The 142,888-nt window shown below is 44.6% G+C and overlaps 5 protein-coding genes across 13 annotated transcripts; 2 read left to right on the forward strand and 3 right to left on the reverse strand.

Annotated features, from left to right (window-relative positions):
• Positions 1 to 469: 469 nt before the first annotated feature.
• On the reverse strand, positions 470 to 34,838 carry TERB1 (telomere repeat binding bouquet formation protein 1). 5 transcript variants are annotated; one of them, XM_070770715.1, is made up of 19 exons: positions 33,886 to 34,838; positions 29,314 to 29,376; positions 25,077 to 25,187; positions 24,771 to 24,899; positions 22,813 to 22,944; positions 21,659 to 21,719; positions 21,449 to 21,564; positions 21,225 to 21,347; positions 16,605 to 16,757; positions 15,108 to 15,239; positions 13,605 to 13,730; positions 12,346 to 12,503; positions 11,196 to 11,545; positions 9,873 to 9,937; positions 9,482 to 9,577; positions 5,998 to 6,147; positions 5,630 to 5,695; positions 2,323 to 2,360; positions 1,745 to 2,007 (listed from the first exon to the last, which is right to left on the reverse strand). In XM_070770715.1, exons 2-19 carry the CDS (start codon positions 29,354 to 29,356, stop codon positions 1,966 to 1,968), a joined length of 2,091 nt encoding a protein of 696 aa, XP_070626816.1. In that variant the 5' UTR covers positions 29,357 to 29,376; positions 33,886 to 34,838; the 3' UTR covers positions 1,745 to 1,965. The 5 variants fall into 5 exon arrangements, with proteins under 5 accessions (XP_070626815.1, XP_070626817.1, XP_019835779.2 ...); XM_070770714.1 differs by lacking the exon at positions 2,323 to 2,360 and having other exon boundaries at positions 470 to 2,007; XM_070770717.1 differs by lacking the exon at positions 5,998 to 6,147.
• A 144-nt stretch (positions 34,839 to 34,982) lies between these two features.
• Positions 34,983 to 58,972, reverse strand: NAE1 (NEDD8 activating enzyme E1 subunit 1). 5 transcript variants are annotated; one of them, XM_019979937.2, is made up of 20 exons: positions 58,834 to 58,972; positions 55,140 to 55,243; positions 54,991 to 55,051; positions 53,720 to 53,750; positions 52,852 to 52,923; positions 52,553 to 52,632; positions 51,873 to 51,982; positions 50,148 to 50,257; positions 48,691 to 48,753; positions 47,973 to 48,036; positions 47,571 to 47,662; positions 45,706 to 45,765; positions 45,483 to 45,616; positions 43,836 to 43,911; positions 43,556 to 43,595; positions 42,218 to 42,304; positions 41,406 to 41,498; positions 37,305 to 37,419; positions 37,169 to 37,218; positions 34,983 to 35,223 (listed from the first exon to the last, which is right to left on the reverse strand). In XM_019979937.2, exons 1-20 carry the CDS (start codon positions 58,884 to 58,886, stop codon positions 35,114 to 35,116), a joined length of 1,605 nt encoding a protein of 534 aa, XP_019835496.1. In that variant the 5' UTR covers positions 58,887 to 58,972; the 3' UTR covers positions 34,983 to 35,113. The 5 variants fall into 5 exon arrangements, with proteins under 5 accessions (XP_019835496.1, XP_019835495.1, XP_019835498.1 ...); XM_019979936.2 differs by having other exon boundaries at positions 43,836 to 43,932; XM_019979939.2 differs by lacking the exon at positions 58,834 to 58,972 and having other exon boundaries at positions 43,836 to 43,932; positions 52,553 to 52,588; positions 55,140 to 55,188.
• Positions 58,973 to 67,313: 8,341 nt separating this feature from the next.
• Positions 67,314 to 76,433, forward strand: CA7 (carbonic anhydrase 7). The gene is made up of 7 exons (XM_070770720.1): positions 67,314 to 67,431; positions 69,979 to 70,176; positions 73,151 to 73,269; positions 74,231 to 74,326; positions 74,430 to 74,492; positions 74,994 to 75,149; positions 75,656 to 76,433. Exons 1-7 carry the CDS (start codon positions 67,392 to 67,394, stop codon positions 75,776 to 75,778), a joined length of 795 nt encoding a protein of 264 aa, XP_070626821.1. The 5' UTR covers positions 67,314 to 67,391; the 3' UTR covers positions 75,779 to 76,433.
• A 29,655-nt stretch (positions 76,434 to 106,088) lies between these two features.
• On the forward strand, positions 106,089 to 113,273 carry PDP2 (pyruvate dehydrogenase phosphatase catalytic subunit 2). Its single transcript, XM_070770721.1, has 2 exons — positions 106,089 to 106,236; positions 108,531 to 113,273. Exon 2 carries the CDS (start codon positions 108,582 to 108,584, stop codon positions 110,175 to 110,177), a length of 1,596 nt encoding a protein of 531 aa, XP_070626822.1. The 5' UTR covers positions 106,089 to 106,236; positions 108,531 to 108,581; the 3' UTR covers positions 110,178 to 113,273.
• Positions 113,274 to 131,838: 18,565 nt separating this feature from the next.
• CDH16 (cadherin 16) lies at positions 131,839 to 140,643 on the reverse strand. Its single transcript, XM_019978563.2, has 17 exons — positions 140,592 to 140,643; positions 140,234 to 140,317; positions 139,508 to 139,663; positions 139,300 to 139,438; positions 138,786 to 138,944; positions 137,609 to 137,805; positions 136,910 to 137,032; positions 136,592 to 136,742; positions 136,159 to 136,386; positions 136,000 to 136,076; positions 135,738 to 135,926; positions 135,392 to 135,633; positions 134,710 to 134,843; positions 133,647 to 133,889; positions 133,397 to 133,504; positions 132,974 to 133,090; positions 131,839 to 132,173 (listed from the first exon to the last, which is right to left on the reverse strand). The coding sequence occupies exons 1-17, from the start codon at positions 140,634 to 140,636 to the stop codon at positions 132,076 to 132,078; spliced, it is 2,490 nt and encodes an 829-aa protein (XP_019834122.2). The 5' UTR covers positions 140,637 to 140,643; the 3' UTR covers positions 131,839 to 132,075.
• Positions 140,644 to 142,888: the final 2,245 nt, after the last annotated feature.

Raw genomic sequence — 142,888 nt, forward strand, 5'->3', positions numbered from 1 at the left:
AGAATGACACCAAGCAGTGAGCCAATATGTACAGAAGTGCAACTGAGCTTTCAGGCCTTGATACTTGATCACTTTGCCACAGTAACAGTATTTTAAGTATAATGAGGAATGTATTGGTGTAATGGAATATTAAAAAAGTAAGAAAAATAGAACTTTGAGATTTAACAGTTTGGTTTCCAACTAGAAGAAAACTAACTTAAAAGCAAACAATCAAAAATTGTTTCAAACTTTGAAAATGCAGAAGCAAATAAACATGCACCAAAAAGTGAACCTGACAATAGAATTTGGAGTATTTGGGCAATTGCACAATTGCCTTTAGAAGGAGAAACATTAGTGTGTGGGAACATGATTTGAACAACTTGGGAAACTAAGTTCCAGGGAGGGACTTTCACTGGGTAAAAATTCAGAAAACGAAGATCATGGCATCTGGTCCCATCACTTCATGGGAAATAGATGGGGAAACAGTGGAAACAGTGTCAGACTTTATTTTGCGGGGCTCCAAAATCACTGCAGTTGGTGACTGCAGCCATGAAATTAAAAGACGCTTACTCCTTGGAAGGAAAGTTATGACCAACCTAGATAGCATATTCAAAAGCAGAGACATTACTTTGCCAACAAACGTTCGTCTAGTCAAGGCTATGGTTTTTCCTGAGTCATGTATGGATGTGAGAGTTGGACTGTGAAGAAGGCTGAGTGCCGAAGAATTGATGCTTTTGAACTGTGGTGTTGGAGAAGACTCTTGAGAGTCCCTTGGACTGCAAGGAGATCCAACCAGTCCATTCTGAAGGAGATCAGCCCTGGGATTTCTTTGGAGGGAATGATGCTGAAGCTGAAACTCCAGTACTTTGGCCACCTCATGTGAAGAGTTGACTCATTGGAAAAGACTCTGATGCTGGGAGGGATTGGGGGCAGGAGAAGGGGACAACAGAGGATGAGATGGCTGGATGGCATCACTGACTTGATGGACGTGAGTCTGAGTGAACTCCAGGAGTTGGTGATGGACAGGGAGGCCTGGTGTGCTGCGATTCATGGAGTCACGAAGAGTCGGACACGACTGAACGACTGAACTGAACTGACTGAAAAATACTAAATCCAGTGTCTCATATAGTATATAATTTCAAATAATGTTTAAAGGCCAATAATTTTTTTTCTCTGACCTAGGTTGAGCTTAAGGGAAAAAAACATAATCCTAAACATATGTTTTACCTCATATGGAATTTTGTCCTACTAATCTACACATTGAAAATGTATTTGTTTTAGGGACTTCTCTGATGGTCCAGTGGTTAAGAATCTGCCTTCCAATGCATGGAACATGGGTTCGATCTCTGGTCAGGGAACTAAGATCCCACATGCTATGGGGCAACTAAGGCTGCCTGCTACAACTAGAGAGCTCTCACACCAGAACTAGAGAGAACCCCACACATCACAACTATTGCAGCCAAAAATACAATAAAATAAAATTTTTAAAAGAAAATGTACTTGTTTTATAATTTTAAAAAAATTTATTTATTTGGCTGCACTGGGTCTTAGTTGCAGGGGATCTTTAGTTGCAACTTATGGGATCTAATTCCCTGACCAGGAACTGAACCCAGGATCCCTGCATTGAGAGCAAGGAGTCTTAGACACTGGACCACCAGGGAAGTCCTGTAAGTTATTTTAATAGTCTGATGAGCTACAGCATCACAAAAAATAATTAAAACAGTATCCCCATTGCCACATTTCCTGTCTCATGAGAGTGTCTAAAAATATTTTAAATTTTGTATTTTTAACACACTGTTTTTCAAGGTGTCAAACTAAAAACTGACAAGTCTTCTTCCAATCAAGGAGCCACATGCTTGGGGCATTTGGTCAGCCTGTGGTATTTGTGAGCAAGGTCCACAGCCTTCCGTCCTTGTTGAAAGGGGAAAGACCACAAAATTAAATTCCAGTGATTTCCCATTTTCTTAACTCCATTGAAAAGGTAATTTATTTCTTCTTTGGTAAAGTTTTTACGAATTCTTCTTTTCTCTGTAATTAATGAGAATTGTAGAATATATTAGTACTTGCTAAAAAAAGAGATCTTGAGAATCAAATAAAAACTTATTCTAAGGATATGGATTACACAGTGAGAAAACTTCATGCCTGGGCTACTCATCATATGGAAATCCACTTCAAATGAAAACAAACAAACAAACTCTGAGCACCTACTATCAACCTAGATGCTATCACTGTGATCCTGCAATAATTGTAACTTAATCTTACGATAATCAAGAAACACAAAATTTTATAAACATTTGGTTGTTAACTCTTTCAACATTTCTGTGAAGACAGTGAACCACTTACCTGTCTTACAGCTACAGTCTTCCCAAAGGGCTCCATAACTTCATAGAAAAGAATATCAACACTTGTTACTTTAATTATCATGCTTGATTAATATTTTTAAAGGATTAAGGGTCTCTTTTGAAATTTGACTTAAAGAACATGTTCTTTACCTATATGAGGGCTCAGCTTGATTAAAACTAAAAAAAAAAAAAAAAAAAAAAGCAAACCAACCAGGCTGCACAAGGAGGAAGTTTTATCTGGTTTTTAGGGGTAATTTCTACAACAGAAAGAATACACAGTTGGTATCCGTAAACAAATATTTTCTAGTCATGATTACCAGGAAATACTCTTCCTTTAAGGCTTTTAATTCATTGTTAATGCTGATGAGGAGGAGTTTTTGTATTTCCAAATAAGGCTGCTATTCACTCTAGTAGGACCTGGAATAACTGCTGGGACAACCTTAGAAAATCTTGCCTTTGCAGGTCAGGACTGTTAGTCCATCTCTCCTAAGATAGAAGCCACAGTTCAGATCTCTTAAATCAGAAGAGAAAAATCTTAGCAGCAGAAGGCCAAGAAATCAATGAAACAATGTCTAATTATTATCAAATGGTATTGCTTAGAATGTCAGATTCATGAAGACTGGGATTTTTGTCTGTTTCACTCACCATTATGTCCCCTGTGCCTAAAATTGTGTCAGACACATGGGAGGTGATCAATAAATATTTGTTGAAAGAAAAAAAAAGTTACTACTGGTAAAAAGTGTTTTAAAACTTATCACTGGGACTTCCCTGGTGGTACAGTGGATAGGAATCCACCTGCCAGTGCAGGGGACACGGGTTCGATCTGTGGTCTGGGTAGATTCCACATGCCTCAGAGTAACTAAGCCAGTGTGCCACAACTGCTGAGCTTGTGTGCTGCAACCACTGACGCCTGTGTGCCTAGACTCTGTGTTCCACAAGAGAAGCCACCTCAATGAGAAGCCCATGCATTGCGATGGAGAGTAGCCCCTGCTCTCCGCACAACTAGAGAGTGCCTGCACGCAGCAACGAAGACAAAGAGCAACCAAAAATAAAATCATATATATTTAATATATTTTAAATATAAAATTAATATATATATATATATAAATTTTTTAAAAACTCATCAATGAAATTACTTCTTACTTTTGGGTCTACTGGAAAACTGTAGTTCTCCAAGAAATAGATGATTTCAATTTGACTTGCTAAATGATCTCAAAACTCATTATAATCAGAACCAGATGGGTTATTATATCATTCAGGATATTGGGTCTTGGGGTGTTCATGTAGAGCCCATCCCCACTTTTCTACTGCAGTTGCCATTTCAATGACTTCTAACTTAAATTAACATCTGTGCTCAACTCCTCAAAGGTTTCTGCAGCAGAGTAGTGGGCAGCCTACAAGGGGAAACAGCTCTCTACATCACAAGGCTCCCTTCTGTGGCTTCTTTAGTGCTCTTTTTTATACTGATTGGGCATTAGAAGAAAACAGGGGGAAGAAAATAGCAGGGTAAAGTAGGCAAGAAGCCTCAGTTTTAGACTTATTTTTCAATCCATCCTAAAAAAGCCTTGTCCCCAAGACTCTTTTAAATACTTAGATGCTGCAATGGTCCCTTCTCAAAAGAACAGTCTCAAATTTGAGTGTAACCTATAACCAAATGAAAGGTAATGAATGTCTCTAGTATGAAAGGGATATTTATTAAGAGGGGGAAAACAGTACATCAAATATTCCTGGCCTACTTGTAAAAGAGATATGCATGCATACTAAGTCGCTTCAGACATGTCCCACTTTTTGTGATCCCATGGACTATAGTCTTCCAGGTTCCTTTGTCCATGGGATTCTCCAAGCAAGATTACTGGAGTGGGTTGCCATGCCCTCCTCCAGGGGATCTTCCTGACCCACGTCTCCTGCCTTCGCAGGCAGGTTCTTTACCACTAGTGCCACCTGGGAAGCCCCATAAGAGATATAAGACCAATCTAATCCTCCAGATGCCTAAATTTGAAAAAAAGCAGGCCAACTTATTATTTGATTTTAACTAAGCAGTTCTAACCTACAAAAAAGATGTAGGTGTTTATGAGTTGAAAATGATTCTAACAGTATTTAGGATCCCTTTGTATAATCAATATATAGGAATAATTATGTATATTTCATGAGGTTCTGCAAATGACTTTACTATGAAAAATGATTATCAAATATTTTCAGTTGTTTTATATTTGCTTTTAAGACATGCTGCTGAAGAAATTCTATTGTTAATTTGATGCCAATTCCTTGTCAAAGACAAGATTTCCAACTGCAACATTTCTATGGAAAAATATGTATTTTCTAACAGTTTCTACAGAAAATATTACTTCAAAAAGTGGGCTACCCTATACTGGTATTGCACTTAATTTTAATTTATATGCAGAAATTTTAATCTTGAAAAAGACCCAGTTATAAAAAGTAAATTTGAAATTTCTTTCAAGGTTTTGGCAGTGAAAATGGCCAAACAAAAGTGAGTGGCAAAATGTTTCCTGGATGGATCAAGTCCAGACCTCTTCACAATAAATAACAGAATGACTCTATAGTTACTAATGGCTATTAATTTCTAGGTTACTTTGACAAGTAATGTACTCAATTGCTTACTCTTATTCTGCAGGTACTAATTCCATATGAACAGAAGAAAATGGTAATGTTCTTTAAGTCTCATGATAAATTTGAAATGGTGATAAACCTGAACTGTTAACCCTGTAGTTTAAAAAAAAACTATAAATTAACTCATAGTTTGAGAAGTATATTAATTTTTAAGCAGGGATCTAAGCTTTATACTATTTGTCTTTTCAATTTTGATTATCTGAAGTGCTAAAATAGAAATGTGATACAGAGGAATGAACTGGGGGTTCTGAAGAAAGACAAACTTGCATTTGAATCTAAGTCCTGCCATTTGCTCACTGGCAAATTTTGGCTATTCAGGGATTTTCCTATTGCTATGCAACCTAAAAGAAAAGAAAGTAAAGTGGAAATAAAGTAATACCTTATCTTACAATTTTATTTTATGAAATAAAGGAAATAATGTCTATAAAACACCTAATACATAATGGGTTCTTAATAAATGTTAAGTTTTTCCTGCTCCTTCCCCAGCTAGAAAGCAAGAGATGAGCGAGTGGCATGAGGAAGGGAGGAGCGAAACCTCTTTTCTCAGGAAATATGACTCTTATCAGAGCCAAGGGTTATTATTTAGAAGCCATTAATGATGTGACTGAGAACAGTCATTGAGCTGTTCTATTTCAGGAATATATGAAATTTATATTTATTTAAAAATTAAGTATATTCACTTATTCTTCCAGGGGTAGTAGATTCACTACTGAGTTGACGTCTTCTACGTGGGGTCAGCAGAATTTCTGAAAAATACGAAAACATTTAGCCTACTTAAAGTATTAATCTGAGTAGTATCACAATTCCATTAGTATGATATTTCCTTTTTCCCCCTTCTAATGGGACTCCTTAGGTGGATTAGGAAGAATTTTTAAACCACCAGAGACTAAATCTACTCCCTGGGAACATTTTAAATTATGGTTGCTCAGAGACAGATTTTCTTTTCAACACTTTTTGTACCCTTTAGCTTTTAATATACTTAACGTTCTAGATCATAGTTCAGAAGGTACAGTCATAATTACAGTTTTTAAACTGCTGAATTAATTACTTTTGTTACAGATAAGTGATTTCCTTAGTTCACTTTTATATCTGTCTTCAGCTTCCACAATGACTTTGTGACGATCACATTGGTATGGGCAACAGTGCAAGAGCTTGCTAAAATTTCGACTATTCAGGGATTTTCCTACTGCTATGCAACCTAAAAGAAAACAAATTAAAATGATGCATAGATGTTATAAAATATTTAATAACAAATTTATGAAAGCAAATATCTTTATGATAGTAACAAGTGAAATCAGGAAGTTAATTATAAATACATCAAGAAACTCAAAGCCACATCATATGAAAAAGTAAAGACAACAAATACAAGTGTTGCCACAGAGGTGTAAACACTTATGGTGATATAGGAAAGGAGAGTCTAGCTTGGTCTAATTCTGAGCAGGAGTCACTGTCAGGGAAGATATCCAAAAGAAGTGACCCTTAGGCTCAGTCATCTTTTTTTTTTTTTTTTTTAATATTATGGAACACTTCAAATACATGAGAATGAATGGAAAAGAATAATGAACCACCATGTTTCCATCATCTAGCTTCAACTATTCTTAACTCATGACCAATCATATTTTATCTTTCTCTACCTACTCAGCTCTGCCTTCCTGTACACACTGGATTATGAAGCCTGGAAGTTGCATTTGAGTATTATTTCATATGCATTCTCAACAGATAAGAACTCTTTAAAAAGTACTTATTTTGTCTTATTTTTTTAAACAGCAAAACCACTATCACACCTAAGAAAATTATGCTTAATGTAATCTAATATCCAGTCAATGCTCAATTTCCCCATCATTTTAAAACTTTCTTTTTATGGTCGGTTTATTTGAATCATGATTCAAACAAGGTTGACCATTACATTCAGCTGATACGTCTCTTGAGTTTCTTTTAATCTATCAATTCTCCTCTCTTCCTCTTTGTCATTTGCCTGTTGGAGACACCAGGTCATTTGTAATGTGCAGGTTCCCAAAGTTAGGGTTTTGCTGATTACATCCTAGTTGTATCCTTTAAAATGTTCCTGTGTGCCCAAGAAACTGTTAAGTAGATCTAGATGACTGATCAGATTCAGATTAACTTGTTTTTAGTAGAATTCCTCTCAGGTAGTACTGTGGACTTCTAACTGCATCATATTAACAGACACATAAAGTCTGACTATCTTTTTTTAAATTTTAACATTGATCAGTAGCTTCAGGTAATGTTAGCCACATCCATACATTATAAGGTACTCTATTTGCCTGTCACCTAAAGGAAAAGTTAGCCAGACAAAAAGTTGGCAGGGATGAAGACATTTTAAATACAAAGAACATTTTCAAAAGCACAGAAGAGTGAGAAAGTGTAGTGTGTTCAGACAATCATAGGTGTCATGTGTGGCTAGAGTATAGGTATGAGAAGTGTGGGAGAAAAGTTGAGGCTGGTAAGGGTTGCCAGGGGCCAATCAATAAGAGTCTTGAGAACCATCCTAAGGATTTTTAGCTATCTTCAAGTCAATGGGAGAACTGAGGGATATTTATCAAGCAGGGATATGATGTAATTTGTCTAACAGAAAGTTCAGCTGAAAAGTAAGAGAATCAGTTGAGGGATAACTCAAATAGTCCAGAAAATAAATGTGGGGATTCTGAAATACAACATTTGCTGGGAGAAGGCAGAGATTTCTGAGGTAAAATTGATGAATAATGAGCTATTAGGGTAAAAGACGGAGAAGGCAATGGCACCCCACTCCAGTACTCTTGCCTGGAAAATCCCATGGACGGAGGAGCCTGGTAGGCTGCAGTCCATGGAGTCGCTAAGAGCCGGACACGACTGAGCGACTTCACTTTGACTTTTCACTTTCATGCATTGGAGAAGGCAATGGCACCCCACTCCAGTACTCTTGCCTGGAAAATCCCATGGACGGAGGAGCCTGGTGGGCTGCCGTCTATAGGGTCACACAGAGTTGGACATGACTGAAGCAACGCAGCAGCAGCAGGGTAAAAGAGATGTTTAGGACAATGCTCAATTGTGATAGATCGAATGGCAGAGTCTGGAATAAGCATGGCACATTTTGGGTAGAACAGATGTACAGTAAAATTTTACAAGTGGAACAAGAACAAAATTCCACACAATTTTGAAAGCCAGGCAGAGAGTTTGATTTGGTGAGTTACAGAGGAGCACTGAGGGTTCTTTACCCTGGTAACATGATAAAAAGCACACGAGGAAGAGAAGTTAATAGCACTATGCATGACTTGGGGGTTGGTGAGACTTGAGACTGAAAGACTGCTGCAGAGTTGCTGGAGTAATTGAGGCATTAAGGAAAAGAGGCCTGTGTGGGAAAGAAAGAAAGAACCAAATCTGATAGACTAGAAATAGGGGGTGTAAGGAGAAAAGATAGTTATAGATGACTCAATGTTTGAAATTTGGGGGGCCAGAAGAATAGTGGCAATATTAACAAAAATGAAGACGCTGGAGGGAGGGCAGTTTAAGAGGGAGAAAGTTGTTGTGTTTTGAATATATTAAACTTGAAATAACAAGATATTAAAGTGAGTATGTCCTGGATACAGGTGGAAATGGCAGAATGTGGCTATAACCCAAGGTACAAGTGAAGTGTGGAGATACAGATTTGAAATCATTAGTAAAATGAGAGATGATACCAAAAAGTATATGTTGCAGCAGAGTTGAGTAAGTGCTGTAGATTATTTAGTGGGGGAAATACCTGCAGAAATCTGGCAGGAGGAGAAAGATCAAGGAATAACAGATGGCTCAGTAGTAAAGAATCTGCCTGCCAATGCAGGAGACAGAGACACAGGCTCGATCCCTGGTCAGGAAGATCCCCTAGAGGAGGAAATGGCACCCCACTCCAGTATTCTTGTGTAGGAAATTCCATGGACTGAGGAGCCTGGCAGGCTATAATCCTGCAAAGAGTTGGACACGACTGGTGGAAAACAGAAGAACAGTAGTATTTTGAGCCTAATGTGGAATAGCCTCAATTTTCTCCAAAGGGCAGAGTGTGACAATAATAGTAAACAAAGAGCAAATGCTTGGATATGAAGAAGAAAGGATGGAGTAGGCACTGAGGACCCCGAAGAAAAAAGAAATAATGGGACATGGAACACTAGAAAAACTTATAAATTTACTATAAATATAATAGACAGTTAATGTCTATGATTTTCAGAACATAATCCAGAATATATACCTATTTATTGACTCTCTGAAAATACAAAAAATGTTTACCTTACTCAGTAAAGCTAAACTTATAGATGGTGATAAAAAGAGAATTATAAGGTAATTTTTAAAAACTATTAGCTGTGTTGACGCATATGAACAAATATTGGGAACACAGGCTACTGTAGATAAAAGGTATTAATTTGCATTTTTTATGACACCCATGATTGTTATTTCTCCAAAGGGAATGAAGTTTAAATCACACTGGTAGAACTATTACAAATTCTAGTTAACTTATGTCATATAAACTTTAATTATGAAACAATTACAATTAAAAAAATACTTACCTGAGCATCTATACCTCAACATTTTGGAACAACTGTCTGTTTCTAGAAAACTGATGACTTCTTTATTTATTATATCTGAACATAATGTAAATGGATCTGGAAAAAAAAATGCAAAATGCAAGGTATTTTTGATTAGTAAAAAGTATGTGACATTTACAAGATTTATTAATTCTGAAAATTTTTATAAACTGTAGCCCAGGACTACACATCCGTCATCCTAGTGGATAAACAGAAAGGTTCTGGATATTAACAAAAGGTGACTGAAGCACTTAGTTTGAAAGAGAGGTAGAGGCATGGCTTATATGTCAGAGAGAAGATATACCAATGTACATTTTTAGCTATATCACTTGAATATGTTCAACAATCAAAGAAGAAACATTTTTAGTCATACCTGTTACTGGTAAGTGTTGCTTTGTGTTTTGGGCAACAGGAGTTGGGTGTTTAAAAATATGGTCTCTAAAAGAAAACAGACACAAGATTACTATAAGTAAACACTGGTGTGTGAACAAATGTTTCTATATAAGCAGAGTTTGGCAGACAGAAGGAGCTGGCACCAGGATCTACCAAAACTCACCAAATTCTGCCCAAGTATGGAATGCAGCAGTTACATACAACCTTGTTTCTAAAAGTGGAGTTAATTATTATATATAAATAGATAATAAGGACCTACAGTATAGAATGGGAAACTAGATTCAATATCTTGGAGTAATGTATAATGGAAAAGAATCTGAAAAAGAATAGTAAGTGAATCACTGTTGTACAGCTGAAACATTGTAACTGTAACATCAACTCTACTTCAATTAAAAAAAAAAAAGTGGAGTTAAACAAGACTCCAAAGGGCAATAATACCGATGTCAGCAGAAACATGGGGGAAAAAAAAGGAAAATAGGAAAGAAGAAAAGCAAAAAAGAGGAAATAACAAATTCAGTGGGCCAGAGGGCAAGAAGGCTGGCGCAAGAGCATATTTCACTAATTCCCAATTCTACATCCCTAAGAAATCAAGTTAAAATTACATGAAGAATGGTTTGGAAAAGGAAAAAGGGAATGTGATGATATAATCCATCTTTCTAACACTTGGTTTACCCTACAACCTCCCAAAACATAGCAGCATCCTCTTCAGTCTCCCTCATAGTCCAGTAACTATCAGAAGAGCAGAACGCAAGATAGGTTCTTGGAAGAAAGCCTATGATTCCAGGTCCAGCCCCATAGGCTACCCGTGAGGGAGAAAGAACATGTACAGGAGAGGAGGTACAGGGAACAAATGAAAAGGTGAGCCTAAACCAGATCTTATTCACACCTTAACCCCATTTATCAAATTAAACTTACAAACTGGCTTTTGCCAAATTGCTGATTGAGTATCAATATGTGCATCGTTATTTCAGCTATAGACATTCAGTTTAAGTTTTCTGAGTATCCCTTCTAAAATTCAAATCTGACTATGCCATTTGATTTAAAATTGTCAATGGCTCCTTATACCTTGTAAGTTAAAACAGAAAATCTTGCGCATGACATGCCAGACCCTAGATGAATTGGCCAAGACTGTCCCATCCAAACCCCTTTCCCAAAACTTCCTACATTAGGTTCCTCCCCAAAACCATGTTTTATCATTTCTGTATCCCAGTGCTTAAAGAGTATAGCACATTGTACTACAGGCACACACACACACAAATGCTGAATAAGTAAATAAAAGTTAGAAACAATTATTAAATTATACCTTGACTGAGAAACAAAGTTCTTTTTTTCAGAAGTTGTTTCTTCACATAGGTTTTGTTTGCAGCTTGAATTGGCTGTACATAAAGTCTTATTTTGCCCACTCTCCCTATAACAAGCATTAACTGGATTTGCACTCCGTAATACCATCTTCACTTGATCATCATTTGTACATGCTTTAGACATGACTTTATGGGACTTAGAACCATGTAGCTTTCTAGCCTGGCTTTTATCTTTATCCTCTGCTTTGGGAACACCACCGCTGCTATCTGCATGGAGGTGTTTCAGTGTATCTTGAATATTTATGTTCACAGATGAAACATTATTCTTATAATTCTCTCCTTTTATATTTTCCTATAATGTAAAAATAAGTAAATAATTTCAAAATAATCATTTGTTTTATAATCCAAATTACACTCCCTTTAAATAATATATAAAAAGTTTATGATTGTCAATAGAATATACATTATAAAAGATGAAGTTTACATTAGGGAGAAAGGGGACATTGGATAGTCAGATGGGAACATATATCTCACAGTTTACACAAAAATAAAGTCAAAATAAGTCATGTATGAATAGATTCAAGCAGTTCAAACACCTGTTGTTCAAGGGTCAACTATTACTTCTCCATTCTTTCTCTTTCTCAAACCCTTACTATATAAATGATAGATCTCATGACTCTATCCTCCATGTCTCTTATTTTTTCAGTCATTATTTCCACTTTTTAAAATATTTATTTTAAGCTGCTCTACAGTTGTGGCACCTAGGCTTCTCTGTAGTTGTAGAGACCAAGGTTCTGGAGTGCCTGGGCTCTGCCGTCTGCAGCAAGAAGGCTCTCTAGTCGTGAAGGCCAGGCTTAATGCCCACGTGGAATGTGGGATCTTAATTCCCTGACCAGGAATTGAACCTGCATGCACTGTATTGGAAGGCGGACTCTTAACCACTGGACCACCAGGGAAGTCCTTCATTTTCACTTTTTAAAAATATTTTTTTTCTGTGTTCAAGGATGATTCCTCAAGTATTACTATTGAATTTTAAATTTAAAACCATAAAAATAAAAATTAAATTTGTAAGAAAAATATTTTACCCTCCAACTTCTATTATTAAAAAATTTTTGAAAAAAGTTCTGTATTATTTGAAACAAAAAAGCCAACCTCATTTCCTTCTGTTTCAAGTTCTTCTATTCTGTGTAAAATTTCCTTTGCTTTCTTCCAATAATCTTCAAGATTCTTCTCTTTCATATTTATGTCCTTTAAATGCTCTTCATTTTTATCAAAAGAATATTCTTCTAGGCTTAGAGATAACTTCTCAGCTTTGAAATATGGAAAAAAAAATAGTGAGTTTATCCATTACTAGAAATGCTATTTGAACACTTGAAATAAGGACAAACTCATACCCCACAACCCCTTCTCTAAATTTTGCACATCCAAACCATCTTAACTGCCTAATTGGTAACGAAACTAAGTGGAAAGAAAGTGCTTGGCAGAAGTTGAGGACCCGAAGAGTCATAAAATAGACTTTACTTTTCAGAATTATAGGGAAAAAATAGCATGAAAACATGTTATACCAGGCATATAAACATGCTCAAGTTTATGCATACTGGTTTTAAAGTATTTTTTTAACACAGTTTCCACAACTGTGGATTATAGGTTCCTTCCTATAATTTTAAATTTTTTTACGTATTGTGGCTGCAATTTTCCTTTCAAAAGACCAAACTCCTTTTCAGGGCTATTTCCGCTATGCTCCAGCCATCAATTCTTGGATGCTCCAGGTTGTCTCCTCTCACAGGACCTTTGTGCCTCACTGTTGCTTATGCTTGAGACACTGGACCAAGACAAACTCCCTTCTTTTCACCTAATTAACTCTACATTCAGATCTCAGGTGAAAAATCACTTCCTCCCAAAGCCTGTTCTGCTCCAAGTCTAGGTCACTGTCTTTTATTACAGGTTAAGATCTGTGCTCCATCCAATCTTAACCTTTGCATTAATTTATAATAATATATTCATCTACTTCCTATTTCTCCAGTTAAACTGTTCTATGAGCACATAGACTGCTGTACCTTATCACTGTCTCCCTAAAGCCTAGCACAGTGCCTGGCAAATAAGAGGCACTCAAATATTTTTTAAATAAATAAATGAAAGTACTTTATATTATGATTTAATCCTAAGTCACCTGTAGCCCTCAGATTTAAGTCCTACAACTAAATCTGTCCACAGTGCATTAAATAAGTGAATTATCTATACTGTTGCTCCCTTCCACAGAAGTTTTTTTATATGCTGTAATACTCTAGCTGTCATGTCAAAATTATATAATCTACTTTTCAAATGTAAGAGGAGGCTGGGAGCTAAAAAGCAGATGTAAATTCTCTTTCAAAAACTTTGGTAGGCATTTTTTTAAGTAATAGTAAACTTACTAATTTTTTTGCAGTTGTGAAGCACAAAAGTGGCAGCTTTGTTTAGTTCCTCACTCTGAGATTCAGTTAAGGCTTGTATCATGAGTGGAAGGCCATTGTTTTTAAAAAAGTCATACTGATTTTCCTCTGGAAAACACATCAAAAATTAAAGTAGAAAATAGTTATTTCATCTTTCTTTTGGGTGTGCCATGGGGCTTACGAGATCTTGGTTCCCCAAGCAGAGATCAAACTGATAGTGAAAGTGCCAAGTCCTAACCACTGGACCATCATGGAATTCTGAGAGTTATTTTATCTTAAACTATATGCATGAGGTCATAATTCTTTCTTGTGATAATTATCAACATAGTTCAAATTTAAAAATACAGAAAAACAAAGTTTCAAAAGTATTTTCAATTTAGAAAATAATCTACTTACATAAGATACCTACGTCTCATAAGTGATAATCTGTGAAATACAGCCACAGAGTAGTGTCATATCTCATAAGAGTAAATGAACTGTCCTCACTTGGTTTAAAAAAAGGTTTAGTTGCCAATTATACCGCAATTAAAAAATAAAAATTAATAATTTTAAAGGTATGCTGCTAAGTCGCTTCAGTCATGTCTGACTCTGTGTGACCCCATAGACGGCAGCCCACCAGGCTCCCCAGTCCCTGGGATTCTCCCGGCAAGAACACTGGAGTGGGTTGCCATTTCCTTCTCCAATGCATGAAAGTGAAAAGTGAAAGTGAAGTCGCTCAGTCGTGTCCAACTCTTCACGACCCCATGGACTGCAGCCCACCAGGCTCTTCCATCCATGGGATTTTTCAGCCAAGAGTACTGGAATGGGGTGCCATTGCTTTCTCCGTTTAAAGGCATAGTAAACCCTAAATTATATACAGGTGAAGAGAAAGTATAGAGAAATAAATGAATGGAGAGAATGGAAAATGAGGGGAGAGAGCAGAAGAAGCAAGAAAGCACAAAGAAAGGGAAATGGAAACATGGGAGGAGGAGAGAGAGAAAAGTGAAGAAGGTTGGAAAGGAGGCAAGTGACATGGCAGGAAACTAGAGAGGGAAAAAATGAAAGGGGAAGAGAAAAAATAGGAGAGAATGATAAATAGAGAAAGAAAGATAGAACTTTTTGAAGATTTTCAACAAGGGAGAACAGGATCATATCTGTGCAGCAATGTGAGGAATAGAATGAAAAAACGGAGACAGAAGGAAGAGGACACAAGGAGGACTCTCTTGCAAAAACCCTGATGAAAGATGTTGAGGGGCTAAGGGCTTAAGTTGGGAAAGTAGCACTGGAATTGAGTAGAAAATGATAAGGAAGGATAAACAGATGTATTCATAGAACCACAGGTCTTAGTGACTGACTGAATACCATGGATGAAGAAGGATGAGGAGCAATGAATGACTGGCTGGGGGACTAGGAGAAAGGCAACAGTACTTTTAAGTTGGGGAGGAAATAACAGTGTATTTCCACTCTACTGTTTTAATTAACATGCTAAATAAATCCAGTACTTACCACAATCCTCTGTACAATGACCAAGAGTAAGTATGACACTAAATTTTTCTCCTGAATCCAGATTGTCAAGAAGCAGCAATGCCAGAAGTTTTGAAACAATGTGGTACTTGGATAATACAACACCAAAAGTAGCTTAAAAAGGGGAAAAAAAAGAACAAGTACAAACTTACAGCTTCTCCCTACCTATACATATTTTCCAGATATTACATATACTATTTTTCAGATCTTATCCTGGGAGAATGATATTATATATCTACATAGTATCTAAAATTCACATCTCATATAACATGTAATATATATGTATGACTATAAACAAATGCATTATAATAAGATGGAGGCTTATAAAGCCCTCATTAATTCCTCTTCCCATACTAAAGACATTATACTAAAGCAAATTTTTTGAAGGATGCCTTCTCCTAAGTTGTCCTGTATAGTGCTGTGAATATGAAGTAATAATACTACCTTCCCTAAAAGCTGCTTACTCTCATCTTACATACCTTGTCTTATCTAGACTGACAGTATAGACCTTCCTATGTAATCAATTCCTGCCTGTCATTGAAATACACTACTAGCTGGTCGTGGTTCTATTGATGTTAATGATGCAGTGAAGCATACTTGAATCTATACTGAGATGTGAAAAATTCAAGAAGTTACACTTCTCATGGGTTGTTGTTGTTTTTTTTTTTTGCAGTTTTTAAAAACAGAGTTCAGAATCCAATAGTCCTGATAGCAACAAAAAGGTTGTGAATTCCTCAGAGGACTATGTCGTAATGATTTTTTTATCTCTAGAGCTTACATAGAGCCTAGCACATAACTGAATTTTTAAAAAATGATCTACCATTTTTTTAAGTTATTTATGAATTTCAAGAACTGCTTATTACAAAATTTGTGGACTATCATTCTTCAGTATTTGTACATGTGAGAAGCAGCTATGAGTTCTAGTCTAGTTCAGCCACTCAGTTGTTATGGTAGGATGAGTCCAACTCATACTTAGCAGATAGAGGCATACCTTAATTCTTTACATCATTTTTTAAAATCTATAGCCATAAGTTCTAGTCTGGTTCAGCCACTCACTAGTTGTGGGAGGATAAGTTCCTCTCATACTTACTGGATAGAGGCATACCTTAATTCTTTATCTCATTTTTTAAAATCTATAAATCGGACTTTCCATTCCCTATGTCTCCAAAATGTCCCTTGATTTCTAATCTTTTTCATTTAATGCTGCTTTGTAAGTGAAACAAAGATTTAAGACTGACAGACTCTTCTCTTGATTCTATCATCAAATCTGAAATCAGAAGACCTAGATTTGAATCCTTAAGGACGTCATAACCTCCATGAGAAAATAAGGAGTCGGACTAGATAATTTCTAAGTTTCTCTCCCCCTTATGAGAAACTAGAAGTCCAATCCATGTTTGTGTTCAATACCATTTCAACACTCACCATGCCAAATTCAAACAAAATGCAACTGTGGAAAAATTACTAAGCATTTTCACTCACGATTATCAGCGATGCATGCATCCACTGTCTTTGTCACCACCACTGCAAGTTTAGCACTGAAAGGAGTCTTGTGTGAATCAGATTCCAGTTGCACAAGAACTTGAGACAATACATCCAGTCCACCCACAGATATAAAGTATTTCTGAACATAAGCTTAAGGAAAAAAGTAGCAGAACTATTAATACTTCAAATAAGACAAGTATATGGTTTCATTAAATTAACTTGTACTAAATATAACATTAACTTGACTTTTAAAAATACTTACTAAAAATCCCAAAATTAAAGAATGAAAAATCTAATCCTTACCTATGCATGTACATAATCACAAGACTGATTCTATTTACTTATACAAGAAACTCATTTCAACATAGTACAACCATATGTATAGTATAGTACTTCTTTCTTGTATGTTAGACATCTCATTTCATTGATCAAGAACTGGTAAATTTTGCAAGAATGATATTAAACTCAAGTCCTACAAGAGCTATAGATTCATTTATTTAGCTTGGTATTACAACCAGCAAGCTGCCTATTTTCTGAATTCCAAAATAACTCATTCCTCAGATTGGCTAAATCAACAAAAAACAAAGTAATTTAACTGTTTCAAAAAAACCCCACATATTTCATCCATCTTATTTAAGTAAGCCTAATTCTTTTACTTCTTAGAGCATAAAAGTATAACATATTACTGAGAGTCATAACAACTATTCCAAGCAAAGATTCAATGACAGATACATTTTTTAAAAGCCTTCAGTCTTTTGTTCCCCTGTTGAAAATGATTCTGATGGGTAAGTACCCCATGGGTCTATGCATTCAATAGTCTCTATAGCCCCTATCCAAGCAGGGGACATATAATCAATGGATATATGGGCTAATGATTATAATTCTGTGATAAACCTTCTTTCCGGTCTACCCTAGAACCACAAATTGAGCCAGGATGATTTAAACACAAAAAGTACTTTTTATATTAAAATTGTTTAATAAAACACAAAGCTCTTAATCTAAAAAAAATCATGTTCAAAAATTTCTATATCTGGGAACAGACTGTTAGGAAATGTTATTTAAGGCTATGTAAACATTTTCAGTTTCTCCAATTTCCCTGTGGCTTAGATAGTAAAGAATCTGCCTGCAGTGTGGGAGACCCCGGTTCTATCCCTGAGTCAGCAAGATCCCCTGGAAAAGGAAATGGCAACCCACTCCAGTATTCTTGCCTGGAAAATTCCATGGACAGAGAAGCCTGGTACACTATAATCCTGCAAAGAGTCAGACACGACTGGTGGCAAAGAGTCGGACATGATTGACCAACTTTCATTCATTCAGACATTTTCAGTATTACAGGGACTCCAAAATAGGTTTTACTAAAAAGTATTTTCAATTATATTCTATGTAATGAAAAATCAGACTTATAAGCAGAACATCCTAGTCTACACTTGTACAGAGTATTTAAAATTGTAGTTCAGTCACTAAGTCGTGTCCAACTCTTTGCGACCCCAGAGACTGCAGCATGCCATGCTTCCCTGTCCTTCACTATCTCCCAGAGTTTGCTCCAACTCATGTCTATTGAGTTGATGATGCCTCTAATCTATTTCATACCAATCCACTGAGAGTAATATGTTCCTCTATGTATCATTCATTTAAATTGGTATTTAAAGAAAGAGGAAATGTCAAAGCATCATGGAAATAGGTTTCAATTTTTGAAATTATATAGAGATATGTTCCTTTGCGTGTGAGCATGTGAAAGACAACTATTTGCTTTAAATATCTGAATATAGATATACCACCAGCAATGTGTGAGAAAGTTCTAGTTGTTCCACAACCTCAATATTTAATGTCACTAGCCTTTTTACTTTTAGTCATGCTAGTGAGTGTATAGTGATATCTCCTTGGGGTTTTCCTGGGCACAAGTTCTTTATCAGATGTACATTTTGCAAATATTTTCTCCCAGTCGATGGCTTGCCTTTTCACCTTAACAGGAACTTTTGAAAAATAAAACATTTCGATTTCAGTGAACTCCAAATGATAATTTTTTCTTTGGTGGCTCATGTTTTTGTGTCCTAAGAAATGTGTATCTACTCCCAAATTATAAAGATTTGTTCCTGTTTTTGTCTAGAAGTTTTATAGTTTATTTCTTATATTGAGGTATATAGATCATTTAAAGTTAATTTTTGTAGATTGTGTTAATTTTGTATACCAACTTCCCTGGTGGCTCAGATGGTAAAGAATCTGCCTGCAATGCGGGAAGGTTCAATCCCCAAATTGGGAAGATTCCCTGGAGAAGGGAATGGCAACCCACTCCAGCATCCTTGCCTGGAGAATTCTATGGACAGAGGAGCCTGGCGAGCTACAGTCAATTGAGTTGCAAAGAATCAAACACGATTGAGCAACTAACACTTCACTTCACTTCATACTGTATAAGGTAAGGGTTGATATTCATATTTCACAGATAGGTAAATACTTTTACCAGCATCATTTATTTAAAATACTACATTTTCTAACATAGAGTTACCATGGCATCTTTGTAGAAAATCAACCATATATGTGTGTGTGTGTGTGTGTGTGTGTGTGTGTGTGTGTGTCTATTTTTAGGCTCTCTATTTTGTTCCATTGATCTATACCTACACTTACACCAGTACTACACTGTTGATTACTGTACAGTACATATTGAAATCAAGAAACATTAATTCTACAATTTTGTCCTTCTTCAAATAAATTTTACTATCCTAGCCCCTTTGCATTTCCATGTAAATTTTAGAATCAACTTGTCAATTTCTATAGAAAAGCCTGCTGAGATTTTGATAGGGAATGCTATGAATCTAGAGATGAATTTGAGAAGTGACATTATGACATAATTGAATCTTATAATCCATGAGTATGATATCTCTCCCATTAAGTTTTAATTTTTTTTTAATCTCAGCAATGTTTTATAGTTTTCAGCATATATATATTCCACATATTTCACTAAATATATCCCTAAGTATTTTGAGTTTTTTATATTATCATAAATGATAGTCACTTTAAGTTCGTAATTGTTTCCATATGACCTTGTATCCTGCAACTTTGCTAAAATCACTTATTAGTTTTGTAGCTTTTTGTAGATTCTTATACAATCAGGTCACCTATGAATAAGTACTATATTTTCTTCTTTCTTTTCAATCTCTATGCCTTTTATTTCATTTTTTTGCCTTATTGCACTGACTTGGATGTCCAATTAAATAAAGACAGTGGCCATCCTTGTCTTCTTTCCAATCTTAGGGGAAAAGCATTAAGTCCTTCACCATTTAAGTGTATTAGCTATAATATTTTGTAGAGGCCCTTTATCACATCGAGAAAGTTCCCTTCTGTTCCTAGCTCACCTAGGAACAGACAATCTTTTGTCATGAATGTCATGAATGAGAAAGTTCCTTTCTGTTCCTAGCTCACCTAGGAACATGACAATCTTTTGTCATGAATGTATGTTAAATTACGTGAAAAGCTTTTCCTACATTTTTGAAGATCATATTTTCTTTTCTAGTCTATGAATATTGTGAATTTCCTAACGTTAAACCAACCTTGCATTCCTAAAATGAATGTCACCTAATCAGAATACATTATCCTTTCTATATTTTGCTGGATTGATTTGTCAATATTTTGTTACGGGTGTTTATATCTATATATATATAGGATATTGGCCTATAGTTTTCTTGTAATGCTTTTTTCAAGCTTTAGTATGGAAATAACGCTGGCCTTAAAAGTTTGTTGGGAAGTATTTTTTCTACTTCTACTTCTTGAAATAATTTATGTAGAACTCTTTTTCCTTAAATGTTTGGTAGAATTTACCAGTGAAGCCTTTATGACCTAGAATTTCCTGTGTTAAGGTTTTAAACTACAAATTCAATTTCTGTGTTAGATACTGAATACTCAGGTTATATATTTCTTCTTGAGTGAGCTTTTGTAGCTTGTCTTTCAAAGAATTTGTCCAGTTCACTTCAGTTATCTAATTTAGTGGCATAAAGCTATATTCCTCATAATTTGGGCCTTCTCTCTATTTTGTGATTAGTCTGGGTAAAGGATCCATTTTACTGATCTTTTCAAAGATCTAGTTTTTGGTTTAATTTATTTCTCTATTCTGTTCTTTTTATATTTCATTGATTGCTAATGTTCTCTTTATTATTCCCTTTGTTATGCTTACATTGACTTGTTTTATTATTTAGTTTCTTAGGTGGAAACTAATATAATTGATATGGGACCTTTTTTCTTTCCTATGCAAGCCTTTCCGTCAAAAATATTGTGTTTTCATCATCATTAAATTAAAAACATTTCTAATTTCCTTTGTAATTTGTTTTGACTCATAGGTTTGTGTTTTTGTTTTGATGTGGGTTTTTAGTATTTTGTTGCTTAATTTCTAGATATTAGGAACTTTTCTAGATGTTTTATTTTTATTAATTTCTAATTTTTTCAGAGAACACTCTATGTGGGTTTTTATAGTTTTGCTATGTTTTTCTATGTATAAGATTTTAACTTATACAATAGTAAAATGCATCCAAAACGACCCAATTTACTTGGAATTCATTAATTAATTCAATAGGTTATGCTTTGAAATATAGTTCTTCAAATAAAGCCTGGAGAATAATGAATACTTACTGTTATTTGCAAGAGTGAGTCCAATAAATGAGCAAATAGGGCGAATTATCTCAGCTTTCATGCAATTTATCAGCCAGTCATTAGCATGCGTAAAAAGTGAGCAGCAAAGCATTTGATTTTCATCTGAAAGGGATAAAGGCAATCATATTTTAGTATACTTGGAAAATATCAGCTTTTTATTTGTTTTTAGTCTTTTTTTGTATTTAAATATTTGAGATAATTACCATTTTGAGGATTGTTGACACAGACACACAGAGTACTACACACTGAAGACCACAACTGATAACTCTGAAAAGCACTTTCATCTGACAAATTCAACTCATATTTTGAAAGAACAGTCCTATTAGGTTAAAGAGTAAAGAAAGTAATTAATACATATGTGTTAAGGTATTAAGCTATGAATAATTAATAAGAAGAAACATATATTTACTTACTTGAACAACTGTGATAGAACTGAAATACAACCTGTTTCTCTCACAAGTGTCTGTCCAGTCCCTTAAAAAAATTGCTATGTATTACATGAAAGATTTCTGTTTAGAAAATAATTTTGCACAAATGGAAAACAACATTTAAGCAGTACTTTTAATAAATAACTTTCAGCCATTTTAAAGTATTATAAAGTACAATACAGAGTTAAAGTAGGTAAAAAATATATAATCAAGATTATTATGGAAAATGTATTACTTATGCTTAGAGAATGACAGTATTCAAATTTCCTCTAAAAATCACAAAACATTTATTTTGCATAGTTCTGTATTATAGTACCAAAATATGCTCCAAAATAGAAAAAAATAATTTAAAATATTAAAAACTGAAAAAATAAAATCTAGAAGCATTTAAATGCATATAAAATTTCTAACAATTTGAAGATCTAAATAAAGCAACAAAAAAATAGCCTTTAGCCTGAGCAAGAGGTATACAGGAACACTCTATATAATATCTTTGCAACTTTTTGTGAAGCTAAGATTATTCCAAAATAAAACTAAAACAACAAAAGCAAAGTAAAACTTTAGCCAAGAGCTACATGAAATTTAAGGTCATTGCTGACTGATATAATGACCTTAAATCTGATGATAACTGAATGGCCAATTCAATGGAAAATCAACCAAATAAATTCATTAAATGGGGCTTCCCTGGTGGCTCAGCAGTAAAGAATCTGCCTGCCAGTGCAGGAGACGTGGGTTCGATCCCTGGGTCAGGAAGATCTCCTGGAGAAGGAAATGGCAACCCACTCCAGTATCCTTGCCTGAGAAATCCCCTGGACAGAGGAGCCTGGTAGGCTATAGTCCATGGGGGTCACAAAAGAGTTGGACATGACTTAGTGTCGAAACAACAACAATTCATTAAATGCTTCTCTTTTGCTTTTAATCCCATTCCTTTTCAATGCTAGTTAAATAATACAAATCACTTTACTATTTTTTAAATTAATAAATATTAAATAATTAAAATCATGCTATATTGTCTTTAGAACCAGTAGTTCTAAAAAGTTAGTAAGGTTTTAAAAGGCACTGACTAGAATAAAAAGATTAATACTGTCCCAATTTATTATTTTAAAAAATATTTCTATAACATAAGAGAATGTACTTACTGTTATTTGAAACCAGAACCAAAATAACATAGACAGACATTCTTTTCAAATTTGTGTTTGAATCACTGTTAGATAAGAACCAAGTTAAGTCTTCAAACAATTCTGAAGTACACAAAGTCTGCTGACAGTAAACTGAAACATGAAAATATAATTTTAATTTCTATGTACTAGCACAAACAAGTTTTAAAATATGCTGAACAAAATATAAAATTGCCATTATGGATGGTTCTCAACCAAGTCTCATTTCACTGACATTCATCAGTCATATAACAAATTCTGACAAATTTAAGTGCTTACTCAATTAGCAGACCAAAGAAGCAGTATTTTAATCAGAAGGACTTGACCTAGCTCTAAAGCATGTATTGCAATCTCATAGAATTTTCAGTAACTACATTTCAAAATTAAGCCTAACAAAAATATAAGATAAAACATGACCCAAAAATTTGAGAAGTAACAAAATGTAGCCAAAAAAAATTAAGAAAATTCAGAAACCTGCTTTAGAAAAGGGGGTAAATGATAGTTGTGCTATTTGTAAAGACTCTTCTAGATATAAAAATATCTTTCCAAAAAGCAAAAATGATACCTACCTGATAAGGAGGGGTTCGTTGGTGATAATCATGCAATAAGCAGAATTGTAAAACATAATTTGAACACATATATCCAGTGTCTAAAACAGTTTTTAGACACTCTCAAAGGCAAAGACAATGTCTTATTTATCCCCAGTGCCTAGAGCATAACTTATTCTCAAAACAAGTGATGAAGTTAATGGATGAAAATATAAGAATATAAAGTTATTTGACAAATTGATGGTTTAGATTTAACTTCATTTCAGGTACACTACAAAAAAAATATTTTTGTCAGCCACACCCAAAACATGGAGAAGGAAATGGCAACCCATTCCAGTGTTCTTGCCTAGAGAATCCCATGGACAGAGGAGTTGGCAGGAAACAGTCCGTGGGGTCGCAAAGAGTCGGACACAACTGAGCGGCCAAGCACCCAAAACATCTTTATCCACATACAAGATGGTTGTGGGTTACCTTAATATTCTGATTCAAGTACCCAAATATACAGACAGTGAACAGAATAGAAAAACTAGAGATAGACTCACTAAGTGATAGTGGCTGCATCTCAAATCAATGTGAAAAAGATCTACTTTACAATAAGAAGAGTTGGGATAGCTGGATTGCCACATAAAACTGGAACCATTCATCATCTCATACCCCAGGAAAATACAAAAAGAATAAAATATGCAAAAGTAAAAAATAAAGTCACACAAGTACCAAAAGAAAACGTGGGTGTATTCCTCTATAATCTGGGAATATGGGAAAACTTCCTCCGATTCAAAATTCAGAAACAAGAAAGGAAAAGAATGATGAATTTATTTTTATAAAAATAAAAAAACTTTTGTATGGCCAAAAAAAAAGGGGGGGATAAGCATAGTAAAAGACAAAAGTAAAAAAATGTTTCCAACTATTGGCAAGAAAAAAATTATGAAAGATTTCGAAATGGATGATAACAAGTACTGAATGTCCTATCTAGCCTTCTTTCTAGATTATTTGTGCCTTTTACTGTCTTTGGGCTATTTCATAACTCTAGAAAACTGATAGTGACCCAAGTTATTCTTGTCCACAGAAATGCAAAACATTTTGACCAGTAGAATGCAACTGATCTTTGACCTGCAGACACTGACTAGTTATGTACCTGTTCATAATATTCAGCTTTCCCAAAAGTCTACAGCACTGTTTTTTGCCATTACTTTTGAAGCAGTTTTAACATTTTACTGCTTCCCTCATTAGTTAAAAAGTTAAATAAAATATTTGGCATGCATTAATTTAAATAAAACATTTGGATAAAACTATCCAGACATGTAAAAAATTTAATTCTAAAATTATACTTCAATAGTTTGTTAAAGTAAAACACAATGCTTAGGAAAGTGAAATAAAGTTTTCATATTTTACCATTTTGCTCTGCAACAGCTCCTAATGTATATAAGGCTGCTTCTTTTACCATACTATGTTCACTTGACTTTGCAAGATTTTTCACAAACATCAAACCACCAATTTCCCGAAAATAAAGACCTGCATTACCTGTAAAATGTGCAGACAAAACAAAGAAGATTTATTATAATTATTCTTTTAAGGACAATAAATCACATGAACATAGTAACATATAAAATAACTGAATAGAAGAGAAAGAACAATGCATATTTCGTATATCACAATACTACAAAGAATCACAAACAAAATTTCACTATCACGTCTTACTGTTTTGTTGGCAAATTGAATGAATAGTAACCAAAGCTTCCTTTTGTGAAAAAGCATTGTCCATTTGATACTTCAGACACTCCAATAATAAGTTCAGGTCAGTCTTCACTTCTAAAGAACAAAAATTTCATTATTTTAAACATTTCCTTTCAAAAACTAATCATTTAAGTTTCACCCTCAAAATACATATTTTTGTTTTTTAAATAACATGTATTACTTTTTAAAAATCTAACAAGGACTAAAAATATGTAAAAGAAAGATGCTCCTTAAATAAAACAACTTGAAATGAGCTTCTTATAATTATTTGATTTTCCCCTCACACAAAATATAGGAAAAGAAAATATAATTATTATTCTCTTTAATTAAAGCTGCTGCTGCTGCTGCTGCTAAGTTGCTTCAGTCGTGTCCGACTCTGTGCGACCCCATAGACAGCAGCCACCAGGCTCCCCCGTCCTTGGGATTCTCCAGGCAAGAATACCGGAGTGGGTTGCCATTTCCTTCTTCAATGCATGAAAGTGAAAGGTGAAAGTGAAGTCGCTCAGTCGTGTCTGACTCTTAGCGACCCCATGGACTGCAGCCTATCAGGCTCCTCCATCCATGGGATTTTCCAGGCAAGAGTACTGGAGTGGGGTGCCATTGCCTTCTCCGGTAATTAAAGCTACTTTGGTTTAAATATTTATTTAGAATGAACTGAATGAAAGTGAAATACAGTATATTAGAATTGGTGGGATGTACTAATTGCCTGATGGTCCAGTAGTTAAGACTTAGCACTTTCAGTGCTGGGGCCTGGGTTTGATCCCTGGTTGGAGAACTAAGATCCCACAAGCCATGAAGCATACACACCTCCAAAAAAAAAAAGAATTTGTGGGATGCTACTAAATCAGTGTTTAGGAGAAATGTGTAATGCTAAATGTCTACATTATAAAAGAAGAAAGTCACATATTAATGATCTCAGCTTCCACCTTAAAGAAACTAGTGAAAGGGTAAGGAATAAGCAGAAGGAAGGAAATCATAAAGATCCAAGCTGAACTGCAGAGCCGGGTCTTTGAGGACATCAGTAAAACCAATAAACCCCTAGACAAACTGATCAGGAAAAAAAAGAGCAAAGATAAAAATTACCAATATCAGACTGAGACAGATGCATCAACATAGCTTCTAAAGATATTCAAAAGATAATAATGATCATGTACAACTTCATACCTACAGATTCAATGACTTAGGTGAATGGACAAGTTGCTTCAAAGAAACAAATTACCAAAACTCGCCCAAGAAGAAATAAATATTATATATATATATATATATATATGAAACAGATTGAAATCATAGTTTAAAACCTTTCTATAAAGAAAACCCCAGGTTCAGATGGCTTCATCCGTAAATTCTTCCCAACATTTAAGGAAGAAATAATGTCAATTCTACACAAAGTTTTCCAAAAAAGTTTCAAAAGAAATAATACTTTACAACTTATTTTAGGAAAGTATTATTTCCTCATTCTAATATTAAAACTAAGTCATTAGAAAGGAAAAAAGAAAACTACAGACCGATATCCCTCACAAACATACATGCAAAAAACTCTAAACAATTTTAACAAGTTGAATTCAAAAATAAATTAAAATAATAATGCATCATGACCAAATGAGTTTATCCTAGGAATGCAGGATTAGTTTATGATTTTAAAAATCAATGTAATACAACAAACTAAAACAGAATACGTCATTTAGTATATGCAAAAAAAGCATTTGATAAAATAAAATTTCATTTCTGATCTAAAAAAAAATTCAGCAAACTTGAAATAGAAAGGAACCTCCTTAACCTGATGAAGTATATCTACCAAAAACCCTACAGTAAATATCATACTTAGCAGAGAAAGAATTCATTCTTTCTCCCTAAGGAACAAGACAGAGATGTTTACCATTGTACTGGAGAAGCTAGCCAATGTCATTCTATTTAACATTCCATTTATCATTGCACTAGAGAGTCTAGCCAGTGCCATCAGGTAAGAAAAAAGAAAAGGCATCCAAATTGGGAAGGAAGTAATAAAACTATCAGTATTCACATACGACATGGCCTTCTATGTAGATAATCTGATGGAATCTGCAAAATAGCTACCGAACTAATAAGTGAGTATAGTAAGGTTTCAGAATATCCACTAATATGCAAAAATCAGTAACATTTCTATATACCAGCAATAAATAATTGGAAACTGAAACTCAAAACCAATGCCCATTAAAATGGCATAAGAAATATGAAACACTGGAAGTTCCCTGGTGGTACGGGGGTTAAGACTCTGTGCTTGCATTACAGGTGGTACAGGGTTGATCCCTGGTTAGGGAACTAGGATCCTGCACAAGCTGTGGCCAAAAAAGAGAAAAAGAAGTTTTACTGGCAAAGATGTGAATTACATACACACTAAAACTAAAAAATACGGTGAGGTATTAAAGAAGACTGAAATAAAGGAAGTGATACACCTTGTTCATGGGTAAGAAGATTAAATACTGTTAAGATGTCAGTTCTCCCCCAAATTGATCTAGAGATTCAATGCAATCCCAACAGGCTATTTTGGTACAAGTTGACAAGCTGATTTAAAAATTCATACGGAAATGCAAAGGACCTAAAATAGCCAAACAATTCTGAAAGAGAAGAGTAAAGATGGAAGACTCAACTGTCTTTAATTTCAAGACTTAATACAAACCTACAGTAATCAAGAGTACAGTATGGCATCAACAGATAAACGAAACAGAACACAGTTCAAAAATAAACCCATATATAGGAGTGGCTATTTTTTTTTTTAAAAAAAGGCAATGTAGAGAAGCAAGCATAGCCTTTTCAACAAATGGTGTTGGAACAACTGGATATTCATATTCAAAAAAACAATAAAACAAAGCTTGAATCCATTATTCACACTGTATACAAAAACTAATTAGAACTGTAGTTCTAAATGTAAAATTTGAAACTATAAAACTTAAAAAAAATATATACATATATATTTGGCTGTGCCACATCTTAGTTGTGGCATGAAGGATCTCCTACCTTCTTCTGGAATGTGGAATCTTTTAGTTGGAGTATGAGGGGTCTTTTCAGGTGCAGCATGCAGGATCTTGTTAGTTGTGGCATGCAAAGTCTTAGTTGCAGCATGTAGAATCTAGTTCCCTGACCAGGGACAGAACCCAGCCCCCTACAGTGGAAGTGTGAAGTCTTAACCACTAGACCACCAGGAAAGTCCCTTCACAAATTCTCTTATCTCTGTACCTCTTATACGATCCTTAACATTACAACCACCCTCTAGTTACTGCCATATATCTTCAGATAAGCTCTGAAGAAGAGCAAGCTATTCATGGGAATCCCTGGTGCCTCAATGGTAAAGAATCCACCTGCGATGCAGGAGACGTGAGTTTGATCCCTGGATCAGGAAGATCCTCTAGAGAAGCAAATGGCAACCCACTCCAGTATTCTTGCCTGGGAAATCCCACAGACAGAGGAGCCTGGCAGGCTACAGTTCATGGGGTTGCAAAGAGTTGGACATGACTTAGCAACTAAACAACCACCACCAAGCTATTCATACTGTCTCCAGATTATTTCCCACCCAGACCTCAATATACTGCAATCTGGCTGAAATCTATTAAGTTTACTATTGATAAAACAAATTAAGTCCAGTGGATACTTCAGTCATCATCTGTGACATTTAAGACTGAGCCTCTTGGGTATGAGGGTAATGAGAATGCCTTTCTCAAAGCATTCTCATAAGGCTAATTTCCCAAATACCACATTCCTGTCTCTTTACCTTTCTGAAATGTTTTTCTTAGTCTTTTTGGGGGGTGGTCCTCTTCCTCAGCCAAACCCTGATGTGATGGGGTCCATCGGGGAGTACTATTTCCCAGCCTATTATATTTTAGTATTTCCTCTCTGGTTAACCTCCTCCATTTCCATGAATTAAATTTCCATTTTTCTGAAGACAAGTCTGAAATTTGCTGGTGGTCCTCTCAGGTTTCCACTGTTATTACATATACCTCCATTGAATCAGCTATCATATGGTATTCTAATTATCAGCATGCCATCTCCCATTAGAATGTCAGTTTCCTGAAGTCAGTGTGACTGGTACAGACTAGATGTTTAATAAATATTTATGTAAATTACTGAATAATTCTTTCAATTCCTGGAGCCTGTCAGATAATCTGCAGTATATTCCACAAATAGACTAAAAAACAAATCCCAGATATATGATCCATAAATTTCTCACCTTGTATTTTCTTTGTGTCCTCACTTTCCATGCTTGTCTGCATTCTTTTTCCTTATATTTCATCTATAAGATAAAGGTATTCTCTCAATTTAAATCTATTTTGAGATTTCCAGAAGTGCAGTATGCAAAGGAGTAGGAAAAGAACACGTGTGCTCAGTCGTGTCCGACTCTGCAACCCCATGGACTGTAGCCCGCCAGGCTACACTGTCCATGCGATTCTCCAGGCAAGAATACTGGATTGGGTTGCCATTTCCTTCTCCAGTAGATCTTCCTGACCCAGGGATCAAACTCACATCTCCTGAACTGGCAGGGTAGATTCTTTACCACTGAGCCACCAGGGAAGCCCCTGAAACTTACTAGATATTAGGTATACTTAAGTTCTCTGTGGCTCAGTTTCCTCATCTATAAAATAGAAATTTCCAACTTTATAGAGTTGTTACAAGAATTAACATTGAGAACATACATGAATGCACCTCACATTCTTAAGTTCTACAGGCACTTAAGGTTCAATAGGTTTTATTAAACAAACACATGAATTATTGATTGAATCTAACTGCTCTGCTCCTCCTTCCTTATTTCCTTTTCTGTAAATTTTCCTCCCATCATTTCAGATTGGGCACCCCTCCATGAATCAGAGGTTTAGAACACAAATACACACACACTCTTTAGATGTGCATTTCTCTTCACAAGCTTAGCTTAATACTAAAGTTTTTTTCTAACAACTTCTGCTTACGTTCAAGCTTAAATCTTTGTTTATAAATCATTCATTAGAAGAATTTTAAAAATAACTGGCAACCCTAATATGGCCTCTCACATTCTTTACTTTAAAATGCTAAACTGATTTTTTTAGAAAAAGATATCAGGGTCCAGTCAACTTCTTAGAACAATAAATCAGGACTCAAAGAATTCAAAAATTCTTATTTAACCCAATACTATGTAGTTAAAGGGAGACAATTATTCTATTGCTCATTCTTACTCTCAAAATTAAAATTCCCAACAAAAAATTTAATGACAAATATGCAAATCTTTTATAAAGTAATATACACATATTTACTGGGGGCTTCCCAGGTGGTGCTAGCAGTATAGAACCTGCCTGCCAATCAGTTCAGTTCAGTTCAGTTGCTCAGTCATGTCCAGCTCTTTGCGACCCCATGGACCCTTTGCCTGCCAATGCAGGAGATGTAAGAGACATGGGTTCAATCCCTGGGTCAGGAAGACCGCCTGGAAGAGGCCATTGGCAATCCACTCCAGTATTTTTGCCTGGAGAATCCCATGGACAGGGGAGCCTGGCAGGCTACGGTCCACAAGGTCACACAAAGTCGGACGTGACTAAAGTGACTTAGTACACGTGCACACACACGTTTACTAGTTTTGGCAGTTTTTTAACCTAAATATTCCATTAAAAAAGGAATGGGTAGGTACATCATAGTATATCCACCGGATAGGATATTGTTACAAGAATATTGACATTTACTTGAAATGTTTGATAACATGGAAAAATGCTTATGTTACAATATAATCAAAAAGAGCAAGACTCAAAATTTTATCTACAGTATGACCCCAACTATCTAGAGGCAAATATAAAATTAGATGGAAAACAGCAACATATTAACACTTGTTGTCTTTAGCTGGTAGTGTTTTATTTCACTGTTTCTCATTTTTCACAGGTTTTGTAATAGAAGCTTCTAATGTTCAGCAAGTCCAATGGTAGGTCAGGCCCTGTAAACCTCTATAAACCTATTATTTTTAGTCTTTACAGCAACCATGCAAGGGAGCTATAAGGATAGACGAGGAGAAAGTAACAATTTGTCCAAGTTCAAACAGCTAGTAAGTGACAGAGCTGAAATGAGAATCAAGAAAACTGAGGTAAGGGCTACACTCTTATCCCCCGTTACTCTGTTTCCTACATATAATTTGGAGACATGTTATAAAGAGACATACTATATATACATAAAAGTATACAGGAAAATTTTCATTCTTTTTTAAAGGTTGAGTTGTCTATGAGCAAATGTGTTAAGATTTGGAAAAAGACTAGATTAAAAAGCAATCTGTTGAAACATTAGTCTATTCAGTGGGGAAGGACAAGGTGGGATGAATTGAGAGAGTAACACTGAAACAAATACATGACCATGTGTAAAACAGAAAGCTAGTGGAAAGATGCTGTAAAGCACGGGGAGCTCTGTGACAACCTAGAAGGGTGGGATGGAGTAGGGGTGAGAGGGAGGTTCAAAAGGGAGGACATATATACATTTATGGCCGATTCATGCTATTGTATGACAGAAACCAACACAGCATTCTAAAGTAATTATCTTCCAATTAAAAATATTTCTGCTAAAAAAAGTCCATTGTATCATACATGGAGGTTTTTGCTTTGTGAGATAGTTTAAGGACTAGTTCCTTCATTTTAGTCGATCTGCTTTTTAAAAAGATTTTCATTATTAAAGAGGGATATAACTTTTAAATTGAAACTGACAACACAAACTACCTTCTAGTCCCCTGTCTTTTTTATACCATTTTTAAATAAATAGTTACACAGTAAAATAAAGTTTGCCAAATATCTAGTAACATTAAGAACAAGTCATTATATTTACTTGCTACATAGTTAAAAACATCCACGGCAAAGGACAAGTTATAACTTTCAAGTGATTAATAATTATAAAATTAATTTTAAAGTAGAAAATACAGTATATTCCCAAGAACAAAAGCACCTGCTCCAATAAAGCATATTGTTAAGTATTTTCAGAACTTAGTGAATAGATGCAAACTGTCATGAACAAGATTTCAAAATCATTTACTGCATTCTCACAAGAGGAAAAAAGGGATTCCTCCCCCCATCACCGTCCTCACCCCCCAGGTACCAGAAAGAAACTACCCTAGTTACAGGTTTCACTCAATAAATTCCCCAAGCTCAAATTAAAACTTAAGTAAGTAAAGGAGCTGAACATTACTTATGTGGTCTAGAATATGTTAACATGAAAAGCTTTTTGAAATCTAAATAGCACCCCCAAAATATTAGAAAGATAAATGACATCATTCTGTGGATAAGGCTGGCAGGGGTGAAAATCCCACAATAAATGCCACCACTAAGTAGCTGACAGTGGATCCCCAGCTTGGACTCATTCGCGTGGAAACATTCCTCTAAAGCAGGCAAGGCAGGACAGAAAGGGCCAGTATGCAAGTAATGTTAAACTTTCTCTTACAATAGTTTGCTACTGCTACTGCTAAGTCACTTCAGTCGTGTCCGACTCTGTGCGACCCCATAGACGGCAGCCCACCAGGCTCCCCCGTCCCTGGGATTCTCCAGGCAAGAACACTGGAGTGGGTTGCCATTTCCTTCTCCAATGCATTAAGGTGAAAAGTGAAAGGGAAGTCGCTCAGTCGTCTCCGACCCTCAGCGACCCCATGGACTGCAGCCTTCCAGGCTCCTCCATCCATGGGATTTTTCAGGCAAGAGTACTGGAGTGGGGTGCCATTGCCTTCAGAAATAACATTCGATTGGGTCCAGAAACAGGCTGCCAGTACCAGGAGCCATTTCACTACATCAGCACTCCCAGCCTCAGGAGCTGGAGCCGCCGGTCTGCATCCACCCGCATCACCTTATCCCAGTTTCCAGAGGTAACTGATAGACGTCTTTCCCAAGATGGAGGGCAAACTCCACCCTGTTTCGTCAATTGGCGCTCCTTAACCCCCCCCTGGCGGAGAAGGTAGGAACTTCCCTGGTGGCTCAGACGGTAAAGCGTCTGCCTGCAATGCAGGGGACCTGGGTTCAATCCCTGGGTCAGGAAGACCCCCTGGAGAAGGAAATGGCAACCTACTCCAGTACTCTTGCCTGGCAAATCCCATGGATGGGGGAGCCTGGTAGGCTGCAGTCCATGGGGTCGGTAGGAGTCGGACACGACTGAGCGACTTCCCTTTCACTTTTCACTTTCATGCATTGGAGAAGGAAATGGCAACCCACTCCAGTGTTCTTGCCTGGAGAATCCCAGGGACGGGGGAGCCTGGTGGGCTGCTGTCTATGGGGTCACACAGAGTCGGACACGACTGAAGCGACTTAGCAGCAGCAGCAGCAACCCCCCCTGGCCTGGCTCACCTAAATAGCTGGAGGAAACTCCTTTTGAAGAGCATAGGTGGTCCCTCGGGCCATTCCCTCTTAGTCCAGGGTTCTCCAACTCCTGCAGTGAGCGGGGCGCTGGTTAGCGACCTGAGGCCGGCCCCATCACTTGCAATTCACCCGCAGGAGAGTGGGTGGGTCCGGAAATCAGTCCCTTGAACATGCCTTCCCCCTCAGGTGATGCAGCACATAGGAACCCACACCCGACCCGAGAAACGACCTCCGCAGCAGCGCACACCTCCTTCGTGTATCAGAATAACCTCGGGAGACGCCCGGGGATTCTGAAGTACTATCAGACCGAAAACTGCCAGGGTCAAGCCTCCTAAGTGGTACGTGACACTTCTTTTTCCCTGTGGAGGCCGCAGCTGGGGAAGGCCGCCTCCTTATTGAAGGCCCCTTCCCGCCAACTCATTCCATTCCCTCTTGTGGGTCTGTTAAGGTTAGGGCGAGGTGTGACGCACCCCAGACATTCCACAGGAGGCGACGGGCGGGTTCCCAGGAGGGGATGAGGCAGGGCCCGAAGGCGCAGAGTGGAGTCTGTGGCCTTTACCCTTAAGTCGCAGCGCGTTGGGTTTCGCCCTTTCTCCCTCCACGCGTGCCTAGTTTGACGCCGGACCGTTTCCCGCCGAGAGGGCGGGAGAACTTCCGAGGGGCGGGACTTCCGGCCGTCCCGCCCCCAATCGGAGTCAAACGCGCGCAGCCGCTCACCAGCACTCCAAAGGGCCGGGGTTTAGTAACTGTGCGCCTGTTAAGTGGTGGAAAGCCACAACGTGAAACGAGAACTCCTCTAAGCTCACCGCTCTCCGTGTAAAGGGCTTTCTTACCTTAGAGGGGCGTCTGCCTCAAGAACTTAGAACTGGCCATAGAGTCGCTGAGGCCCAGCAGGTGTATGCACACGTGGAGACTAAGACTAGGCCTTACGAGCCCCAGTAGCACCCCACTCCAGGACTCTTGCCGGGAAAATCCCATGGAGGGAGGAGCCTGGTAGGCTGCAGTCCATGGGGTCGCTAAGAGTCGGACACGACTGAGTGACTTCACTTTCACCCTTCACTTTCATGGATTGGAGAAGGAAATGGCAACCCACTCCAGTGTTCTTGCCTGGAAAATCCCAGGGAGCCTGGTGGGCTGCCGTCTATGGGGTCGCACAGAGTCGGACACGACTGAAGTGACTTAGCATAGCATAGCATACGAGCTCCAAGCCCTGCCTTCATTCCTCTCTTCCAGTCTTCCCTCTCCCTCCCCTTTGTAGCCTGCTTTTGTTTTCTGATAAAACTATACATTTGAAATGTGTTTTCTTTAAATTGTATTAGTTTTAGCAAATAGTGATGGGTACAAAGATCTCCACAGCTAAAATCTGCACATGCCTTAAATTCATTATTTAAGCCTAAGAAAAAAATATTTTAAGCTGTTTCTAATGTAATCCATTTCTATAGGTAACTTTGAAATAGCAAGCCAGAAATAATGAACTCAATTAGGAATGGATAACTTTTATTCTCTGAGAAAACTGTTTCCTTCCTCTCCACCTCAGCTCCCTGCCCCCGCAAAGAACAAGATTACATTATTACAAATGAGAAAAATGTTTATTAAGGAAACAATTTTAACAATTCTCCCTAGCAGAACTTGACAGACTAGGGCACAACCTGAAGACAATTACAGTTTCAGTCATTAACACACTATAGGGTGCTTATTCTACAACTGAAAAGTTGCTGAAGTTTGTGACATGCCACTATAAATGTAAGTATTATTAAAAATTACAAATTGTTTGGTGATTATTTTGATAACCTCTTGAGCAGCAGCTCCTGCAAGGAAAAAGGAGAAAAGCAAATCTTTGAAAAAGAATTTAAAAAATTATATAAATATAAAAATACTCAATTCTATAAAGAAAACCTTTCCTTTCCAAAACCAAAGATGTTTAACAGTAATCCAAAACAGACATAACTTACTGAGTCAGATCAAAACAAGGGACTATAAGCTTTTATAACTATGTTATTAAAGGAAATAAAAATTTGTTCTATACATTCACAACTTGAAATATTATACCATAGTTTAAAAGAAAGAAGTTTTTAAAATTATGGTGGTTTAAAAATATTGGCAAAAAATATTATGCAAGAAAAAGTCAAACAGTATTATAAACTACTGCATTTTTTTTAAAAGGCTTTTTTAAAGACAGAAAAGATTCTCAAAGGATACCCTTCTGTTGCATTTGAATTTTACCCCGTACATGTTTTATAATAAAAAGGGGTTAAAGGAATATTTGTAATTTGGAAAAGATCTATATTAAATACTGCTAGACTGCTATACTCAGTAACAGTCTGAGTATATAGAGATAGTAACAAGTTTTAAAGTTACTATTCAAAACAACTTGGCTTCCCAGGTACCTGCAATGCAGGAGACACAGGAGACTTGGGTTCTACCCCTGGGTCAGGAAGATCTCCTGGACAAGGAAATTGCAACCTGCTCCAGTATTATTGCCTGGAAAATTCTATGGACAGAGGAGCCTGGCAGGCTATATAGTCCATGGGGTCACAAAGAGTCAAACACAACTGGTACGCATGCACGTTCAAAACAGAACAATAGAAAATAAAGAAACGACAACAAAAAACAACTAAGAAAACAATTTTTCATCTTTTATAATCTGAAGCTTCTGCTTTCACATTCATTCATTCAAAAAAATCAGATTCTGCTCTGTACCAGATACTGTCCTAGTAGGCACTAGGGATACAGCAGGGAACAAAAGACAAAAATCCTTGTCCTCATGGATCTTACTTTTCAGTAGTGAGGAAGAGAGAATTTACAAACAAGTAAAATGTCAAGTGACTAAGAGCTAAGGAGAAAAAGCAAGGGGTGGGGGGGATATGAGTGCAAGAGGAGGGACTATTTTAAATCAGGGTATCAGGAATGGCTTCACAAAGAAGATAATATTTAAACAAAGCCCCCAAAGAAGTGACTTGTGCAGAATAATAATAGGATGCACGTGTTGTAGACCAAAGGCATGTACCCCAAAATTTCTATGTTAAAGCCTTAACCCTCAATGTGACCATATTTGGAGATAGTCTTTGGGAGGTAATTAGGTAACTAAGGTCATGGGGAGGGGCCTTCGAAGAAGAGACACTAGAGAGCTTCTGTTCCATCCACCCTCACCTTCCTGCACAGAAAAGAGGTTACAGCACATAGCAAGATGTTGACTGCCTACAAGCCATGAATAGACGAAGAAAGGCCTCACCAGAAACCAATTATACCGGCCCTGATCTCAAACTTCCAGCCTCCAAGGAGTCTTACAAAAGAGAAGATATTGTTGAGTTGGGTCATGAAAAACAGGTAGATTTTAGACATGGAAGAAAGAGGGAGATTTAGGGCAAATGGGTCCGGAGAGGGGTAAAGATTCAAGGAGCAGGAAATCAAAGGGCATGTCTAGGGGGAAAGCAAGTAACTTGAAAAAAACAAGGAAAAGAAAGGCTGGGTAAAACCAGAACACAGAATAAAGGACTCTGGATTTGTTTTCTGAGGACTACTATAGTGTATATGTGTGTACTGGCAGGTCAGAAGGTTAGTTAAGTGAGAGAAACACTCAGAACTATGCCTTAGAAAGACTAATTAACGCTTCAGGACAGCAGTGGGAGAGATGGAAAGCAGGGAAACCAACTGTGCTACACTGACCTCCCTAGTTAAAACAGCTAGGAAAACAAAACTTCACAACCGTACTATTTAACAACAGGTGACAGTCTTCTCGTCTCTGGAACTTACCCCCTAAGAATGCAGCAATGGTGTGTGGTTCAGCAGCTCCGTATCGGCAACTACAGGAAAGGATGGAGACAGGAACACAATTAGCCATATGACACAACAGTACTGTCTCTTATATTCCCTAAAAAAAAATACTCACAATTCATGGACATAATCGTCTTTCACCATTACAGATAATCCATATTCCTGAAGGAAGCTAGTGAGACAAGACTTCAACTTTCCTATATCTTCTTCAACTTGATAGTTAGACACTCCTAAAATATATATATATATAAATTATTTTTCATTGAAATAAATACATGATTCAAAATTGTTGACTGCCTCTTCTATTTAATCCAGTGTTAGCTGTTTAGTCAAAACTATAAATCTGAAATAAGAACAAAAATAATGGAAAGTATGAGACCAATATTTGCAACTATCACAAACCTGTATCAATCAAAGAAACCATCTAAAGACCTATTAAAAAGTTGAATTTGACAAATCTGCTTTGTTCAGGGCTCTATACCCAGTATCTAGAAGACTATCTGACACGTAGTTGGTGCTCAATGATTTTTTGATAGAACTGAATAAATGAGAAAGTAATGTCCTATACACACACACACATCCTTTATAAAAGTTCTGGTGTTTATTACCCTTTCCAGGAGATTAAATAACACTAAGGACATAAAGCTATAATAATAAGTAACACTTATGGAGCATTAATAGACGTTGGACATTGTTTTAAATACCATCTGTATATTACTTCATTTAATCCTCACAACTACCCTGTGAAATAGACACTATTATTATTTTCATTTTACAGATGGGAAAACTGAGGCACAGAGAGATCAGGTTATTTGCCTGAGTTACTTAGCTCATAAGTAGCAAAACTGCAACATGAGCCCAGGCAGTTCCTAATGATCAAACTATGATGTCTCCAAAGGGAACCTGTTATTATTACTTGGAAGGAAAAATGTCATTGCCATAATATCCAGGTACTGTTAAATCCCTCTAGTTTAAAAACTATCATTATTCCTTGTCCTCAAAATAGTAGCATCTACCCTTTACTGGGGACATTTCATGCAAAGATGGGCTCGATAAAGGACAGAAACGGTATGGACCTAACAGAAGCACAAGATATTAAGAAGATGTGGCAAGAATACACAGAAGAACTGTACAAAAAAGATCTTCACGACCCATATAATCACGATGGTGTGATCACTCATCTAGAGCCAGATAGCCTGGAATGTGAAGTCAAGTGGGCCTTAGAAAGCATCACTACGAACAAAGCTAGTGGAGGTGATGGAATTCCAGTTGAGCTACTTCAAATTCTGAAAGATGATGCTGTGAAAGTGCTGCACTCAATATGCCAGCAAGTTTGGAAAACTCAGCAGTGGCCACAGGACTGGAAAAGGTCAGTTTTCATTCCAGTCCCAAAGAAAGGCAATGCCAAAGAATGCTCAAACTACCGCACAATTGCACTCATCTCACATGCTAGTAAAGTAATGCTCAAAATTCTCCAAGCCAGGCTTCAGCAATACGTGAACCATGAACTTCCTGATGTTCAAGCTGGTTTTAGAAAACGCAGAGGAACCAGAGATCAAATTGCCAACATCTGCTGGATCATGGAAAAAGCAAGAGAGTTCCAGAAAAACATCTATTTCTGTTTTATTGACTATGCCAAAGCCTTTGACTGTGTGGATCACAATAAAGTGTGGAAAATTCTGAAAGACATGGGAATACCAGACCACCTGACCTGCCTCTTGAGAAATCTGTATGCAGGTGAGGAAGCAACAGTTAGAACTGGACATGGAACAACAGACTGGTTCCAAATACGAAAAGGAGTACGTCAAGGCTGTATATTATCACCCTGCTTATTTAACTTATATGCAGAGTACATCATGAGAAACGCTGGACTGGAAGAAACACAAGCTGGAATCAAGATTGCCGGGAGAAATATCAATAACCTCAGATATGCAGATGACACCACACTTATGGCAGAAAGTGAAGAGGAACTAAAAAGCCTCTTGATGAAAGTGAAAGTGGAGAGTGAAAAAGTTGGCTTAAAGTTCAACATTCAGAAAACAAAGATCATGGCATCTGGTCCCATCACTTCATGGGAAATAGATGGGGAAACAGTGGAAACAGTGTCACACTTTATTTTGGGGGGCTCCAAAATCACTGCAGATGGTGACTGCAGCCATGAAATTAAAAGACACTTACTCCTTGGAAGGAAAGTTATGACCAACCTAGACAGCATATTCAAAAGCAGAGACATTCCTTTGCCAACAAAGGTCCATCTAGTCAAGGCTATGGTTTTTCCTGCGGTCATGTATGGATGTGAGAGTTGGACTGTGAAGAAGGCTGAGCGCCGAAGAATTGATGCTTTTGAACTGTGGTGTTGGAGAAGACTCTTGAGAGTCCCTTGGACTGCAAGGAGATCCAACCAGTCCATTCTGAAGGAGATCAGCCCTGGGACTTCTTTGGAGGGAATGATGCTAAAGCTGAAACTCCAGTACTATGGCCACCTCATGCAAAGAGTTGACTCATTGGAAAAGACTCTGATGCTGGGAGGCATTGGGGGCAGGAAGAGAAGGGGACGACAGAGGATGAGATGGCTGGATGGCATCATTGACTCAATGGACGTGAGTCTGAGTGAACTCCGGGAGTTGGTGATGGACAGGGAGGCCTGGTGTGCTGCGATTCATGGGGTCGCGAAGAGTTGGACACGACTGAGCAACTGAACTGAACTGAACTGAACCTTTTATTAAGTACTTATAAAAAGCTAGGCAGTGTGTTAAGTGATTTTCATACATCATGTACCTAACCCTAACAATCTAACAAGAGTTTTATTATCACCATTCCATACTGAAAGAACTGAGACTTGGAAGGAAATAGTGACTCACCCAAGATCAAGAAGACAAGAAGTGATTTGAACCTAGGTTTAACTCCAAAGTCTGTGCTCTATATAATAGCTAATTTCCCAAGATGGCTCCCCAATGAACACCTCTTCACGCCCTCATGTGGTCCCCCTTCCACTCTTAATCTAAGCTGACTCTGTGAAGCCAATAGGACATTAGTGATGCTCAAAAGCCAAGTCATAAAAAGCTTTGTGCCATCAACCTGAGTCTTGTGGAACTGTTAACTCTGGGGAAGGCAGCCACTACGTAAGAAATCTCGAACTGCCATGCTGAACGGAAGCCCCAGTGAGCCACAGGATGACAGATGCCTGAGCAGCCCCCAGAAGTTCCAGTACCCTGGCTGAAGTGCCACACGTCAGTGGGTACGTCTTCATGGATGACCCCAGCCCCAGGTGTCCTGCACCTCCGTTCTTGGACGACTCCAGCCCTAGGCATCATGCATCTCCATGGGATCCCCTTTCCCCAGGGAGAACTATCTAACTGAGCCTAGCCAATCCTCAAAGTCACAGACACAATAATGGATTGTTTTAAACTACTAAATTTGGGGATGGTCTGTTATGCAGAAGATAACAAAAAATACATTCTAAGCAAACAATACAAATAAAGCAGTACATTTATTTGCTGTTTCATTCTTTTTCCTTTTCTGGTAAGCTTGCTCATTAACATTACAACTCGTTGGGTATACTACATCAGTTGGGGCAACAGGCTTTATGACACACCCAGAATGTGCTGCTATGCAATAATCCTGCACAATTAAAACTATCATCTTAATAAAGATGTCCTGGACAACTGAAGACCTTGGAGCATATGCCAATTCCCCAATGACTACATTTATAGATAACAAAAAATAGATACTGAGCAAAGAAACATCTTCAGAGTTCTGAGTTCAGAAGTCACTGGCATACTTCTTGTGATTTTCCCATTCTACCAAATTAAACTCAGTGTGAATCTTAGAAATCAACTATAGAAACTAGCAGGAAGAAGTTTTATCCTATATGCAACCAACCAACAGTCCCCTGCAATAGTTCAGAATCAAATACTGTTTGCAGTTGGTTACACTTGGCCTCACTGAGATGAACCATGTGTAAACTGTTTACAGTGTGAATTCAAGCATCTACTACTGTCAACACCCCAAGAGCCCTTTAAGATTTCATTCCATTTAAGTACTTATTTAAGATTTTATTGGGAACTCCCTGGCAGTCCAATGGCTAGGATTTGGAACTTTCACTGCTCTGGCCTGGGTTCAATCCTTCGTCAGGGAACTAAGATCCCGCAAGCCATGCTGTGAAGCCAAAAAAAAATATTTTCACTGTATTTGATAATTTAATTGCTATCCTTACCTGGATATCTACCATGCTGTTTATGAAATCTATCAACAGCCCGTAACATTAAGTATAATACTATCTCGTTATCTGGATTGTCCATGCTGGAAACTGAAAGGAAAAACATTTCAGTGTAATTTGGGTAATTCATGATTTAAAAACAAGGAAAAACTGAATTTACTATATACTGAAGTTTCAGAATACAAGGTAATTCTATCACAAAATTTAAATATTTTGTAATGATAAAATAGAAAATGATACATAATAGTAAAATAAAGGAAAATATATTATTAAAATAAAACCCAGTGGTATTATGGATAGTTAGTTATGGCCACACAATCTCTAATAAAGTAGTAAAATGCTAAATTTAGCTCTTCTACATATAACACAACTTACTCAGTAACCTAAATATGATTATATATACGTACATTAAGTTTTATAGGCTTTGCTGGTGGCTCAGATGATAAAGAATCCACCTGCAATGTGGGAGACCTGGCTTCAATCCCTGGGTTGGGAAGACCCCTTGGAGGAGGGTCTGGTAACACACTCCAGTATTTTGCCCCATGGCAGAGGAGTCTGGTGGTGTACAGTCCATGGGGTCGCAAAGAGTCAGACACGACTGAGCGACTAAGCACCACACAGCACATTGAGTTTTATATTTTGAAATTACTACCACTTGGACAGGCTAACAGAATAAAATTTAGAGTATAAATATTTATATTATCCTTTATATTATCACCATACACTCTGTTATACATACTGTCATACAATATGTATAAAATATCATATCCTTAAAATTAATAACCTAGCATCAAAAGGTTATTACTCACTAATTTCATCCTTGTTAATTGTATCCAAGCTGTATTCTTCAGCTAAGGATCGACATCTCACCACTCGAAGAAATGCTGAATTGCTGCCTGAACACAGGAAAGGCATGATGGAAGTAAATGGTTAAGATACACTAATATCCTGATTAAGAACAGAAAATTTTGTGTATTCTCTTTACAGACACAGAAATATGAAGAAGTGGCTCTAATGGTTAGCAGAAATGGCACTACAACACAAGCCATCTTAAATTCATGTTCTTGGCATTACATTCAGTTCAGCACTGAGTATGTGGGTGACAGCACCTGTCTGAGCCTCAGTTTTCATTTGTAAAACAGAAATAATATTTTTTAACTTTGAGTTGTTCTGTGGATCAGAATTCCAACTGTATAAAGTATATACCTCGCAGAAAGCCTGACAAGGCTCAATGAATGGTAATTTTTATTATTATTCTGGATAAGCAGTCCTGAAGGAGAGTGGTATATATAGTGTGCTCTGGGTATAAGTTAAGGCTTTAAAAACAAAAAACTTTGTATTATGAGAATTTTCAAATGTATTCCAGTAGAGAGACCAAAATACTACCCAAATACCTTTAAATACTCTCAAATACCCAATATCCAGCTTTTAATCTGGTATCATATAATGTAGTAGAACAAATACTAATGCATAAACGAGGCGCAAGATTAGTAGTGGAACAAAACATTAAATCTAAGCCTAAACAAACACTGCTGAAGAATCTTAAAATGGATAATTTGGACACATATATTTTAAGAATGGGTAACATACAAAACATGCTTTTCCAGAAACGAGAGGTCATAGCTACGGGGAAAAACTCCCAGGTGGCATATGAAACAGACTTTATTATTCTTAAATTAACTCTTAAATACTCTGGGCCTACTGAAGAATTATCAAAGAGACCCCAGGAGCCTAGCCACTCCGAAACTAAATGGCGAAATTCCTAATTCTAACAGTCTGATCAAATACTGATCAAAATTAGTATTTAAACCAATCTTGTCAATGTACATGTGACTCAAGACTTCATACCCAAACTCTTTAGATAAGACTTTTCCAAGTTATTTAAAATTAATAAGCCAAAAACAATTCTGCACTACTGATAATTTTCAGTGTATCAATACAGATACGACCTATCTCTGATCAGTCCTAGAATACCCTCTCCTTTCATTATGAGAGAGAGAAAAAAACCTTACCCAATAATTACCTATATTGATACCACTGAGACCATGGAAAAATGTTAATTTCAACCATTTAAAATTGCTGGGAACATTTCCCATGTCACAATTTTTATCAAACAAAATAAGGAAATTTAAGTCAAGGTGACTTACAGAGTAATTTTAATTCTTTCTCTGAAATGGACTCTGGTGCCTGTAAAGAGATAAATGCAGATTTTGCTCCAATGTAAAAGAAGATCAACAGAGGGTGCAGCACAAAGCCAGTCACTATGACTGGCCTTCTCATTAGGCAGGCAAGTGAAAGACCCTTTGCAGAAGGTCTGAGCCAGTGCCACACCCTCTCTCTGAGCCCTTCCTGGCTGGGTTTATGCAATGCAATCCGGCCCATGTGGAGCTGTACTGTCTATCAAAGGCACTGTGCCCAGCAGCTTACCTGGCCTATAGACTGAAGCAATTTGGCAACATGATTACCCACAGCAGCAGCATCTTTCTTTGCTTTTTCACGGTAACTGGAAAAGAACAACAAAAAGCTACTATTAACAAATATTTAAACTGCCAGATTTAAATATCACCATGAAGCAAACAAAAAAATGTCTTTACCTTTCATGAAAAAAATACTGATCTGGCAATGTATGAAATGTGACAATGCCATGGAAATGCTACCAGTAGCACCTGTTAGTGGCTGGTGATGGACTCTGGGACTTCACCTAATACCTAGGATCTCTGAGTAATTAACAGCACCTAATTTAAAACTTGCCCTCCTGGAGAAGTCCATGATCCATGCTTCTCTGATAGAGGACCTAACAAAATATGCTGCAAAAGAACATGCTTAAAAAATAATAATAAAAAAATTTTAAAAAGAACATGCTTAAGCTCCCTTGTGGCTCAGATGATAAAGAGTCTGCCTGCAATGCGGGAGACCCGGGTTCAATCCCTGGGTTGGGAAAATACCCTGGAGAAGGAAATGGCAATCCACTCAGTATTCTTGCCTGGAGAATTCCTGGCAGGCTACAGTCCATGCAGTTGCAAAGAGTCAGACATGACTGAGCGACTTCACTTTTTCAATCTCCTTGGTCAAGTCCAAGGAAAGTTAAACCCTTCAAAACCGACCATCTAACAAATCCATGTAAAACTTGAGATGGTCACCCTGTAGAGATGATCAGTGTTAAGCTGATCACCTCTGATATGAGGTCATACTTCTTTCTCTCAACTGACTTTCCCCAAGTTTTAAGTAGTTGAACTTTTAGGCTAGGGCAACAAAGATTTGTTAAGAGAATGACTGACATGAAGAGTACAATCTGTCTATGGAATAAAGACCTTCTCTGTGTGACATTATCTGGCCCTTGAAGAAGCCAGGCCAGTGGCCCTGCATTCATCCTCAGCATACCCAAAGATACACAAGGGTAATATCTATTGAGACCCATCCTTATGACAGTGGATAGCACATGTCTGTCTACAGTCATGAACTCTTTAAATTATGAAACATTAATGACAAAAAAGTTATCAAAAACTAGAGTCTTGAAAGCTTTAAATTACAGATAAAAGAGGACAGAGCCATGGTTATGAGTACAGATCTGGGTTTCATGAATTCCAATCCTGGTTTTACCATTTACCAGTTGTCCTGCCCTGAATAAATTACCTCTTCTATGCCTTAGTTTCCTCACCTGTAAAACTGGGACAATAACAGTATCTCTCTCATAGGATATTTGTGAATATTAAACTAGTTAATACATAGACCGGTTCATTGCACAGAATTAAGTGTTCAAATGTTGGGTTTATCTTGAAATATGAAAGAAAAAGTCTGACGCCCAGAAACTAAGTGGGAACTCTCTATACTTTCTGCCCAATTTTGCTGTGAACCTAAAATTAATTCTTAAAAATAAAATAAATTCTTAAAAATAAAATAAATTTTATTTTAAAATAAATCTGCCCTCTAAGTTTTTTAGCTTATTTTTAAAGCAATGAGATTATAACAAACTTTCATTTGATTTCTGATTTCTGGTAGACTGATAAAACATGTTCCTCTCTAATATAAACAGACTGATTTTTCTCTTACATAGCTTGAAGACAGGTGACTTACACATTTTGAAGTTTTATATATTTGCCTGAATCTGCAATCATATCAGGAATTGTGCCTCGAACAGGTAGATTTCCTTGACCCTCTTTGGCCACAAATTCCTTTAAGGCACGAGCTAAAATCCAAAATGTCGGAGTCTAAAAAAAAGAAAAAAAAATTAATATTAAGTGACATCTCAATTTGACCTGAAGGTTAAGGGTTACTAATTTTACTTATTGGTTGTTACCTGTTTGGTGATATTTATGCAGCGATCATCATTAAATATATCTTCAATACTGCTTGGGATCTAATAAAGGAACACAAAACATTAACCTATACTAAGAATTTGCCCACCTTTATTTTCACTGTAATCTTCCAAATAAGTTCAAATACAAACTTCTGATTTGTTTGGACTTTTATTCAGAATTATCACCAGATGGAGATTTGTTGGGGAAAGAGAGAACAGAAGAAAATCCCCTCCTGTCCACTCCTGTTAGCATTTAAAGACTGACCTATTTTCTTACATCATATATGGAGTAAAGAAGGAGTCTAAGTAAATCTTTTCATAGTTATATTTGAAGACAGAACGAAGAAAACAGACAAGCTAGATTTGTAATCCTTCATGTTTTTTCAGCTTATAAAAAATCTGAAACCCGTATACCCTATCTAGTGATGGTAGAAGAAGACAAGCACTCTGAAAAGAGCAAGATAGTTAAATTAAGAACTTTTAATGCAAGCAAGAACATCATATGTTATAAAAACCATAAAAATTGTAGGCTTTGGTTCCACTGTTATGTGGAAAAAAGAAATTTCTTACTGGTAACTCTCTGCTTCCACTCCCCTCTAGAGTCTTTTGTCCTCAAAAGAGCCAGAATAACTTTTTTAGAAATATAAATCAGGTCACTTCATTCCTCTGCTCAAAACACTTCAGTGGCCTGCATTGCCTTTATGATGGGGCCCTTTCTGCCTCTCCAAACTTAAACTCCTCCCACCACTTTCCCTCTTGTTCACTTCATTCCAATCACAGTGGCTTTCATACCCATCCTTGAACAAATGCCAGGCATCATCCCACTTCTGGGCCTTTGTACTTGTACTTCCTCAGCCTGAAAACCTCTTCTTCCAGACCTCTGCATGTCACACTTCACTTAGGCTTCTGCTTAAACACATCTCCTTCAAAGTCTCCCTGGTCCCTCCCGATCCCAGACCTCCTCCTTCCCCTCATGCTCTACCCCTTTGTTCTGCTCTAATTTTGTTCACAGTACCTAGTACATTTGTCTGTCTGCTTAGCTCACTGTCCCCCAATCACAGAACCTTATTTGTTTTTTTTCAACTGGGGTAAATTATACATTCAGTGAAATGCACAAATCTTAAATGACAATTTGATGCTTTCTTGTAACTATACATATACTTTTAACCATCGCTCCAATTGAGACATTAGAAAATTTCTATCACCCCAGAAAACTGTGTGGTTCACACAGCACATATTTTTAATCACTCAGCAACACAACCTCACTGTCTCCAAAAAGTTTGTAATGACACCTTAAGTGCTTTCCTAACTTGAAAGGTAGCGTTTTTTGCTGTTTTAAACTATAAGAAAATTTTAACTACCAATTTTGTTATTCCAAAGTTCCCCCAAAACTTCACTGGTCAAACTTCAACAATAAAGTCCTCCAAGTAATTTTTAAGGTATATGATATTATTAAGAACATCTTCCAATGTATTCAAATAATTACTGTTAAAAGCAAATGCAAAAAAATAAAAGCAAATGCACAGTAAGATTTAACTTTTCAGGCAACACTATTTGGACTAGCAAAGTAACACCTTCATTATATAATTCCTACCCCTAAACCCTTACTACTCACAAATCATGTACTTCAAACAATTAATTTATGTAAATTACTGCATAACTATTATATGCTGAAGCACTGACATCCATTTTAACAAGGACAATACAGAATCTAATAAAAGAAGATTAAAGCTGTATTATAATATTAATTTCTAACCAACTATACAATTTAAGAAATATTAAATTAAAACTAAAATCAACTATTTCACCTATGAGGACTTTAGAAGACACCTTTCACTGGTGAATACTTCAGTAGCTCTTAATACCTGAGTTGTATTTAGTGCTGTATTCACATTTTTAATAGCTTCTTCAAAATTCTCTTCATCTTCTGGAGTCCCATTTTCATTCTTTAAAATTCCTATTAAAATAGAAACTAATTAGCAAAGAACAGCCTTTTTCTTTTCATTCCTTCTCCTTCCCCAACATTAAGGAAATAACTTTGTCAGATTCAGAAGGGAGGATTGGATACTGAACCTTAAGAAGAAATACAGCTTATCATTATTCATTCTTAAAATTACACAAGGAGTGGTTCCTAACCTCCCCTGAGGAAAATAAAATAAAAGCTCATGATGGCATCATCCAACAAAAGTGCTGACAGAAATCCAATAAAATTAGCTTCAAGCAATCTTTTTAAACTTTATACGAGGTTTAATCAAATCCCAAATTACCTTGTCTAATCAAATCTCTGAAGTCTTCTTTTTCTTTATATGTTTTAGGTATTCGTCCATTGGTCTAAATTGGGTTAAATAAATTTAAATATAGTTGCAAAAACTCAAGATATGGAAATTAAAAGTCCAGTTTCCTGCCAATTTCCCCATCCACATGAGATTGCATCAGCAAATCGATACCTCAGTGAAACCAGCTGACTTGATAGAAAACAAAAAGTGTGGGTCATTTCTCTACATTCACTCCTCACTGCCAGTTTCAGAATGACATTTGTTCAAATTTCATTTTGTTAATAAAAATGTCAGTATCAAAAGAGAAAATGCTAGATTCAAACTGAAAAACATCCACTTTTCCTATAATCCCATAAGGAAAAAATATCAGTCTCCCATTCCCTCCAATGAAATTCTTTATAATAAACTGAAAAAATACAGTCACATATGGAATGTCCTTTCTCAAGAAAGAAAATACTGGGACTTCCCTGCTGGTCTAGTGGTTAAGAATCCGCCTTCCAATGCAGGGGATGTGGGTTCAATCCCTGGTCAGGGAACTAAGATTTCCCATGCCGTGGGACAACTAAGCCCGCACCACAACTAGAGAAGCCTGTGCACAAGCAACCAGAAGTCCCGTGTGCCAACAAAGATCCCACATGCCACAACTAAGACCCAACACGGTCAAATAAATAAATAAATCTTAGGGAAAAAAAAGAAAGAAAGGACATACTTCACTATACCACTGTGCTAAGTATTTAGCTACGATCACAATCCATGGAGTGTGGCTATGGTCCTAAAAATAAAACAATCAAAGAAAATATCCGTATTAGTTAACATTTATTTTTCACTACACCGTATCATTTTCAACAAATTCAACAATACTTTACTCAATTATTCCACCATGTTTGCATCTCTCAGTATATGTGGAATAATGAATGGAGGAAAAATGAACTGGGTTAATAAAAATTGCTTAACAAAGCTTTTCGAGGCAGTGTCCAATTTAATCCTTGTAAGGCAGGTATATACTACAACTGTTCCTTTTAACATTCAGAAAACAGTCTCAGAGACTGCCACTCAGAAATAAAGCTCAAAGACTATACTTTTAGGGATCACTTCTATGCACGATACTGGATGCTTGGGGCTGGTGCACTGGGACGACCCAGAGGGAGGGTATGGGGAGGGAGGAGGGTTCAGGATGGGGAACACAGGTATACCTGTGGCGGATTCATTTCGATATTTGGCAAAACTAATACAATATTGTAAAGTTTAAAAATAAAATAAAATTTAAAAAAAAGAAATAAAGCTCAAGTAGAGCTTCCCTGATAGCTCAGTTGGTAAAGAATTCGCCTGCAATGCAGGAGACCCTGGTTCAATTCCTGCGTTGGGAAGATCCCCTGGAGAAGGGGTAGGCTACCCACTCCAGTATTCTGGCCTAGAGAATTCCATGGACTATATAGTCCATGAGGTCGCAAAGAGTCAGACACGACTGAGCGACTTTCACTTTCACATCTTGATTTCAGACATCAAGCCTAGACTAAGGACAAGGGATCTTTTCTGCGTTTGCTGATGAACCAAATACCTGCACTTTAATTAACGTGTAGGTAGGAAAATACATATATATGCCTTAAAGTACATGGCCTGTTATAAATATCATTATTTCTATAATGAAATATGCAGTTGCCTTGGTAATTCTCAAACTCTAAAAATAAGTTTCAACAGGAGTCAATTTCAACAAACACCCACCCCACATTCAAACTATTTTAAAAAGTACATCTCTTTGTTTAGGAGAAAAGAACCATGAAGGGGGCTTCTGGTACATGTGAGTGTCCAATCCCGTGGTTAGGACTCCCTGCTTCCACTGCAGGGGCACAGGTTCAATCCTTGGCCAGAGAACTAAGATCCTACAGGCTGCATGGCAGGCAAACACACACACACACACACACAAAGTCCAATTTCTTGACTTGAGTGTTGATTACACAGATATGTTCAGTTAATGTACTTTTCTTCAATAAAAAAGTTTTTAAATTTGGGGGAAAGATAGATTTATTTAAAATAAATTAGGTACAATGTTGTTACTGTGTGACCTGGATGAGGTTTATATTTTCTCACTTTGTAATTCATAAACCTTAGGTTAAAAAAAAAAGTTTTCAGTATACTTATAAATGAAAAGTCACACACACCACCAACCTTTTTTTCCATATGATCCAAATCGTAAGACTGAAAATGTTCTCTCAGTTCAGGAAATGGCTTATCCAGTCGTAGATCCTCTAAGGCATTATCTGGATGAGATTCTATTACTGTGAACCAAATAATCCCGAAAGATAAACTTATTTCCTTAGCAATATTGCTGGCAACATATATATCACAGGAACTTAGGAAATCTGTAATTTTTAAATGGACACAGGGCCTACAGCTTTTTCTCACTGTTTTGTTCATTACTGAGTTAAATTTACATATAAACTTATATTTTACTAAATGTACAAATCGTAAGTGGACTACAGTATTAATAAAAATAAAACAAAGATTCCTTTAGCACAGAATTTTCTTGTTATTATAATCGGAAAAGATGAAAATGTGTTCAGATAGCACCCAAAAACCTACCCTTCCTCCTCCTATGGTTTTCAACAGACAGCATCACCATCTACCTATACCTCTTCCTTAGGAATGTGATGGTCTTCCTTGACTTCAAGCTTCCATGGCCCAGTTATCAGTCATTCCCCACATCCTGCTGTCATTTCGTACACAGCCCTCCATAGAGGAGAGTACGGGAAAGTGTGTAATTTCAGTGAGTGTTTAGAGGGAGGCTCAGTTCTGTCACTTGCTAGCTGTGTGACCTTAGGCAAATAACTTAATCTCTCTATGCCTCAGCATCCTTATCTATAAAAAGCAGATACAATAGTATCGACTTTATAAGGATTTGGAAAAGAGTAAATGAAATAACCCACATAAAGGCCAGCATACAGCTAGCAAGCTTAACCTTCATTATCATCTCTCCCCTCTTCCCTATCCTTATAACATCTGCCCTCAGTCAAGGATGCTCTCTCTGTCTTTGTCTCTCTCTCTTTCTCAGACCTAGACCGCTGAAAATCTAAAAGCAATCCTTGCCTCCAACCTTTGTCCCTCCAAATCCATTCATTCTCCACCGGGCTTCAGAGTGACCCATTTAAAACAAAATGTTTACCTCATCACTCTTCTCACAACTCTTAAATGACCCTGCCCCACTGCCAAAAGCTTATCCCCAAAAGCCACTGCCCAGCTTCCCAAGCAGACATCACTCTTCAGTGATACTATCACTGCACTAACAGATGACCTGGCTCACAGCAATGTATGAGTCCTGAGTGAAAATCCTATGATGATTTAAGATCAAAGTTGTGTAAGTAAGGAGCCTGAGTTGGTGCAAGCCTGCCTTTGAATGCCTTCAGTCTCCTACTAACACAGTTTCCTTGGAACAGTAGTCAGTCACATGCCTTGATTGTTGTGAGGAATTATACCTCAACTGGGGGAGCCTGAGGCCTATACAAGAACAGAATAGAAAACAGGTGGGGAAAAGGTAGTGTAACCTCTCTGTATCAATGTGACCCACATTCCTTGGCTCTTGCTTGTGCCAGCCATATATGCCCTATGTAGGCTAAGAGGCAAAAAAAGCTAGGTACTTGCCGAGCTGCCAGGCCTCCTAATAACATGACGAAGCTGTACCTATTTTATCTCCTGCTTTGTATCCTTCTATAATGCTTAGTAAAGGAAATAGGAAGATGAAAGCCTACTGATTCTGATTAGCACTTTGAACCTGTAACCAGAGTTGTGCTGCTATAAATTAACTTTGTGATTTCAAACTGACTTTCTAAATTATCAAGTTCCTAAAATTATAGCTAAAACAACCAACAGGAAGCCCCATATGTGCAACATTTTTACCTGGATGTTCTTTTATAATGATCCTCATATAACCAACTAGTCCATATGTCCTACAGATCAAAAGAGGGATTTGGGAATTCCAGAGGACATCTGCTAAACGTAGTAATGTACTGTAAAAGAAGGCATAATAGACAAGAACATAAGCAAATGGATAGATGCCCAACATGAAAATGCCTTAAAATGAAGCAACTTCCTCACTAAATAATAAATGCAAAGATATAACTTTTGCATTCATATAAACAGCATATTTACATAAAGATAGGCTGAAAAGCAAGCAAGTCCACAAGGCAGCAGTTTCAAAGTAAGTATATCTGTTGGACTAGAGAGATATGAAAGCCTTGTCTTTCGTATTAGGGAGAATGTTACTGAAAAACATTTCTATAATAAAGAAGAAAATATTTATAAAACCTATTTATCTACCCCCAAGCACTCCCTATAATTAATTGTTTTTTTTTCCCACTAAAAAAATAACCAATGTTCAATTTAACCGTTCTAAGTTTCACATCTCTGTGTTTTTCTCTTCCCTATGTTTTTAATGCTGGAGATTTTAATTAGACCACTTCTAATTAAAGGTTTCTATGGAATTGAAGAATTTAAAAACCATAGACTCTGCAGAGAAAACAAAACTATGCAAATCTAATAAGAGGTTAAAATAAAAACAAATTAACTTAAAAATTTACCTTTCAGAAAGCTGAGTTGCAACCACAATGGTAAACCTACAGAAAAATGAAGGATCATTGTCTAGAAGGTTTTCTGGACTCTAAATAGGACAGGGGAAAGAAAATCCAACAATTTCACAATCATATTAAATATGACAGAAATGGTTAAGCTTTTTTAGAACAAGTGAGGCAAATGCTAGACTCCAATGTTAAAATAATTCAACTTTCAACATAAAAATACAAAGATTAAAATTCTAAATTCCTAGGGCTCTGAATTACTAAAAAATTATATTTCTGTACAGAAATAATAACATATATACCTCTTCCACAAAACTCCCAGAGACATCGTTATTTAATTCTTGTAAGAATTCCATGGCAGCTTGAGCTCGGTTCTTTAAAAAACAAAGCATTTGACTTTAATTAGAAAAAAATTTGGTTAAAATGTAACCCCCTAATTTACAGATCAGGCAAACAGACTGTAAAACAACCCAAACTCCATGCATAGATATGAAGAGTCTGCTTTTCATAGAATTTAGAAACTGAGACTAAACCATAATATTCTTTAAAACAGAGCTAAACCATCATTATTCAGAATTCTTACATGACTACATGATTTGCACTCTACTTTTCTGATTAGGCAAATGACCAGAAAACTCTGGGTAGCAGGCAGGGATATTCTAAGTCATGTTTGGACTTATGCTAACCTTCCACATTTACAATCCTGTATGAGAGAGATCAGTCTTTAAGGAAACTACATACATAATACTATATAATACATTATGTAGTACACAATACTACACTAAGTTGACCAATATGGCTCTGTAAGATTTTTAATATGAAATACAAAAATAAGACACATTCTGACTAACTCTTGGTAAAAAATCTTAACCCAAATACCCCAACTTCTGACTATTAACATTACTTAGTATTTAGCTTTAATACAGGATACAATATAAAACTTCTAAGTTCTTAAATTACGAAGCACATAAATCTTTATAAGATCAGAAAGAAATGAATTAATTTTTTTCTCAGAGAAATAATAAGATCTTTTTAAAAACCAGGTTATAATGATTCTAATACAATTTAACAGTTAACCTCTTTCAAAGTAAAGCTTTTCAAGCAATCAAGATATAGTGACATCACTAGGTGTTCAAATACAACTGTATTCTATTACAAACTGATTTTTACCTTGCCAATACTGCTTCTCTGAAGGAAAAAACTAAAATAGAATAAAAAAAAGTTTTAATGGTTTCTTGGACTATAAAGGGAAGGTTAGGTGTAATACCTGGTGCACTTCATTCATAGTTTAAAACAAAGTATATTTTAATTTTAGAGCATAATAGACTTCCTAGAGGAAGAAAGCTGAGTGAAAACTTATAACAACATTCTTTATCTTGGGCTTCCCAGGTCAGGAGACTCAGGAGAAACGGGTTCAATCCCTGGGTCGCAAGACAGACTAATAAATCAATGTTTCCCAAAATGTTTGCCCTGGAGGAAAGTTTCAAAAGTTTGGGAAACACCATGCATTATATCCTCTCTTGGAAATTAATAGCATATATAATACACAATATTAAAATCTTATACTAAGGAAATACTTTATAATTTGACCACGGAATCCATATGCCCATTTAACAGCTATAAACGTTCCCTAGAACCAAAGTTCCACAGACCCACCCTTGGGAAATGCTAGACTGCTCTTTCAGATAACTATAACAGATTTACTCAGGCTTTCTCCCACACATACCCTTATCATGTCCGGAGGCCCATATCTGAGTCTGCTTCTCAGAGTCAGGGTACTCTACCCAAAGAAAGGATAACCAAGCCAAATATGAACCAAAATCTGATTTCCCTTGTATTTACTCATTGTTGTTGATTTTTGACAAACATGAGAGAACCCAGACTCCAAGCTCCTGAAAAGGGAAGCTTGAAATCCAAATTCAGGAATGCCCTGACAGTCTATATATGATCATCTTTAAAGAATGATATACAAGCCAACTTTAAAATGGCATTCTTATAGAGACAATGTAGTGTAGGAAGAGAGATACCTGGACCAAGCCTAGAAGACACCACAAATAAAAGGCAGTTCTTATTATTCTTATAATCCCAAAATATAATTATTGTTAATTACATACTAATACCTAGGAATCAATGCAAGGACTTAGGAAGGATACAGATTTCACAAATTAAGGAATAATGACTACTCTTTGCATTAATAACAACAATAAAGACAGTAATGATGGCTATATTTTACTAACACCCTATTTGCCAGACAGCTTGCTAGCACTTTACCTATATTAACTCACTCCATCCTTGCCGTAATCCTAAACACAGCGTTGACTTGACTTTCCACCTGAGTCAAGTCACCCTGACTGAGAGGTGAAGCTGGGGTTTAGGCCTTGCTCTCGCATGACAATGCACTGCCTTCTCTAAAGAATGTATTTGAAAAGAATAGAACATACTTATTTCCAGCATCTTCTCCGCTGACCTGATTTCCATCAATAATTGTAAATGAACCAATGCCTGGGAAATAAAACAGAGTCCGTCAAGAATATATGTTTCTGGTTAAAAACCTTAAAGAAGTAAATTTACAACCACAAAACTATCATACCCGGTAGCACCAAATTTTTAAGGATTTCAGTTCCTGTGGCTGTTGCGTTTATTAGGCAAACATGAGCAGATTCTAGAGCCTCCTGGCCGTGATCACCCCACAACCTACAAAAGAAGACACAAATTTAACATGTTAAAAACTTCCATGAAAATACAACTTTATTTGAATGGTGATCGTTAAAGTGTTCTTGCATCAAATAACTGATGTGAGCAGCATGGCACACATGTGAGACAGGAACAGCAGGAGGTGTTATGGGAATCACACAGCTGAGTAACCTGAGCTTGAGCCTGTCATGGTTAAAGCGGGGGTCAAATCAGAACTAGACACTTGGTCTTTCAGCTCTTAGTTCATTACTCTTTTCAAGTCAGATAACTTACAGAACAGAAAGTCTTTATATTTATTAACATTAGAGAAGTACTTTAGATTTAAAACCTATTATTCTCTATTATTATTAAAACCTATTATTCTCAGAAGGCTGAGTGCCGAAGAATTGATGCTTTTGAACTGTGGTGTTAGAGAAGACTCTTGAGTGTCCCTTGGACTGCAAGGAGATCCAACCAGTCCATCCTAAAGAAAATCAATCCTGAACATTCATTGGAAGGGCTAATGCTGAAGCTGAAGCTCCAATACTTTGGCCACCTGTAAAGAGCCAACTCATTAGAAAAGACCCTGATGCTGGGAAAGACTGAAGGCAGGAGAAGGGAACGACAGAGAATGAAATGGTTGGATGGCATCACCGACTCAATGGACATGAGTTTGAGCAAGCTCCAGGAGATGGTGAAAGACAGAGAAGCCTAGTGCGCTGCAGTCCATGGGGTCGCAAAGAGTCAGACACGACTCGGTAACTGAACAACAACAACATTCTCTATTTTGGGCTTCCCAGGTGGCTCAATGAGTAAAGAATATGCCTGCAGGGCAGGAGACTCAGGAGACACGTGTTCGATCCCTGGGTCGCAAAGATTCCCTGGAAAAGTACATGGCAACCCACTCCAGTATTCTTGCCTGGAGAATCCCATGGACAGAGGAGCCTGGAGGGTTACAGTCCACAGGGTTGCAAAGAGTTGGACACAACTGAAGCGACCGAAGCGACTGAGCACACATGCATCCTCTATTTTATTTCTCCTTAAGTTACAGGGATCCAGTATAATTTAAGATCTTGACATAATACTGATCCACCATGACATGTTCAAGAGTGAGAAAAGCTTTACCAAGAAAACCGAAGTACCATCTGAAAAGCCTTCACACTGACTTCTACAGGAGTGCTTTAAAATGTTATTCCCAATTCTAACAGCATGACTCGTAAATGCATACATTAACAAACAGAAAGATGTAATAAGGATTAGAAATGTGTTATAACCTGAAATACATGTTACATCTTGTCACACCAGCATATCATTAACAGGGCAAGATATGTGATCAAACAGGCATCATGACAGCTGAGCTAACATGGCTACCTTTGCCCAGAAAGTCTAATGTGTCTTTTCTTGTCAGTATAGGAAACACAGAGGAAGCCCAAATCATTAGAAAAATATCATAGCCTGGAGGACTGAGAGACTTTAAGCTGCTTCCTGTCCGTTGTCTAAAGCATATCCTCTCCTATTATGCAGCCTGTACGTCCTCCAGAGTAAATCACAACTGTAACTGCCTCATCTGGCGTTTTATTTGCTGAACATCCATCTCTCCATTCCACTCTAAGTTCCGTAAGGGCACAAACCACTCCCTACGTTCACCACTGAAGCCCCAGTGCTTGATACAGTGCCTTGCCCAGGATAAATAATCATTGAATAGCTGTCAAATGCATGGAGGATGAGTCTAGAAGAACCAGACAGACTGGAAACCTCTGTTTTTTTCCTATGAAAGTAGGGCACACAGAAGACACTTGGCATATTCGGTTGATGGATACTTGGGTAGTTGGAGAAAGAGCCTAAGAGAATATCGGTGCATCTCTAGGTAATACGTTTCAAGAAATGGCCCAAACAAAAATCAATCCTCTCCATTCTCTTGCTGGCTAAGGAAGGCAGGGCCTGCTGACTGCTAGCTGGTGGCACAATCTTGCTTGTACCTGCTTCCCTCTGACACTTCAAAATCAATAAATAGTTCTGTTTGTTCCTTAAATGGACTGGATTCAGCAAAAACTCTCTTTTGTCACAGTTACTTAGTAATCTAAAATATTTTATCAGCTCTGTCATGTATGGTTACCTCTGCTCCAAAACACAAGGATCTCCAAGAATTTACAAGAGAACACAAGTTGGTTACAAAGTCTCTACCATCTTGCTTCTTTCCCCAGAAACTTTCCTTTCCCTTTCCCCAGGGAGCAGACCTTATCAGCTTTGGAAAACCCAGAAGGCTTGAGTTTACATCCTGGTTCAAACACATGGGATACTCAGGGCAGGTTATCAAACTTTTAAGAGTCAGTTTTTCCATCTATAAAGGAGACAGAATATCTGCCTTCAAGACTGCTCTCACAATTGAGTGCATAAAGCCCCTAACAACAGCACTAAGCCAGAGGTGAAAATGAGTTCCAGTCCTTAGGGACATACTGTAACTTCTGGCTTGTGGGTCTTCAGAAAGGAGGGGGGCCATATGGTTGTGCTATTTCTGCTGCCTTTGGTGGTGGTTTAGTCTCTGAGTCATGTCCGACTCTTTTGTGACCCCAGAGACGACAGCCCGCCAGGATCCTCTGTCCATGGGACTTCCCAGGCAAGAATACTGGAGTGGGTTGTCATTTCCTTCTCCAGGGGATCTTCCCAATGCAGGGATGAAACCAACGTCTCCTGCATTGTAGATGGTCTCCTGCATTGCTGGTGAATGTTTTACAGCTGAGCCACCATGGAAGCCCTTTAACCACATAGAAAATGCTCAATAAATAAGGAATGGGGAGTGTTAGGAGACAAGGCATGGGAGAGGAAGTAGCCAACGACTAGCCCAATGGCTTAGACCTACAGTCCATTAAGTAGATATCCATTAGTCCATTAGCCACATGTGGCTACTGAGCACTAGAAATAAGGCTAGTCCAATTTGAGACGCGCCAAAAGTGTAAAATGTTGGATTCTGAGGACAGAATGAAAAATTGTAAAATATCTCTAATAACTTTTTATACTGATTATGCGTTGAAATAGTAATATTTTGCACATACTGGGTTAAACAAAATAAACTGAAGTATTAAAATTATTTTCACCCGTTTGTCCTTTTTTAATGTGACTACAAATATAAATATTATGTTATCTATACACATATATACATGTGTTATATATACACATATATATAACTACGTATGTGGTTCACATGAGACTGGCATTATATTTCTACTGGACAGCGCCGGTTTAGAACAATACCTAACATTCGGTGCTGCCCTCGGCGGCCGAGATGGGGTAGTCCCGAGCCCCTCATTCTGCAAAACCAGGAGCACAGCGAGGCGGAACCGGCAGCCGCCGCGGTGACCCGGCGGACGCTGGGGGCGGTGCACCTCGACCTGCACACCGCGTGGCGAGCGGGCAGGCGCGCCGCTCGGGGAAGGCGAGTGCCGGCCCTCGAGAAGCACCGGGGGCCCAGGCCGGAACCCTGAGCACGGGACGCACGGCCCGGCCCAGCCCGGCGGGAGGCCCGAGGCCCAACAGCGCCGCCCGCTCGTTTAGGCCCGGCCCGGACGCAGAGGAACCCGCTGGCCCGCCCGAATCGGTGAGCCCTGGCTCACCTCAGCTGCCGGTCGTACTTCTGCTCCTTAAGCAGCTTCCCCGGCTGCGCCATGGCCGCGCCCGCCCCACGGAGAACCGCCGGGCCACTACCGAAAACTGCCACCGCCTCCTCGAGCGCGCAGGCGCACTAAGCGCGCCTTTGCCGCTGCCGTCTCCTGCGCGCGGCCGGCAGAGGGCGCCTCCACTGCACTGCGCACGCGTCGCCTGTACACCCGGGAGTATGCGGCCAAAGCTCAGAAACGGGTCTGGTGACGAAGGGTAAGGTGGTCGCGCCTTACCCGTGCAGCAGTACTTCTGGTCGACCAATCCGTGACTTTGTACGCTCGGTAGTTGTGGGGAACTTGGGCTTTGGAATCAGGCAGATTTAGATTTTCACCACTCACTGGTTTAGAAATATGCTCTTTACCTCTCAAATCCTGTTTTTTCCTTCTGTGTCATGGGGATAAATGAGCCTCCGTCACAGAGTTCTGTTAACCTTAAGTGAGATTTTGAATACACAGGACTCACAAAAAAATCCTGTTGGAAGAAGAACTTTCATTATTATGTTATTATTTACCCATTTCTTCCATCCTCTCAAGCAAGAAGCCCACAGTGAGCGCCTGGTTGTGGTTGGAGTGTTTCCAACCACAAAGCTAGCTGCTCCTGGCTGCAGATGCAAAGAGGAATAAGTCCGGGACTCGGTTCTTGGGGAGTTCACTGTTCCAAGAAGAGAGAGACAGTAAACGAGTACTCCCTAGACAATATGACCCTCCTATAGGTAGAGGGAAGTTGAGGACCTGAGAGGTGAGCAGAGGAACTCTACTTACTTCCCCTCTTCCAGGAATGTTTCACATGATGTGGGCAAGTTTTAAGCAGAAAGAACAGCAGGTGTCATCCCTGGGAGACAGATAAGGTATGACAGGCTGAGGCACTAAAGGAAGTTTGGTGTGATGTAGAGTTAGGTGAAGGGTAGGGAGTGGTCACCCAGGTGGTTCAGTGGTGAAGAATCTGCCAGCCAATGCAGGAGGTCCGGGTTCGACCCCTGGGTCGAGAAGATCCCTTGGAGAAGGAAATGGCAACCCATTCCAGTATCCTTGCCTGGGAAATACCATGGACAGAGGAGCCTGGCGGGGCTACAGACCACCGGGTCGCAAAAGAGTTGGACGTGACTTAGCAATTAAACAACAACAAGGAGTGCTCAGAGGAAGTTTCAGAGGTGGTAGGAGCCAGGTTGTGAAGACTGAGAACATAAAATCAAGGAGGAATTTAAAGCTCTGCACTTCCTGAAAAGAACCATCCCTGTGGGGATGGCTGACAAGGAACGGGGCTACTCCATGAGGAAGGTGGGGAGAGAGGGGACTAGGGGGACATGAGGATTCCTTCCTATTTCACAGACACTACATGCATCTTCAGGTTAATGATTACCTCAAATAAGGTGAAAGTGAGCACAGATCTCCACCCCAACCCACCCTGGGGTGGGAACTGAGTAAGGGGCATGGTTTGACAGTAACCATGCAGCAATGATGGATAAAATTCCCCCTGGGTGCTGTCACCAGTATCAGGTTGGGGAACGCCCTCTTGTGACTTCCCTGGCCCCTGCATAGCACCATGGAACACAACCGGTGGGAAACGGAGGCAGGAGACTCTCCCAGCTTGTCATATGCTTTTTCTGTCACATGTCCTCCAATTGGACAGGTGAAATATAATAGATAATAAAATACACCCAGGGAATGTGGGAAGGTCAAAAGATGACAGGTGAGAGTTCAGTGCAATCATGGACTGCATGAATAGAAACATCCCCAAGTTTGGCGAAGGGGAGTCATACTGCCTATGAAGATATACATGATTTTGAAAAAGGTTTGTGTTGGTGGCAACCTGTAAAAGAAGATACTTCAGTGTATTAATTTCCTGGAGTTGCTATAACAAAGTTCCACAAACTGGTACAAACTACAGAAATGCATTGCCTAACAGTTGTGAAAGCTGGAAGTTCAAAATTAAAGTGTGCAGTGCGTTCCCTCTGAACTTAAAGGGAAGAACCTGGCGTGGCCTTCTTAGCTTCTGGTGGTTGGCTAGTAATCCTTGGCTCACAGCCATATGTGGCACTTCAGTCTCCACCTGTATCATCATATGCTATTCTCTCCTCATGTCTCTGTATTTCTTCTCTTCTAAGTCACATTGGATTAGGGCCTACCCTAAAAACTTTTTTGGAAAGATTTATTTATGGCTGCACTGGCTCTTTGTTGCTGCTTGCAAGCTCTCTCTAGTTGCATCTACTCTCTAGATAAGATGCACGAGCTTCTCATTGCAGTGGTTTCTCTTGTTGTGAACAGGCTCTAGGTGCACGGGCTTTTCCCATGGAATGTGGCATATTCCTGGACCCGGGATCGAACCCATGTCCCCTGAATTGGCAGACAAATTCTTCACCACTGAGCCATCAGGGAAACCCATGACCTCATCTTAACTTGATTAAGTCTTCAAAAACCATGTCTCCAAATAAGATTACACTCAAAGGTCCTAGACATTAAAACTTTAACAGCTTTCGGCAGGGGATCTAGTTCAAGCCAGTGTGAAAAGGTGCTGTGCTGGAACCATGGAGGTTGACCCAATACAAGCCCTACCACCTGGGCACTCAGGGCTCCTCACAAGTTTTTCCTTTTGTAGAAGAGAGGCAATCAAAGGTATCAGATCAGGAAAGCATGGCTTTATTGATTTAGACCATTGGTTTTTTAAGGGTGATCCTGGACCAGCAGTATCAACATTACCTGGGAATTTGATAGGAAGGCAAATTCTCAGGTCCTATTCCAGACCTGCTGAAACAGAAACCCTGGTGTGAGGCCTAAGAAACTTTTAATAAGACTCCTGGTGACTCTGATTTAGGCTCAAGTTTGAGAACCACCGACCTAGGCCAATCTCCCACTGAACAGGTGGGAGAACTGAGCCCTAAAACCCACACACCACCCCCATTTACTGTGACTCGTGAGCCAGGTGGACCCTTGACCACACCACCATTTTGTGCTCACCGTATCCACCCAATGCAACAGATACTACTATTCACCCCATTTTATACCCAAGAGAGTAGAGGCTTGGAGAGGTGAGTAAAATTCCAAATTCTCACAGCTATTTAAAGGTGGCACAGGGATTAGAAACAAACACACTACAGATCTGGCCAGACCCCAGTTCAGGTCTATTGTGTTACCCATCCTGCTTGGTCTCAGCCAGAGGAGCCCGGATCCTTGAGCTGCCAGGAAGAGTGGACCCTGTTGTTTGCCTTTGTTGTTCAGTCGCTCAGTCGTGTCCAGCTCTTTGCGACCCCAGGGACTGCAGCACACCAGGCTTCCCTGTCCTTCACCATCTCCCTGAGTTTGCTCAAACTCATGTCTGTTGAGTCAGTGATGCTATCCAACCATCTCATCCTCTGTCACCCCCTTCTCCTCTTGCTCTCAGTGTTTCCCAGCATCAGGGTCTGCCCTAGAAGAGCTTATAACCTGTGGGAAACCAGCCAGGAGGAATGAATCCCAATGTAGGACACACTCCCAGGGTGCTGTGTTGGGTCTTAGTTGACTCGTGCAAGGTCTTTCATTTCGTGCACCGAATCTCTAGTTTGTGACGTGTAGGCTCACTGGTTGCAGTGCTCAGGCTTAGCTGCTCCATGGTTTGCAGGATCTTAATTCCCCAGCCAGGGATCAAACCCATGTCGCCTCCATTGCAAGGTGGATTCTGAACCACTGGATCACCAGGGAAGTATGCCTTCTACATTTTAAAATGTCTTACCCGCCATGTGTTTATCATCTGATTTGGTTAATCCACTTTCTCAGGGAAATCGTCAGCCACCCACACAAAGATGTATAAATAAGGTTGTCCACTGCAGTACACTTACAATAGTGAAAAATGGAAAAATCCACATACTAGAGTATTGTGCAGTTATTGTGTCAAGTTCTCCAAGACTAATGAAGCAGGGAAATGCTTACCATAGGGCATTAAGTGAAAAATACCTGGTCACAAAACTCCACATATGGTTCTGATTGTTTTTTAAGTACTATTAATATATATTGTCTTTCCAGGTAGCACTAGTGGTAAAGAACTTGCCTGCCAATGCAGGAGGCACAGGCGACATGGGTTCAACCCACTGGGTCAGGAAGATGCCCTGGAGCAGGAAATAGCAACCCATGCCAGTATTCTTGCCTGGAGACTCCCATGGACAGAGGAGCCTGGTGGGCTACAGTCCATAGGGTCTCAAAGAGTCAGATATGACTGAGTGACTGAGCACAATTCGTACTGAAAAAGCCTGGCAGGATGGTCACTTCACTGTTTACAGTGGTGATTCTTGGGTGGTAATATGACCAGTGAATTTTCTTTACTATGCTTTTCTGATCCTCCCAAATTTTCTATAATAATAGGTGCCACTACTGTAATTGGAAAATGAATATTTGGGGGTTTAAATTTCCCAAAAAAGCTAAGGAAAAGGGGAAAGAACAGAAGTCTGAGGAGTACATACTTTGTTCTCACAGATATGCCCACCCGACCATCCTATTAGCCCCCTTGACTCTCTGTTCCCATCTGACAGATCAGAAAACAGGAGGAGAGGTGAAGCAACTCACCCCAGATCACACAGCTAGTGATGCTGGGAGCCAGGACCCGGTCTGTCTGAGTTCACAGCCCAGATTCATTCCACTTGTGAGTGCACACACACACATACTTGTTGTTGTTATTCAGTCACTCAGTCGTGTCTGACTCTTTGTGAGCCTGTGGACTGCAGCACACCAGGCTTCCCTGTCCTTCACCATCTCCAGGAATTTGCTCAAACGTATGTGCACTGAGTCAGTGATGCCATTCCAACCATCTCATCCTCTGTCACCCCTTTCTCTTGCCTTCAATCTTTTCTAGTATCAGGGCCTTTTCCAATGAGTCGGCTCTTAGCATCAGGTGGCCAAAGTATTGGAGCTTCAGCTTCAGCATCAGTCCTTCCAATGAATATTCAGGTTGATTTCCTTTTGGATTGACTGGTTGGATCTCCTTGCTGTCCAAGGGACTCTCAAGAGTCTTCTCCAGCACCACAGTTCGGAGGCATCAGTTCTTTAGGGCTCAGCCTTTTTTATTGTCCAGCTCTCACATCTGTACATGACTACTGGAAAAACCATAGCTTTGACTATATGGACCTTTGGAGGCAAAGGAATGTCTCTGTGTTTTAATACACTAAGTTTGTCATTGCTTTTCTTCCAAGGAGTAAGCATCTTTTAATTTCATGGCTGCAGTCACCATCCACAGTGATTTTGGAGCCCAAGAAACTAAAGTCTCATTGTTTCCATTGTTTCTATATACTTGGAGTGGAAATTTTTTGGAAAAAAAAAAAAAACCTGAGAAGCTATAATTTTCATCTTAGAGTCTCTAGGTCGCAGGGCTTCCAGTCTGGCCTTTTGGCCCTGGGCACAACACACAGTGAAGAGCAGGCATGATTCTGCCTGTTGGTGCAGCACTGGACAACTACTGTCTCAACTGAAACTCACAGGGATCCCATGAGTTTGGGTAGGGCAGGGATGATGCCCTAATCACCTTGTTACTGTAGAGCAAAGACACTTGTATCTTTGAGAGGGGAAGTGAGATCTGGTCAAGGTCAGGATGAATGAGGTGTGGCTGTACAATCCTCCCCCAGCCCTTCATCATAGCTCTCACATCCCTACACTTCCTCTCCCCCATAAAGAGCAAAATCCAGGAGGCCACTGACACCAATGAGACCAAAGAATAAACTCCAGAGCAGTGAAAACAATTCTTTTTTTTTTTCGATTCCACTTTTTCTTTAATTTTTTTTTTTTTTGGCTGAGTTGTATGGCATATGGGATCTTAGTTCCCTGACCAAGGATCGAACCCACGCCCCCTGCATTGGGAGCGCAGTCTTAACCACCAGACTGCCAGGGAAGTCCCCAGTTCCATTTTAAAGACAGCATGTAATTGAGACAGGATGTGCCTGAATGGGGGCACAGTCTTTCCCAAGTTGACCTGAGTGGGCTACAGGGGAAACTGAGGCTTCACCTCAGACAGGCAGACTCCATCATCTCCTCTCACCTACCTGAATTCCCAGCTCTCCAGCACCTAGAGAAAACTGCTAAAGACTGGATGCAGGAAGGAAAGAATTGGATCAACTTTTATTTGGTTGTTAAAGAGGCAATATTTTCATTCTTTGTGAAGGAGTGAGCAGTAAAGGGTGTCCCTCCCATTCCCATTCTGCACCCTCTCCCACCCTTCCAGGCTACCAGACTCCACCCAGGAGGCAAACACTCTCCCTGGCTTCTCTTCAGTCACTGTGGAGGAAGTCTTACCTGTCTACACAAATGACAATCAAATTTCAAACCCACTTCCTCCCCGCTCCTGGTGATTTTAGACATGTTGAAAAAGGGACTCAGCAGCCCCGGGTTTTTATCCTAGCTCTACCACTCACTGTGCACCCTAACTCAAGTCCTCTGAGCCCTGCTTTCCTCATCTACAAAGTGGGGCTACTGTGAGAATGAAGCTCAATCCAATGCTATAAAAGTAATTCCATTTTTTTTTAGTATTATAAATATGGAAATGTCTGGGTCACAGTGAGGGGGAAGTAGGTCAATGAAGTAGACACATTTGGGCCCAACCCCAGGCCCTGAGAGTGTTGCAGCTCCCCCAGGAGAAAGGTGGCTGGCTCTTCTGGGAGATGAACAGAGGCAGTCTTGGGGGCTACCTTCTGCATGTCTGTTATGATCCTCTGCCCCCTGTCTTAGAATCAGATTTTTATTAAGGGCCCCTTCCAGCTCCAGGGTCAAGGAGAGGTGTCTAGGCAGTGCTGGGAGGTGACTGACTGACCTTGGCCCAGCCAACCAGTTGTCACTTAATCTCCACAACTCTACTCGGGGACCTGAGGGGTTCAGGGCCTAAGGGAAACCAAGACAGCCACAGAGATATAGGGGAGCCTGGCAGACAAGATGGCAGATTCCCTCACAAGGTCAGCCAACAACAGGGTCTGAAATGGTCTCCTTCTGGTAGAGGTCAGACCAGCGGAGATTTCACAAATGGTCCTTCAACTCTGGTTGGGTACAAATCCCTGGGTGGGATCATTTGTCTCTCCTTCCATCCACCCATCTGTTTGTCTTCCCAAAAGTGCCTGCTAAGGCCTAGCCAGAGACAAGCCCTATCCTTGGCATAAGGCCACATCCTCAGATGAATCAGATTGGGCCGGCTGGAGCCAGTGGGTGGAAGACAGAGGACGTCCCAGGTGGAGGGCACAGCAAGGACCAGGGCTTGTGGATGGGAAAATGTTGGGCCAAGGCAGATACTGAGATTGAGTGCAGGGTGGAGGCCCTGAGCTCCCAGCAGGTGTGCCGAAGGTCATGGGGAGGCAAGGAAAGGAGGGACAAACAGTGAGCTATAAAGAAATAGGCAGAGACCTGGACAGTGGAGGAAGAAAGGAAGAGAAGCAGAGGGTGGAGGTACGGCCTCATACTTAGTTCCATGGCGGGAGCCAGCTGGTGTTCTGTGGGTCTGTCTTTTGAAGTATTTATTTGGCTGCACCAAGTTTTCATTGCGGCACGTGGGATCCTTGGTTGTGGCATGTGGAATCTAGTTCCCTGACCAGGGATCCATCGAACCCTGGCCCCCTGCATTGGGAGTGCAGAGTCTCAGCTTCTGGACCACCAGGGAAGTTCCCTGGGGTCTGTCTGTCTTAATGCCCAGTGGTTAAAGCTCAAACTCCTCACTCCCATTATAAGACCCTGGTTCTGCCTAAGCCCTCCTCCTACCCCAGGGCTCCCAGACCCCCACAACCACAGGACTCCTTTGCCCCCACCCCCAACCCCGACACCAAGGGGAAGTAGGAAAGAGCACAAGAATCCAGGAGTGAGACAAATTGAGAGTAAAGCCCTCACTCTGTAGCTAGAAGATCTGCAGCAAGAAGTTACTTCACCTCTCTGGGCCTCAGTCTCCTGCTCTGTGCGATCAGGCTAATGGAAGTATACCACCCATTGTTGTAGGAAAGCTGAGAGGGTTAGGAAACAGGAATGATCCAAAGGTTGGCCCAGCACCTGGATCCTTCACCAAACAGGGGAAACTCCACTCGTGGACACTTGATGGTCAGTGCAATTTGCAGTTTCAAGGGGTCCCAATCCAAGAGGACTCCGGGGCCCAGAGCCCAGGTCTCCGGTGGTGGGATTTACCACCCAGAGACAAGCCTGGGGGACGGATGGGGTGTGGAGAAACGGAGGCGGCCCTCATGATGGGTGGCTTCTCCTGCCCCAGAGGCTGTACACGTGCTGGAGGGAAGGAGGAACAGAGCTCGGCCAGGGTCAGGGTGGGGGTGGGGTTTAGGTCCCCTTGACACCCCCTACACAGCCCGCATCTCAACTCAGGGTTCAACTGGCTTGCGGGGTGGGTGGGAGAGGGCAGGGCGGGGCAGGGCCGGCCTCTCTCGCCCTACTAGGGGGTGGGGGGGGCGGGTCCCCTGGGAACCGCTCCTCCCGCCTGCCGCCGCTTTAAGAGGCTGCTCCGCAGCAGCGAGCGGGGCCGGAGCCGCAGCCCGAGCGAGCAGAACTGAGCCGAGCCGGCAGGTGACGGCAGCGGCATGACCGGCCACCACGGCTGGGGCTACGGCCAGAACGACGGTAGGCATAAACCCCAGCCAGCCCCCATCCACTGGGACTCGCCCCTGACCCTCCCACCCAGCGGGACCTGCAAGCCCCCTATCCTCCAGGCGAGACGGGGACCCTTCTCCCATCCAGCCCCCAGAGCCCGGCCCACCCGCCGGGTCAGAGCCCTGGCTCCCCCGCACCTGGCGCAAAGTGCGCGCCGCTCTCCGTCCGGCCCCGCCGCCAGCTAGCCACCCGCGGCCAAGCGCGTCCTGCCTCCTCCTCCGCGCAGCCCCTGACGACCCAGCTCGCTGGGACCTGGGCCGGACACTCACTCTCTCATCCCCCGCTGGAGTGCGCAGCGGGTGGAGGTAGCCCAGGGCAGCTGGGGGCGGGCTGAACGCAGCGCGTTGCGCGGTGTATGTGAGGGGAGCGCGCACGGCTGGTGTGCAGTGACCTCCCCGGAGCTGGGCTCCGCGTGGGCAAGGGCGCGGTGTCCCCGGCAGAGTTTGCCCGTCGAAGTGTCCAAGCTTTCGAGTCGGCAGGTATGTGAAGGAAGGGAGCATCTAAGGGCGCATGGATGTGTCTGCGTGTCTGCCTCTGGCAGGGTGTCTGAGCACGTCCCGGTGTGAGACAAGGGAGCCGGTGGCCCACATCAGCTTCCTGGTCTGACCCGGAGAATAGCTCATCGATCCTGCCTCAGTTTCCTCCTTAAGACGCAGAGAAAGAGAGAAGAGGCAGACGGTAAGAGCCAGACCGCTTCAGTGTGGGTCTGCGGCAGGGCAGTTCCTTTGAGGCTATTTCTTACCAAGCTGGGGTGGGGATGTGGAATAAGGGTTCTTAGCTTTCCCCGAGGAACCAAGATCCAGAGGAAACCCAGGCAAGGCAGGTGGGGGTGGGGAGAAGGGGAGTGCTGGTGGGAGGAACACCCCCATCCCTACTTATCTACAGAGAGGCAGGCACTCTGTGAGGGGTGGATGGGGGTCCTGGGTACCAAGTCTGGGGGTCTGGAGGTTACAATTGGGCCAGAGAAAGTTAGGGAGGTGCTGTGGGGTCTTTGCCTCCACTCTGAGGTCCCAAGCACACAGGAGCATATTTTGAAGGGGAAAACCCTGTTTGGACATGTGAAAGCTAGAAAGAGATTTTCAGAAAAAGGCAAGAGAGATGCGCAGAGATGCAGAGAGAGGCAGAGAGGGGCAGGTTGACAGGACCCTCCTAGAAGATTCCCCCACGCCCAGCTTCTGCTCCCAGCCAGCTTCTGGATGCCTTCCCCAGAGTCAAAGTCCACTGACTCTAGCCTTCTTGCTAGTCCTGACCGCCAGCACTGAATGTCCAGTATCACATTAGCTCTGCCCTGTAGCTGGCCTCCCTGAAGCTGCTGTGCCTCACCCAGTCCTGGGTCACCCACCCTAGGGACAGTGAGGGCGGGAAGGACAGAGGATGGAGGTGCCGGCATGAGGCATGCTCACAGGACTTCAAAAATAACCCACAGTGGGTCTGGGCCACGCTTCTGAGTCATCCACTGGGGACACAGCTCTGTCGGCACCTGCTGCTGTTTTCTCAGGAAAACTTAAGAAGCCAAAAACGGGGAGAAGCACCAGCCGGCAGTGGCTCTAAAAATAGGCTGCATCTCAGGATGTTCCCCAGGGAGATGCCGAGCCTTTCGGCTGCAGATGGAATCTATGGGAGGCAGGTGGTGGGTGCTCGTGGGTGTGCACACAGGTGTGCATGTGTGTGCATGAGCATGTGTTTTGCTGTAGTCTCTTAGTGCAGACCCGGGTTTGCAACAGGGTTATCTCTGTGTGAGGATGCCTATGTGTGTGTCAGAGATACTTGGAAGGGCTGCACACTTGTACACATGTGTTACCGGGCCTGCCCGCTCTGGATGCGGTGAACTCAGGCCACTGTGCACATATGTTTGCGCACATGAAAATCTCCCTGGACCTGCACATGCCCAGGGAGGGCAGCTGGGGGCAAGGCATGCACACACTGTGTGTTTACTCCTGTACCCAAGTGTGCATGCACACGTGCACAAGTGACCCTCAGTGCCCTCATCTGTGAAATGGGAATCACACTTGTCTCTACTTGACAAGGCTATTATGAGAAGCAAATGCATGTCATAGAGCCAAAGTGAAGTTGATGTGAGCTTTTGTTATTGTTATTATGAATACCGCCTGGAACTTGGTCAGATGCAAGAAGAAGCCAGGCACTCGGTAGGGTAGGGTCAGGGACCTCAAGGCCCTGGGGACCTCTCTAAACATATGCTGGGTGTTGGGGAGGACTTGCTACCCCAAACTGCCCCTGAGACTGTAGCTTTTGTGCGCTCCCTTCCTCACGTTAGCTCTCTGGATCTCCTATCAGCTATGAGTAGAGAGCTTTGGAGAGGTCATTTCACAGACAAGAAGATGGAGGCTAAGAGGGGAAGTGGCAGAGCTGGGAGTGATGCTCCAGACCATGCGACTCCATAGCAGAGGCTGACCTCTGAAAGGATATAGCACGGAGACCATCCCCCACAGATGCCCTCGTCTACAGCCCTGAGATCCAGGCTGGCCTGAATCCTTGCCCTCTCCCCGCCATCTGCAGGCCCCTCACACTGGCACAAGCTGTATCCCATTGCCCAGGGAGACCGCCAGTCACCAATCAATATCGTATCTAGCCAGGCTGTGTACTCGCCCAGCCTGAAGCCACTGGAGATTTCCTATGAGTCCTGCACATCCCTCAGCATCGCCAACAATGGCCACTCTGTCCAAGTGGACTTCAATGACAGTGATGACCGAACTGGTAAGTGGTCCCTGCCAGCCACTACCACTCTTCTCCCTGGGATCCTAACCTGATTGGGGCAGGCTCAAGAAGGGCAGAACGCTATACTGGGAAAGGAAGGCTCCACTTTGTACCAGCTGTGAAGCCTCAGTCTCCTGATGCATAAAATGGGGGACATTAAGACCCTGTTTCCCTCCTTGGGGTCACAGAGAGAAAAAAATGAAAAACCTGGAGTGATGTCTGTAGTGCTGGCATGTAGTAGATGCACAAGAAATACTAATTCTCTTTCTTCTCTTTCATTCAGTTCTTGAGGTCGGGCTTGTTTCCACTCCCTGCCCCATCACTGACCTGCTGTGTGGCCTAAGGCCAAACCCTCCTCTGTGTGTGATCTGGTTAATCCCAGCAGAAAGAGAATGGAGCTAAAATGTTCTGCATGCCAGGCCACTTGTTAAGGTCATAGGCAGTTGGTTTATTCCTCTTAAGAACCTACCTCTAAGATGGGCTAGCAGAAACTTAGTAAGCTGGGGAGGGCCAGAACCTACCTGGTCCTACTCCGAAGTCTCCAGCCCACCTATAGCCTCAAATCCCAACTACCTTGGACCAAAGGGAGCCCAGTGGGAACTTGTGGCAGCTCCTTCCAGGGTCTCTTTGCCCTGGGATTAGAGGGTTCCTCCATGATAAATTCCTAGACAGAAGGCTTGGGAGTACTCCTTAGTATAGGGATTTTTGTCCTTATGACCAGGCCTGTGAGGGGTCGAGGGGGACAAGGAGGGAACCTGCTAAAGTTCCTTACATAAGGAAGTGACTGGTACTCTGCCCCTCTGTCTCCGACCTCTGCCCCCCATACATGCAATGAAAGTACTCAGGGGAACTCAAGTTTCAAATAGAGGATCAAAAGGCAGACAAGAGGAGGAAAGCCAGATGGGAATGATCTTATTTGCTTAATCCCGAGTTCTCTGGTAGGCTAGGAAAAAAGGGAAAGAGGATCAGTTATAATTCTTGCTGCAGAAGGGAGGAAATTCAGCAGATCCTCGGAAGAGAGACACAGCATTCCTGGTACTGAATTCTAAGTAAAAGGCTCTCGCCCAGAACTTTGGGGAGGGACATGGGGCTCTTGATGGCATTGTTGTTGTTGTTTAGTCACTAAGTCGTGTCCAACTCTTAGCGACCCTGTGGAATGTAGCCCGCCAGGCTCCTCTGTCCTTTGGGATTTCCCAGGCAAGAATACTGGAGTGGGTTGCCATTTCTTTCTCCAGGGAATCTTCCCAACCCAGGGATCGAATCTGCATCTCCTGCATTGGCAGATTGTTTACCGCTAAGCCACCAGGGAAGCACCAAGGATCACAGTTTGTGAAGGAGTAGTTTTCAAGTGACTGGACCTTCAGAATAACCTTCAGAGGGCACTGAGGGCTCGATTCAGACATAAGTAGCTCAGTGAAGGCCACTCTTGCAAGGGAGCATTCCTCTGGACTACGGATCCAGGGGCTTACTTTCTAGCCTGGCTGGGGTTCCCTTCTTAATAGAATGCCCAGGCCTGAGGGGTTAGGGGCCCAGTGGAAAGAAAGTAGGCTTAGGAGTGAGAGAGTTGGGGCTCTGCCACTTCCCAGCTGTGTGACCTTGGGCAAGAGATCTACCTTTTCGAGCCTCTGTGCCACATCTGGCCAGGGGGGTAACAATGTGTCCCCCTCTAGGCCACTGTGGGGGTTGATGTCTGCAGAGTGCCTGAACACACAGTAAGTACACCGAGAATGGCAGTGTATTCTGTGGTCAGGATGCAGAGAGTAGGCGAGGAAGCCAAGCTCAAGGGTTAGAGAGGGAGGTCACTGTTTAAGAGGTTACACTATGGAGTCCCAGGTTGGGCATGCTTGGAAGAGTGAGCCTCCACAGTCCATATCAGAAGCTCAGTCTGTAGGCCCTCCCCAGGATGGAGGCATCCTCACCGGGCCTCAACCCAGAGCCACCATCTTCAGGCTCAGTTAACCACCCAGCATTGCCATGGACAGACCTGCTGCTCAGGTGAGGCAGGACAGTGAGACGGGGCCTCTGGGCTGTCCCATTATCCTCCTCCTCGAGGGGCCCACAGGGGTCAGGGCCCCGCCCTAGTCACCCATCCTGGAGGGGCCTAGTGGAACTCTGAGCCCAGGGCCGTCACCTGATCCAGGAGCTCACATTCAGGCCTGGCGGGGGCTCCCTCCACTGCTAGATCTATTTCAGCTAGAAATTCTATCAGTCCCAGGAAGCCTTGTGTGTGGCCTCTGCTCACTGGGTATCAGAGTAGGAAAGTCACAAAACCAGCATAAATTGCCCCTGCCAAAGAGGCCATGAGGGCGGGACTCTGGACAAGACAGGGGCCTGACCCTTGGAGTAGGGATCCTCAGGAGCTGGCCTCTGGACATCAGGTCCTGGGGAGCCACCAAGTTCTGGGCAGGCAACACAGCCTGGTGATTAGGGCCTTGGGCTCTGGACTTACATGAAGTAGACGTGGGCTTATATCTTAGCTCAGTGCCTTGCTGTGTGTGACCTTGGGCAAAGACCTTGCCCTCTCTGTCTCTCGGTTCCTCCTTTATACAATAGGAATAATAATAGGTTCTGTCCTGAGTTACCATGAAGACTAAAGAAAGAGAATCCTTCTGACCCAGCTCTGAGTCAGGGCTGCAGGCATGGGACATCTACCGTTAGTGGTGAAGGGGGTCTGAGAAGCAACATCCTAGCTTCCACTGGAAAGTGGGCAGGAGTGGGGAGGACAGCCTGATGGAAGGATGTACCCTGTCAGTACCAGACTCCTCTGTCACCTACAGGCCTCCAGGATTTCTGCCCTGGCCCAGTCAAGGGCATAGGGAACTGCGTGGGGACTGATCCAAGTCCATTTAGCCCCAGGAATGTTCCAAATGAAAAGTTTATCTCCCTTCTGGGCACTGCCCTGATGCTAGTACTGCCGCCTGATGCTAGTGGGGTCTCTCACAGCTATTGCTACAGGTCCCCCTTCTCCCCGCAGTGGTGTCTGGGGGCCCCCTGGATGGGCCCTACCGGCTTAAGCAGTTCCATTTCCACTGGGGCAAGAAGCACGGTGTGGGCTCGGAGCACACGGTGGATGGCAAGTCATTCCCCAGCGAGGTAAGACCCTCCTCTGCCTGATGGGGGAGGGAGTGGGGCACTGGGGAGTCAGGGGTTTGCTAGGTGCCCAGTGTGGGGCACTGGAGGGAGTGAAGTCCCTAGGGGACCTCCACCCACCCTCAGCACAGGGTCTTCCACCTGAAGTTGGCCCACTGTTGTGCTGATCTGTGTGTCCAGAAGGAATTTTCTGAAGGGCAGATCCAGTCCCATCACAGCCTTGCAACAGCCCTTCAAGGATTAAGCCTGGCATTCAAGAGCCTGCGTGACCTGGCTTTGCCTGGCCTCATCTCACCTTGACCTTTTCTCGTACTGACCTACATGTAATGAATCCCTGCCCACACCTGGCTCTTTCATGTTGCTATTGTTATTGTTTAGTCACTAAGTCTTGTCCTACTCTTTTGCAACCCCGTCGACTATAGTTTGGCAGCCTCCTCTGTCCATGGGATTCTCCAGGCAAGAATACTGGAGTGGGTTGCCATTTCCTTCTCCAGGGGATCTCCTGGACCCAGGGATCGAACCCACATCTCCTGTGTCTCCTGCATTGGCAGGCGAATTCTTTACCACTGAGCCACCTGGAAAGCTTGGCTCTTTCATACCTCTAGGCATTTACCTATGCTGTTCTTTCTGCCTGAAATACCTTGCCTGGAGAGTTCCATTGGGTAACCTTTTTCTGATTCTTTGGCCTCAGCTGCAGGGTCCACTTCCTCAGGGAGGTGTCACATTAGATGGTCATTATCTATTGCACAGTTCATGGAGGGCAGGGCCTGAGCTCTTTGGTCCCTTGGGGCTCAGGAAAGGATCAGACCTAGAACAGGGTTAATGCTATCTTGACCCATGGCTCCCAGAGGAGCCCCTCCTGCAGGGGGCCAGGAGTCCTGTGGGAGTGAGGGAAACCTAGCCCTGAGCTCTCACGGACCCTGGGAGGTACTACGCACTGGCCTGGCCTGTTGTTGCCCTGTAGCTGCACCTTGTTCATTGGAACGCCAAGAAGTACAGCACCTTTGGGGAGGCGGCCTCGGCGCCCGATGGCCTGGCTGTGGTCGGTGTCTTCCTGGAGGTAAGGGGATTACCTGGGGCCCAGAGGGCCATGGGAGGCCTGGTGCCACCCCTAGTCCCAGAACATAGTGAATTCTGGGCTCACGCTGCCTTCTCTCTGACAGACGGGGGACGAGCACCCCAGCATGAACCGTCTGACAGATGCGCTCTACATGGTTCGGTTTAAGGTGAGACCAGGGGTCGGTGTCCTTGATCCAGAGCAGCCTGGGAGGGGAGAGAGGGCCAGGCTAGATCATGGAGTGGGCCCTCCCACTCCTCCATCCTGCAGCAGACCCTTGCAGAGGTGAAGGGTGCAGGTCCGCAGCTGTGGGGCGCTGCGACTGACTCCTCATCATCAGTGTCCATGGCCCCGCTGTGTGCCCAGAGTGCTGTCTGGTTGGGTATAGGATTCATAAGATGCTTATCCCATTAATGGTCCTCCGACAGGCAGCACCACTAAGGTTTGTCAAGGGCAAAGGAGAGAACATGGTGCCCTGAGAGCTTTAGGAGCCACAGCTTTCTAATGCAAAAGGATGGGTGATGGCCTCTGGGATCACAGACATTTGCCCACAGTTTGCATCAGTGGGCCATATAAGCCTAAATCCTATTGACAGAAATGGGTGGGAGGGTGCTGCTCTCATCCTGGTGGGAGGTCTATGCTGATTCCTGGGTCCCCCACCCTGGCCCAGGGCACCAAGGCCCAGTTCAGCTGCTTCAACCCCAAGTGCCTCCTGCCTGCCAGCCGGCACTACTGGACCTATCCCGGGTCCCTGACGACGCCACCGCTGAGCGAGAGCGTCACCTGGATTGTGCTCCGGGAGCCCATCCGTATCTCTGAGAGGCAGGTGAGTCCTCCCAGAGGAGCAGATGGAGGGAGGTGACATTCAGGCACACCTGGGCAGCATGACCATAGCAGCCCACAGCCTGCGGTCCCACCGTCAAGGTTCCTATTTTTTGCTAATACATGTTCAGATTCTTGGGTGGGGGTCAGCTTGGTTGTTAGTCATTAGGACCTGGACACAGGCTAGAAGGAGCGATCCCTGGATCCTGGGACCGCCCCTAGCATGCTAGAACCTGAATGCTGCATTTGCGGACGATTCTTAGCTAGAGCGAAGATTGGGACTGGAGCTACACGAGCAGGACCCAGGTTCAGAGGCTCTTTAGTGAATAAGTCACTGAGCTTGGGGGTCCCAAACATGAAACGAGTGGGGAGAAGTAGGGACAAGCCCTAGGAACAGGAGGAGAGAGGGGCAGAGCTGGCTGGGCAGGGTATGCCAGATGATGTGTCTGTCTGGGGTCAGAGGGGACCACAGCTACCCTACTCTGCCCTGAGCATCTCTTCTGCCTTAAGATGGAGAAATTCCGGAGCCTGCTTTTCACCTCAGAGGAGGATGAGAGGATCCACATGGTGAACAACTTCCGGCCGCCACAGCCACTGAAGGGCCGTGTGGTCAAGGCCTCTTTCCGGGCCTGAGCTGTCTACCTGCCCAGCCAGTCACCGGGGCACCATCTTCCCAAGGGCTTCCATGTCAGCAGACACCAAACCATCCGAGGCTCCCTGCCTGGGGTTGCTGTGGACCCTCCTTCAGTTGGCTTGCTCCTTGGCCACGCTGGAGGCTTCTTGACAGGACCCTCAAGTCGGGGGACACCTTTCAGCAGCCCTGGGGACAGGAAGGGACCTAAGCCGAGTGTGGTCCAAGCCTGAGGCTGCCTCTGCTCTCCAAGACCCAAAGGCCCCTGGGAACCTCCTCTTGTCTTCCCCACTGGCAGTGGCAGCAGCCCTACCCCGAGCTCACACTGTGACGGATGAGACCAAACTCTCTGGGGCAAGCAGCTGGCACTCCTGGAAAGACTCAAGCAATAATTAGAAGAGTGGGCAGAGCTGCCCTCTCAGCATTACCTCTTCTGCGGGCCTCCGCCATGCACGCACCTCACTGCCAGGCCATTAAAACTGGGACTCAGCCTGCTGCGGGTGACGTGGCCTTCTCCCTCCAGCCACCTGCTGCCATAGGCAGGCACTGGTTACAGCTTATGTAGTATCTCCCTTCATCCCCACCCAGCCACCAAAGCCACCTACATGACAATCCCTCCATGCACTGATTAATAAATTCAATCATTCATGCAACAAATACCCATTGAGTGCCTGTTTTCTATCAAGTACTGTTCTGGACATTGGAGAGGCCATGGTGATGAGTCAAGCATGGGATGTTGAGAGGCCATGGGCACTGAGCTCAAACTGCGATATCTTCATCTGGTGAAGGGATTAAATTCCAACCAGTGTTCCAAGGCAGAGAGATGGGAACAGTGTGTTTGAGCAGAAAGAGCAGGGGTGCCAGCTCCCAGGTGAGAGCCCAGGGTGTCTGTGGAGTGGAGAAGCACCAGTGGGGCTGGAGCCCTGGGGGAGGGCCTGGGACTGTCTCCAAGGCTAGTGGAGTCAGGAAGGATCTGGAGTAAAGGGAAGATGAGGCCAGATGTGCAAAGGTGGAGATCCCTGGGGAGTGTTGGGGGGCAGGCAGGAGTGGCAGCAGGGGGAGATGGTGGTCAGCGGCCAGGAGAAAGAATACAGGGCGGTGGAGGCTGGGAGCAGGGGGCTGAATGAGAGAGATTTAGATAGCATTTATCTATTAATGAGGGAGGGGGGAGGGGGAGTGCAGAGTATGTCCCTGGGTAGAGAGAGGTGACAGGAAAGCCTGGGCAAGAGGGGACCAGGAGGGACAAACAGCATTTGTGGGGCCCTGGAGAGGAGTGCTAGGAAGGAGTGAGGTGTTGGGGTCTGAGCCAAGAAGAGAGGTAGAGGGTGGAGGGAGGTTTGGAGCATCTTCATTCAAGGTGGTAGGTGAGGCTGAGGGGCTGGAGGAAGAGGGTACTCAGTGAGGGATCCAGCCCAGAACCAGGGCACAACCCTGGAGAGATGCTGCTGAGGGGGAAAGCCACAGAGTGGGGTCTGAGACACTTAATGAGTGTTTGGAAAGGTGAGGGGGGCAGGTGGAGGGTCTGAGGAGTCTGAGGCAGGGTGGGCTTGGGGTGGGATAAGTGATCTCTCAGGGTGCAAAATGTAAAGGGGCATGCACCCTCAGGTCCCAGCCCTGCATCTGAATGATGTTGAGAGTACACGTCTCCTTAAACGTGCACCTGAAGTGCCTTGCTGGACTCAACATAGTCCCAGCCCAAGTCCAGAAGGGTTGGAAACCCAGCTATCGCTGCACCCTAGATGAGCCAGAGCAGGGAGGATGGTGGACAGTGGGGGCACTGAAGAGTAGGGCGGGGAGTAAAACTGGGACAGCAAATGTATGCCTGAGGCTGTGAAGGGAGAGCTGAGGGGATGCAGGGTCAAGGTTTTTGGAGAGATGGGCCAGGGCATGCCTGGGAATGAGGCATGTTCAGGATGTGCGTGAACATCCTTGGGGAGGAGGCCAACCTGCAGGTACTGGTGGGGCCATGGGCGCATCTGTGTCTACTCACTTTGGCCGCAGCTTGTCATGGTCACTATACCAGGAGGCACTCCAAGGTCATGGGACACTTCTGGGCTTTGGCTGAGACCATGAGGAGAGGGCGGAATTGGGCCTCAGACCTCTAGCTTCAAGCCCAGGGAGGCAGGGGAGGGAGAGGTTTGCTCTGTTGACAATGCCCCTTTCCGCTCTCATGCTCGGGGCATACCTCTCCCCAGTGTGTCGGGGCACAGGAGGCACAGGTCCCTCGCCAAGAGCTGCTCCTGCACAGGGTCAGACAGTTTTACTCCTGCAGGCACTCCTGGCCTCACCTAGGGACCGTTTTCTCCCTCCACGTTGATGATGGTTAAAGGGATGGTGTCTGGAGGACAGCGTTTGCTCAGCTTGAGGGAAGTAACGCTAGTAATGGGCCTTGGAAGGCAGGCAAGGGGCTTGGGGCAGGTATCTGACTCTCTCCTTATGACCCAAGAGCTGTCATAACCCCCATGTTACAGGTGAGAAAGATGAGTCTGGGGGAGGTTAAATAGACATGTGGCCGAGCAGAATTTGAAGCTGGATTTGTCCGATAACCCGCCTGCTCTTTGCCAGAGCAGCTGGGCCTGAGGGAGGGAGGGATGAGCTTAGCGGTGGCCACCTGGAGGCGGTACAATAGGCCTGATACCACTGGCCCTGCCAGAGATCTTGGCCAGCCTCCCAGGGATGGCAGCACCACAGGCCTGGTGCTGCGGAGGACTTGAGAAATGGGAGCTGGTTTTAAAATAATTATGCCAAGGCTGCCAAGATTCCTCACGCCTTTCATCCTTCCACTTAATTCATTTTTTAAATTTAAAACTATTTTAAAACCAAAAGTGGCCTCCTTCTGCTAAAATTACAGTGCAAGCTTTGACCCTATTACATGCAAATGGGATGCGCCAGCTGGATCCCAAATGCCTCCAGCTGACCTGACCTCAAGGGCCACAGGACTGGGTCCTGAATCCTCATCTGTGGCAAGATTGCCTCCTGGAGGCACTGCTAGGCACATTTAGGGTACTCAAGACAAAATGGGCTATGCTTACTCCCAAGACCCCAGAGACCCCTTCCCAGGGTAGCCAGGGTGACCTTCTAAGAGATTTGGACCGCAGGGCCCAGGCAAGTGGCCACAGCATGCCGAGCCTGTGCCCAGGCTAGGGGGCACAATCTTCCCCCTGAAGCACCTCCTGGGCTCCAGAGCATCTCCTTTCTCTTGGCCTCACCCCATCTCAGGAAGTGGGGTGGCTGTGAAGACCCAGACTGCCAAGAATTTGCTCCCAAATCCAAAGTCATCCTCTACATCTGTTGCCTCAGGGGCCGGGGAGGGGGTCCCCTTAAGGGCTGACCAGGAACAACCGCTAGCCAGGATGCTTAACTGTGGGGAAAGTGGTCTGCGGCCTGAGCGGCGTTTTATGGGAACGGGGACAGAGGTGGATCTGAGGCAGAGGGTGCAAGACACCCGACAGAGTGGCTGGCAGGGGTGACGTCCGGGAGGGCCCACACTGTGGTTCAAGCCGATGGCGCCTGGGGCAGGGCAGAGGCCGGCCCGCTGTGGTTGGAACTGGGGAAGCAGGTCAGTTAATGGCATCTGCTCAGGCTGGCCATCTTGGGGAGCCTCCTCTGTCCACGGGTCACAGCTTCAACTCCGAGCCCACCCTCAAAGGCAGAATATACTTCTGGTTGGTTAAGATTCCGAGGAGGAGGGGAACTTGACTCTTTGAGCATGGAGGGTCCTAGTGTTTGTCCCACAGCCAAAGGGCCTGGGGAATGCACCCTTTTGAAGTCCTCTCTGCTCACAAATTCTAAAGCAGATTCACTGACTTCCACACTTGGGCTTTGCACCACACGTCACTCAAGCCCTCTGATGCTTGTACAGCACCTCTGTAAAATGGAAATGATACAATGTCCGTTTCATATGTAAGTAAAAATTTTCTAGTAGCTCTATTTTTAAAAGTAAAAAAAGTCCAAGATACAGCAATCAGAAAAGAAAGAGAAATAAAAGGAATCCAAATCTGGAAAGGAAGAAATAAACCTATCACTATAGCAGATGACATGATACTTGACTTAGAAAATCCTAAAGACATCACCAAAAAACTACTAGAACTCATCAATAAATTCGGTAAGGCTGCAGGATACAAAATTAATATACAGAAATCAGTTGCATTTCTATACACTAACAATGAACTGTCAGAAAAAGAAATTAAGAAATCACTCCCATTTATAATCACATCAAAAAGAATAAAGCCCCTAGGAATAAATCCAAGATCTGTACTCAGTAAACTATGAGGCACAGATGAAATAAATTGAAGATGGCCCAAACAGATGGAAAGATAAACCATGCTCATGGGTTGGAAGAATTAATACTGTTAAGGTGACCATACTGCCCAAAACAACCTACAGATTTAATGCAATTCCTATTAAAATACCAGTGGCATTTTTCACAGAATTAGAATGAATAATTCTAAGATCTGTATGGTAACACAAAAGACTTCCAAATAGCCAAAACAATCTTGAGAAAGAACAAGCTAGGAGCATCATACTCCCTGACTTCAAACTATACTACAAAGCTACAGTATACTTTATACAGAACAGTATGATATTGGCACAGAAACAGATTATACATCAATGCAACAGAATACAGAACCCAGAAATGAACCCACACTTATATGGCCAATTAATCTATGACAAAAAGGGGCAAGAATATACAGTGGGGAAAAGACACACACTCTTCAATAAATAGTGTTAAGAAAACTGGACCATTACTTGAAAAAGAACTGTAATGGATGACGCCCTCATACCATGCACAAAAATAAATTCAAAATGGATTAAAGACTTTAAAATAAATCCTGAAACCATAAAACTTCTAGAAGGAAACAGAGGCAGTACTTGCTTTAACACTGGTCTTAGTAATATCTTTTTGGATATGTCTCCTCAGGCAAGGGAAACAAAAGCCACAATGAACAAACGGCACTACATCAAACTAAAAAGCTTTTGTACAGTGAAGGAAACTATCAATGAAATGAGAAGGCCACCTACTGAATGGGAGAAGATATTTACAAACAATATATCCAATACGGGGTTAAGATCCAAAATATAAAAAGAACTCATACAACTCAACATCAAAAAAAAATAAAACCCAAATAGAAGTTCCCTGATGGCCCAGTGGTTAAGAATCTACCTGTCATTGCAGGGAATATGGGTTCAATCCCTGGTTTGGGAAGATTCCATATGTCATAGGACAATGAAGCCCACATGTCAGAACTAGAGAAGAGCCCCCACTCACCGCAACTAGAGAAAGCCCATGCACAGTGAAGAAGACCCAGCACAGACAAAGACTAGAACCAAATAACGCAATTAAAAAATAGGCAGAGGATCTGAACAGACATTTTTCCAAAGAAGACAGGCAGATGGCCAAGAGACATTTGAAAAGATGCTCAACATCACTCATCACCAGGGAGACGCAAATCAGAACCACAATGAGATATTACCTCCCACTAGTCAGAATGGCTATTATCAAAAAAAAAACAAAAAAGTGTTGGCGAGGGTGTGGGCAAAAGGGAACCTTCACTGCACTGTTGATAGGAATGTCAATTGATGTAGCCGCTACAGAAAACCATATGGAGATTCTTCAAAATATCAAAACTAGAACTGCCATTTGATACAGCAATACCACTTCTGGGTATTTATCTGAAGAAAATAAAATTACTACTGAGCAAACATTTATGTACCCCTATGTTCATTAGTTATTATTTATAATTGCCAATATATGGAAGAAATAATTTCATTTATATTTAACTGAATATTACTCAGCCGTAAAAAATGAAGTCTTGATTTGCAATGATGTGGATATGGGCTGAGAGGTATTATACCAAGTGAAATAAATCCAAGAAAGACAAATACTGTATGATTTCACATATATGTAGAATCTAAAAAGCAAAGCAACTGAACAAACATGAAGAAACAACAACAGAGTTATAGATACAGAGAACAAACAGATGGTTGACAGAGGGGAAGGGATGGGGGAAGAAAGTAATCGGTGAGGGAGATCAAGAGGCACAAACTTCTAGTTGCAAAATAAATAAGTCACAGGTATGAGATGTACGATATGAAAAACAGCCAACGATTATGTAATATCTTTGTATGATGACAGATTGTAACTAGACTTATAGTAGTGATCATTTTGAAATGCATAGAAATATTGAATCACTATGTTGGGTACCAGAAACTAACATGCTGTGGGTCAGCTGTACTTCAAGAACAGACAAACAAACAAAAAAAGAGACCAAGTTTGTGGTTACCAGAGGCAGGGTATGGGGTTAGAAGGAATTGGATGAAGACAGTCAAAAGCACAAAGTTCCAGTTATAAAGAAATAATTGTTAGGGATGTAATGTACAATGCAATAAGTATAATTACACTGCTGTAGGTCATATATGAAAGTTGTTAAGAAAGTAAATCCATAGAGCTCTTGTCACAATGAAAAAATTTTTTTTCTATTTCTTTACATTTTTATCTATACGAGATGATGGATGTTGTCTGAACTTATTGTGACCATCAATTCATGATGTATAAAGTCAAATCATTATGCTGTACCCCTTAAATTCATATAGTGCTGTGTGTCAACTATATCTCAATAAGGCTGGAAGATTAATAAAATTTAAGAATAAAATTTTTATATAAAATAAAGTAACTTGAATACTATATTTTAGTTATATATATATAATATAATATAAAATTATATATATACAAAATAATAATATATTTCAATAAATACATTTCAACATATATTTTATATATATAAAATATATAAATTATATATAAATGCATTATATACATTATATTAATCATATATAAAATATATAATTATATATTATATATAAAATTATATATAAATATATAAAATGTATTATATATTAATTATATAGTATATATAATTATATATTAATTATAAATCATATATTACATATTAATTATATTAATCAACATAATACAATTATTAATTATAATACAATGTAATTAATATATTAATTATATTATATAATTATATTAATTATAAATTATATAATGTATTTTATATAATAAAATCTATCTTAATTACATAATATATTATATAAATACATATTAAATATTTTGTTGGTGGGAATGCAAACTAGTACAGCCACTATGGAGAACAGTGTGGAGATTCCTTAAAAAACTGGAAATAGAACTGCCTTATGATCCAGCAATCCCACTGCTGGGCATACACACTGAGGAAACCAGAAGGGAAAGAGACACGTGTACCCCAATGTTCATCTCAGCACTGTTTATAATAGCCAGGACATGGAAGCAACCTAGATGTCCATCAGCAGATGAATGGATAAGAAAGCTGTGGTACATATACACAATGGAGTATTACTCAGCCATTAAAAAGAATACATTTGAATCAGTTCTAATGAGGTGGATGAAACTGGAGCCTATTATACAGAGTGAAGTAAGCCAGAAGGAAAAACACCAATACAGTATACTAACACATATATATGGAATTTAGAAAGATGGTAACGATAACCCTGTATACGAGACAGCAAAAGAGACACTGATGTATAGAACAGTCTTATGGACTCTGTGGGAGAGGGAGAGGGTGGGAAGATTTGGGAGAATGGCATTGAAACATGTGAAATGTCATGTATGAAACGAGATGCCAGTCCAGGTTCAATGCACGATGCTGGATGCTTGGGGCTGGTGCACTGGGACGACCTAGAGGGATGGTATGGGGGGGGAGGAGGGAGGAGGGTTCAGGATGGGGAACACATGTATACCATAAAGACAGAAAAAAAAAAGAGAAAAAAAACACAAAAACAAAAACTTGACCCTGGGCAAGTTAAAAGATCTCTATCCTGGTTTCATCAAATGTACACGAGGGTAGATAATCATTATTATTTATCTTTAATCTCACTGATGTAGCCCACATGCTTAAAAAGTATTGTGCACTTAGTAGGTGCTTGATAAATAGTTGTTTAATGAATGAATGGATATGTAAAGCAATTTTTACACTTCTTGGTACTGAAGTTTTCAATAACTCAATGATAAATAAAATTTAATTTGTATCAAAAAAATAATAAATATAATATATATTATATTTAACATATAAATATATTATATTAATATATTTTATATATTGAAATATATGATATATTAATATAATATAAATTATATTAATATATTATATATAATACAATATATTCAATATATTTCATATTATATATAATAATAAAATATATATATATTTCAATTATATCCAAAAATACTTTATCATTTTAACATATCATCAATATAAGGAATTTAATGAGATAGTTCACATTATTTTTGGTGCTAAATTCTTGAACACCAGTGTTTATTTCACACTTTCTACATATCTCGGCTCAGACTGGCCACATTTCAAGTGCCCAAGACCACATGTGGCCAGCGGCCACCATACTGGATAGCACAGCCCGAAACGGATGGCACTCTTTACAGGGCCATCTGCTAGCAAGGTGTCCAAGCAGGCCCTCTGGCCAGGCCCAGAGCCAGACAAGGCAATGGCAGGCATGAGTCAGATCTGCTCCAAGGCTCTGTCCTCGACAAGGGCAGTCTCAGAACACTTGATGCCAACTTGGCTCTCTCTGCCAGGACGTCCCTCCTCTAGGAAACTGCCCTAACTCCCTTTCTCAGTCAGGCCTGGCTGGCCGTGTCTCAGGACACCCCCTGCAGGACCCTTGCTGTTCCATTGGGAAAAAGATTCAAGACCCTCAAGAAGGAACAAATGGCAAGAGACTGGGGGAGGTGGGAGTGCCCCTGAGAAGGGTCATGGCTTGGTTGAGGAGACTTGATTCGTTCGGGAGGGCTTCCTGGAAGAGGAGGCCAGGGCAAAGTTGTCAGAATCCGAGCGGAGGCTCAAAAGCCTCAGCAGCAGGGAGCCCTACGAGACAGAGAGGAGGGAGGTCTGGCTCTTGCCCAGCATGAATCAACATAGGGGAGATGTGTGGCTGCAGACACAGAGGTCCCCAGGCTCTGGAGGGCACAAATGCCAGGCAGGAGTCTACCCTTACATCCAGGGGCCAAGAGGAGCTACTGGAAATTCTAGAGCAGGGGCTAAAGGGCTCCCAGATTGGAGAAAGAGGACTCTGAGGCTCAGAAAGCGCTGGGCATCTTGGCCTGAATTCACCTCCCAACACAGGCTCAAGTGCAAATGTTGGCAGGTGCGATTCATCAGCTCCTCCTACTCCCCCTCCTGGGCTCCTGGAAATGGACTCATGCCCATGCCCTGGCAGTTCCTGGCTTGGCAGTCTGTGAACCTAATCTAAATCTCTCCAGCTGCAACCCAAATACCTGTCTTTAGTGGCATGTGAGGGTGAGCAGATGGCTCTTTTCCACTAAGCTGCCCTCCAGGGAAAAGCCCTGCAGGGAAGGCATGGGTACACAGGAGCCCTGGTCTCAGCTGGGCCCCCATAGAACCCTTGGATCTTCAGAAAAGGGACTCTCTCTCCTGCTCCTCCTCTCAGCACCTGCTCTGAGTGACAAGTTGTTGTTGCTCGGGGCACAGGTGCCCCAGAGGGCTCACTTCCCTGTCTCTCCAGCTATCCAACCTCCAGGGGGACTGGGGGTGGGCATGTGAATTTTTGCTGTGGTTGCTTCTTCTCCTGAGCGTTCAAGAGTAGAGTTTTTGGGGAACACCTTTTTCAACCAGAGGAAGCCATGGCAGTGATCAATAAATTGCTCAGGGAATCTCAGAGCATCCAGGTTGAGAGGATTCCTGGTCTGACCCCACTTTACAGGTAGAACAATTGAGGTCCAGAGAGGGAACAGCGTCTGTTCAAATGAACTGGTGGGAGATCTAAGATGTATGACTCCCAGTGCTATGCTCTTCACCCATCACAAGAGCCTAATCTAGCAGAAAGATCTCCCCCATACCAAATAATTCCTGCTTGCCTGTCATGGGGGCTTCCCAGGTGGTGCAGTGGTAAAGAATTCACCTGCCAGTGCAGGAGAAATAAGAGACGTGGGTTCGATCCCTGGGTTGAGAAGATCCCCTGGAGAAGAGCATGGTAACACACTTCAATATTCTTGCTTGGAGAATCCCCATGGACAGAGGAGCCTGGCAGGCTGCAGTCCATGGGATCACAGAGAGTCAGTCATGACTGAATTGACTGAGCATACACGCACACCTTTCATGGAGCCTGAAATCCTGCCATTTGAGCTACAGTGCTCACAGCTGAGAATGGTCCTCTGAGGAAAGACAAGTGTCCCTGGAAGGGGCACACAGAAACACCTTATGGGGGAATGACTACCGCCTCCTCTCCATCTGCTCTGCAGTCTCTTCACTTGGCCTCAGTCTCTGCTTTTGTAAAATGTGTCAATGAGAGGCCCGAGAGAGGTAGAGCTTGAGAGAAGAGGGAAAACAGAGTTCCCAGGGGGAGAGTTAGTCTGTGTCTGAGCTGGGGGGCAGACAGCTCTGGATTTCAGGATATGGGTCACCCTAGGCACTCCCTACACTGAAAGTGGACATAGTTCTGGGTCAAAACCTGCAGGGAGAGATGATCAAAAGAGCCTCCCCAAACCCCCAGAGTTTTCTCATCAGCACTCATCAACCCAGGAGAATACCTGTGCTGAAATCCCTCCCAGCCCAATGTAATGGGAGCTTAGAGGTAGATTCAACTGATTTATGGAAAATAAAAGCATCCAATGTGTGTACCCAAGTCCATGAACTATGACCCCCTATAACACGAGGTCTGTACTTTAGAAGAAGTCAGTGTTTGGAAATGGTCTCTCCTAGGAGAACAGAACTCTAATGGTACAATTTCAGGCAGGGCCAGGTGAGCTAAAAAAATATTTGGGGGCAGCTAAGCCTTAAAACCCTTGGCCCCTACACTCAGCCTGTGGTTTCTAGGGGCAGCAAAGTAGACTGGGGGCCTCCTCAGCCCATGCAGCTCAGGTCTGCCACGTACAGAGTTGCCCACATGCATCCTTTGAACTTGGGCTGGGTCCAGAGTGCTGAGCGCCAACCTGGCTGCTTTAGCTGGAGCCAGGGGTGGCTCTGGCAAACTCTGGGGCACGGGTCAGAGCACAGCAGCCAGCTTTACAGTCTTTGGGGCACCTGCCTTGATCCCAGTGTCCCCTGAGGTCAGAGGTCATGCTGAGGAAGGGAAGTCAGATGGCAGGCAGCTGGCAAGAACTGCCAATCCCAGCCAACTTTGCTAAGCTTTGCTGTAGGTTAGAACATTTAGAGATGGGCCTTCAGCACCTGTGGCACACAGCCCTGGCCTCCATGTCAGGAAATGCCAGGCTTTACTTCTTTCTTTTTCTGCCTCTCTTCACACTGACACCCATGAAAACTGGGAATAGGGAAAGGAAGGAAATAGAGAAGGTGGTCATAGGAATAAAGAAAGGAAGAGCCAATGCTATGAGACCTGGAACCCCTTAACCCCAACATTTTACTTTAGCATAACTCAAGATTTATTGAAAAGTTGAAAAAAAAATACAATGAATACCCATAGACTAGCCACTCAGACTCAGTTTTATCACATTTGCTCTCTCCCACTCTTTCTTCATATGCACACATTTTTAAAAACTCTGAGAATAAGTTGCAGTCATGATATGCTTTCACTCCTAAATACTTTAGCGGTTTTTCCTAAAAACAAGGACATTCTCTTACATACATAATACAAGAATCAAAATCAGGAAATTCACATTGATATGTTGCTATTATCTGATCAGTGTACCTTAATCAGATTTTGCTCATTGTCCCCATAATGTCTTTGTAAACCCCCCAAATTCCCAGACCATGCATTGTATTCAGTTGTCTGGTCCCTTAAGTCTGCTTCTCTCTGGACAGCTCCCCCGTGTGTTTTTCTTTCACAGCCTTGCCATGTTGGAGAGCACAGGCCAGTGATGTACTAGGAATACATCTACTAGGGATACTGATGTATCTCCCTCAGGTTTTGTCAAGTGTTTCCTCATGGAGACTCAGGTTATGTACCTTTCATGAGAATATCACACATCAATCCCATATTGTCTTCAGCACATGATATTGACTTGTCTCATTCAGTTCAATTCAGTTCAGTCACTCAGTCATGTCTTCCTCTTTGCAACCCCAGGGACTGCAGCACACCAGGCCTCCCTGTCCATCACCAACTCCTGGAGTTCACTCAAACTCAAGTCCATTGAGTCGGTGATACCATCCAACCGTCTCATCCTCTGTCATCCCCTTCTCCTTCTGCCTTCAATCTTTCCCGGCGTCAGCGTCTTTTCAAATGAATCAGTTCTTCGCATCAGGTGGCCAAAGTAATGGAGTTTCAGCTTGAGCATCAGTCCTTCCAATGAATATTCAGGACTGATCTCCTTTAGGATGGACTGGTTGGATCTCCTTGCAGTCCAAGGGACTCTCAAGAGTCTTCTCCAACACCACAGTTCAAAAGCATCAATTCTTCAGCACTCAGCTTTATTTATAGTCCAACTCTCACACCCATACATGACTACTGGAAAAACCATAGCCTCGACTAGATGGACATTTGTTGGCAAAGTAATGTCTCTGCTTTTGAAAATGCTATCTATGTTGGTCATAACTTTTCTTTCAAGGAGCAAGAGTCTTTTAATTTCATGGCTGCAGTCACCATCTGCAGTGATTTTGGAGCCCCCAAAAATAAAATCTGTCACTGTTTCCCCATCTATTTGCCATGAAGTGATGGGACCAGATGCCATGATCTTAGTTTTCTGAATGTTGAGCGTTAAACCAACTTTTTCACTGTTCTCTTTCACTTTCATCAGGAGGCTCTTTAGTTCTTCACTTTCTGCCATAAGTGTGGTGTCATCTGCATATCTGAGGTTATTGTTATTTCTCCTGGCAATCTTGATTCCAGCCTGTGCTTCATCCAGTCCAGCATTTCTCATGATGTACTCTATATATAAGTCAAATAAGCAGGGTGACAATATACAGCCTTGACGTACTCCTTTCCCGATTTGGAACCAGTCTGTTGTTCCATGTCCAGTTCTAACTGTTGCTTCTTGACCTGCATACAGAGTTCTCAGGAGGCAGGTTAGGTGGTCTGGTATTCTCATCTCTTGAAGAATTTTCCACAGTTTGCTGTGATCCACACAGTCAAAGGCTTTGATGTAGTCAATAAAGCAGAAATAGATATTTTTCTGGAACTCTTGCTTTTTCGATGATCCAGAGGATGTTGGCAATTTTATCTCTGGTTCCTCTGCCTTTTCTAAAACCAGCTTGAACGTCTGGAAGTTCACTGTTGACGTACTGTTGAAGCCTGGCTTGGAGAATTTTGAGCATCACTTTGCTAGCGTGATTTTTCTAGCTTGTCCCATTACTGGTGATGTTAACCTTGTTTTCCGTTATTGTTTTTCATGGTAGCATAATGTATATATGGCTTCCCTGTTGGCTCAGACAGTAAAGAATCTGCCTGCAACGCAGGAGACCCAGCTTCGGAGGCCTGGATTGAGAGGATCCCTTGGAGAAGGGCATGGCAACCCACTCCAGTATTCTTGCCTGGAGAATTCCATGGACAGAGGCGCCTGACGAGCTACATTCCATGGAGTCCCAAAGAGTTTGACAGGACTGAGCCACTAACACACACACACACACACACACACACACACAGGGTATACGCAGAAAAGTACATACACCCAGTGAACTTTCACTGTCTGAACACACATGTGCAAACAGCACCCAGATCAACAAAAGTACATTTCCAGCACTCCAAACCCCTCAAGTCCTCATCAAGTTCCTATCTCCCCAGAGTAACCACCATCTTGACTTCTAATAGCATAAACTACATTTGTCTTGTTTTGAACTCCAAATAAATAAAGTCATTTATTTCAGAAACATCCATGGTTTCTGGATGTTTTGCTTATAGTATGTTTGTGAGATTCTCAGAGCTTACTTTCTAAAATAACAAATGCCATACGTCCCATTATGAGCCTTCAATGAAAATGGAAGAAAATGTAACATCTACACATAATTTCAAAAAATCAATGTAACACTTTAGTTGTAAATAAATCAGGGGTGCCCAGCCTCTGGGATCTAATGCCGGATGATCTGAGGTGGACCTGATGTCATATTAAAAGAAATAAATGTAAGCTCACTTGAATCATCTTAAAACATCCCCTGGCCCAGTCCATGGAAAAAATTGTCTTCCACAAAACCAGTGCCTTGAGGCAAAAAGTTTAGGGACCACTGATATAAAGGACAGTGATTTATAGTACATAAAAAGATATATTTATATACATAAAATATGTAATTTTCAATAAAAATATCATGTGTGTCCTTATGCAAATACAGGGGCACAAGGATGTGAAGAAGTCTTCCCGTGTGTCCGTGCCCATATTCAGAAGCCCTGTAACATGGCAGCCACACACACATTCCAGGCGGAGGAACATGAGTATTGATGCCATCATGGGGAGATTTTCCTATTTGGTGAACAGCTCCTGGTGAAATTCCAAATGACACTAAGTACGATAATTTGCTGCATATTAAACCTGTGCAAGCCTTACTTTGCATTTCCAAATAAAATGGAACAAGGTTGTAGCCTCTGATGTAGATAAAGTTTCTTCACTCGACTGAATATCCAGGTGAGATGTTTGAAGGTGGGGCAGGACTCAGACATCCTCTGTGGTGTGAGCTGTCCTGTAGGACTTCTAGCACCCTGACCATCCCAGAAGCCAAGGTCTCCTCAACCATTTGACAACTACCCCCAGATTCTCCAAATGCTTTCTGAGGTGGTACCACAAGTCTAGGGGACAAATGGGGAGGTCATCTGGGGGTCAGAGAACCATGGGGGCGGGGGCGGGGGCAAGGGAAGCACAGGGTAGAAGGTTGGGCATGGCCTGAAGGAGGTGGGGGTATGGATGAGAGGAGTGATGGGATCCCTAGGCGGGGCCTCCCCAAGGCCAGCTCCGGGGTAGGAGGCTGGTCTCTGGGGATGGAGGGCTGGGGACCTATGTGGACCTTGCTACCCATCCCCACTCTTCCTCAGAGGATGCTACCAGGACCTACTTTCCTGAGCCCTCCATGCATGTCTGCTCAACTGCTCTGGGCCTCACAGGAAGTGAAACCCCCTAATAGATATAGGGGGCCCCATCTTCAGTAGCTCCTCCAAGGACCTTCCTGGGATGAAAACCCCACATAAGCTATATATCAAAAGGATTACAGGACCCTCACCTGTGTAACTGGGGCTTCTCTGGTGGCTCAGACAGTAAAGAATCTGTCTGCAATGCAGAAGACCCAGGTTTGGTCCCCAGGTCAGGAAGATCCCCTGGAGAAGGAAATGGCAACCCACTCCAGTATTCTTGCCTGGAGAATCCCATGGACAGAGGAGCCTGGTGGGCTACAGTCCATGGGTCGCAAAGAGTCAGACACTACTAAGCGACTAAGTGCATATGCACCTGTGTAATTAGATATAAAAACAATGATACTAAATTGATACTAAAGTAAAGAAGTTAAACAAAGTTCTGATTTTTCCCATTATGCTTTTATTTTAATACAATACTAAGTAATGAGTTGCTTTAAAGTACCTTCCTTTGCTGCCCCTGAGAACATGCTCCAAATGCCTGTGGTGTGACCAACCAGTGAACACAGCCCATGAACTGGTTCATTTAATTAAACTCAAGACCTTTTGAGATGGGCACCATTCTTTCATTTTTAAAAAATATTTATATTTATTTGGCTGGCCCAGGTCTTAATTGTGGCATGGGGGATCTTTAGTTGCAGCATGTAGGAACCTGTTCCCTGACCAGGGATTGAACCTGGGTCCCCTGCATTGGGAGCATTGGAGTGTTAGCATCTGGACCACCGGGAAGTCCAAGGTGGGGACCATTCTTATTCTCATATGGGAGATGAGATACTGAGGATAAGACTGATTAAGAAGCTTGCTCTGGGGCACACAGCAAGAATTGCTGGGACCGGGATTGGCCAACATCCAGAGCTAAGCTTGAGCCACCACTCTCTAAATTGCTTAAAAGGCATTTAACCTCTCCACCACTGACTGTCAGTTCCTGGTGCTAAGCGCTATGGAAGGATGTGTGCATATACACACACATTCTCTCTCCACCAACTAGGCAAAGTGGGAGGCTCAAGTGCTTCCTGAAGTGTGTTTACGCCCCCTGGTGGCCACGAGCAGCTTCATCTCTGGTCCATCCCAGTCAGGGATCACCAGCCAGGGTCGTCTCAGTTCATTTCCAAGGCAAACCACTCAATATCACAGTAATCCAAGTCTATGCCCCAAACACTAATGCCGAAGAAGCTGAAGTTGAATGGTTTTAAGACTTACAAGACCTTTTCGAACTAACACCGAAAAAATATGTCCTTTTCATCATAGGGGATTCTAATGCAAAAGTTAGGAAGTCAAGAAATACCTGGAGTAACAGGCAAGTTTGGCCTTGGAGTATAATGTGAAGTAGGGCAAAGGCTAACAGAGTTTTGCCAAGAGAACTCACTGGGCATAGCAAGCACCCTCTTCCAACAACCCAAGGGACAACTCTACACGTGGACATCATCAAATGGTCAATAGTGAAATCAGATTGATTCTATTATTTGCAGTTGAAGATGGAGAAGCTCTATACAGTCAGCAAAAACAAGACATGGAGCTGACTGCGGCTCAGATCATCAGCTCCTTATTGCAAAATTCAGGCTTAAATTGAAGAAAGTAGGAAAAACCACTAGACCATTCAGATATAACCTAAATCAAATCCCTTATGATTATACAGTGGAGGTGACTAATAGATTCAAGGGATTAGATTTGATAGACAGAAAACTATGGATGGAGGTTCATAACTTTGTACCGGAAGCAGTGACCAAAACCACCCCCAAGAAAAAGAAATGCAAAAAGGCAAAATGGTAGTCTGAGGAGGTCTTACAAATAGCTGAGAAAAGAAGAAAAGCAAAAGGCAAAAGAGAAACTGAAAGATATACCCAACTGAATGCAGAGTGCCAAAGAATAGCAAGGAGAGATTAAAAAAATAAGCCTTCTTAAGTGAACAATAAGCTTATTTAACTTCTATGCAGAGTACATCATGAGAAACACTGGGCTGGAAGAAGCACAAGCTGGAATCAAGATTGCCAGGAGAAATATCAATAACCTCAGATACGCAGATGACACCACCCTTATGGCAGAAAATGAAGAGGAACTAAAGAGCCTCTTGATGAAAGTGAAAGAGGACAGTGAAAAATTTGGCTTAAAGCTCAACATTCAGAAAACGAAGATCATGGCATCCGGTCCCATCACTTCATGGGAAATAGATGGGGAAACAGTGGAAACAGTGTCAGACTTTATTTTTCTGGGCTCCAAAATCACTGCAGATGGTGATTGCAGCCATGAAATAAAAAGGTGCTTATTCCTTGGAAGAAAAGTTATGACCAACCTAGATACCATATTCAAAAGCAGAGACATTCCTTTGCCAACAAAGGTCCATCTAGTCAAGGCTATGGTCTTTCCAGTAGTCATGTATGGATGTGAGAGTAGGACTATAAAGAAAGCTGAGCGCCAAAGAATTGACGCTTTTGAACTGAGGTGTTGGAGAAGACACTTGAGAGTCCCTTGGACTGCAAGGAGATCCAACTAGTCCATCCTAAAGGAAATCAGTCCTGAATATTCGTTGGAAGGACTGATGTTGAAGCTGAAACTCCAATACTTTGGCCACCTGATGCAAAGAGCTGACTCATTTGAAAAGACTCTGATGCTGGGAAAGATTGAGGGCAGGAGGAGAAGGGAACAACAGAGAATGAGACGGTTGGATGGCATCACCGACTCAATGGACATGAGTCTGGGTAAACTCCAGGAGTTGGTGATGGACAGGGAGGCCTGGCGTATGCAGTCCATGGGGTCGCAAAAGGTCAGACATGACTGAATGAACTGAACTGAGCTGAACTGAACAATGCAAAGAAATAGAGGAAAACAACAGAAGAGAAAGACTAGAGATCTCTTCAAGAATATTAGAGATACCAAGGAAACATTTCACGCAAAGATGGGCACAATAAAGGACAGAAACAAGAACTTAACAGAAGCAGAAGAGATTAAGAAGAGGTGGCAAGAATACACAAAAGAACTATATAAAAAAGGTCTTAATTACCCAGATAACCATTTTGGTGTGGTCACTCACCTACAGCCAGACATCCTGAAGTGCGAAGTCAAGTGGGCCTTAGGAAACATTACTATGAACAAAGCTAGCGGAGGTGATGGAATTCCAGATCCTATTTCAAATCCTAAAAGATGATGCTATGAAAGTGCTGCACTCAATATGCCAGCAATCTGGAAAACTCAGCAGTGGCTACAGGACTGGAAAAAGTCAGTTTTCATTCCAATCCTAAATAAGGGCAATGCCAAAGAATGTTCAGACTACTGCACAATTGCTCTCATTTCACATGCTAGCAAGATAATGCTCAAAATCCTTCAAGCTAGGCTTCAGCAGTATATGAACCAATAACTTGTAGGTGTACAAGCTCTATTTAGAAAAGGCAGAGGAACCAGAGATCAAGTTGCCAAAATCTGTTGGATCATAGAAAAAGCAAAGGAATTTTAAAAAAATCTACTTCTGCTTCATTGACTACGCTAAAGCCTTTTATTGTGTGGATCACAACAAACTGTGGAAAATTCTTAAAGAGATGGGAATACCAGACCACCTAACTTGCCTCCTGAGAAACCTGTATGTGGAATAAGAAGCAACAGTTTAGAATCGGGCATGGAACAACAGACTGGTTCAAAATTGGAAAAGAAATATTAACAAGGCTATATATTGTTCACCCTGCTTATTAAACTCCTATGTGAAGTTATACATCATGAGAAATGCTGGGCTGGATGAATCACAAGCTGGAATCAAGATTCCTGGGAGAAATATCAATAACCTTACATATGCAGATGATACCACTCTAACAGCAGAAAGTGAAGAGGAACTAATGACCCCCTTGATGAAGATGAAAGAGGAGAGTGAAAAGACTGGCTGAAAACTCAACATTCAGAAAACTAAGATCAGGGCATCTGGTCCCATCACTTCACAGCAAATAGGTGGGGAAACAGTGACAGAATTTATTTTCTTGGGCTCCAAAATCATTGCAGATGGTGACTGCAGCCACAAAATTAAAAGACTCTTGCTCCTTGGAAAGAAAGCTATGACAAACCTAAATGGTGTATTACAACACAGAGACATCATTTTGCTGACAACTGTCTGTAGAGTTGAGAGAGTAAATTTCTATGTAGGTTGATAAGAACTGATAAGAAGTCTGAGGTCCCCGAGGAGGAGAGTGGGGTCTGGGGCTCTCAAGGAGGAGAAAAGAACAAACTTTTTTTTTCTACATCTTTAGTCTTAGTCACATAAAACGTTTTTTTTTTTTTTTTTTCTTTAAGCCCAGAGCTGATGATTACACAACAAAACAACTCAGTTTAAACTCTGTACTAAGGATTATATAACAAAAATGTATCCTGCCTGAGGACATGTTTCTCCTTCTTGAGAACCTTCTGACTAATCCTTTTATCTTAAAATGTATATTGTGGGAGTGGGTCTAGTAAGACCTTTACAACCTTGAGACATTCTTTTGATTTACTGTAATAACCAATTGAAAAAGTATATAGCTCCCTTGTTAAAACTAGGGCGGCACTCTCCATTCCCCTTCTGATGTCTATATCAGAAGCTTTCTCTGTGCCTTTTCATACTTCAGTAAAACTCTGCTACTCAAAAGCTCTTGAGTGATGAAGCCTGGTCCCTGGTCCCAAAGCTAAATATTCTTTGAAGATCATGAATCTGATACCATCCAGCCTAAGCTATCAGAGTCAAGGCTATTTTTTTTTTTCCAGTAGTCATGTATGGATGTGAGAGGTGGACTATAAAGAATACTGAGAGCCGAATAATTGATGCTTTAGAATTGTGGTGCTGGAGAAGACTCTTAAGAGTCCCTTGGATAGCAAGAAGATCAAACCAGCCAATCCTAAAGGAAATCAACCATGAATATTCTTTGGACGGACTGATGCTGAAGCTGAAGCTCCAATACTTTAGCCACCTGATGCGAAGAGCCAACTCATTGGAAAAGACCCTGGTTCTGGGAAAGATCGAAGGCAGGAGAAAAAGGGGATGACAGAGGATAAGATGGTTGGACCGACTCAATGAACATGAGTTTGTGCAAACTCAGGGAGATGGTGAAGGACAGGGAAGCCATGGGGTTGCAAAGAGTCAGACACAACTTAGTGACTGAACAACAACAACAGTGGGCTGTGTGTGTGTGTGTGTGTGTGTGCACGCTCAGTCATGCCCGACTCTTCGCAACCTCGTGGACTATAGCCTTCGGGATCCTTTGTCCATGGAATTTTCCAGGCAAGAATACATTCCCTACTCCAGGGGATCTTCCTAACCCAGGGATCAAACTTGAGTCTCTTGCGTCTCCTGCATTGACAGGCAGATTCTTTACCACTGTGCCACCTGGGAAGCCTATCCAGCAGGTTTTTACTTGTTGAAATATTTTAAATATTTTTGCTGTTGTCTGTGGTCCTGCTTTACTAACATCCTAGGCTCTTGCTTCCTCTGTTGCCCCTGGGGTCCAGCACTGGCTGGAGCAGGCAGCTGGTCAGTGCCACCGAGACCACTGGGCTACTTAGGAAAGGGCATGCATGGAGGGCTGAGACAGTGGCCCCACTGTTCCCAAAGGTGTGGAGGATAGGATAGGGCGTTCTAGGCAGGGGAACAATAGGGACAAAGGCCTGCAGGTAGTTACATGGGACTGAAGTGAGCACAGAAAATAAGCTGAATTAAATTTGACCCAGTCTCCAGCAGAGTCTGGGGATGGGGGTGCCCTGATTACAGTAACAGGCCCTAGTTCTTGAGACAGAAATATCTCCAGAGCCAGGGAAAGGAGGACAGCTCTGCTTCAACACCCCCATATGCTAACCCTTGCCCCCATTCTGTAGTCACAAGAGGAGTTCACCCCAACATACATGGGAATGGCTGCCCCCATTCAGCAGATAGAGAAACAGGGCTCTAAATTCAGCTGAGGCCTCTGGCCCTAATCATGTATCCAGCTGATGGCTGGGGTTCTCACGTTCTGCCTGACCTTTGGCCCAGCCTCTGAAACTCCCACATTACATGGGGTGCCCTTTTGAAACAGAAGGGAAGGAGAAGGGGCACAGCCTTTGAAAGAAAGACAGAGCCCAAGGATACAACATAAACTGATTAGAATCAAATGGATCCAAGATGGTGGAAGGACAACTCCCACTAGACCTTGAACCTCAGTACAGACTCATTGTAACACATCAGCAAACTAAATGACACACCCACAGGCTTCATGACTGTTCCAAGGCCTTCAGAGACCAAAAAGTGGGCGGTGGCCCAATTTCTGGAAATCCCCGCCCATTCCCCAAAAGAGTTGGAATAATCCTCCCACTCATTAGGCTATGAAACTACTCAGCCCATAAAAGCTAACACACCACATTTTGAGGCCACTCTCTCCTGCGATGGCCTGCACACGGTCTGTGAAGTGTGTTTCTTTTGGAACTTCAGTTCAGTTCAGTCGCTTAGTTTTGTCTGGCTCTGCGACCCCACAGACTGTAGCTCGCCAGGCATCCCTGTCAATCACCAACTCCCAGAGCTTGTTTAAACTCATATCCATCTAGTCAGTGATGCCATCCAACCATCTCATCCTCTGTCATCCCCTTTTCCTCCTGCCTTCAATCTTTCCCAGCATCAGGGTCTTTTCAAATGAATCAGCTCCTTGCATCAGGTGGCCAAAGTATTGGAGCTTCAGCTTGAGCATCAGTCTTTCCAATGAATAGTCAGGACTAACTTCCTTTAGGATTGACTGGTTGGATCTCCTTGCAATCCAAGGGACTCTCCAATACCACAGTTCAAAAGCATCAATCCTTAGGCATTTCTTTTGGAAGAGGTGTAAAAAGTACTGAGGTGGGGCTTGGCACTTCATAAATGAGGCCCAAGACCACAGTGCCACACTGGTCCTCAGCAGGGAAGAAAAAATACCTGGTTTATGACACTGTTGGTGGGAATGTAAGTTGATGCAGCCACTGAGGTTCCTCAGAAAAATAAAAATAGAATTACCATATGATCCAGCAATCCCACTCCTGGACATATAGCCAGACAAGACTCTAATTCAAAAAGATACATACACCCTTATGTTCATAGCACCACTATTCATAACAGTCTAGACATGGAAACAGCCTAAATGTCCATCAGCAGATGAATGGGTAAAGAAGATGTGGCACATACATACAATGGAATACTGCTTAACCATATAAAAGAACAAAATAATGCCATTTACAGCAACATGGATGCAACTAGAGCTTATCATACTAAGTGAAGTCCGTCAGAAAAGAGAAAGACAAGTACCATATGATATCACTTATATGTGGACTCTAAACTATGCCACAAATGAACCTATCTACAAAAGAGAAACAGACACACAGACATAGAGAACACACTTGAGGTTGCACAGGGGGAGATAGTCGGGGGAGGAATGCAGTGGGAGGATGGGGTTAACGGATATAAGCTATACATACAGAATGGAGAAACAGCAAGGTCCTACGGTATAGCACAGAGAACTTTTTTAATATCCTATGATAAAGCATAATGGAAAAGGCTATTTTTAAAAATGTATAGTATGTATATCTAAATCACTTTGCTTTACAACAGAAATGAATACAACATACAACACAATCAAACTATACTTTGATTTCAAAAAATCCTATGGGGCGGGGGAGGGAACAATGCACAGATTCCCAGTCTTCTACAAGAAGTGGAGTGTTCAGACAGAGCTTTTGATTATCTCTATCACCTGATTAAAGTATATTTGATTTTCCATGAGTGTGTTTGAAATGCATCAGCCTGCACTGCCCACTGGGGGACCAAGCTCAAGACACACACATTGTTAACACCCATGAAGATGAAGTGCCTATTTAAGCTACAGTCTTTACCTAAAGATGGCTAAAGAAAAACATGGCATGGTGAAAACTAGCTTCCCTGTACAGTGTACAGGGGTCTTCCTCTGGATTTGTCTGGCTTTGAAGAAGTCTAACCTGGTCCCTCAGGCTATTAAATATGCATAAGGTGCTTCTAGGAATGTGGCTTGCCAATGAGTCCAGAGAGCAAGACCCAGACTCCTCTCAGCCACAAGCTTAAAGGGCAACCTGGGGAAATCAGTTCAGGTCTTCCGACTCTATTTTGCTCTTCCAAGAACAGATATATGGCATCTCACAAAGTACACAGGTTCTACCAGATGTGTCAAAATTTTACGGTAAAAAGGAGGTCCATGGTGAACAGTTTTGCATTGATGCAATGAAGGTGGATGAATTCCTTTTACTGAATAATTTTGATTCAGCCAATAATTCTGACTAGGCTGTCAGGCGAGTGTATGCTCCTCGGTTCTGTCTCGTCACAGCAAAGATTTGGACATTAATGCCCTCTGCTGCTACTAAGTCACTTCAGTCGTGTCCAACCCTGTGCGACCCCATAGACAGCAGCCCACCATGCTCCCCCGTCCCTGGGATTCTCCAGGCAGGAACACTGGAGTGGGTTGCCATTTCCTTCTCCAATGCCCTCGGCACATCACAAACTTGGAGAAACCGTGTTATAGCTCTTAGACAAATCAGTGTTATAGGTCTGTTTTATTGAGAAGATAGCAGGAGAATCCATCCTCGAAGAGTGAGGGCATGCCAACCCAAAGGAGAGAAGAGAAGGGGAGACAGAGGGAGAGGGAGAGGGAGAGAGAAAGAGGGAGAGGGAGAGAGAAAGAGAGAGAGAGAGAGAGAAAGAGAAAGAGACTTGGCTCCTCCTTTTATATGTTTTTTTCCCTCCCCCTGAGCCTGCCCTATGCAAATTGGGCTTAGCCAGGAGTGCTGTTTGTTCTTCCTGAGGTCTTCACTCCAGTCCTCAGACCTTCTTTTGACCTTCCTTTGTTCTATTTTCACGGGGTTTTCCCTTCCTTGTCTTTTAGCCACTGCCATTTTGGACTCCAGTTTCCTATTCTAACTAACAAAGCCATTGTTTATTATGCATCTCTGCCAGGGCAGAGTGGTATGGCTGTGGCCCTTTTCTCTCAGAACATTTTCGGAGACCGTGTTCCATGGAGCACACTTTAGGAATGTTAGGTAGGTAGAATAGGGAAAAGGAGTCCAAAATGGCGGTGGCTAAAAGACGAAGAAGGGAAAAGCCCACGAAAATAGAACAAAAGAAGGTCCGAAGACCAGACTGAGGACCTCAGGTAAAACAAACAACACTCCTGGCTGGCCCAATTTACACAGGACAGGCCCAGGGAGAGGTAAACATATAAAAAGAGGAGCCAAAGCTAGCTCTCTCTTTCTCTCTCCCGAGCGCTGGGGCGCTCTTCTCTTCACATCTTTGGATCGAAGTGCCCTCACGCCTCGAAGATGGATTTTCCTGCTATTTTCTAAATAAAATAGACCTGTAACACTGAGCTGTAACATTGATTTGTCTAAGAGCTGTAACATGGTCTTTTCGAGACCTGAGAGCTATAACACGGTCTATCCAAGACCTGAGAGCTGTGACACGCTGAGGGGGCTTTAATGTTCGTCACTCCAAATCTTTGTTGTGATGAGACAAAGAACCGAGGAACATACACTCGTGTGACAGGAAAGAAGGGGGAGATGCTCCTTTAAGTTCTCTTCAGCCGGCTGGAGATGAGACAGGCAGCCCTAGCCATAAAATTTAAGCCCTTCCCTTGGCTGGCAAGGCCAGGACCTTTGTCCCTGATATTTTCTCTCTGTTGAATGTATCTCAATTTCCCAGATACTGCCAGGCTCATTCCCTAACTCCCTTCAGATCTCTGGCCAAAGCCTGTCTTATCAGATTAACCTACCTGATTTCCCCCATCTAGAACAGCAGTCTCCTCTAGGACACTGCCCTCTCCCCAGCTGCCTCCCTGCCCTCAGGACAGTCCCTACCCACCCTGTGCTGTGTCTCCTTCCCTCCCACTCCCAGGTGTCATTAGGTAGGATAGACAGGCTGACTGTTAAAAACATTTTTTTTTAAAGGAAATAATAAATGGACAGGCAAAGAATGTGAAAGTTCCTACAGAGATAAGCATTGTTAACTGCTGGCATGTGTCCTACTTAATTTTCTTTGCAGGCAGAGAAAAGAGGGGTTGGGAGAAATGCAGAGATAATTGCTGTTATTATCAAACGCCTTCTCTCTGTTGTAATCTGGTTTTTCCATCTGAGGTCTCTTGGTCACAATAGCTCCTTTCTGGACTTTCCAACCTGGCTCTTGGCTTCTTGTTGGGTGTTAGGGACCTGCTCAGGCCAAGGTGCTGATACTCCACTCCTAACCTTGTCTATGGCAACCATTCCAGTACTCTTGCCTGGAAAATCCATGGATGGAGGAGCCTGGTGGGCTACAGTCCATGGGGTCGCACAAAGAGTTGGACACAACTGAGCAACTTCACTCACTCAACCTTGTCTCAAAGAGGTGCCCTGGGCACTTGGGGTGGGGATTCCACCGGAGTGGTGGGAGAGGCACTGGAAGTTTTCCTGGAGAACTACTGTTTCACAGGGGAGCACAGGATGGCGCTTCAAGGGAAAGAACAGGAAGTGTGCTTCTTCGGAGCTCCAGAGTTGTCTCCCAACTTTGTCTTCCCCACACTAGGCCCGTATTGCTGTTCTGCTGCTGCTGCTAGGTCGTTTCAGTCTGATTCTTTGTGATCCTATGGACTATAGTCCACCAGGCTCCTCTGTCCATGGAATTCTCCAGGCAAGAATACTCGAGTGGGTTGCCATTTCCTTCTCCAGGGGGATCTTCCCAACCTAGGGATCAAACCTGCATCTCTTCCATCTCCTGTATTGGCAGGTGGGTTCTTTACCATTAGTGCCACCTGGGAAGCCCATGCTATTCTTCTGCTCCTCTCCAAATTCACTTTCAAGAAAGGATATGTCATGGGCAAACTAGAGTGCAAATGACAACTCCAAGGCCCATATAACTGCCCTCTCCAAATAGTTCTATGGAGGCTTTGAGAGAGAAAGTGACTGGCCCATGATCACACAGCAAGTAGGTGTCAGAGCTGGGCCTCAGACTTGGGACTCCAGGGTGATGGAAAATTCTGAGCTCACCAGTTAATAAGGGCTGAGTGAGAATGGGTATGGGGTGACAGTGGCAAAGGGAATGATTCGTTGAGGCTCACAGAAGAAGGTGCCCTCTGGCCTAGATCATCGCAGCCTTGGCAGCAGCTGAAAAAGATTAACTTATGTTTGAAGAAGCCTTAAAGAGACAGAAACACAGGCTGTGTTTCCCCAAAAAGGCTCTGCCCATCCTCCTCTACTGAAGGGCAATCTTAGCTTGACGCTAGGTGCTTAACATAACCATTTTTGAAGACTGCTGGCAAGGCTGTCAGTGCTGTTGCTTCACAACAGGTTTAAGAGGGCTGAGGCAGGACTTGTATTTTTCAAAAATTTCCAAGCCTTTGTCACAAGCATCCTCAAGACTGGCTAAATATGTCCCTGAGTTTGCTGCTCTGCAGGGATTGGTAACCATTCCCTCTAATGGGAAGAAAGGTGGGGTGTGCGCGTGTGTATGTGTGATCAATCTGGGAGAGAACAGTGCCAGGGAAAGCCACCTGCTTGGCTCAAAGATGGTGAAGTTAAATCACTTGATTTGGGATGGCACTGGTCTCTGGGACAACTGACTCAAAGCACAGATGTGCTCAGATCAGCAAGAAGGCTTTTCTGGGCTTAAAGCCACCTCGGGCAACAGTGATGCCACAGAAACGCTGCAGGGGCAAGCTTGTGCTGGCAAAGAAGACATCTGACATTTTTCTAAACTCTCCCAGATGATCAGGCCAGATACAGTTTTGACAAGTCAGACAAAACCCCCCTGCCACCATCTCAATTCCTCCTGGTCATCTTCAAATCCAGCTTACCTAACATTCCATAGGTGGGCTTATCTGCATTGCTAAGGAATCAGGGGACCTAATCAGAATCATCTAAGAGATTTGTTTCCCTACCCCCACCACTCCTCTGCTTGCAAAATACAGTTTTGCTTCTTTTTTTTTTTTTCTGATTATACAAGATGGGGGAATGTATGTTTATTGTATAAAATTTGCTGTGTTTGCCTTTGATTGTCTCTGTAAAATTAAAAGATGTAGAATTAGTGGATCAAAGAGCTGCCCATTGGGCAAACTCAATTTATACTCCACCTACCAAGAAGGCAACACCCACTCATCAACATTAGGTATTAATCATGTTTTAATGTTTTTCACTTTGACTGACAAAAATCAGTAACTCATCAGTATTCACATTTGCTTGGTTTTCATTGAGACAGTATTTTTTACATATTTTCTTGGAAAATGATAGCTGAGCTGCTGCTTTCCCTTTATCAAGGCACAGATAAGTCCTTTTCCTTCTTTTTTTTTTTTTTTTCCCTAATAAGACTTTGTGCCAAGGAAGACTTGACACTGAATAGGGTTCTTGGGCTAGCCATCATGTATATATAGGGCAACTAAGCTCACTATAGGCTTTAAACAGAAGTACCAATGCACACAAAATCCTCAAGGGTGGATTTTTACTTTGGAAGTGGTGTACGTGTGGTAACTTAGAAAAACTCAGTGATTTCAGACAGCAGAATGATGTAATTTTCTCAGGAAAGTGCTGTTGGGGCTGCCATCTGTGTTTCTCCAGTAGTCACCAGCCCAGGGCCTGACATATGGTAGGCACCCAGAAACTGTGTTGCCCGTAAAAATAATAATAATTGCACCTATTTATTTCAAATCCTTTGGAGTTATTTTTAGTTTAAGTTGGAAACAGCTGTCTCAATATCCAGGAAGAGAGATATTGCAAATTCTGACTTACTGGTAGAACTTCTGAAAAACGGCAAGGGTGAGTGGCAGTATGAATATCATATCACCAGCAAGTCTGACAGAAGCTGTTTTATGGCAGCCATGTCCTTGGATCCAGGTGGGCTGGCCAGGCTCCCCAGGTAAGCCAGTGAGCCTTCCTCCCAGAAGGCCACATTTTCAGGGTTCTAAGTGGCCTTTTCTGGTCTTCTCCCAGTTTTCTCTGCCTCCAGGGAAGACTGCACTTGATTTATCGTAGGTAATTGTTGTTTAGTTGCTAAGTCAAGTCCCACTCTTTTGCAACCCCATGGACTATAGCCCGCCAGGCTCCTCTGTCTATGGGTCTTCCCAAGCAAAAATACTGGAGTGGGTTGCCATTTCCTTCTCCAGGGGATCTTTCCCACCTAGGGATCAAATCTGTGTCTCTGGCATTGGCAGGCAGATTCTTTGCCACTGACCTACCTGGGAAGCCCTTATTTTCTTGGGCTCCAAAATCACTGTGGCAGCCATAGTGTTATGGATGGTGACAGCCATGAAATTAAAAGACGCTTGCTCCTTGGAAGAAAAGCTATGACAAACCTAGACAGCATATTAAAAAGCAGAGACATCACTTTGCTGACAAAGGTCCGTCTAGTTAAAGCTGTGGTTTTTCCAGTAGTCATGTATGGATATGAGAGTTGGAACATAAAGAAGGCTGAGCACAGAAGAATTGATGCTTTTGAACTGTGGTGTTGGAGAAGACTCTTGAGAGTCCCTTGGATAACAAGAAGATCAAACCAGTCAATCCTAAAGGAAATCAGTCCTGAATATTCATTGGAAGACTGATGCTGAAGCTGAAGCTTTAATATCTTGGTCACCTGATGCAAAGAGCTGACTCATTAGAAAAGACCCTGATGCTAGGACACATTGAAGGCAGGAGGAGAAGGGGATGACAGAGGATGAGATGGTTGGATGTCATCATCGACTCAATGGACATGAGTTTGAGCAGGAGATGGTGAAGGTTAGGCAAGCCTGATGTGCTGCAGTCCGTGGGGTTTCAAAGAGTTGGACACTGCTGAGCAACGGAGCAACAAATTGGGAAGCCCACCATAGGCTGTAGATAGGTTCTATTAAAGCAATTTGTAAGGCAGCAGGCTATAATCTGAATTCTACAGGGACGGACAGAGTATCTGACATCCTGGTTCTCAGCTTTTCTCAATCTACCAACCACTAACTATTGTGATAACTGTCAGTGGCCATGCCAATGTAATTGTCAGTTCAAGGCCCAGTGGTTGGTGGGGAGTCAACGAAGACGTTTTCGTAGCAATTTAAGTTGTAGAAGGGTCACTGTACCTGCTCTATAGAAGAAGAGTGTGCTCAGTCGCTCAGCTGTGTCTGACTCTTTGCGACCCCATGAACTGTAGCCCGTCAGGCTCCTCTGTCCATGGGGCTTTCCAGGCAAGAATACCGGAGGAGGTTGCCATTTCCTTCTCCAGGGATAGAGGAAGAGTGCCTAGGGCCAAGGTGAAGTCAGGGTGGGGCGACCAGATAAGATTGTATAGAGTGGTAGAGCTGCTGCTGCTGCTGCTGCTATGTCGCTTCAGTCGTGTCCATGGGGTTTTCCAGGCAAGAGTACTGGAATGGGGTGCCATCGCCCTCTCCGGAGTGGTAGGGCAGCTGGAGGCAAATATTTGGATTAGAGGGATATTTAGGAGATGAGACAAAGAACAGGATCAGATAACTGACAGAAGAGGGGTGGGGGTGAGGGAAGAGGAGTCAAAATGACTCCCAGGCTTGGGGCTTGGGTCTCTGAGCACGTGGTGGGGCCATTACTGGGTTAGGGAAGGAGGGGAAGAGCAGGTTTAGCAGAAAAAATGAGTTCGGGGAAAACTGTGTCTAAGGTGTACGAAGGAAATGGCAATCCACTCCAGTACTATTGCCTGGAAAACCCCATGGACAGAGGAGCCTGGTAGGCTACAGTCCATGGGGTCGCAAAGAGTCGGACACGGCTGAGCGACTTCACTTTGACTTTTCACTTTCACGCACTGGAGAAGGAAATGGCAACCCACTCCAGTGTTCTTGCCTGGAGAATCACAGGGACGGAGGAGCCTGGTGGGCTGCCGTCTATGGGGTCGCATAAAGTCGGACACGACTGAAGCGACTTAGCAGCAGCAGGGACTCCGAGGGAGGCGTCTAAGGGGATTGTCTAAGAGGATATAGAAGGGTGTGGCGCCTGGGAGAGGGGTCTGAACTGGTCGGGACAGAAATGGAGAGGAAGCCAACAACAGTGAGAAATGGGAGAGGCTGCTCTGTTTGAGGTGTACAGAACGGCAGGGTGTCACGTGGTGGGAGCGCTCAGCCTCAAGTACGCTTAATCTCAAAGCCGAGGGCCAAGCCTAACCGCAGACAGAGATGGAGGGCGGGGTGGGTAAAGGTTGAGTGGGGTGGGCGGGAGAGGGGGAGGAACCGGATTTGGCCCATCTGGAGCCCGCCCTCTCAATCTCCTCATCCATTGGACAATTGCGCTGTTCGTCACGGGCCCGCCTCCACAGATGAACCAATAAAGGCTGGCAAAAGAATGCTTCCTTCTCCAGCTGGATCAGCAAGCCCGAGAGGTCCCTCTCGGGAGGCTGAGTCCCGGGTAGGGGTACCCGCGGTACGGCTTGCGAGCGTGAAATTGACTGACGGACACGGCTGCCTTGGTGCAGGTAAGAGGAGGACGTGGCTCCGAGGTAGGGAAGAGGGCGAGCGTGAGAGGTGAAAGCCTCTAGCTCCCCCCGCGTCCGCTCCAGCCCACGGAAACGGCTCAGGTGATGGGGTGGAGAGCGGAGGTGAAGTGAGGTGAGGGGGCGGGCCCGCGAGGGACTGGGAAGAGCCTTGGTCACACCTACGGTCACCCTCCTCGCGCGCACGCGCCACGTGGGCTCGCAGCCTGGCGTAGGACCTTTGGCTGCGTGCCCTAACATCCGCAGTAGCTGTTTTAGCCCTCGGAGCTCAGCATCGCAACTTAATTCGCCTTATCTATAGACTGGGAAGCTGGGACTCGGGGACGTGGCCGCGCCAGGGTTTGAGGGAGATAGGGCTTGGTGGATTCCGGAGGCCGCGCTCGTATCTATGAGCCTGTGGGTCAGAGACTTGACTCTGGGTCCTGTTTTCTTTAGATACACGAAACTGTTTGGGTCAGGTCTGCGGCAGACGGCCTTGCGTCGGGCAACGCTGCCTAGCTTCTCTGCAAGGCTAGGGGTGGGGACGAGGGGCACGGGGAGGCGCCCTCTGCGCGCCGGGTCCGACCAATCCTGCCCCTAGTTCGGCGAGGTGGGCTGGGGAGACTGGGCGGTCCTCGAGTGTGGGCGTTCTCCATACTCCGACCGAAAAACTTGGGGGCGGGATTCCGAAAACACGTGGAGTGAAAAAACGCTCCACACCCCCCCACCCCCACCCCGTTTCTCCAGAGAAAATAGTAAAATAGAGCAACTTAAAAAATTTTTTTTCTAAGGAAAAATACCGCCAGAGGCTGTTGAAGGTGTAGGGTTTACTTCATGCCCTTATGGAGGCAGATGTGAACCATTTGGAAATCAGTTTGGCAGGATGAGTCTACACCCTTTGACCCACTGATGCTAGCCTTGGGAAATAAGTAGGTTAAACTTCAGTAGGAAAAATGTTGATGCGTTAGGCATTGCGGTTTGGTGTTTTATAAATAGGGAGATAGTGGAAACAACCTCTAAATCCTCAGTGATACACCTAATAATAAAAGATTATTGCTAATAATATCTTTTTTTGGAGCTGAAGGGTTATATTTCTTTAAAATCCTCACAAAACCCTATGAAACTAGTATTCCCATTCCGCAGATGGATAACTGGAACTCAGGCAAGTGAAGTCATTGTGTGTCTGATGCTAGACAGCTAGTGTGCTTTGGGACCTCTTGAAATTGCTGTGTTTAGCCAGTGTTTGAGGCCTGGGCACTGGAGAGCCACTGGTGAATAAGGCAGCCGTGTTTCCTGAACTTACAGAGCATGCATGCGTGTGTTCTTTACATATATGTAGAACAAGCTCTGGCCAGTTTTATTAAGGAAAATTTTTGCATGATTTACTGTTCACCACTCTCTCCTAGCATGCTTCTGCTCATCACCTGGATCAATGGTAGCTAGTGTGCATACTCTGTTATTTTCCGTACGCGGTGTCCAATTCAGCAGTATTATTGCCACTATAGTGATGGACACCAGTTTTTGGCCAACATGGCATACAAGTTGCAAGTCTTAGTTGCTCAGTCATGTCTGACTCTTTGCAACCCCATGGACTCCTCCTCTAGCCCACCAGGCTCCTCTGTCCATGGAATTCTTCAGGCAAGAATACTGGGGTGAGTTCCCATTCCCTTCTGCAGGGGATCTCCCTGACCCAGGGGTCAAACCCGGGTCTCCTGCATTGCAGGCAGATTCTTTACTGTCTGAGTCACCAGGGAAGCCCCAGCATGGCATAGTGCTCTATGCAAGATTTCCTCAAGGCTGGGCAGCTGTTGGCGAGGATGATCAGGTTCACTTTGCCTTGTCTTATAATTTTCAGAGTCTCTTGTACCCCAGCACATACTTTTTCCACTTACCATAACCAGTTGGAGCCTAGAGTTGATCTGACTCCAACGGCTTTTCCGTCTTTTTTGCTGCCACTGTCTTCCTGCCTAAACAGCTGGATGGCCTCTGACTGAGAGCCGCTACCAAGGTGGCTGGGGAGCAAGAAAGAGCTTGTATTATTTAAAGGAACACAGCCTGCCTGGGAGAGGGAACATGGAGCTGTGCACTAGTCTGTGGCAAGGGAAAGGATTTGGGAAGAAGGAAACAACTGTGGGAATTCCTCAGTAACTCTTTAGTGCAGAGTGTTTAAAAAGCCATTTTCTGAAATGCATTTATGTTTTAATGGGATGTGTGGAGACTTAAATATTTTGAGATTAAGTGTTTGCAGAAGTCATTATTTTTAAGAAATTAAATTTCTTAACCTCTTGAATTTTCAGATTTAAAGAACCCTTTTGCGGAAGGAACATATTCACTCATACAGTTTCAGAATGTCAAGTACTGTGTCCTACTGGATTCTCAGTTCTGCAAGGAAGACCATTGCCACATTACAGGGGGGACAACGTTTATATTCAAGGTATGCCTCAAATAGGAGTAAATCAAAATGGAGACTCTGTCCCCAGGGGCAAGCCATCCTAAAAGACAGTGCCACTGCATGTGGTGGCATTGCTCTGCAGAAAGCCTACAGACACACATCAACGGAGGAAGAGGACTTCCACTTGCAGCTCAGCCCAGAGCAGGTAAATGAAGTGCTGAGAGCTGGTGAGTCGGCCCATAAGATTCTTGACCTTGTCAGCAGAGCTCCAGATTCAGTGCTACGATTTGAGAGCAACCAGCTAGCTGCCAATTCCCCGGTGGAGGACCGGGGAGGTATAGCCGCCTGCCTGCAGACCAATGGACTGCTGTTTGGCATCTTCGATGGACATGGTGGCCACGCATGTGCTCAAGCAGTGAGCGAGAGGCTCTTCTACTATGTGGCCGTGTCACTAATGTCCCAGCAGACTCTGGAGCAAATGGAGGAGGCCATGGAAAGCATGAAGCCCCTGCTGCCCATCCTTCAGTGGCTCAAGCACCCAGGGGACAGTATCTACAAGGATGTCACGTCAGTGCACCTTGATCACCTCCGCGTCTACTGGCAGGAGCTGCTGAACCTGCACATGGAAATGGGGCTGAGCACTGAGGAAGCATTAATGTACTCCTTCCAGAGACTGGATTCTGACATCTCGCTAGAGATCCAGGCCCCCCTCGAAGATGAGATGACCAGGAACCTTTCACTCCAGGTTGCTTTCTCAGGGGCAACGGCTTGCCTGGCCCACGTTGATGGGGTTCACTTGCACGTGGCAAACGCTGGCGACTGCCGGGCCATCCTTGGTGTCCAGGAAGACAATGGCATGTGGTCTTGTCTGCCCCTCACCCAGGACCACAATGCCTGGAACCCAGCCGAGCTGTCACGGCTGAAGAGGGAGCATCCTGAGTCTGAGGACAGGACGGTCATCATGGAAAACAGGCTGCTGGGAGTCCTCATGCCCTGCAGGGCCTTTGGGGACGTCCAGCTGAAGTGGAGTAAAGAGCTGCAGCGCAGTGTCCTGGAGCGGGGCTTCGACACCGAGGCCCTCAACATCTACCAGTTCACCCCCCCACACTACTACACCCCACCTTACCTGACGGCCAGGCCAGAGGTCACCTACCACAGGCTGAGGCCACAGGATAAGTTCCTCGTGCTGGCCTCTGATGGCCTGTGGGATGTGCTGGGCAACGAGGATGTGGTGAGGCTGGTGGTGGAGCACCTGGCTGAAGAGGGTCAGCACAAGCCAGACCTGGCCCAGAGACCCACCAACCTGGGACTCATGCAGAGCCTGCTGCAGCAGAGGAAAGCCCAGGGGCTCCATGCAGCAGACCAAAACGCAGCCACACGTCTGATCAGATATGCCATAGGGAACAACGAATACGGGGAGATGGAGCCTGAGCGGCTGTCGGCGATGTTGACGTTGCCGGAGGACTTGGCAAGGATGTACAGGGATGACATCACAGTCACCGTGGTGTATTTCAACTCAGACTCAATTGGTGCATCTTCCAAGGGCAGTTAAGAGTCTCCCACCCTGTTGCCACGGTTAACTTCAATGTTCTTCTGAGACATTTTCCCTTACTCAGCACCTGGCTCTTTTAGACTCTATGGTTGAAGGGCAGGTGGATAGATGCAGCTTGCTTAATTATAGACTAATGTGAGGAAAAAACATCCTTGGATTAAAAACAAATCTAGTGATTTTATGTGCCTGCGTGTTTTGGTCACCTCTTCTATGCAGGGAGGGTAGAGCACAGAGATGATCGACTTGTCTTGGGCTTGTGTAACCCAAGTCCTTTTATAAAGACACTGTTAAAACTGTCAGCCTGAGCCTGGAAAGGGTAAATTTAATTATGATTCTAAGAATATGAAGAAGTCTAGGATTTTCTGAGCTCTTGCAGCAAAATCTGGAGACTTGATAATTCTGTGTGTAATCATGGACTTCTACACTATGAAGGGAAGTTTTTGTTTTTTATTCTGAAGTTACTAAAGACCTAGGTTTACAAAGCATATTACAGGACACTTTTCTATGCAATATTCTAACTTGTGTGTGTGTTTAGTTGTGAAAACATTTTGTAATGCTGCATTCTAGTTCTGATTTAGTTTATGTTAAAATTGAGTCCTCAAACTTGCCAAACAGGCGTGCTGTGAGCGAGCATGCTTAGAATGAGTTTTCTTGGTTTTTCAGCTGAGGGTGAAGGTGGCCAGGCCTCTGGACCAGCTGAATTTGTGTAGCTTTCAAGCCCTTCCTCTGTGTCCCACCCCTTGAACCTTTGAGCCATGCTAGGAGGTAATTTCTGTCTGAGCCTTAACTCCTGGTCTTTCCTTCATTAATAAAATTTCCTCCAGTGTTCAGTAAATCTCTACAGATTTACTCATAGTACTTAGCCTTTCTGATTATACTTCTCAAACATTCCTCTAATTCCTCCTAATGCTCCTTCCCCCACTGCTATGCTGAACTTGCTCACCCTGCTGACTGTGCAATACTGTCTAGAAAGAATGCTCTCACTTCACATGGTTGCAGGGAAGCAGGAAATTCATGACTGTATGTGGTAATCGTGACAGTTTAGGCAGGACTGGCTTATGCAATGGATTCTAGACTTGAGATTCAGCCTGAATCTGGAGAGGTAAAAATGTGAAGGACCTGAGAACAGTTGCTAACCAAGGCTCCCTGGCTGCATCCCCAGGGGTGGTGGGGAGGAAGGAGGGGGGAGATTTTTTCAGATGGGACACTTGCCCATAGACTAGTGGGATAAATGGCCACTGCTACTCCTCAGTAATTAGGCCTTATTTAGTATAAGAGTTGCGCAAAAAACAGTGTAACCTGTAGTAGCTTCTGTGGGCTGCACAGTCTATGTTTATTGGAAAATTAAACCATGTGGATCTTTTTTAGGGGGATGAATTTCATGTTCTGAAATTGCTGTAGTTAAACAGGAAGTGTGTCTCTAGATGGAACAAATATAAACCTGCAGAACTGACTTTATTTTCCTGTACTATCTTCCTGTTGATGGTTCCCCTCATCTGACCCCCTTGAGCCACCCACTGAAAGGAAAGCAAAATAGATATGACTTTCATATTTGGGACAAGGGACATTCAAGTGTTGAGACAGCCTAGGGATGTTTCCCTGTACATTTATTTAGTGATATTGTTTTGTCTAAGAAATTCTCTTCTGAGTGCTTAAGCCTTTGTCCTTTTATTCTGAAAAATCTTAACTCAAATAAAACCTGAATCCCTATCATTTAGCTTGCATGAAGTTTCGTTACTAGAGCCAAACACTACTTGTCTGCAATCCTTCATTCTTTATGCCAGCTAAACCCTGGCACACCCTCAGAGCATTTACTGGGGTTACAGAGTGTCTGAATTCTATTTTGGAGCCTCACATGGGCTCTTAAATATACCTGATTAACTTATGGAACAGCTGAGAGAATACAGACTTCCAACCTATTCCTTCAAGGGTGTCTGTGTTTTTTCTCAGCCTAATAGATTTGCTTTCTAATTGGCATATTGAGAGAGAAGAAAGGCTCGTTTATTGTCTGCCCTTTTTCCACTGTGAACTCTGCCATGAATGCTTCGAGGAGCAGCTCCTCCTGGTTAACTCCAGTGTGTCTGACTCCCTGACTACAATTTTGGTGTCACTGGCCTGAGGCACATGGGCTACCACTTGAGGATGGGTAGTAGAATTTGAGAGGGGGTTGGTGATACTTGTCAGGTCTTCTGAAATACGTATCATTCCTTGTATGTAATGATTTTGATATTTAGACTTCTAAAATGAACTAAAAAATGAGATTGTTTAAGGTGTCACTTATGAATAAACTATGCTTTATTGGTCCTTTAAATTGCATATTTATTTTAGGTAAGAAATGTTGGTAATATTGGCATACTTTAGATATTGTTATATAAATAATACAGTTCTGCTGTTTCTGGGGATTGATCAAAATGGATAGAGAAGTTCTAAGTTCAAGTTAGTATGTTAGGTCAAGTTATGTTTTCAGTCTTCTGAGATGTTATTTGGAACATTAGAGCTAATTTATTATAACGAAAGTGTAAACTTTGAGGCATGTTAACATTTTCCCCAGAAGTATGATTGGCCTAAAAGGTCGACAAGAAAATGTTCAGAATGAGTCTGGCTTGACTTGTTCATCCATCAGTCCCTAGTGACCTATTTTTCATTTGACAGTTTTGGAATTCTGCATTTCCCAGGTTAAACCAGGATATTCTGGAACTGAGCTATCCTAGTTTCATTTTAAGTGGTTCATTTGTCTCTGAACGTGGCTCTCATCGCACAGGAAGGCCTGGTGTGGCTTTGGGACTAGGAATAAAGGCTGGTGGCACTGCTTTGTCCTGTGAGCTGCCACGTGTGTCACCGAGTGCAAAACACAGAGGCCTGCAGTGTGACCGTCTCCTGAGCAGGCTCGAGGCTCTTTCCCTGACACCTCCGGCACCTGACATTTAGCTAACCTCCTGGGAAATATTTCGTATCAAGCATTTACTTGGAAAAATTAACCATGTTCTTTAATATTTACTGATATTTGTAAACTGTATACCAATGTTCATTTTGACATTGATTTTCTCACCATGAGAGATATTTAAGTGAAACTTGTAAATAAAAGAGGCAAAATAAGATTTGGTTTCTTTTGGTTTTGAACATTTGTATTTGTAAGGTCCTTAGGGTACTAGATTAGGCCAGCCTTTGTTTCACCACCTGTATCTAGCCATGGAAGATTTTAGTTTGCTCAAGAGTCCACCCGAGGGATTTCTCTGGTCTGGTGGTTAAGACTGCCTCCCAATGCAGGGAATGCAGTTTTGACCCCTGGCTGGAGAGCTAAGATCCCACATGCCTTGGGGCCAAAAATCCAAAACATGAAACAAGCAATACTGTAACAAATGTAATAAAGACTTTAAAAATGTTCCACATCAAAAAAAAAAAAAGGCTACCCTAAAGAAGTTTTCTCTGCCAATTTTTGGTGTCTGCTAGCCACACAGGGACACGGAAGCCTGGTGGGCTGCCGTCTGTGGGGTCGCACAGAGTTGGACACGACTGACGCGACTTAGCAGCAGCAGCAGCAGCCACACAGGAAGTCCTTGCTTAGCGTTAACTTGTGGAGAGCTGAAAAGGAGGAAAAGAGAGGCTTTTGTTGTGACGGTCTCCACACACTCAGGGCTGAGGCTTGCTGGGACTTCACATTATTTAACTGGCCTCGTAAAACCAGCTTCTTTGTTAATTTTAAATTCAGAGCCAGCTTTGGGGAAAGATCTACCCAGCTACTTGAAGAGCCCAGTTGATCCCACCTCCACTGACTGAGCCATATCTCATTGCCTATGAGTGATACAGCTCACAAAGACCGCTCTGGTGGGTACTTCTTAAAATGCAAATACAACTATTAGGTTGGTAATTTTAGTGTGGGCTAGTGTGGTTAATTGGAAAAGACCCTAATGCTGGGAAAGACTGAAGGCAGGAGAAGGGGGTGAGAGGATGAGATGGTTGGATGGCATCTCCGACTCAATGGACATGGGTTTGAGCAAACTCTCAGAGATGGTGAAGGACGGGGGTGGGGAGACTGGTGTGCCTGCAGTCCATGGGGTCACAAAGAGTCGATACATCTTAGCAACTGAATAATAACAAAGGGTGGTTAAGCTGGGCCTTGAAGAGCAGCTTTGAGGGAGAGAAAGGTGAAAATATGGAGCTGTTTCCTTCTTTGTAACATGATAAAAACAGGCCCAGAGGCTTGAAAACTTCCTGACACTACACTAGGGCTCAAATTTGAAAGTCCACTGCCCCATGCACTTGTCCCAATGCTGGGTTTTCAGAAAGGGAAAATGCAGGAAAGTCTCATGGCACAATTTTGGCCCAGGGTGGGTGGGATGGGGTGGAGAAGTAGGTTGTTCAGACAAGAAGCTGATAGATAACCCATACATTCCAATAGCCCATCATTTTGAAACTTAATAAAAATATGTGCTGATGACAAGCACTGTAGACCTCAGAGCCATTGCAACCAGGAGGTTGATAATTGGGATTACCAAAACATTACCCTCTTACCTCACCACCGACAAATCAGATGAAAGTCACACATCCTGCAGCTCTCACCCTAAATGGTGCCTTTAAAAAAACCTCTAGGGCTTCCCTGGTGGCTCAGTGGTGAAGAATCCACCTGCCAATGCTGGAAACGGGGGGTCGTTCCCGGGTCTGCGAGGATCCCACATGCCGCGGAGCAACTGGGCCCTGTACCACTACTACTGAGCCTGTGCTCTAGAGCTTGGGAACCACAACTTCTGAACCCCACATGCCTGGAGCTCACGCTCCGAAACAGGAGAAACCACCACAACGACAAGCCTTCCTACAGCAATAAAGACCCAGAGCAGCCAAAATTAAGTAAAGAAAAAAAGTTTCAATTAAAAAAAAAATCCTTCTCTGAAGTTGTGGGGGAGTTTGGGTCTTTACAGCATGAAAGCTGCCCACACAACTTGCCTGCAAATCAACGCTGCACTTTTTGTCACCACAACCCAGTATCAGTAAATTGGTTTTGCCATGTGGCCAGTGAGCAGACCCAGTTTAGTTCAGTAACATCCGTAGACCAGGAAATGTTACTTACCCTCACCTTCAAAAGAAGCAGCCTGTGGAGGCACTTTTTAAACCTCACTCTATCTCAGATCTTAACTCTTCCTGCCTTCCTGGGATTCTGGAAAGTTCTCACTTGCCCCACTGAGACAAGAGGGAACGGGGCAGGGCATAAGCTGAGATGTTGAGGACTCGACGAAAAGCAGTCAGAACCGATTAGGTCCAAGATGGCTGAAGATTCCACTTCCGGTACACCTTGGGCCTCATTATGTGCTCATTGTAATACATTCAGTTCAGTTGCTCAGTCGTGTCCGATTCTTTGTGACCCCATGAATTGCAGCACGCCAGGCCTCCCTGTCCATCACCAACTCCTGGAGTTCACTCAGACTCAACGTCCATCGAGTCAGTGATGCCATCCAGCCATCTCATCCTCTGTCGTCCCCTTCTCTTCCTGCCCCCAATCCCTCCCAGCATCAGAGTCTTTTCCAATGAGTCAACTCTTCGCATGAGGTGGCCAAAGTACTGGAGTTTCAGCTTTAGCATCATTCCTTCCAAAGAAATCCCAGGGCTGATCTCCTTCAGAATGGACTAGTTGGATCTCCTTGCAGTCCAAGGGACTCTCAAGGGTCTTCTCCAACACCACAGCTCAAAAGCATCAATTCTTCGGCGCTCAGCTTTCTTCACAGTCCAACTCTCACATCCATACATGGCCACTGGAAAAACTATAGCCTTGACTAGATGGACCTTTGTTGGCAAAGTAATGTCTCCGCTTTTCAACATGCTACCTAGGTTGGTCATAACTTTCCTTCCAAGAAGCAAGCATCTTTTAATTTCATGGCTGCAGTCACCATCTGCAGTGATTTTGGAGCCCAGAAAAATAAAGTCTGACACTGTTTCCCCATCTATTTCCCATGAAGTGATGGGACCAGATGCCATGATCTTCGTTTTCTGAATGTTGAGTTTTAAGCCAACTTTTTCACTCTCCTCTTTCACTTTCATCAAGAGGCTTTTTAGTTCTTCTTCACTTTCTGCCATAAGGGTGGTATCATCTGCATATCTGAGGTTATTGATATTTCTCCTGGCAATCTTGATTCCAGCTGGTGCTTCTTCCAGCCCAGCGTTTCTCATGATGTACCCTGCATATAAGTTAAATAAGCAGGGTGACAATATATAGCCTTGACGAACTCCTTTTCCTATTTGGAACCAGTCTGTTGTTCCATGTCCAGTTCTAACTGTTGCTTCCTCACCTGCATACAGATTTCTCAAGAGGCAGGTCAGGTGGTCTGGTATTCCCATCTCTTTCAGAATTTTCCACAGTTTATTGTGAGCCACACAGTCAAAGGCTTTGGCATAGTCAATAAAGCAGAAATAGATGTTTTTCTGGAACTTTCTTGCTTTTTCAATGATCCAGCAGATGTTGGCAATTTGATCTCTGGTTCCTCTGCCTTTTCTAAAACCAGCTTGAACATCAGGAAGTTCACGGTTCACGTATTGCTGAAGCCTGGCTTGGAGAATTTTGAGCATTACTTTACTAGCGTGTGAGATGAGTGCAATTGTGTGGTAGTTTGAGCATTCTTTGGCATTGCCTTTCTTTGGGATTGGAATGAAAACTGACCTTTTCCAGTCCTGTGGCCACTGCTGAGTTTTCCATATTTGCTGGCATATTGAGTGCAGCACTTTCACAGCATCATCTTTCAGGATTTGAAATAGCTCAACTGGAATTCCATCACCTCCACTAGCTTTGTTCGTAGTGATGCTTTCTAAGGCCCACTTGACTTCACATTCCAGGATATCTGGCTCTAGGTGAGTGATCACACCATCGTGATTATCTGGGTCATGAAGCTCTTTTTTGTACAGTTCTTCTGTGTATTCTTGCCACCTCTTCTTAATATCTTCTGCTTCTGTTAGGTGCATACCATTTCTGTCCTTTATCGAGCCCATCTTTGCATGAAATGTCCCCTTGGTATCTCTAATTTCCTTGAAGAGATCTCTAGTCTTTCCCATTCTGTTGTTTTCCTCTATTTCTTTGCATTGATCACCGAGAAAGGCTTTCTTATCTCTTCTTGCTATTCTTTGGAACTCTGCATTCAGATGTTTATGTCTTTCCTTTTCTCCTTTGCTTTTTGCTTCCCTTCTTTTCACAGCTATTTGTAAGGCCTCCCCAGACAGCCATTTTGCTTTTTTTTGCATTCCTTTTCCATGGGGATGGTCTTGATCCCTGTCTCCTGTACAATGTCACGAACCTCAGTCCATAGTTCATCAGGCACTCTACCTATCAGATCTAGTCCCTTAAATTTATTTCTCACGTCCACTGTATAATCATAAGGGATTTGATTTAGGTCATACCTGAATGGTCTAGTGGTTTTCCCTCCTTTCTTCAATTTCAGTCTGAATTTGGCAATAAGGAGTTCATGATCTGAGCCACAGTCAGCTCCTGGTCTTGTTTTGGTTGACTGTATAGAGCTTCTCCATCTTTGGCTGCAAAGCATGTAATCAATCTGATTTCGGTGTTGACCATCTGGTGATGTCCATGTGTAGAGTCTTCTCTTGTGTTGTTGGAAGAGGGTGTTTGCTATGACCAGTGCATTTTCTTGGCAAAACTCTATTAGTCTTTGCCCTGCTTCATTCCATATTCCAAGGCCAAATTTGCCTGTTACTCCAGGTGTTTCTTGACTTCCTACTTTTGCATTCCAGTCCCCTATAATGAAAAGGACATCTTTTTTGGGTGTTAGCTCTAAAAGGTTTTGTAGGTCTTCATAGAACCATTAAACTTCAGCTTCTTTAGCGTTACTGGTTGGGGCATAGACTTGGATTACTGTGATATTGAATGGTTTGCCTTGGAAACGAACAGAGATCATTCTGTCGTTTTTGAGATTGCATCCAAGTACTGCATTTCGGACTCTTTTGTTGACCATGATGGCTACTCCATTTCTTCTGAGGGATTCCTGCCCGCAGTAGTAGATATAATGGTCATCTGAGTTAAATTCACCCATTCCAGTCATTTCAGTTCGCTGATTCCTAGAATGTTGATGTTCACTCTTGCCATCTCTTGTTTGACCACTTCCAATTTGCCTTGATTCATGGACCTGACATTCCAGGTTCCTATGCAATATTGCTCTTTACAGCATTGGACCTTGCTTCTATCACCAGTCACATCCACAGCTGGGTATTGTTTTTGCTTTGGCTCCATCCCTTCATTCTTTCTGGAGTTATTTCTCCACTGGTCTCCAGTAGCATATTGGGCACCTATTGACCTGGGGAGTTCCTCTTTCAGTATTCTATCATTTTGCCTTTTCATCCTCTTCATGGGGTTCTCAAGGCAAGAATACTGAAGTGGTTTGCCATTCCCTTCTCCAGTGGACCACATTCTGTCAGACCTCTCCACCATGACCCGCCTGTCTTGGGTGGCCCCACAGGCATGGCTTAGTTTCATTGAGTTAGACAAGGCTGTGGTCCTAGTGTGATTAGACTGACTAGTTTTCTGTGAGTATGGTTTCAGTGTGTCTGCCCTCTGATGCCCTCTTGCACCACCTACCGTCTCACTTGGGTTTCTCTTACCTTGGGCTTGGGGTATCTCTTCACGGCTGCTCCAGCATAACGTAGCCGCTGCTCCTTACCTTGGATGAGGGGTATCTCCTCACCGCGGCCCCTTCTGACCTTGAACGTGGAATAGCTCCTCTAGGCCCTCCTGCGCCCGTGCAGCCACCATTCCTTGGAGGTGGGGTTGCTCCTCCCCGCCGCAGCCTCAGGCCTCAGGCGTGGGATAGGTCCTCCCAGCTGCCGCCCCTGACCTCGGACGCGGGGTAACTCCTCTTGGCCGCCTCCCCTCAGGCATGGTGTCCTCCCGGCTTCTGCCCCTGACCTCGGACGTGGAGTAGCTCCTCTCCGCCGCGCTAAATGCGCCGGTCGCAGCCGCCCGCGCTAAGTGCGCCGAAGCTCCAATACTTTGGCCACCTGATGAGAATGAAGAGCCGACTTATTCGAAAAGACCCTGATGCTGGGAAAGATTGAGGGCAGGAGGAGAAGGGAACGACAGAGGATGAGATGGTTGGATGGCATCACCGACTCAATGGACATGAGTTTGAGCAAATTCTGGGAGAGGGTGATGGACAGGGAAGCCTGGCCTGCTGCAGTACATGGGGTTGCAAAGAGTCAAACATGACTGAGCGACTGAATGACAATAAAAGATTTTAAAGGGAGCGGTGGCTCAGTTCCCTGGAAGTCCCTGTCCCTTTCCCCAGATAATTGGAATAACCCTCCCCTTACTACCTTCTGAAATTACACTGCCCATAGAAACTCACCACCCCATATTTCAGGGCCCTCTCACCTTCTGCCTGTGGAATGTGTATATCTGCTTTCACCGTACTATGGTTCTCTAGCTCGCTCGCTTTTGAATTCTTTCCCGCAGGAAGCCAAGGACCTTCACTCAGCAGCCAGGCCCAGGAACTCGCCAAAGACCTGGGACATGATCACCTTCTAGCATCCCATTTTCCTGCAACTTCTTTACAAAAAATATTAATAAATCTACCGCTTACCTGTCACTTTACCTCTCACTGAATTACTTCTGTGCTGAGACGTAAAGGACCGAAGCGTCATTAAGTCCTGAAACAGTTGTGTGGTTTCTGTTGGAAGACTGTGTATTCGAGTCCCATCTGCGGTGTGCAATTTCCTGCCATTCTCCTTACAGCAGATGAACAGAGGTAAGGTCTGCCACAAGCTGCTTCTCTCTCCAGTCCACCTGCACATACCTTGTGTGACCCCGGGGCCAGGCAGGCAGAGCTGTCCAGGGATTGCCCATGACCCTGGGCACAACGGAGCTCGGAGGGGCTGGTCCAGAGCATCTGGGGATGCGCTCTAGGGACATCACAGAAGCAGGGCCAGAGTTGTAGAGAAGGTTGAAGGAAGCTGGCCAAATGTGGCTGAGTGAGAAAGAAGGAGCCTCTTGGGTAATCTCTGGGGATGGGGAAGTAGGTAAGGCCATGCAGCGACCTCAGAGAGGACATGGCTTGCTCTTCATCAGCATAGAGGTGGGGTGGGGGCCACGCAGAAAGTCCCACCTCAATCCCCCCACTTTCCCTGCAGTGTGACCACCAGGTGCTGTTGGGCATCTGTCCTTGTTTTTTCCCTTCCTACCCTCATCCCTGTAATGTCAGAGTTAGCCCCCTCTTCTGCTGATTGTACAATGAATAAGGAAGGATGGGGGCAGATGGGTGGATAGATGGATGATTAAGGAAGGAGCAGATGGAGAGGAACCAGAAAAAGAGAGACCAGAGAAGTAGGAGGAAAACAATGAGCGGTGGCATGGAAGTGAGGAGAGGGGTGAGGCATATCCAGACACAGAAAAGACTGTGGGTGTGGATAGATGACAATGAACATTTAGCTAAAAAGATCTCCAACAAAAGCTGAGGGTCATTGCATCTTCTCACATGGGACTCAGGACATAGGATGGGCCCAAATGGTGAGGTGCTGAGAGGTTGGTTCTGTGAATGCTGAGCTGCTGGGATGACCCTTCCTCTGAAACAAATCAGAGCAGTGGGTGAGGGGAAAGGGAAATGTCATCAACAAGCCAATGTGCTCCTTGACTTGTGGCAGGGGAGGGTATCCATGGGCTGATTTGGGGTTCCGGGGACCTTGCTGACGCCACACTGGGTTTTATCAGGGAAGGATGGAGGAGCTGGGTTTCAGAGCTCTGCCCATTGGCTTGGCCACTAAATCCCAGAGTGGCATGAAGGGAACACTCATGTGGAGCTCTGGAGGCACAGGCCTTTGCTGTGGGATGCTGTGGTCAAGCAATGTGAGGCAGGTGCTGCCTCTAGGTGTCACCATCAGGCCGTGTTGGCGTCAGCTGCAGGAGGAGTAGGAGGAAAGTGTTCCAGAGTTTTGAGGCCCTGGGACTCACCACCAGGCAGAGCAGGGTCTCTGGCGACTGCAGCCTGGAAGAGCCTTCATGGAGCCTCTCCAGACCCTGGAAGTCCTTGGGGCTAGAACGAGTAGGTGCTAGGAGGGAAGGATCCTTCTCTGTAGTCACTCAGCCCTACCTGTTGAAGAGGTTGTTGGGATCCCAAGAGAGGTGAGAGGGTAGGCTGCCACCTTTTCTGGTCTCCCCCAATGTGGGAGTTCTTCTCTGGGGACTGCCCCACACCATTGAATCCTTCCCACCCCCATCTCCACTCCCTTCAGCCAGTCCCCACGGCAAAATCCCCCCACTCCGACCCCCCGCTCCCCCACCCAGAGCATTTCTGGGGTTTACTCCCTTCAGCCCCAAGAATGGTCCAAACCACCTTTATCCTCCTCCACCCCTAAACAACGGCTGCCCTCTCTGATCAACTCTACCCAGCACACAGCAGTCAGAGTGATCTTGGTCAGACCCAGAGCTGACTGCTTCACTCCTCTGCTCCAAACCCTTCCACTGCTCCCCATCACCCTTAGGAGAAAGTGAAGAATCTTCCTCCCCAGGTGTGGGGGCACTACAGTCACACACAGAGGAAGGAGCAAGAAAAGAGAAAGTGGTCTTTGTCTTATCTCGTAAGGCTGGAGTCACCTCTTCCATGGCCCCTGGTCTCCTGGGATATAGCCTAGAACCCTCCACCTTTTGCTTCTGGCTGTGGTTTGTTTGTTTTAATTTATGGCTGCATCCAGTCCTAGTTGTGATCACGTGAGCTCTGAAGTTGTGGCACACGGCGTGTGGGGTCTTAGTTCCCTGACCAGGGATCAAAACTTTGTCCCCTGCATTGGGACAGGACTTAATCACTGACCCACCAGGGAAGTCCACTGGCTATACTTTTAAGGTTGACCACAAATTCTTTTCCACTCCTCCCATCAAGCAGTAAGATCCAATTCTCCTCCTCTTGAATCTGGGTGCCCTTAGCAGCTTGCTTGTAAAGAATAGAATACAACAGAAGTGACACTAAGGACTGACAAAGTCAATGTTCAGCAAAGTCTTGATAATTGGTGAATCTGATAGATTGCTGTGATGGTTTTCTGTATTAACTTGATGGGGCTAAAGGATGACCAGATAACTGATAAAACATTTCTTTTTCATTTTAGTTTTCATTTACTTCTGCCCTGAGGGTATTTCCAGAAGAGATTAGCATTTGAATCAGGAGACTGAATAAAGAAGAGCCTGGACTTCATCCAATCCACTGTGGGCTGGGTTAGAACAAAAACGTGGAAGGAAGAGGAAAGTTGCTCCCTGTTGAGCTGGGACATTGATCTTCTGCCCTTGGGCATCTCAGGCCTTTGGACTCTGATTAGGACTTACATCCTTGGCAACTGTGGTTCATAGACCTTTGAGTTTGGACTGGAACCACGCCACTGGCTTTCCTGAGCCTCCAGTTTGCACACAGCAGATGGTGGGACTTCTTAGCCTCCATTATCACACAAGTCAATCCCTTATCATCTCATAACTGTATGAGGCAAGTATTATAAACCCATTTTACAGATGATAAAACTGAGCTTGGAGTAGTAAAATGATGTCCCCAAAGTCACAAAGTTCGTAAATGCAGAGTTGAATTTCAAAACTCTGCTGGTGGTTTCCAAAGCGTCCTCATAGATTTTGCACAATTGCTAAGAGACCATGCAATTCTGTTGAATATCTACTCATCTGATTTTTTTTTAATGCCCTATCTGTTCCCCAAAAGCCTGGGAGGAAGGAGTAAGTTTTTGGTCCATGGAAGCATTCTAGCAGAAGCTGGGGGAAGTTCATGGCCAGACATGAATTGGATGGACTCAGGGGCCCTTTGCTTGTGCCTGGGGTGGGGCTGTGTAGATATAATACAGGATAGATCTTAAGTACAGCCTTTCCCTGCATCCCCAGGCAGCCTGGCCTATGGGACTGGGTAGGCAAGAGCGGGTGGAAGCTGGGGGTGGGGGCTGGTCTTGAGCAGCAGGAGGGACCAGCAGACCACAGCCTGCCCTGCTTCACCCAACCTGTGGCCCTGGAGAGGTCTTGGATCCCCTCCTCGGGTCTGACACCTCTGACTTAAGGGAGAGTTCAGAACTCATCAGATGAACAGTGAAGCCTGCTCTCTCACCCCAGTACCTGTTAGAATTTATCAAAAAACAAAAAACAGAGGGAGGGAGGGAGAAAAGATTAGGCAACTGTGCAAGGGGGTTTGGACAAAAATGGTCATAACCCGATGTTTCTAAGAAAGAGAAACTGGACACCATGGACATGTTCTTCCTCAACATACTGGACAAAGGGATTCTAGTACATCCATCCTGGTGGACTTTAAAGTGATAGCGAAAGACTAAAGTGATGATGAAAGATCTTTATTATTTGACGGGAAACCACTACATGGAAATACTGTAAATGAGGGGATGGGAAATCAGGTTGCAAAACAGTATGCACAGTAAAACCCCAAGTTGAGATTGTTCCCCCTGGACCTCACACACACCCCCTCCACCCTTCCACCAGCTCCCTTATGACTAACCCCATTGGCCAGGGGCCACCGCGGGGGAGGGGACCGAGACTATATTGGGAAGGGGATGAGATCATCCAAAGACTGGCTGATTTAGAACCGGGTAACTTTTTCCACCCGTGTGGCTCTCAGTGTCTTCTGTGCCGGATCATAAACCTTGGCACCAGCGTACGGGTGGAGGGGGAACACGTTCCCCCTCACGAGGGGCAGAGACGTGGCTGAAGCTGGACAGAGTGCAGGTGCTGGGCTGAAATTGTAATATAATGGCAGAATGGGTCTGGGGGTCCCCAGAACCCAGCTGGGACCCTGCAAGTGCTTTGCTCCCAGCAGATCTGAGTGTTGCTCCCCAGGAGTCTTTGTGAGCAGAAAATGCATTTCATGGGTTCAGGAATATCCCAGAGGTGGAATATCCCTTGTGATGTGTTGAGTTGGGTGCCCCCGGGGCCCAGGTCTAATGCTCTGTTATGTCTTGAGATTCCTATTTGCCAGCTGGGACTTCTGAGAAGACGCCTCCTGTTTCTGGCTAAACCCAGGGAAAACCTTTGTGGGGGTAGCTGTGGAGGGGAGAGGCTGGAGTGGGAAGGGAATTGGGGTCCAACTCCAGCTAAGTAGATACAATGCATGAGTTCAGTTCAGCTCCTATTTGGACCTCAGTGTCCATCTGACTCCCTCAGACCTGTTCTCCAGTTTCTCGGAAACGTAACAGTACATCCCAAAGCTCTGAGCTTCTGTCCAGGCAGTTGTCGCAAGCTGGCTCCACTTCCCCTCTCCAGCTGCCTTTGTCATACCCACCCCCAAGCTGTGTCAGGTGCCATCTGTGCCCCAAATCAGTGTCCATTGTATTGGTTTGTCCGTGTTCATCCAGGGTGACCCTGAGGGCAGGGGCTGGCTCCAGGGAAAATGCTAAAACATGCTGGGTGAAGGAAAGGGAGGGCCCAGGAAGGGATGGGGAGGGGGGTCAGGAGAGGGCCCCTCACTGTTCTGTGTCAGGCCTCTGAGGGACCCCTTGGATCCTCAGGCACCTCACACTCCACAGAAAACAGCAAGAGATTACAGTGTGGGACACCCTGATGTGGGTTTGGCAGGCAAGGAGCAAGAACTGGGCAGAACCGGAATGAGCCGGAGCATCTCTCCTTAGCCTGAGCCCTGGGTGGCAGGGCCAGGAATGGAATTCTCCAGCTGAATGGAGTCTTTCTGGAAAATCCCCATAGGCCCTTGCAGAAACGTGCTTTTATGCCTGACTCCAGTTCCTTCAGAATGGCAGGGAAGGGGCATTTTGGTGGTGAGGCTATGTGCAGGTAAGGCCCTTATCTTCTTTGGATTTTCTTCTACTTCTCTTTTGGCTGCACCGTATAGTACGCAGGATCTTAGTTCCTTGACGGGATCGAATCTGTGCCCCCTGGAATGGAAGCGCGGAGTCCAAATCACTGGACGGCCAGGGAAGTCCCTTCTCTGGATTCTGGAACAATTGAAGTGGAGATTCAAGCATTTATTGAGCACCATCTGTCAGCTTTACAGGGTTCTCTCAACCACCCTGAGGAGCAGAGATCAAGGTCCCCATCGTTTGAGAAGAGCTGATGCCAGGAGATACCAAGTGCCTTGCCCAAGATCACATGGCCAAGTTAGGATTCTAGGCCCACTTATCGAGGGTTGTTGACCTGCTTTTAGCTCCAGTGCCCCTATCCCATTCAGGATTCCCAAAAGGACAGGCTGAAGCTGCCACTTCCAGCTCAGCTTCTCTTGACCAAGCCTGGGCTGGCCCTGTGCCTACCACTCTCAGAATAACCCTCATGGTTCTGGGCATGGATTGCTGGCCATCACCTGGAATCTATTTTTGTCCTTCGGGTAACAAGGAAGTCTCACCTTGTGCAGTAACCACTTGGGGTGAGGGGAAAACATATGACCCCCAACCCCAGCTGACCTTGCTGCCCTGCTAGGAAATGACCCCAGTAGGGAAGGAGGAAGCCTGGCTCAGCCATGCTCCCTTTCTCACCCTACTTAGATACATCCAAGAATCTAGCTTCTTCCTACCTCATCCTTTCTTGACAGTGCACACCCTCCCCCCATCCAACACACACAAAGACCAGGAAGCTGACAAATGGATCATTTGTCCTCATGATCCATTGCCTAATCTTAGGCACCTGAGCAGCCAGAAAATTCTTTCTCGCATCTAATCTGTGGAAACAAGCCCATTTCCTTAGGTGCGAGCCAGAGAGTCTTAGAGTCCAGGTGCAAAGGCTATGTGAGGACCCAGCACCTAAATTTGACTTTCCAGTTCTAGGACCCTGGAATCCTGTGGGGCAGTGGTTGATGACATTTGAGGAGATGACAGAAGCTGTAGGTATACCACAGACACTCTGGAAGGTCAAGTAAACCTTCAGAGGTCATGGACCCCAAAGGACATGTATAGAGGGGTGACCCCTGGGAGTGGGGGCCAGAGATGCTGATAGAGGTACCCCAGAAGACCTAGGGGCTCTTTTCTGCTAAAACCAAGCATGGAGGAGGGAAGAGTTTTATGACCTGAACTTGACAACATAAGATAAATGCACAGAAAAAAGACTCGAAGGAAACTAGATAAAAATGTTACCATAACAACAAAGCCAAGAATGACAACAGCTGTGATGACAATAATAATAGTAGCTATTCCCGTTTTTGAGGGCCAGTTTTGTGCCAGTCCCTGTGCTAAGTAAGGGCTTTGCTGTGTTATCTCAGTTAATCCCCACAACATGCTCTTCCGTCGATGGCCAAGGCCAATGTCCTGTGGGTAAGCATCATAAACAAGGATGGTTTTTGCCAGGTCCATAGCTTCCCTGGAGGTGAACAACTAAGCTCTCAGGCCCAGTACACAGGAGATGCTGTCCTCTCCTTGCCAGCAGAACTGGGCCAGAGAGGGCACGGCTGGCCCCCTCGGGGATGCCTTCCAGGAGCCAGCCAGGCCCACTGAGCTGACCCCAACCCCCACTTGGCCCTCCTCCTTCAGGCGTTGGGGCTCAAAATAGCAGCCGCTCGAGAGCTGACAATCAAAGGGCAGCTAAAAAAAGTCCCCTCAGTCTGGGCTCTGTCGCACACGGCTCGTACGGCCTATTTTGGGGGAGAGGGTGCCGACGTGCCAGTGGAAAATCCACGGGGCGGGAGTCTCCAAGATGGGGAACCCACGTGCCTCCCTCTCCCCCCTCCCCCACTGCCACCAAGCACACTGGCTCATGTGCACAGACACACCCATATTTGCAGCCCTCAGCCCACCTTCCTGATTGTTGGACTTCATCATCCCCACAGCAGCCCTGAAGAGGGTGAGGAAACCACAGCTCAGAGGAAGGGAAAGGACTTACCCAAGGTCACACAGCTGGGAAGTGGGCAGAACAGTGGTCAACCTGGACCCCTGTTGCTCAGAGTACAGTGCTCTCCCTGTAGAGGTGGCCCCTGGCCTATGGCCTCACTGGGGAAACCAACACCTCAACTTCTGGGGCACTTAAAGCTCTGAGGTGGTGCCCTCTGGGGTGGACTGGCTAGGAAGATGACTTGAGGGTCTTAATGACCACACAGGAAGAAATTGCACTGGAAACCCCAGGCTGGTTCTCTTGGAACCTTGCCTGCCTGTAGGAGAGGTAGATGAGCTGGCATAAGGCCTTGTCCGAGTGAACCCACCCCCCTCTCCGTCCCTGTGACCACCTCGCCCGCCCAGCCTAGGCCCCTGGAGCCTGGAAGCCCCTGCCAAGTTTCCAGGGAACGTGTTCGATAAGGGACTGGTGCTCATGACTCGCTCCCACCTAGCCACTATCTCTGACCCCGCTGCCACCAGCAAGTGGGTAAGAATAGTAACAGCCCTGCTGAGTGGGCAGGCACACAGGGACAACACAGCAACGGCTGCAGGCAGGCAGCTCTGGCCCTCCGGTTGAGGACAAGTCTCCAGCTGTCTCTTCCCATCAGGCTTCGCCACCCCCACCCATTGTCCTGACATCCAGCCACACCTTGTGATACAGCGCCAAGCCTCGTCCTCTTCCCCTGCTGCCTCAGTGGTGGAGACCTGCAGGGGAGCACACTGCCTTGTGCAGATCCTGGCCTCGCCCCCCTGTGACAAGAGGACCCCCGCCCTCCTCTGACAAGCTGTATTACCTAGAGCCAGACACTGTCCCTCTCTGGGCCCATAAGCAGAGTAAGGTGGCCCAGCAGCCTCCTGAGGCATAGAAAATGGCCAGCAAGCCCTTTCCTCTTGCTGCTGCTGCTGCTGCTGCTGTTGTTAAGTCGCTTCAGTTGTGTCCGACTCTGTGCGACCCCATAGACGGCAGCCCACCAAGGTCCCCCGTCCCTGGGATTCTCCAGGCAAGAACACTGGAGTGGGTTGCCATTTCCTTCTCCAATGCATGAAAGTGAAAAGTGAAAGTGTGGTCCCTCAGTCATGTCCGACTCTTAGCGACCTCATGGACTGCAGCCTACCAGGCTCCTCCATCCATGGGATTTTCCAGGCAATAGTACTGGAGCGACTTAGCAGCAGCATCAGCAGCAGTACTGAAGTGGGTTGCCATTGCCTTCTCCCTTCTCTTGCTAGGGCCCTTCATTGTCCTGGTACCTACTGTGGGCCTGTCTCCTGAATGCCCCTAGGAACTCTGACCCTTGGACATCTTGGTCAGAGGGGATATGGATGGGGGTATTGGAGTCCCTGGGATAAGGCATATGCTGTGGCTGAGTTCCCTCTATGAGTCTGCCTGTGACATGCCTGTTGTATGCTGAACAGCCACAAGGGTGGCTGCATCACTCTGAGAGAAGAGGCTGTTGTCATGGAATCCAGGGTGAGCGTCACCATGACATTTAAGGCAGGGAGATTTAGGGAGGCTTGCATCCAAGTCCTGAGTCACTGTGGCACCTGGAGGTAATTAAAGGAGATGAGGCTGAGTCCCCCATTCCCCTGGACTGTGGCCCCTGAATCTCTCATAGCCTGACTCACTGAATGGCTCAAACCTGGACCCAGCCCCTCCCCCAGCCTTCTCAGCCCTCCCAGCCCTCTTGCTCTCCTCATCTTCCCTGTTCTCTTGACCCTCAACCCTACCTCCTGCCCTGCCTGCATGTCCCCCATAGATCCAAGGAGTCCCAGAGGGAGGGGCCCAGGGATGCTAGGGAAGGGAAAGAAGAGAAGGGCTGGGGTGGGTTCCTGGCACGCTTTTACCACGGAGACTAGTGTTTAACACACACACACCCACAGACACACTCATGTGCACACAGGCACACATGGACTCCTAAAGGAGTGACTGGGCCGCCATGGGGTCTCCAAGCTCAGTCTCCCGGAACTAGCTCTCAGGTAGGCCTCCCCACCCCTCAGTCCTCTGGGTCCTCACACCTTCCTGAGACCCTCTCATTAGAAACACATTATCCCACAGCAGCAGGACGTTCAGAGATGAGATCAGAGAAAGAACTTCTGCCCTGAGGCCTAAGCTAGTCTTGAGATGAGTCTTGGTGGGTGTGAGTGGGGTTGGAGGAGGGGTTGTCTCTGAAGTCCCAAGACTGTTTTTTTCTTTGTGAGCAAAGGGCCAGACTGACCTCTGGGTCTCTTGCTTCAAGAGCCCTAATCTCTGGGTCTGGAAAAAGTTTAAAAATATCCTCATGTTTACATTCTTTCCAAGCCCGCCTCCCGATGCTCAGTGCTGGGTCCCTTTGATCTGGCCCTGTGCCTCTGGAAGGGGCCTGGGAGAGGGAGACCATGAGCTCCCCACCAGGGTGGACCCCACAACTCTCTCTAGACTAGTCCGAACCCCGTGAGAACCCTCAGCAGCCCCCAGAGAGAGCCTTGGAGCTGGCGAGGAGCCAAGGCTGGAAGGGATGTCTGGCCCAGGGTCACCCAGCAGGGCCTCATGGGAGCAGGAGTTGGGGTCCTTCTCCATACTCCCTCCCAAAAGCCTGGGCCTCACAGGGGCCTTGGGGAGGGTGTCAGAATCTGTGACTATAGGCGTCTGAGGTGAGCCCCGCCCCAACCCACAGTCTACGGACCAGGGAAAACCATGCTGATAGAGCTCCTGCTATTGCCCGCCACTGTTCTACACACATTTTTTTTTCAGGGATTACCTCGTGTAGTCCTCCCAACAATTCTATTTGAGTGAAACCCATTTTATCGACAAGAACACTGAGGCTCAGAAAAGTAAAGAGATTCCCCTGGGAACACACAGCAGGGAGGAGGCAGAGCACGACTCACGTGTCCTGCCCACACTGAGCCACCAGTTACCCCCATCCCTGCCCCCAACCTTGCCCTTGCAAGGTCCAAGCCCCGCCTGCAGAGTGAGCTCACTGACCTACCACCAAGCCCACAAAAGAGCTCCAGTTTCTTGTTTCTCTCCCTCAGAGAGCCAGGGGAAGCCACGCCCCTCCACCCCTCACTTTCCTCTATAGAAGGAGCTGAGAATGGCAGGAGAAGCTTATGTCTACAGATGCTCAGGAAAATGGAGCCCGTGTCGTTGGGGGTTGTGGACCCTGTTGTCAGCCCCACAGTCAGAAAGTGCTCTGAGGTCTAGAGGCTTGAGACCTCGTATTGGGGCAGATGCCCTCTTGAGCCCTGGTGTCCTGTCATCCACCCATTCCTTTGTGGGGGCTCCACCTACCTGCTTACCAACCCTTATAGTCGTCCACTTATCCACACACCCATCTATCTATCTGCCTGTCTACCCATTCATCTTCGGCCCACCCACCCACCCATCCATTCATCCACTCACCCACCTATCAACCTATCTACCTATCCAGAACAAGGACCCAGAAAGCAGCTAATTCCCGGGGCCCAGCTCAGCTGCTACATGCCCTTGAATGGATGAACTTGGGAAGGCTTCTCCACCTCTTTGGGATTTACTTTTCCAACCTGATAAGAAGTTGGCTGATCCCTAAAGCTCTTCTGGGGGAATCTCGTGGGTGCAGAGACCTGCTGAGGGCTGTGGACACTGCTGGAGAGGTAACACAAACCTTGACCACCCTGCTTCTAAGACTCCCAGTTGCAGCCCTTAATTTTCCTGACCTTCACTGGAAAAATGGGGCCAATAAACCCACCCTCTCACATTGATGGAAAGATTCAATGAGATCTGCTTTCGAAGAGCTTTGTATCTTGAAGGCTTCTGAGTAGGTGCAGGCCAAGCAGAGGATCCTAGGAGATGGGCAGGAAGCTCTGCTTGGACCGAATTAGTCAGCAGAGCCTCCCTTGAGGTGGGGGAGGGAGGGATGACGTGGGCCCAGAGCGGCTAGGATCAGCTTCAGAGTCCATCCTTGGGCTGGGGATCCTGGCTGAGTTTCCCAGGCTCCCCCAAGCCCTCCAGGATGCCTGCCCCATATCTCTTGGCTGTACTTGGCCTCCATCCCACAGAATCTGCCAGGAGTTAGGAGATTATCTCCTAAAAATAGGGCCTGGGCCCCACTGAGATTGTTTTTCTCCTTTCCCTGTGATTTACCATCATCAGCTCAGGGTGCCTGGGACAACGAGTCCCATCCCAGAGACCGCTGGGATGAAGGCATGGGGGGATCATTATGTGTCTGGGGTCAGTCAAAGGGTCAGGGACGAGAGGTCAGTCTGGAGATGGGGTCAGGGCTTAGCACCAGGCCGTGGCTTAATCTCAGGCCAGGGGGAAAGGGTTCTCACCTGGGGCAGGGGCAAGGTGAGCCACGAGGGTTCCTATTCCACCCCAGTGGTGTCCATCTGAGTAATTCTCTGACTTTTTGCAGACTCCTCATCAGCCTGAGTGTAAAACTCAAAGATGCCTTGGGGGCAGAGAGACCCATCCCCAGCCTCACCTCTCCTTTCCAGCAGCATGGGGCCCTCACCATTCCTACCCAGACCCCTCCTGAGACTTTGGGACCTCTGCCCACCCCTGCATGCAGGTGATTCACACATAGGGACGCGAGTGTAACTCACACATGAGTACAGGACATGCACTCACAAGTTGCCTTCCAAGAGCACCTGTGAGTCCATGTCACTCTCAAGGACACCCTCCTCAACCATTGCCTGGACAGTTAACCCATCCAGAGTCTGCAGCCAGTGGTCTCCAAATGCCCAGAGAAATGACCCATTTGTCTCCAGCCTCAAGATCTCACGTCTTTCCCTACACGGGACCCCAGGCTCGTTCCTCAAGCCCTGAGACCCTTTCTGTGCAGCAGGAGATGGGGAAGGGATGAAGGGGCAGATGGACTTGGATGATGCACACGCAAATGGACGCTTGGCATGGGCACATGGTCTCTGAGGACTCATGGCCAGTTCTCTGAGGCTTTATTATTGGACAGACATGAGCCGTCTGAAGTGGTTCCACGGGCACTTGAGTCAGTGTGCAGGCCCCACAGACATGTCCGGGGATGTTGCCTCCCTCCTAGGGCAAGTGAAGGGGCTTCTTGCCTTGCCTCGGCCTCGTGGATCTGGAGTGCTGGGCCGTCTCCCAGTGGATTCAGATGCAGCCAGATGCCAAGTTCCCAGCAGGGGCTGCCTGGACCATTTAAACTGCCACCTTCAGGGGCACACTGTCTACTGGCTGATCCAGGTCCTTCTTCCTCGCCAGGGTCAAGTGGGTGAAGATGAGGATGAGGAAGATGCCTGAGGAGCCAGAGAGGATAGATCACCCCTCAGAAAGGGCAGTAGGACCTGTCTATCCCTGGGGACTCCTTGCTACTGGAATTGATTTAATGAGGAAGCAGTTTCCTAGATAGCATCTCTGAGGCTGAACTGGGAATGACTCTGTGGTTCTGGTGCCTGAAGGAGCATGACTGGCTCATCCGGCCCTCACCAGGTACCCATCCCCTTGAGGCTGCCCCAGAATGCCCCAGCCTCCAAGGTCCCCTTCTCTGGGGAACAGAGAAGGGGATGTCTGGGAGCCAGTGAGTTGTCCCCATGGACCTCTGAGAGGAAGGCACACTGTAGCAATGTCCTAGCACCAGTAAAGAAAACCAGCCAGGAAAAAAAAAATTTAGGGGGCTAAAGAAACAAAGGGGCTGGAAAGGGAGGCTTGAACTAAAGGAATTCGGCTGGGAAGAGTGAGCTCTGCCACACGTTGGCTGTGTAAACTCCGACAAGTTACTTAACCTCTCTGAGCATCAGTGACCTCACCTGGAAAGGTGGGGAAATGCCAGCATCACAAGGTTGTGGGAGGATTCAACTCAATAAACCTGTGCTTGGCTGATACACAGTTAAGGTGTAACAATGTAACAGTAAGTGCTGTTATCAGTGAGAGTGACCTGGACTATGGTAAAGAGGAGGCAAGAGCATAATGATTCCGAGAGTTGGGGGGGTTCTTCTCAGCCCTGGGGGGCACCATGGGAACAGGGGCACTGTTTATCTGGAGGCAGTGGCTCTGACCACCATTGCCCTCCCCAACGCAGGAACCCAGCCTCCGTTACCTATTGCTATCAGGGTGCCCACGAGAATGCCCACCGCCGACAGCTTCGTGGGCATGCCCTTCATGCGGCCCACCTTGCGCATGCACTGCCCCTCCACGTTGCAACGACACACGATCACTGAGGACAGGCAGAGGAAGGTCAGGGCGGTGCGGGAGGGCTCCCAGCTTCTCAGTGCCTTTAGCCCAGCCCAGCTGGCTATTACGTGTGCGTCTGTGCCTGTGTATGTGTCATGGGTGTGGGGGTGGGATGCAAGCTCCTTTGTGCATGTGGCTTCGTGCCCAGACACACATGTGCAGGTGTGCACAGGTATATGCTGTCCACATGAGCCTGCAGACATGTTGCCCAGTCCCTCCCGCTACATCCCAGTGGCTCCCTCAGAAACTGCATGCCCCTGACCTTGGCCGCACCCCAGCCCGGCCTCACCTCGGACCTGGATCTGCCATATCTGGTCATTGTGGCTGACAGCTATGGGGACTACGTGTTCACGAGGCTCCACCCAATGCAGGCCCAAGGTGAGGTAGGCATGGGACCCTGTTGGGACCATAAGCCGCGATCAGAGTCACCAGGCTGCTCCCCCCAGGCCCGGCCCCACCCTCATGGTGAGAGGGTGTCCGGCTTCCGAAAGCCCCGCCCCTGCCTTGGCCGCAGCCTCCCGGCTTTCCGCGGCACACACCATTGAGAGCCCGGAGTCGCCAATCCCGCTGCACGGTGGGGTTGGGACCAAGGGCAAAGCTGAAGGGACCATGTCCACCAGCCCGGTCAGGGTCCTCCCTGGGTCCACTGACAACCACCCCATGGTCCTGGCGGGGTGTGCATAGGTGTCGGGAGGGCACGGGAGCCAGCGTCGGGGTTGGGGCAGGAAGGGCCTTCAGGAAGTGGATCACAAGGGTCGCAGAGGTGCTCAGCGTTGGTTCATCTGCAGAGGAGGCAGTATTGGTGTGGCTCGGCCCCTTGTGGGGGCTGGGGTGAATTCAGGGTCCCTGGGCTGGTCCCCTTCCCCACAGTCCATCTTCTCACCCGGCTGAGCCCCTTTCGTGCCCGTCCTTCCCCTCCACCTCCACCTCTCTATCCCAGCATTTCCACGCTAGTCTCTTCCTCACAATGCCCTTCACCCCCTTCACCATCCAAACACCTGCCAGGCCTTTCTGTGCCTTTTTGGATGGAAAGCTTGCCTCACCCCAACCCCCACCCCGGCCCCCGGAGCCAGGGCCCAACAATGCAGAAATGCCCTGACTACACATGAGCTCACCCCTGCTGTCTGTCTTGCATCACAGGACAGCCCAGCTCAGAGCGGAAACCTGACATCCCGCCCCTGGGCCAGCTCTTCATCCCGTCAACATGGTGTTTGGAGTCCTCCCCACCTGACCTCATCCAAGCTCACCTCCTGGCACGCCTCCCGGGGAGAACCCCTGGCCCTTATCTGCCCCCTCACCTCCCGCCCAGCCCCAAACCCTCTGCTCCCAGTTTGTGTCTAAAGCTGACACCCTAAGAGGCCCCCCCGCAACCGCCCCAGGGCTGCGGTTGGGGGATTACAAGTGTCTGGCGAAGAGGATGGTGGTGGAGCAGAAGCCAGGCATTCTCAGAGAAGGACACTGTACCCAGCCCCTTGTCCCTCCCTCCTGCCTGGGGCGGAGTGGATGCCAGCAAGGGCCCTGGGGAGGAGGCTTGGTCCTGCCCATCTGTCTGTCTGAGGCTCTCTCACCCTCCCAGGGGTCCCCACCATAGGCTGGCCATACCTGCATCCTGGGCCTCTATGAGAACTGTGTACATGTCCCCAGGCTGGGCGCCCTGCAGGGGCCGGGCTGTGTGCACCTCCCCGGAGATCTCCTTGATGCAGAGCCAGCCCTCGGAGTCATTGACCAGGGAGAACCTGAGGCCCAAAGAAAATGGGGAGGGAGGCAGTGACCGTATATGGGGTCTTGCCCAGAGACCTCCAGGGCCATGTGACATGCTCGAGTCCAACATTCCCTCTGTGACTTGAAGGCAGCAGCAGCATCCATGATCTGTCTCCAGCTTAAGGGACTTGGGGTGGGGCAGGGCTTAAATCACAGACACCGAGGCTGAGAAAGGGACCACACTAGAGCCTGTGGGGCTCTAGACTTAATTCCACTATTCCCAGGACAGCCCACAAAAGGCCAAGATGGAGCCAGAGGCCTGGGAACAGCAGTCTGGGTGGGTGGCAGGAAGAGGGCCGGGTATACAGGATGGAATGAGGAGGCATCATCTGAGCTCTCAAGGGGTCCCAGCACCCCTTCTCCCTGCTACCCTGGTGCCCCCAAGAGTCACAACCTGCATATTAGCCAATGGTTTGAGGAAATTTCCAGGTTGTAAATAATGTGAGTTCTCTCTGAGGTCCGGGGGTCATCCCCAAGGAACAGAGGAGGTCCATTCTGGGTAAGGGGCTGGGCTCCTGCTCACCTGAGGGGACTGCTCAGGGGGTCTGAGGGCTGGACAGTCAGCAGGAGGGAGCCGGCAGGGGTGCTGATGGGCACGCTGGCCTCATAGCTCTCCCGGTCCAGCTGAGGAGGCGGCACCACCCTTTCCACCAGCACAGTCACAGTGGCTGTGGCTCCTGGGCCTGGGCCTGGCCCCACCAGCTCTTCCACGTTCCGCACCACCACCACCAACTTGTGGCTCGGAGCTGCCTCATAGCTGAGGTTCTGGAACCAGAGGGACCTGGGTCACTGTGTGGGCCAAGGCATGGCGCCCTCATGCATGAATGTGTGCGTGTATATGCACCCCTTCTCCAGCCTTAGCCCCTTACCTTGAGGAGTCGCAGCTGGACATGAGCGGAGTCTGGCTCCCAGTCCAGGCTGAAGGTCCCCTCTTCATCCCCTGCCTCGATGGCAAAGTCCATGAGGCGGAAGGCAGGCTCGAGGTCAGCATCAGTGGCCGTGAGTGTGGTCACCAGAGTCCCAGGCTCTGCATCCTCAGGGAGACTCACGGGCTCAATCTGGAGAGATGGCGAGGGACCATGAGCCCACCATTACTGCCTTCTGAAGGGGTCCTTCCCTGTGCCCGCTTACCTGGGAAGTGGTGAACTCAGGGGCATGGTCATTGATGTCCGTGATGGTGACTGGTATTTCACAGGTGCTGCTGAGGCCTGAGACAGAGGAGGGCATGTTGGGGAGGCCAGGGTGGGAGCCGAGGGGTCAGGGAACCCCGGTCACCACTGGGGCACTTACCACCATCTGTTCCTCCTAGGTCCATGGCCAGCACCTGAAGCAGGATGTTCTGGCCAGCTTGGAGCTGGGCAGCCCCCAGGGTCACGCTGCCCGAGGTGGAGTCCAGCTCGAAGGCTCTCAGTTCTGCCGGCTCCTCAGGCTCAGGGCTCAGTAGCTGATACACAACATGGGAATTGGGGGAACTGGGGGCATCTGCGTCCTCTGCCGAAATCTTAGCCACCTTGGTGCCTGCGAAGATGACACCCACTTGGCTGGGACCACAGCCAAGCCTGGAGGCCTTACCCCCTACTCTTCTTTGTGTATGTGTGTGGGTTGGGTCAGACGTTGACATAGGGGCCTGGGGCTGGCTGGCGCCATAGCACAGGAGAGTCACATGGCATAGTTCACAGGGACTTTACCACTACCCAACCCCCTAACAGGGCCCATAGCCCACCTGGGGGGCTGAGCTCCGGGATGCTGACTGAGGGGCCTCGTGGGGGGCAGATGGGAGCATTGTCATTCTCATCTGTCACCACCACCTGCAGCTCCAGTGGTGCTGCGTAGTCCTCGCTGTGGGTGTTCTGAGCCCGCACCTGGAGCAGGTACTGTAGTGGGCAGTGGGAGGGCTCCAGGTGAAGACCAGGGTCTTCTCTTCTGGTGGGCCGCTCCAGTTCTTCTGCCTCAGTGCCTGTGGAGGGTGTGACACCCCTAGAAGCCCCCTGACCAGGGACCAAACACCCCTCAGCCTGTCCTGGCTCCCCCTTCATCTCACCTCAGCCTGGGCTTCTCGGTCCAGCTCCTGGGTCACATAGAGTTTCCCCTCTGTGTCCACATCAAAGGGTCCCTGGGGCTGGCTCTCCAGGTGATAATGTACATCCCCCCCATTCCAGTGGACCTGGGAGGGGGGCACAGAATGAGGGTCCCCAGGATGAGGGGCAGGAATAGCCCATGTTATCCCTTATGTTCCAGCTGCTCACGGTTTAGGGAGCCTGTGCCCCAACTGCCACGTGACTCCAGGCAAGCGACTGTCCTTTCGGGAGTCCAGGTAGGGTCCTTTTGTTCAGGGCGGTTGTTGTGGCAACTCTGTGGTGGCCTTGCCCTGGTTCAAGCCTGGATTCTGCCCAAAGTGTCTGAATGACCAGATTGTTTTATTCTCTGCCCTCTGGGACTGAGCCTGACCCCAGGGCATTCCTCGAGGAGGCCTGAGACATTCCTGGCCTAGGTGACAATCCCCATGGCAGCAAGGAGGTAGCAGCTGTTCTGTGAGGAAGCCTGGGGTGAGGTCAGAGCATAGAGCTCAGGGCCTGGTCCTTTAAACACTCATTGCATCATGGAAGCTGATGGGGACGGAGGAGGGGGGAGCATAGTTAGAGGTGGAGCAGGAGTCAAGGTCAAGTTGGGCCCCAGATCCAAACCCCAATCTCCACAAGACTCAGGCCCAGCTGCACCATCCATGGAGTTATTTACTCACCTGGGCAATGTGGTGTGGGTATGGGACTTGGAGATTCTCTGCCAGGTGGACAGGATCTAGGGGCACCCAGGTGTTCTCCACTATAGAGACATCTATGGTGGCTGTGGCCTGGTGGCCTGAGGCCTGGTCACCCATGTCCTTGACCTGTACCAACAGCTGGTAGTACCCCTCCAGAGCCTTTTCTAGGCTGGTGCTCCCTAGAAGGGGAAGGCAGTCAGCTGGTCAGGGGGCCAGGGCATCCTTCTCAGCAAGGAACCAAACAAAGCCAGGTACATGGCAGGTGTTCAGAATATTCTCTTGGCCAAGGGAGCCTGTAGCACCATTGTGAGCACCTAACCTGGACTTGACAGTTTACAGAATCACTTGCACATCTGTCCACACAATGAATGGTTGATGTACTGCATTCGTGGATGGCCAGGATGAGGGGGTACATGGGTGGATATGTAGATGAATGAATGACTGGTTGGATAAATGGACAGTTGACTAGATGGATGGATGGAGGCTTGGGAGGGTAGATAGATGGGGATTTGGACCTGTGGATGGATGGTTGGGTAGATGGACTATATATGTGGGTGGGTGGTAGATGGGTGAATGAGCGAGTTGTATGATTGGCTTCTTTTTCTCTTCCCAATTTGTTTCTTTGGTCTGAACTCCCAGGTTCGGGTCTCTCTTGCCATCCGTCCCAAGGTCTCTCAGCAGTGTTCTGGCCCACAGCCCCTCAGGTCTCTCCTACCCTTGCCTCTTAGGCCCAGGTTTGTAAATGTAGGGTTGAGGCACTTCCAGTCATGTGCATGCTTAGTTGCTCAGTTGTGTCCAACTCTTTGCGACCCCATGGACTGTAGCCCACCAGACTCCTCTGTCTGTGAGATTCTCCAGGCAAGAGTATTGGAGTGAGTTGCAATTCCCTCCTCCAGGGGATCTTCCCAACCCAGGGATCAAACCTGGTCCTCCTGCATTGCAGGTGGATTCTTTACCACTGAACCACCAGGGAAACCCTGCTTCCAGGCACACCATTTCTTAACTCTCCGTGCATGGTCCTGGCTCCACACATGATTTTGCCTTGCTACCCTCTCCAGCTGCAATACTCTTTTATCTCTTGAGCTGCAAACCCATCCTACAGCTCAGATGAAACCCAGCTTTCCCTGTCCCTCCCTTTTCACATTGAGCTCAGGCTCACCCTCAGGGCTCAGAGCCAGAGCGCCCAGCCGAGGCTCCAGCTGGAACATATCTGAAGCAGGCTGGGCTGGGGCCTGGTTCAGGATGTGGAACCGAAGATCCGAGTTGGTTGTGCCTGGCTCATCCCCATCGGAAGCCTCCAGGAAGAAGAAGGGGACACCTGGGAGTATGGAGAGAGTTTACCATTAGGGCCAAAGGCGTAGGGAGAGCCTCCCACGCTTCACCTATCTCTCCCTGGTTCTTCCTTCCATACCCATCATCATATCAGGACTCTGAAGGTGCGCCATGACTCTTCACCCCACTGCACAGATGAGTAAACTGAGGCCTAGAGTAGATGGAACTCACCTGTGGACCTTCAGTTGGGTGGGGGGTGCAGATGAGACAGAAATGGGAGGGGAGCAGTTTGGACCCTGTTGCCCTGTCCCTATGCCATCTCTCTGGCCATCTGTTTCCTCTCTGTTCTCCCATTGGTGCCCACCTGACCTTGCTGTGAGTTCACTGCTTTGGGCACTCACCCGGCCTAGTACCCCGGCTCAGATGAACTTTGTAGGTGGCCTGAGAGAAGTGGGGCACCTGGTCATTCTCATCCTTCACACGCACACGCACAGGCTGCGGGCCCCACAGGACACGTCTGTTCTCGGTCTCCAGGGTGACCTGACAAGAAGGAGTGGTCAGAGCCCCGCCCTCCCCAGGCGACTTCCCCCTCCCCCGGCCCAGCCGTACCTGTAGCTGGTATTCTGCCTGTTCCTCCCGGTCCAGGGCCCTGGTCACCAGCAGGAAGCCAGATTCTGGGTCCACAGCAAAGAGGCCCTCCCCTGCCACTCCTGCATCTCCTGACACCACAATCTGGCCCTCAGTCTCCTCACGGGGCAACAGCAGCTGGTGGGGGAAGAACAGAGGTGAAGGGAGCTGGGGGCGAGTCTGGGGGATGCCCCTTCCACCCAATAGCCCCGTTTTTTAATATGGGGAAACTGAGGCTCAGAGAGGGCTTGTGCTTGCCTGAGGTCACAAAGCCAAGTAAGGAACAGGATGGACATTCAAAGCCAAAGCTCTTCCGCCTGTGTTGGGTGCTCCCTTGTACTCTCTGCCTTACTTCCTGAAGCTTGAAACCCCTCCTCCATCACTTCATCCTTTAATTAACTAATTAATTATTATGTTTTAAAATTTGGGGGCCATGCCGTGCAGCCTCTGGGATTTTTAGCTCCTTGATCAGGGATTGAACCTGGGGCCCCGGCAGTGACAGCACTGGTCCTAACTACTGGACCGCCAGAGAAGTCCCCCTCCTTCCATTTAAAGCTCTACTTTCTTCTGAGATGAAAATCTTACTAGCCATTCACACTATACCACATATTCTCTAGAAAGCCAGAGCAGTGAAGAGAAAGGGAGGCTGGAGGTAGAGGAAGCAGGACCTGGGGGAGGGCAGCCTACCCAGTCAGCTCTCAGACTCACCTTCGTCAAGTACAAAGGGAAATTTCCACCATAGTTTTCCGGGACTTCGACATACAGCTCTGCAGGCTGGGCTCTAGGGAGAGCCTGTGGAGGGATTCTCAACACGTCACCAAACTGTACCTTCCTCCCATGGGTGCTACGACCCAACAAAGAAGGGGAATTTCTACCCCTTCCCTGGGCCTGGTCATACGTTATCCCTCCGCCCCTGGCCTTTGACCTCCTAACCCCATGACAGGCCTAGAGCCACATCCCCCAGACACTACCATCCATAGTCAGTGCAACTGGTCCAGATGGAGTAGGGGGTGAAAGTGCAACCCCCAAGGCCAGGATCTGAGGGCAAGGAGAGGGCCTGACTCACCTGGGGGACTAAGAAGCAAAGTAGCCAGAGCCAGGCAGCGACCATGGTCAGGATGGGCCTGTAAGGATCCAGCCCAGGTTGGTGCACAGAGGGTCCCTCCCATAACCCTCCCTCTAGAAAGTGTTCCTCACCCATTCCCACTGAGTCCCAGGCCACAGCTTCCCCAGGCCCCATGGGGTACAATGGCCCCTCCTCCTTCAGCTGGACTAGGGGGCAGGCAGTCAGGCCGCCTGTGCCCTGTTTTGTGCTGCCCCAGCAGTTCTCAGAGCAGCCCCTCCCCCACCACTTGGACGCTGCCCACCCCGCTCCCACCCCCTCCCTCCCCGGCCTGAGCCTACTGCACACACATAGCCTGGCTTCACAACCGACTGGCCTCCTCTTCCTCTGCTTTGAGGGGCCTGTGGCTCCCCATTGCCTGCAGCGCAGTGTCTGGCTCCTTGGCCAGGCCCACCAAGACCGCCAGGCCCAGCTGCACTGCATCTCTTGGTTCTTGTGCCCACAAGGATCTCCACAGGGAGCTTCACCTCCAGACTTCTGTCTCCTTCCCACCATAGCCTCCCCAGCTCTCGGATCCCAAAGTACTCATTTCCCAGCAGTCTCCCTGAATCACCAAGGTTTGAAGCTAAAAAGACCCTGATGACACTGAGGGCCACCTCCTGTGGTCGCCTCACATTGTAGGCAAGGCCTGAAGGGCAAGAGCTGACCAAGGTCACAGAGGATTTGACCACAGGAGAATTCTTCCTGAAACAGAGGACTCAGGGTTCAGGGTTTCCAAGACTGTTCTAACTCCCACTGTTATCCTGCAGACATGGAGCCCTCACAGGACAGGACCCCTGCCCTCACCTCAGTGTTTTCCAGCACTCAGCACAGTGCTGGGCATGCAGAGCACAGACAGCCACACCAATCACTCCCGGGAAGTTTTCCCTGGACGACAAGGCATGTTTCTCCCTCCCCTGCCACCAACCCCTGCCTCAGCCCTGCCACCAACCCAGGTCCCAGGTCCCAGCTCCCAGGCCCTCACCCACTGATGCCCGAGGCTGGCTTCCCTTGGTCCAGCTGCCAGGTGAGAGGAGTCTTTCTACAGGAGTGCTGGCCAGGCCAAACTGGGTGGAACAGGGCAGGGCGGACACTTGAGCAGGTAGGCGGGCCAGCCACGCTTGCTCAGGAGTGGAAAACACCCCTGGGTCCACAGCAGCAGGCCTGACCCTGCCCAGCCCCTCAAGTTACTCATTGACTTTGAAAAGTTGGAGGCTGCTCGGCATCCATGACCGCCAACCCCAGGAGGTGGGGAGATCTTCGACCTGGTACTTGTCCCACCCCTACACAGCTCAGTGGATACTTCTCGGCCCCCTGGATTTGGACATGACCCTTTTCCCATGGCTCCAGACTTGCTCCCACTTCTCCCCCTTATGCACCAGTGTCTGCAGCCCCGCCTTGGTCCACGCTGTTCCTTTTTCCTGGAATGCCCTTCTCACTCCTTCATCTGTCTGCTGATCACCTGCTCAGGCTTCAGCGCTCAGCTCAAATAGTCCCTGCTCCCAGGAAAGCTTCCCTGGGCTCCCAGGTTTGTTTGGGGCTCTCCCATGCTGATACTTCACCCCTACCCATGCCCCTATGCCATAGAGATCGTGCTATCTCTATCAACACGAGGAGGGCACCAGCTTGTTATTAGCTTTCTCTTCCATCAGACTCGGAGGCCCTCTGGGGCGAGACTCAGGGACCCAGTAATTAATGACCTGGTCCTTGCCTGGCCCTGGCAGCTCCCAACTGACTTGTGGAACTAAGATAAGGAGCTGGAGGTGCCATGTGCAGGATAGGGGAGTGGTGCATGACCTGACCCAGATATTCGGAGCTCCAGACCACCCACCAGTGTGACCAGTGGGCAGGCGTAGGAGGACAGCAGCCCATGAGAACCCCTGAAGCTCCCTAGGTGCTCACACTAGCCCCTGGACACAGACAGGGCTGGGACAATGGACCGCCTCGTGCCTTTGAGAGGAGAGAGGAGTTTGAGCCAGTTCAGGTGACCTTGAGTGAGTTGCAGGGCTGACGGGAGGCCCTTCCCCCACTGGTGTAGCCTAGAAGCTCCTGGGGCCTGAGTGTGTGGAGTGGTGGGAAGAGGGTGGGAAAGGTCAGGGATCTTGGTCTCCGATCTCTCCTGTGGTTTCCTTGGAGTCCTTCCCATTGCATATCTGGTTAATTTCTCTTAGGCTAGAAGGCTGGATCAGGACCCTCAGCTGACCCCAACTTTGTCCATCACAAGCTGAGTTCCTGCCTCCAGGTCACTTGGGCACCCCAGC

Source organism: Bos indicus, chromosome 18, assembly GCF_029378745.1.
Source record: "Bos indicus isolate NIAB-ARS_2022 breed Sahiwal x Tharparkar chromosome 18, NIAB-ARS_B.indTharparkar_mat_pri_1.0, whole genome shotgun sequence".
Classification (NCBI taxonomy): Eukaryota; Metazoa; Chordata; class Mammalia; order Artiodactyla; family Bovidae; genus Bos; species Bos indicus.

What these genes read in the sequence shown, in the direction of transcription:
- CDH16 (XM_019978563.2), bottom strand. Translation starts at nt 140,636, where the DNA reads ATGGTCGCTGCCTGGCTCTGGCTACTTTGCTTCTTAGTCCCCCAG. An exon ending in TTTGCTTCTTAGTCCCCCAG is followed by an intron (nt 140,318 to 140,591) that starts GTGAGTCAGGCC and finishes ATCCCTCCACAG; the next exon opens with GCTCTCCCTAGAGCCCAGCC. An exon ending in TCCCTTTGTACTTGACGAAG is followed by an intron (nt 139,664 to 140,233) that starts GTGAGTCTGAGA and finishes TTCCCCCACCAG; the next exon opens with CTGCTGTTGCCCCGTGAGGA.
- TERB1 (XM_070770714.1), bottom strand. Translation starts at nt 29,356, where the DNA reads ATGCAGACAAGCATGGAAAGTGAGGACACAAAGAAAATACAAG. An exon ending in ACTCACTCTTGCAAATAACA is followed by an intron (nt 16,758 to 21,224) that starts GTAAGTATTCAT and finishes TTTTTCCTTAAG; the next exon opens with CTTATGTTCAGAAATACTTT. An exon ending in ATCACTTATCTGTAACAAAA is followed by an intron (nt 5,696 to 5,997) that starts GTAATTAATTCA and finishes CGTATTTTTCAG; the next exon opens with AAATTCTGCTGACCCCACGT.
- CA7 (XM_070770720.1), top strand. Translation starts at nt 67,392, where the DNA reads ATGACCGGCCACCACGGCTGGGGCTACGGCCAGAACGACG. An exon ending in GCAAGTCATTCCCCAGCGAG is followed by an intron (nt 73,270 to 74,230) that starts GTAAGACCCTCC and finishes GTTGCCCTGTAG; the next exon opens with CTGCACCTTGTTCATTGGAA. An exon ending in TCTACATGGTTCGGTTTAAG is followed by an intron (nt 74,493 to 74,993) that starts GTGAGACCAGGG and finishes ACCCTGGCCCAG; the next exon opens with GGCACCAAGGCCCAGTTCAG.
- PDP2 (XM_070770721.1), top strand. Translation starts at nt 108,582, where the DNA reads ATGTCAAGTACTGTGTCCTACTGGATTCTCAGTTCTGCAAGGAAGACC.
- NAE1 (XM_019979936.2), bottom strand. Translation starts at nt 58,886, where the DNA reads ATGGCGCAGCCGGGGAAGCTGCTTAAGGAGCAGAAGTACGACCGGCAG. An exon ending in TAAAAATTTGGTGCTACCGG is followed by an intron (nt 55,052 to 55,139) that starts GTATGATAGTTT and finishes TTTATTTCCCAG; the next exon opens with GCATTGGTTCATTTACAATT. An exon ending in CAGCACTAAATACAACTCAG is followed by an intron (nt 45,766 to 47,570) that starts GTATTAAGAGCT and finishes TTCCTTTATTAG; the next exon opens with ATCCCAAGCAGTATTGAAGA.